This window comes from Prunus dulcis, chromosome 3, assembly GCF_902201215.1.
Source record: "Prunus dulcis chromosome 3, ALMONDv2, whole genome shotgun sequence".
In the NCBI taxonomy this organism is placed as follows: Eukaryota; Viridiplantae; Streptophyta; class Magnoliopsida; order Rosales; family Rosaceae; genus Prunus; species Prunus dulcis.
In genome coordinates, this window is record NC_047652.1 from 4,044,082 (window position 1) to 4,185,400 (window position 141,319).

Below are 141,319 nucleotides of genomic sequence, written 5' to 3' on the forward strand. Positions count from 1 at the left end.
AGTGTTATCTTATCCAATTGATATAACTATGTTGTTGACTGTGCTTCCTGCCTTTCATTGTATATCTAAGTTTGTATTTATTTCCTTGTTACATTGTATATCTAGTTTCTCTTCAGTAGGAAGACACATACTTTGTCTTCATGACTTGTTATTTTTAGGACCTTTCCTACTAATAAGAAGGATAATAATCATACTAAACTCACACACGATACACGAATATGCTAGGACTCGAACCCAGGACCTTGTCTGGGGAATAATTGCTCCAAATTACTACACTAATGAGTCCTTTCCAACTAAATACGGGATTCATTTAAACGAAGGGACAGCAGTTTAGAGTAGGCATAAAATAAATTAGAACTAAAGAGTAATATATGTTCAATTGATAGATATTGGCATACTAGATCATATGGTACTTATTATGCATTCAAATAAGAGTTCACTTAATCAAATGTTTAATATTTGACAAAAGAAAAACATAACAGATTTGCATGTTATTTAAGCATAAAGTTGAGGTGGCAGGGACGCTGTTTCCATAAAAATTCAACTTGAAATTCATTCCCATTTGGACTGGTATACGAAAAGTATATGGAATTCGGGGCACTTCCACCAAGAGTGTGCGTATATACATCCCTTTCTCGGTTGGTCAAATTATAATGAAGATGTCAAGCGGCCCCCTCCTTTTCTGTGTGGTTGAAAACCAAGATATGTGTAGTATTATTTTATTTAAAGGGTGCTTTGAGAGAAAAATGTCTATATAGAATTAGCATAGTCTTTGGGCAGATTTCCAATATTAAGAGATACAATTAAATCTTTGGCCCGTTTGATAACAATTTCAATTTTAGTTTTTAGTATATTATTATTTTTTGTGCTAGAGTATAGAGGAAAAAAGATGGAGAATGGAAGTGAGAATGAGAGGATGGAAGAGTAACATAAATGAAAACAAAAATTAAAAACTGAAAATCTATTTGAAATTGTTTTCACTTGTGTTACTCCTCTCCCTCCCATCTTCCTCTCTCAATCTCATCATCACTCTCATTTTGTTCTTTGATTAGTGTGTGTTATTGAGTCCAATAGAAAGGTTGATAGTGTCCAAAAGCTCTTCATTGAATTGAATATTGTTTTTTTTTTTTTGGGTGAGGTAATTATCATGTGATTGATGCAATAGATATACGAGAATTGATTTGTTTAACTAATTACCAAAGATTTACTCTCTTTTCTGCAAATAATTACGAGTAGTTTTGGCTTAGTTGGTGACGGTGATTGTAAAGCCAAAAAGGTTAGACTCAGTTCTGTGCAAGGTTTGTTGCTACATTAGGTAAACTTTAAGTTAAAAGGTAAGAACTTCCATGGGATTCGTTATTTATTGAATTCTTTTGATACAATAAAAAAGTAAATAACAAAATCACAGAACACATACATATGAGAAAGATAGGAATTCTTATTGTGATTGATTACATGAGATTCATGAATCATGCTATTACGCAGATACATGTTTTATTCTGACTCCAAAGATCAAAAACTTGAGGATTAGCATCAGCTGCTGCAACAAGGTCGTTATTGAATACTTGAACGATCAGCATCTGCATTTGTAAACCACAAAATTAATTAAACATGGTGAGGAATCAAATCAAATCAATAAATGGTAAAAAAATAATGTAAATCATGTGATGATGTGAGTACATGTGAAATAAATACCTGAAGAATGATGAGTTAATTGGGCCGAAAATGCAGAGACACAGATCAAGGAACGAGACTAAGTAAATAATCCTGGTTGCATTGAAGCATACACGCAGCGACACAACCTGCCTGATTCATACCCCGTTTTCTTGAGTAACGGTAACCGGGTACGGGGTGATTGGGGTCCACGGGATGAACTGGATCCACGGGACTCGCAGGTGTCACTGGTGTGACAGGAGTACCTGGTGAAGATGGAGCGGCGGGAGAACCAGGTGGAGATGGAGCGGAGGGAGAACCGGGTGGCGATGGAGCGGAGGGAGAACCGGGTGGCGATGGACTAGCCGGAGAACCAGGTGGAGATGGACCAGCAGGAGCACCGGGTGGAGATGGACCAGCAGGAGCACCGGGTGGAGATGGACCGGTGGGAGGAGAGGGTGGGGGATTCGGATTGGCTGGAGCAGCGGGACTAGGCGGTGAGGGTGGAGATGGACCGGTGGGAGGAGTGGATGGGGGATTCGGTTTGGCTGGAGCAACGGGACTAGGCGGTGAGGGTGGATTTGGTTTCGTTGGAGTAGGGATGGGGGGAGGGCGGATAACGGGTGAAGGGATAACGGGGACAGGAGTAACGGGAACGGGGACGGGAGTAACTGGACGGACAGGACGGACTGGACGGAAAAAGCCTCCGCCTCCGCCACCGCCGCCGCGTCCACGGAATAACCCATTGGTATTTTTTGCGGTGGGAGTGCTCCAGACGGCGGGGGCTTGGCATTCGTAAGCGCAGGAAACACCACAAATGCCGTTTTTAAGGGCGAGCTTTTCAGCCGACCAACCAGGTGGCGGTGGAGTGTTTAGGGGTGGGGGTGGTGGTATAACAACATCCGGTGGTAGAGGAGTATTGGGTGCTATAACAAAGGGAGGTGCTTTTCCTATGTTTTTATAAAGTTCTGGTGGGAGTGTGAAAGTTGATGGTTGAGGACTGTTGGCAGGAGCTTCAACAGAAGGTGATGGTTGAGGACTATATGGAGGGAGTGGAATGTTTGGATCCAAAGGATTAAAATAAGGAGGAGGGCTTGGAACTGGTGCACTAGGAGTAGTTGGAGGAGAGAGGCCAGGGATTAATGGGTTAGGAAAGGCTGGTGGAGTGAGACCGGGAAGGTTAGGGTTAGGAAAGGCTGGTGGAGTGAGACCGGGAAGATTAGGGTTAGGAAAGGCTGGTGGAGTGAGACCGGGAATATAAGGGTTAGGAAAGCCAGGTGGAGTAAGACCGGGAAGATAAGGGTCAGGAAGGCCTGGTGGAGTGATAGGAGGGAAAAGACCAGGAACGCTAGGGCTTGGAAAGCCTGGTGGGATGATAGGAGGAGGAAGGCCAGGCATAGGAGGAGGTGGAAGACCTACTTGAGCTTCAACTACAAACCCTAGGCTTGCTGCTGCTGTTAGCAAAAGGACCATAATATTCATCATGGTCACCATCACCGATCTCTCCCTCTCTCCAAGTGTAGATCGCAATGTACTTGGATATGATGATCAACGAACACAACCAGCCCACTATTTATAGCCTTGGCCTTGCAGTTTGCTACTAAAATTTTCCATTAATAGATTTCTGTGAGTGAATGCAAAATGAGAGCAAATTTTGGAGATCGTTGCTTGCATTTAGAATCAATTATAAGCTGCCAATGTTCCGATTGTTCTCTTGCATCCATGCATTGCCGCCCCTAGATGGGGAAATTGAATTTGGTTCCTGCCGTCATGCTGGCTGTCATCCAATGAAACATTGACACCTCTTAATGAATTCCTTTGGTTATATCAGTCGATTAGGTAATTGATGAAAACACCATTCGATCAGCCCCTCAACTGAAGGATTAATATCTGGCGATCGATCAGATAATTAGTGAGATTATATGGATGAGATAACTGATTGAACTCTAATGCATGCATTAATTCCCGTATTTTGTTTCTTTATTTTTCTTTCTAATGGCTATGATTGTGTCCCTGATCAACAGAATTTATAGTAAGATATATAGGAACTAAATTTTGGCATTTTATTTGTATATATAGTAACACTATAAAATGATCAATCAATCAGCAATTCAACAATATAATTAGGAATCAACTTTATATGGGCTTTATTTAGTCTAATTACACAACCATGAGCACATAATTTCATGCATAACAAGTACTACTGACAAGGGCTCGCAATTAGGGGCAAGTTCATATCCTTAAAAAGGGCAATGTGTTACGTGTACAAAATGAAACCACCGAGAAAAGAAACTATCATAAGGTCACTTATATTATTTGAGCGAAGTGACAAAGGATTATTAATCGGTTAGTAAGTTAATACAACATTAATCACTTTTTTGGGCCTATTATACAATGTCATCTCATGATCCGAATCATTCATTTTTTAGGTCATCATTCAAGGAATATCTCTCCCAAAAAAATAGCTAATCAGAAATAATCATTTAACCATTTGATTATTATCATAAATAATTTCAATTGTTCATAGGAAATATCGTGTTTATTTGTTTATCTGATCCTAGATAGATGACCAAATGTTGTCTTCTTTTTGTTGTTAACGGTAGACATATTTCATTCATCAATATAAATGTTTACATCTTCCACTCAAGCAACTTAAGCAATCAAATGGTAGGCATATTTCGTTTATAAGGATGACTAAATGTTGTCTAATTTGGACAATTATTTTTTGCAAGTTTATTTGATACTTGAATGTATTACCTAAAAAGGAAACGGTCTTTATCATGAGATGACATTGTGAGGTGTGCTCAAACAAAGCATCATACTAAATATATAACGGGTTATCACTGTGCTCCCCTGTATATATAAAGTCAAAAGAGTCTTTGATAGAATGTTGAATGTTTGCTGCAAATATATATGTGCATGAAATTGTTATGTCTGTCAGTGTTAGGCTGATAATTTTGGCTTCATGGAATTATAAGAAGTAAGAAATATTTGACAAGTTTGCTTCAATTTTCAAATATAAAATTGTTGTGTTTGAAAAAATTCACACAACTACTAATCTTGTTGTGTTTAAATTGATTTTAATTAATCATGTTCATGTTAGATCTATGTAGAATCCAACGCGTGAACACGAATTGCCATCCTAGAATTTTGAAATGGGTTGCAACATGTTCGTAAATCAAATCGTAATCGTGTTGATCCTGAACACGACCTGTGGACACGAATTGCCCGGTCTGCAAACTCAAATAAATACGTATACCGGTGGATACTTAACGATACTATTAAATAAATTCTTTTATTCTAATAAATCTGCAAATTCTTTCATCAACACATTGATCACGAAAGCGGAAATGACTTGTAATTAGCAACACCTAATTATTCTTCTGGCATTCTTTGTAGCAGGAATCAACATAGTTCTGCACATTATCCTCAGTTAATAGGGTTGACGCAGTAGCAGTAACAGAATTATAAGCACATCCAGCAGTGCATTGAGATAGGCTGCTCGGGGCTTGTAGGCCGCAGTCTAGCAAACAGTCCTTGTAACAATCCCCGATGGCTGCTCCGACTCTGCCACCGGGTCGTCGGGGTTTGCGAACACGGCCAGGTCTGCGAATGCGGGGGGGTTTGATAAAACCCGGAATGCGGGGGAAAAAAAACCGGTCGGTTGAAGCTGAACCCGTGGTGATAACGTGGCGGCGGCCGCACATAGCTGCACACTCAGAAGCACAACGACCTATATCACCAATGACTGAGTTTGGTGGCGGTGGACTTGCTGCTGTTTGATCTTCAACATGAGCATTGTCATCTGGAGTTACTGTGTTGGAAGGGATGTTGATTAGATAATCTTGATGATCATCGGCTTGAACATTAACCAACATGATCATCATAATCACCATCATGATTTTGATCATGGAAGAAGTGATGGTTCTATATCTAGTTGCTTCCATGGCTGCCTAATCCCCCTCTCGATCTCTCTTTCTTTAACTATCAGAACTGTTCTGCATGTTCGAATGTTGAGCACAGAAACAGACTATTTATAGCCTCTGTACCCTTTGTCCATCTTAATTAGCAGCTCGCTAATTAAGCTAAATTATATGAAGGAAAAGAAAATACTTCCTTAATTGGTTCGTAATGATGTCTTGACTTGGATTGATTTTCGTTAATTATTCCCCGATTTTTGTTGTATTAATTCCCTGACTTGTATTGATTTCTGTTGATTGTAGAGCTAACAGCCTACACTCTTGGATAGATTATGTCCTTAATCCTTGGATAGAAATTGAAACTGACACCTCTAATCCTTTGTGAAATGATTCAATTAAGTTTACAGATTACAAGCCTTGAAACCGTTTTGCGAATGGATTAGCGCTTAATCAGAACAATGAACCATTATTCAAATTCCTGTCAGGAAATTCGCGAATTAGATCGGTGCCTAAACAACCTTGTTTGATATAGTTTGTTCATCCAGTGTTGTAGAACATGCTTCATTTGTCCCTTTGATTAAGTAGCCAGATCAATTGTGACAAATTAATCTTAAATTGGTATAAATAATTGAACATAAAAGCCTACTGTTATGTTCTTTCTTGTTATCCCTTTGATTGAGCTGCAACCATGCATTAATCCCTTTTATGGGCTTTCCATAATCAATCAACATTATAAACTTGTGCTCATCGCAATGAACTAGACATCAATCTCATGCAATATGACAATTGGGTTTCCAATCCTATAAACAGGGGCAATGTGTACAAAACCAAACTCACCACACAAAATTTCCCATGAAGTGTGTTAAAGACATTTGAGAGAGAGAGAGAGAGTCTGTGAGATTAGAGCTATAGCTATGGACATGAAGGGAAGTAATGTAGGAGTTGTGGCTATGATGTTCATGATGGTTGGCGTTGTTATGGGCCAATCTGTTGACCCTAACTTTTTTGATGATTCATTTTCTGATGTCACACCTTTCAAAAACTCACCTCCTCCTGTCAAAAAAAAGCCACCTTCTCATCAAATCCCAAGTCCTCTTGCACCTCTCCGAAAATCACCACCTAAATCCCATTTTCCTCCAATAGACAACTCATGCCTGAGAAGCTGCCAGGTCAATTGCGTCAAATTTAATGGCAATAAGATGTTTTGGAGAAGAAGGGTTTGCCTGGATGCCTGCCCTTCTAAATGCAAGATTAATGAAGGCTCAAAATATCTCAAAAATTGTCTAATTGACTGCATAAAGAACATACCCACCCTTTCTAACCCTGCTTTTGGTATGTATATTCACTCAATTCCTCCAGTGTGAATGTGTCTTCTAGTCCTGTTCTAACTTCAGTGTGCTAACTTCTTTTTTCCATGTTTATGTGACAGTTGCTGAGAAAAGCATCAAGGGCCAATTGGATTTCTGCTACCACCGTTGCAGCCCGAGGATAAAAATAAAAAATTAGATATTTCTATTTCCCTTTCATCATCATGAATAAGAGAAAATGTTAGACAGAAATGCACTCAGAATAATAACATTGATGGGATTGCACGCATGAAGGCTATTTGTCAAATCATGAATTGAATAATAAAATCTTACTTTCTATGCTACGATGGAATTTCTATCTTTTTACTTTTTACTTCAAATTCAAAGTTCTGGTATCATGCTTGTGCTGCATCTGTATATTTGATAAATAAAAATGCCATGCAAAAATCTGAGTTTGAAATCACCATATGAAATGAATCTCTTTTGGGTTATCCCACTACTTGATCATCTCAAAGTCTTTAGTTGTGCATACTTTCCTTTGCTTGAACTTACAAAACCAACAAGCTACAATTAAAAAAACCAGAACATGAGTTTTTCTTGGATATGCTTCTCAGTATAAAGGCTATATTTGTCTTAAGTCTCCTTGTCTGATTGTTTTGAGACATCTGTTTCTTTTATTCCCAGTCAATCGGTTCCTTTAGATCCTTCATCATTACCTCTTCAGCTTTTCAACCAGAGAACTTACAAATATTTTACCAATCATTCCAAGTAATTCACACCAAATTCAAACCAGATCCAAGTCTGGAATCAGTGAAACGAAAGCCTTAACATCAGTTGTCACAGATTCTGCTTCTAAAGAAGTTCTGGCTATGATGAATAACATAAGATAAGCAGGGAACGTGAACTTTGGTATATGCGGATGGCACCATAATTCACACCAAATTCAAAAAAAAAACCTAAACCCTTCAAAAAAAAGGACCCCCGTAAAGCCGTCCGGCTACTCTTCTTTTTCAAAAAAAAAAAAAAAAATTACCGAGTATAGCCGGCGGCTATACTATTTATATATTTTTTTTAAAAGGACCAGCCTAGCGCTTAGTGTCGACGTGTTAAGAAGGGTATAGCCGATCGGGTATACTATTTTTATAATAAAAAACAGTAGTATAGCCGCTCGGTTATACGCTTTAAGTACGCCTAGCGTCCACGTGTTAAAAACGGTATAGCCGCTCGGCTATACTATTTTTATAATTAAAAACCGTAGTATAGCCGCGCGGCTATACTCTTTAAGTATATTATATTTAAAAGAAGTATAGCTGTGCGGACATACTATTTATTTATATATAAAAAAGGACCCACCTAGCGCCTATTGCACACGTGTCAAAAACAATATAGCCGCCCGGCTATACGATTTAGTAAAATAAAAATAAAAAGAAACGACCTCAGCGATACTCTTCTTTTTAAATAATAAAATCCCAAGTATAGCCGCGCATCTATACGATTTATGAAAAAACATAAGAGGACGCACCCAGCGATTTGTGCCCACGTGTCGAAATGAGTACTGTATATACAAAAAAATTTAAAAAAACAGGGTATGGCCGCCCGACTATACTATTTATTTATATTAAAAAAAGACTCACCTAGTGCTCAAAGAAACAAACTACTAGTTCAAAGTCCTGTATCCTAGTGTTCAAAAGAATTAGGGCTCTTGCTGTTACAGCAGGTGAACTTGCCTGGTTTTGACAGCTCTTGTTTGATCTTCATGTATATATTTTGTCTTGTTTTGTGACAATCTATAAGCTATAGCCCTCTCGTCCAATCCAATTTTTTATTTGGGGGCCAAAATGGAAAATGAATCAAACTACGGGGATCAAAAACGCAAGTTAAGCCTCAAATTTATATATTCAATATTGATTGTTACAAACTTTATTAATTATATCAGAGCCTGAGATATAGCACACATGTACTTATTGTTGGTAGCAACCTCTTAGAGAAAACATAAGCTACATAGTATCCTGCTCTGCAGCATCTTTCTCAGCCAGATCATTCGTTCTCCTTAGAAATCGAGACAAACATGAAACTGATTGACTTACTGTTCTCAGCTAACATATAAAGGCAAAACAAGATTATCCTGTTTCAGGAGCAGACATTCTAGGAAAGTTATATATGTCATATGTGTGATGTTTAAAACAAAGATACAAGTCAGGCCAAGGAGGAAAATTCCCATGAATGTATTCAAATAGTGAAAGAATTTGTATCAATGAAAAACAAAGGCTTTTTCTTCTAAAATGGAAATTATTCCTTAAAATTTACTAGGACTATTTACCTTTGTGAGTTCGTTTAGGAAAGAAAATGAGATAGGGTGGAAATAATAAATTCAACTTTATCTTATGAGGTTGTCATTCTCAACATAATAAATTAAGAAGTTAAGATGATAACATAATTCATGTCAACATGTCAACATGTCACGTGGTGTTACCGTCACACATAAAAAATAAAAGTGAGTTTAATAAAGAGCGAAAGAAAATATAAAAGGGAAAATTATTTTTTGTGTTTGTCATAATAAAATGTGGGTGTAAACTAAGCTCAATCATTTAATAAAGAGACAATAAAATTAATATTAAAAAAACGAGATTATGCTTTCAGCGGGTTGGATAATATTAAACAACGGCCATGATGTTTCCAGCTATTTATTACAAATTGGTAGCAGTCAGTCATTTATTACATTTCACAAAATAAAATCTTTTTATTTTATTTTTTTGTTGAGAGAATCTTTTCATTAGAGCGAAGGAAAGGCCGCGAAAGAAAATATGACCGTTAGAACGCTTACCACCTCCTCCGCTTTCTCTATGTAATAGAAAGAGGAAACCCAAACACCACACCAGGAAAAAGCAAACTCAGATTTCAAGAACCCTCACAAAAACTTTCACCGCGTCAAAATTAAGCAGAGAGAAAACCCTAAAACGTTCGTTTCGATCTCTCTTCTCCGTATCAACGATATCGTCGTCTTCGTTGATCACCCACTTTCTCTGTTTCGTCTCTTTTTCTCTTACCCATTTCAATTTGATCGTTCTCTCCAAAATCAGGAGCTTCAATCACCGCGTCAAAGTTTCGCAGATAGAAAACCCTAAAACGTTCGCTTCGATCACTCTTCTCTGTTTCAATGATATCATCTATTTAGTTGATCACCCACTTCTCTGCTTCGTCTCTTTTTCTCTTACCCATTTGATCATTTTCTCCGTTAATTTGTTTCTGTCAGACCCAGAATCAAAAGCTTCAATTTTCGTTTCTACAAAGTACAAAAAACAATGGGTTCTTTGAAGAGGAAAAGAGAAACCCAGAAGGAAGACGAACCAGGGCTTTTACAGAAGAGTTTTTTACTTACTGGGTGTGGCGCTTGGGTTCGAGGGCGGAAGCTCGGCCAAGGCGGATTTGGGTCGGTTTATTTGGCCTCTGTGAAAAAACCCAAATTAGGTAGCGAGGGTTTTCCGGCGATCATGGCGGTGAAATCGGCATTGATGGTTGAATCGCTTGAGCTGATGATCGAAAAGTCACTTCTTGAAACGCTTCGTAGCAGCCCTTTTGTTATCGACTGCTATGGAGATGATGTGACTGCTGGGTTTGGTCATAATTTGGTATACAATGTCTTCTTGGAGTATGCTGATGGAGGAACAGTGGGGGATTTGATAAAGCTATCTGGGGGCTCTGGGCTCTGTGAATTACAAGTGAGGAAGTATACAGAGTCGATTTTGAAAGGGGTTGAGTACATTCATGAAATGGGTTTTGTACACTGTGATTTGAAGCCTGAAAACATCTTACTTGTGACCTCTGGTTCTGGTTTTGTGCCCAAAATTGGGGACTTGGGACTGACAAAGAGGGCTATGAGCAAGCGTTCTTGTAGAGGCACTCCAATATACTCATCTCCTGAAACAGTGCTCGATAGAATTCAGGAGAAGCCTTCTGATATTTGGGCATTGGGCTGTGTTGTGCTGAAGATGCTCACTGGGAGGCATCCATGGGATACAAAAGCCGGCGTGAAACTTCATGACCCTCAGATTGCTTCTGGAGTTCCTAACATTCCTGGTGGGTTATCAGAAGAGGCGAAAGATTTCTTGAAGAATTGCTTTGTGAGGGACCCTTCACAGAGGCTCACAGCAGCTAAGCTATTGCACCATCCCTTCGTGACTAAAGTTGATGAGATTGGACAGGTTAAATTTGAACCAATAAAGGAAGTTTCTTCAGTGTTATCTTCTGAGCACTGTGTAATTGATTATGGTAGTTTCATACCACTTGGAAGTTGGAGCTCTGAAGAGGCAGAGGAGATGGAGCAACAGATTCTTCCTTTGGCCCTCATGTCTCCTAAAGATTCAACCCCGGTGATCCCAACCACTGGGTGCCAAAAGCCATCAGCTTTTCCTATATTGGGTGCAGCTTAGTTTATATTGTTTTGAAAGCCTTCCATGAATTGATGTAAGGCTTGATATGTATATTCATTTCTTGGCGGCTGTATAGTTTTTATGTTAATATAGAGAGCTAATAGTTCCACTTTGATCTCTTTTCCTAATGTGTGTTGGTGTTACTGTTTTACTGATGTAGATTATCTCACTAATCATTGCATTTGACCAGTAGCTTACAAGTTGGGATTAAATCAGTAAAAAGTAAAATGTGCATGCTTGCCCCAAAATATAGGTGAATCTAACTTCTCAAGCTCATTCAACAGTTAAAGGTCTGTCGACAGCAATATTAGATGTATATCTTTTTCCTTAATCAGCACAGGGACAACAAGATTACCTTTTTTGTTTCCAAAATTATCCAAAGTATAACTTGTTCATGGTAAAACAGAGCACTGTTGAAGAAACATAGTTTTTCTTTGGACTTTCATTTTTCCGATTTTTCATTTCTAGTCAGTAAAAAATCTAATCAACAATGTCAGCACAAAGGTTGTAGCAAAAACTAATGACCAGCATTTATTCAGCAATGGTATCTATTATTCAACAATTTGTATTGTAAAATTGTATGTCTTGGTTAACAATATTGTACCACCCCAAAAGGGGTCAGGCGCAAAGTCGTATGTACACAGAAACTATGAGTAGCTCGAAATACAACCACACACAAAATATACAGAGATTCATTGTACATGGAGGTTACATAAAACATAAGCTACGTAGTATCTTGCTCTGCAGCATCTTCCTCCGCTAGATCATTCGTTCTCCTCAGAAATCAAGACAAACATGCACTGATTGACCGACTGATCTCAGCTAACATATAAAGGCAAAACAAGCATAATCCTGTTTCAGGAGCAGACAGATTATAGGAAAGTTATATATATGTGATGTTTAAACAAAGACACAAGTCAGGCCAAAAAGGAAAATTTACATGAATGTATTCAAATAGTGAAAGACTTTGTATCAATAAATATAAAAAAAAAACAAAAACAAAAGCAAGTGGCAAATCAGACAGTGGCTACTGAATCTGACAAAACAACACATAAGTTGCCACCCTGCTTTTTATCTTAAAAGACCAAACTACGAAAACAATCTCAGCTACGAAAAGGTAACAGATTTAAGCTAAAAAAATGCCAGCATAGGCAACTGTAAGACCTGACACCAACCGTCCCAAAGCTGATAGCATGTAAAGACAAAACACCACCTGGAGAAAGATTTAAATGAGAAGTTATCGGGCTAGCTGTCTGCAAGAACTACTTATGATTAACAAATTTGCGTAGCTTTATTCTACGTGATAACATGTTATCACGATACTGATAAGCTACATCTACAACCATCGCAAAGGAAAGGAAAATAAAAATCAATTTGATAGACTAGCACAGAAGCAGACAGCTTTAATAACACATGATGGCCCGTCAGCCAAAGGACCGGACATGGGACCGCAAGATGCCTTTACTCAGGTCAAAAGTTTCATGATTAGAATTTAGAATTGATAGCTAGAAAAATATAGTGAGGGCTGTCTGTACTCAGTGCAAAAAGTTAATTTTCTACTATAGCAAAGCTACAAATCAGCTACAAAGATATTTTTTATTATCTTGTGGACTTGTTATTACAAGTACATTTTAACTTCCATTCTATTCTTCTAAAATACACTGCAGTAGAAGAGAATGTGCATTATGGAGTGCCCTCGAAGTGGCATCCAAGTCTTCCCAGTGAAAAAGACAAATGCAAGCATGAAAACACATGTGCACACATAACAACATGCATATGGAGCTCAATACCAAAAGAAATCCAAATTTCTACAATTACAAAGTTCAAAATATGTCCTGACTTGGGCCACTTTATAATTCTTAAGACATGTATTAGCACCTCTCCTTGATACTTGAAGCTCGCAGCAGCTTATGTCTACATGTTAGCCGTTGAAAGTTTTCATCCATAGCCAGCAAGTAATAGAGACTGTGCAAAAGCTTGATACCAAAACAAAAATCCATTGCAGTCATCAAGCATTATTACCTTGAAAAACAACCTCTTGTCATGCCCTGTGGCTGGAACCCTCAATACAGACTCAGTTGCTCCTATGGTATTGGCTAACCATGCAACAATGCTATTAGCAGTGTCCTGCGAAATCTGCCACTCGAGTGGATCGACGGGTACCCTAGTCAACAATAAAACTAGATACTTCAACACAAAGATCACCATTCACCACTACAATCGTATCAAATCTATAAATTCATGATATGACACAGAAACCGCTTATCAAACAATACCATTCACACAATTATAATTTGAAACAAAGAACCACAAATTCTCAGTTCATCTATCATGGTAACAACTCCAATTTTTCTTCAATCCCCCATAACCTATTTCAATTCCAATGCATCCATTCAAGACAACCCTACAGAATTAAAGAGCCTATCAAAATCTAAACAAAACCCAAATTTCTCAAAATCATTCTTAATCAAACTCAATTACAGCACAACAAATTTGCATTCAATTTTCAACCATTACCAGATAAAACCAAACTCCAAATTGACCCAATAACCCAAGAACAAGACTTTAGAAACCCAAATTCCTCAAAACCTAGAAAAATAAACCAAAAACAGAAAGAAAAGCAGTCGCTTTCCGGCATTTTCTGGGCAGACAAAACAAGGGCGCAAAGGAAAATGGGGAATTTGGACTTACGAGATGTTCATCTGGCGAAAGAGAAGGCCGAGAATGGCGAGCGAGCAGAGGAGGACGATGAGGACATCGGAGACAAGAGAGACGAGGCTGGAGTTGCGATGTTTCTATACGGATACTTCGAATTGCACCCAGTTCTTTTTCTCACCACACCCATATATCCTCACAAAAATTTCCTAACCTTCCCATTCTATCCTCATTGATTGTTAATTGTTCGATTTCTTTTTAGCTGAAATAAAGTGAAGAACATAATCATGGCGGTTCACACCATGGTTAGAAGGTCGTGTGTAAGTATGCCAATTACTATTTTTTGTCAAACCAAAAACTCCTTGGGTATTTTATATATATATATATATATATATCTTCTAAAATGGAAATTATACTTCAAAATGTACTAGGACTTTTTACGTTTAGGAAATAAAATGAGATAAGGATGTAAATAGCAAATTCAACTTTATCCTATCACGTTATCCTTCTCAATATAATAAATTAAGAAGTTAAGATGAAAACATAGTCTATGTCAACATGTCACGTGGTGTTACTGTCATACATAAAAAATAGAGGAAGATTAAGAAATGAGTAAAAAATAACTTTTCTCTGTCCAAAAATTAAAAATTAGATATAAAAACGAAAATCTTTTTTTTTTTTTTTTTTGGTGCGTTACAATAAAATGTGACACTAAACTCAGCCATTTAATAAAAGAGGAAGTAAAAAAAGCAAGGTCTTATAAACAAAAAGAAAAACGGTTTATGCCTTCAGCGGTCCAGATGGTACTAAACCAACGGCCCAGATTTCACAAAATAAAATAATAACAACAATAAAAAAAAATCTTTTATAAGATTGTTAATTAGGGCGCAAGGAAAGGCCGCGAAACGAAAATATGACCGTTAGAGGGCTCACCGCCTTCAACCCTTATCATAAAGGAAACCCAACTCCACCAGGAAAAGGGAAAATCAGATTTCATAAACCCTCACACAAAGTCACGAGCTTTCAATCAACGCGTCAAATTTAAGCAATATAAAACCCTAAATGCTTTTTGCTTGCTTCAATTTCTCTTATATCGTCTTCTTCGTGGATCACCCACTTCTCTGCTTCTTCAACATCAATCAGTTCATCTCTTTTGCTATTTACCCAGTTGATCGTTTTCTCTGTCTGTCCTTTTGTTTTTGTCAAAACCCAGAAGCCAAAAGATTTAATTTTGTTTTCACAAACTACAAGAACAATGGGTTCATTGAAGAGGAAAAGAGAAACCCAAAAGGAAGACGAACCAGAGCTTGTTAAGAAAGAGAGGAGTTTGTCACTTCCTGAGTGTGAGTGGATTCGAGGGCGGATGCTAGGAAAAGGCGGATTCGGGTCGGTTTATTTGGCCTATGCGAAAAAACCCAAGTTGGGTGGCGAGGGTTTGCCGGCGATTATGGCGGTGAAGTCGGGACGGGTCTTTGAATCGCCAGAGCTGCTCATGGAAAGGACACTTCTTAAAAATTTTGGTGACTGCCCTTTTGTTATCCACTGTTATGGATCAGATATGACTGCTGATGCTGAAAATAAATGTACATACAATGTGTTCATGGAGTATGCTGATGGAGGAACAATGAGGGATTTGATAACGAAATCCGGGGGTTGCGGGTTGCTTGAGCCCCAAGTAAGAAAGTATACAGGGTGTCTTCTGAAAGGGCTTCAGTACATTCATGTAAGGGGCTGTGTCCACTGTGATCTGAAGCCTGAAAATATATTGCTTGTGAGTAACAGTGATGGTGATTTTGTGCCAAAAATTGGGGACTTTGGACTGGCAAAGTTTGCTGTCTATAAAAAAAAGACTCGCAAGGAACCTGCTTGTCAAGGCACTGCAATATATTTTTCACCCGAAGCCGTGCTTTATGGAAATCAGGAGAAGCCTTCTGATATTTGGGCCTTGGGTTGTGTTGTGCTCGAGATGTTAACAGGGAGGTGGCCGTGGGATTTGGAAGCCGGCGCGACACTTGGAGACCTACAGCTTCTGATTGCTTCAAAAGTTCCCACTGTTCCTGGCTGGCTATCAGAAGATGCTAAAGATTTCTTGCGAAAGTGCTTTGTGAGGAACCCTTCTGAGAGGTTGGAAGCTGCTAAGCTATTGAACCACCCTTTTGTGACCAAACTTGATGGGCTTGGAGAGGTCAAAGTTGAGCCATTAAAGAAGCAAGTCTCTGCAGTGCCATCCTCTGAGAATTGTGAAAAGGCAGAAGGTTCAAAACCTGGGGATGCAGAGGAGATTCTTCCCTTGGCAGTCCTGTACCCTGGGAACTCAAAACCTGTGATTCTTCCAACCACTGTGTGCCCAAAGCCATCAAATGTTGCTATAACTGGTGCAGCTTAAAGCTTTTTCATGGATTAGTATGATACCTCATCATTCTGTACATTCTTCACTTGGTGGCTGTACTGATTTCATTATTAATAGAGAGCTAGTTCCACTTTGATTTCTTTCTCCTGGTTCATTTTTCAAGTGTCTTCTTGTTTTGTACTTTGCATTTGATCCAAAATACGTTTACAAGTTGGGATTAAATCAAGTAAAAAGGTTCATGATTGCCCCAAAATACAGGTCATTCTAACTTATAGGCAGCAATATTGAATTCATATATTTTCCCTTAATTAACATAGGGACAACAAGATGGACATCTCTTCTTTGTTGTTCCCAAAGTACATTTTTGTTTTCGCAAGTTCCCGTTGTTCATGGTAAATTAGAGCACTGTTGAAGAAACATTGTTTTTCCTTGGACTTTCATTTTTCCCACATCTTTGCGGCCTTTGTCATTTCCAGTCAGTAATAATTCTAATCAACAATGTCAGCTCAAAGGAAATTTGTAACAGATTCCTAGCTATGGCTTTTTACCATCATTTTCTTGATCACGAAAGCGGGCTGCTGGTGGGTGAGGTGGTTGTACTAGAGGATCAGTACTATGGTTGTAAGGGGAAGGAGAGGGGGAGAAGGACTACGTAAGGGACGAAGTAGTCTAGGGTTGTACTGGATTGGATTCGGTTGCATTACTTGAACTATAAGCACAAGAAAAATGTTCATCATGAGCAACATGATGTTCATGGCTGCTCCTCTCAATCTCTCTCAAGAAATGTTTATCTATATATGTTGGATGTTCAATTGAACACAAGTCCTTAATTTTGTGTTTAAAAAGGAAACGACAGAAATTAATTTTGTAGAACAAGCAGCTCCTTAATTTGCACCTGCTTTTAAATAAACCTCAATATTAACAGCAAGCCCATAAAATCTTAAATGACCTTGCAAGCCCGAGAATAGGTGGGTAAGTTTTAACTTTTAGCCCACGCGAAATTTTATAATGAGGGTGTTATATATGGACCCTTCCTTTGTATCCTTATAAGCCCACAAATTTGAAATGTTTTCCACTTAAATATATTATATGTAGCTGCACCTGCTTGCACTTTTGTGGATCCGGTTAACCCACCATGACACCATATAATGATTCAAATCAAACTGTTCACGCTTGTTAGGTTGGACTAAAATAAGAATTTGAGGGGTCGTTTGGCACGGCGGACTGTCATGGACTGGACTAAATCCTGGGATTGTCTCGGATTAGCTCGGATTGGCCTAAGTTGGATTAAGTACTGACCTATGTTTGGTGCTACGTCGGACTAAGAAACTGGATTGTAAAAATAGTGAAGACCTATGTTTGGTGCTGTGTCGGACTAAAAAATAATTATTTTAATATTTAAAATTAATAATTTTTAAATAATTAATGTAATTTTTTTTGTTATTATAATTACCAAATTGACATGTACATTTCTTTCCTCCAAACCAAAGGCTTTTTATTTGTTGTTAAAATTATAAATTCCACCGATTTTATGCATGATTTAATCTTTATTTGTATGCAAACATAAAGAATTTAATTAATTGAATCTTTACCATGTGATATTATGTTATTATACCAAAATATGTTGGCTGAGGATAAAATAGATAACTCAGAAAATTGTGACAAAAATATAGGCAAACATTCTTTATATCTTGCATTTAACCTGGTAAACTAGAATTAGGATTTAAACAAGAGTTGCATCCGAAACTCTATGACTAAGACATTTCTGAAAACTACATATTAGAGCATAGTATTACCAAATCAATCCTCAGCAAAATTTGGTGATAAAAAACAAACAGGGAGCTTCCCTTTCTCATTAAAAGGGCAAAAGTTTCCAAAGTCCTCTAGAGATAAATATAAAATGGGAAATCATATCTCTCTGAACTTGGAAAAGTAAAACTAAAAACACCAAATGAACATAGTAGAAAGATGACGCATCTTCCCCACTAATAGATATGTAAGTCTACAACTATCCAAGAAACCAATAATGATCAACAATTGAATTTTTCTCATACAAGCAATCTCACAACTAAACTAGTACCACAATTTCAAGCAAATTTTGTCATTGGTTCATTGCTGGGTATAGGTAGCATAATCACGTTTTCCAAATTTCACCTTTGCCTACAAGTATACTTACATATAACACTGGACAATTGAAATTGCTAAAACAAGAATAGTAAGCTACAGGTTTTCTGTTTCCTTGGCCACCTTCAAATGAAGCTCTAAATTCCCAGAACATGAACCTCATTCTTCTCACAAGGCATCACGATAGGCAATCCATCAAGTAATGGCATCAGCAACAGAAGATATCCCTAGTTCCACACTAGTTATCTTATAGTGCTGAAAATTACGAGAGCTGATGATCACTAACTAGACAAAATCAGAACAAAACTAATTGCCGTTAGAAAAGTGATCAAGAGTGTACCTTTTGTATTTGGGCTTGGTCTAATCTACCTCCCAACTCCTCCAAGTCAATCTCTTTTCCATTGATAGTTTCTCTACTGCTCTTTGTTGATAGTTTCTCTACTGCTTTTTGTTCAATCTAGTATTCAACAAAAATTATTAAAGTCAAAATGGCTAACATTTTCTGATATCCTGAAGCAATGCAATGCTTGATCTACTACAACTTTCAAAGTGATCTTACCTCATCAGAAGAAGAATTAAAATAAGTGGCAAGCACATAAGTTGAGCTTTCAGAGATGCCACATCTTTTCAACGATTCTGTGATCTAGTCACGTTCAAAGCTAAGAGTTACATATTTGCAGCACGAGAAAAATAAGCAACAGGCCACAAAACATATTAGTTAATAGGTGGAAAATTACATGCTTGGATCCTGAATAATTGTAAACAAGCTCATAATGAAGCAGCTCCCTGCAACATAATGACTTTAAAACATAAGACAGATATATCACACATAAGTTTTGTTCCACTTCAATTGAAGTAGATGGGTTCATTCTTACTTATGTTTAAAATTAAAACATCTTTAAACTACAAATTCAATAACTTTCTTTTTCTCTTTTGGAACTGAAAATTAGATTAACAAGCGATGGAAATCCAGTTTGCAGTTAGAGCTATGTTAAGTACAGAAGCAATCATCGGTTCTCAAAAATTAATACATTGGAAGAAGAAAAAAAAAAATTGTTCCTACCAGGGGTCTTGACAACCTGCCTATTCCTCTTCTTGACACCAGACTTGGAGACCTTGAGACTCCTGTGACCAACACTTACCCTGGCAAGAGCTGCTTTCTTCAAATCGGGTCTATAGAAATTGTCCGCCACCTGGAACAATTTACAATTAAAAAATAATTCAGCTAGTGCTGATGTGAAAATTGTAGGAAACTAAATGCAACTTTGTGCTCTACCATGAGAAAACAAGATGAATGACAAAAATCCATATGCTTGACACGAGAGGGCTTAAAAGAAACATACTATTCCAGATCATTCAGAACAATTTCAAACCATTAATTCTGTTATGATCGCATGATTTGTGAAGAGAGAGAGTTTATGATAACAATAACCAGAGCTTTGACAATAACCAGAGCTATACCCAGACTTTGACAGCAACCAGAGCTTTGACAATAACCAAAGCAAAACCACACAAACAGCTATACCCAAACTTTCACTACCTGGGTCAAGATTCATGCCAAAAGTCTACTCTACTTATGAATTTCTAGGTTTTCTGAAATACCCAATTGCAAATAATTGCCAATTAACATCATGTATATATATGTCACTACAGATTCTACGAAAATTAGAGAAGAGAAGAAGAAAATAACAAAGAAAAGGAAGGAGAGATTCTCAGAGCACAGTCAAAATTGTTGAGGAGATTTGCAAAAATCAAAGAGATGGAAGAAGGAATAAGAGAGGTATCCAAAGGGAAAGACCAGAAAAACTTACCTGCGTCAAGATTCAAAGAAGATGAGTTCGATGTTGAACGAAGGAGAGGTGGAGTGGCAAAGACGGAGTCGCAGAGAAGGAGTCGCGAACTGGAGAGAGGCGTGTTCAATATAGCGAAGGCTTATTTTGCGAACCCATTTTGAGCTTCTCTGTATAAGGAGAACGAGTGAGGCGTTTTTTTTACTGTTGGGCTCTACTATCCCATTTAAGTTAGTCCTCTTGCTAACCAAACATGGGCTTCAGGTCCAATATAGCACAGTCCCATTTAGTGAGCCATACCAAACATGCCCTGAGTGTTTAGCACTAATCATGTTTTGGGCTAAACAATTAAAACAGCACATAGATTGGGGAAAAAACAATTGGAGTTCATTGTCACATTTGATGGACAGCACATAGATTGGGGAAAAAATAATTTTATTATATCAATCGGAGGCTCATCAGAACACAGACTTTTATCGTTGGTAATTATTACATGGATCCAATTCAATACTGCGATTCTTAGATTCAAATCAACTTATAGATAGGATCTTATCTCTCAACGTAACTGTGTCGATCACAACAGTTCAGAATACGTCTTGCAGTTGTTGTAGCAGGAAGCAACATGTTTGCGCACTTCGTCAGCATCTGCAGCTAGCATTATAACACAAAAATTAAACTTAAATCATGACTAAATTATAAGTAGATAAATAAACAAACAAACAAAATCTCGTATGAATATTTTACAAATAAAATGGTGATATATAGCATACCTGGATCATGTGTTAATTCCGCTGATTTAGTAGTAATGAAGTTATAAGCACATCCAGCAGTGCATTGATAGAGGTTGGGGGGCATTTCATAGTTGCATCTGTTGTAACATTCAGACTTACAAAAGGTATAAGGGGAATGGCGCCCCGCGATATATTGGGTACGGGTAAAGCCTGGTTCAGGAAGGCGGCCGCGGAGGCATAAGCTATCGTTGAAGACAAAGCGGCGGCAGCATTCTAGTGAACAGGATTCATCACATAAAAGTTGATTAATATCGCGAATGCGGCCTTCCAACGAAGAGGGTGATTTTGAATTTGGGTTTGGTGTTGGTGGCGGCGGTGGCTGCGGTGGCGGTGATTCTAAATCAGTACTAGTATCGCCGCCATCTGAAGGAGGTGGAGGACGAGTAATGTAGGGACGAAATGCTCTTGGTTTGTAGTGGTGGATTGGAATTGAGTGCACTGCATGAACCAGGAGCACAAGCATGGTGTTGAGCATGAGCATCATGATAATATTCCACCTGGAAGTACTTGTTGCTTCCATCTTAATCTTCTCTCTCTCTGTGTTTGTGTGTTTAATTTTCAGAATTTTTGTGGTATATTTTTCGATGTTGATGAAAACAAGTTAGCCCATGTATATATATAATTTGATTATAGTAGGAAATAAAGATTGCTAAGGCACAATCTTTGTCCATCTTAACTTTGAGTCTTGTTTTTGTGTCATTTTGATATTGTCCTGCAAGGAATTATTTACAGTCATCTGTGATCTGTGAATGAAAGAAACAAGATTAGAGAAAACCAAAAAGACTGAGCCCGGACCATGCAAGAAGCAGCAAAGATTTTATTTGATAGCTATTGCTTTTATGATATCATATACAATGTTTGTTGATGTGACATTCTAGGAGACAGAATTATTACGTATCCATTTCGCCACTTGTATATATATTCTTTCATTCTAATAACAATCAGGGATCATATCTATCTCAACCCAACAGTCTTTGTGAATACTTCTTGCACTTCTTGTAGCTGAAAACGAACATGTTTTTCACTTCTTAGCATCACCAGCTGCCTTTAATTATAACAAAAAGACCTACAAAAACAAAACTTAATTACATCAATTGTTTGTGTGTATGACAAAAACTTATGTGCTCTTGTTCTTATTAAGTGGCGTGATATTATTGAGTGGCAGAACAATCCAGTTAAAAGATGACATGTGTTCAAATTTAATGATTAGTTTTTATTTCTAATGAATGTCAAAATAGTCCAGTTAAAAGATAACATGTTTTCAAATTTAATGATTAATTTTTAATTCTAATCACATACCATGTTTTAAGTATTGTGGCACCATGTACCTAATTTTCTAGTACTTTTTCTTGTTATCCACTTGGTTGAGCAGTTAGGAGATAGTAACCAATAATTACACCATACACTAATTTGCCTGCCAATCCAATCCTATGATTCAGAAGCAGAGGTGCTAATTGTGATCATTCCACTATGCTCCTTAATCAAATGAAATAAATATTAACAGCTATCTATAGCTTGAAGAAAAAGAAAAACTTCGAAGCTTTTGTGCCTCTTTCCCATAATCTTATAAACTTCAAAGCTTTTAACTACAAGGTGCGGTGCAGTTGGTAAATTGTTATTTTCAGCTGACGAGCTATCTGGTGCCTCAATGGTAAGGGTTCGAAACACGTTGGAAGCACTTTGTGGCCAAAGACAAGCCGAACCCCCGAGCGAGGATTAATCCCACTCTTCGGGTGTGAGGACACCTCGTGGTATTTACCCCCAAAAAAAAAAAGTTTCCAATTGTGGGGCCAACATTGCGTTGGACTACAACTGTTAGGATCTATGAGTTTCTAATTATACATGGGAATTGTCTTTTAATTAGTTTGGGAAAGTGATCACCAAAGGATTAACATGTCAGAAATCGCAAATAAGACACAAGAAAATTAACTGCATTTATCTCTACATGCCAGGTCTTATGTTCATCTTAAGATATTGTTTGTATAAATAAAAAATTAAAAATGAAACAAATAATAATTTAACATAGAAAACTCAACTCAAAAACATGGTCTAATATAATTTGTTTAATTCGTTGATTTATTGACAGATTACATATAGATTTTGTGATAGGAGGCTCATATATAGGGCATATACTTATTATTGGTAACAACTAATAAACGTTCGGAAAAGCAAATGTAGGACACTGAAATTGTTACATCCATTATTGATTTCACCACTGCTATTCTTTAATTCTTATTGAGATGATATCTTATGTCATACCACATGATGTGACAGCTGATATGTACATACCACATTATGTAAAATAATAGTTTATTTTTTTCTAATTTTATTTATTAAAATACACTTCATTTATTTAATTGATGTAGCATATGATATGGACATGCCACATCATGTGGTATAAAAATATGAGATAAAAATATGATAAGTGTAGCATTACTCATGATAACATTTGGGTACCAGTCCATAAAATCACTCTTTTAAGTTTTGATTTGGGCTTCTCTTTGGGCTACCTATTGCTAAAAAGTGAAAGAACTCTACTGCAAGAGATGGATCCAGGGCAATATGTTTCTCTATCTTCATTCTTTATTTATCTTCTATCACCACAGATTCACAATGGGATATCTTTCATGTTTATAATTAGTGATCTAAATAAATTCCTGTAAATATGCATCAACAATTTATAACCATTGCGCACGTGGATTCGGCCAGTTGATCAGGACAACGATTCCATCCCTTGCACTCAAGTTTAAATTCTCCTCATCAACATGTGTATTACGACTTCAGAAACCTAATTTCATACATGAATTACCCATGCAAAGTTTGAATTTGGGTAATGTGACTTACAAAAAACTTGGTACATGAGGTGGACTCTAGGAAAAATGCAGCTATGGCTGAAAACATTATTATCCTCTTCACCCTAAACTCAAAAGCAGAGACCTCCGACCACACTCTAAACTAAATTCCTATAGAATATGACCAGTCTCTTTGTTCGCCCCAAAGTTAGGCAGCTCTCAATTAACAGACAAAGACCCTTCAATCCTCCCCAAACCTCCATATTCTTTTGCACGTTCCAGACAGTTTTTCTAATGCCCCCACGTTGATTATGACACACCCTAAATATCCAAACGAATCTAGACCCTACAATTAAGCCGTATTGATGACAGTCACTATCTTACTCATCAACCAGTGTAACAAATACAGTTCTCTAACTTTCGACATCAACAATGCACGCTTGAGTCGTCTCCGTGTGCGTGGATGACTCCGGATCATTAATATATTTGTCCATTCACGAGTTGGCGATTCTTGTTAAGTTATGAGTAGTCATGTTGACCGTTAATGCATTGTGATCATAATATACTAATTTAAAAGTTGAATAAGTACATATACATTTTAGAAAGGGACCAAAAGATTAGTGTTGAGATGTAGGAGATCACATCAGAAGGTCTAATGAGGAGTGTGGATTTTTGGGTCTACTCTTTTGAACTAAAAAGGTGTACACATATTTCTACTTTCTCCCCACCCAAGGTCCCATAGCCGAAAGAATCCCTCCTAATACAATGAATAGTGTACAATTGGTGCCCTCGCTTAGATGGAATCAAAAAAGAAGAAGACAAAAGTGTGGCAAGCTTTATTGCCCATCATTCTTTCAATTTGTAGTCAGCAACTTAGCAAAACAAAATGGCATTTATGTGGGGCTTCAAAGCATACCCCCAACCTACATACTCATATTCAAGTTCATCAATACCAGCTCCACTGCCACCTACATGGTGCCCTAGTCTTCTTTTTTACTTTTTCCCTTTTAATTTTTCTGTTTTGGCCAGATTTCTATGTCCTACTTAGGAATAGGTTAGCATAATATTGACAACATGGATTAAAATAGATGTTTATTCTTTTCTTTTTCCTATCTTGCTTGCAGTCAAACAACATAAAAGACTTTCAAGGAAAGAGAGAAACAAAATCACCCATGTCCGAGTTGTCTCCGAATCTCGTGGGAATTAGGTAGGTGACTACCTTACAAGAGTCATTATTTTGTTTCTTAAGCAAAAGTCATTGCTACTTCATAAGAATACAAGGCTATCTCCATAATTAGAGAAAAACTTAGTTGCAATAGAGATAACATTATTTACCATACCCAACCAATAATGGCATGTCACTTGAAAGTGTTATCGCATGTGTCATAACATTATTAGACAATAACAAAATAATGTTATTTCCGTTTCACAAAAATCTTTCCCCCGTAATTAACATGTTCTTTTTCTCACTTTAATTTCCGCAAGAACAGTAGCCGAATCAATCAAAACAGGATTTCTTTTTGGGGGTCTAACCGATTTAAGTGCTTAATAGCGATGTGGAAAATGACATCCATCCAAGCATTTGACACCATACAAATCCAAAGCAACAGAGCTAAGTGGGTTTCTTGATACTTGCATTCTGTTCAATTATCCCCTTTCAAGTACAGAACAAAAAGCAAGCATAATGGATGGCTTAATGTACCATCAGAACACGAGCTACTTTTCTTTTTCTTTTTCCTTCTTTTTTTTTTCTACAAGAGCCATGAGGATTAAATGGCATTTTCAGCAAAAACAAAAGGCATCACTTGAGTTGTAGCTAATAATTTCCTCCTTTTTCTCTTCCCCTTTCTGGACAGAGAAATTACAAAAGCAAAACTTTTGATTGAGTCTCACAGATTAAGTCTACTACAAAATACAAACTTCAGTGGGGGATTCTTGAGATTAAAATTCCTCTTTCTTCACTTCAATGCAGAGTTTGGTGGCATCTTACCTCGTTTGCTGTTACGAACTGAAAACAAAACATCATTAGTTTAATTATAATCAGTACAGGGAAGGAAGCAGTAGGTAGTAATAATTTAATCAATCAAGACAAAGTTGCATTTTTATATAATGATTAAATATCAAACTTACGACAAAGTGCAGAAAGTTCAGAGCTCTTCAGCACACGCAGCCTCTTCACAGTAGACACAAACATGCTGCAGATCAAAGATCAAGAACCAAATTATACAAAACTGTTTTATGCTCATGGCAGGGCACAATACTACAAAATTTTCAGGTGAAAAACGACATTCTACGATGTGGGAATCGGTACGTACACAAATAACAAACAAAAACAATACTAAGCATGATTTTTATGCATAAAGAAAGAGAAGCATATTGGTTTGAGATTAGGAATCTAATGCTGCATTATTTCATAAAATGGGGTGATTAATTTGTTATAGGCTCAAATCAAGTGTTGGAATATAATATACGAGAGCAAGAAGAATAATAATCTAAGTCTTGCATCAAATCCACAATGATAAGATCGATGCTTACTTCCATGGGACATCCCCAACAAGCATCCTGTCTCCTTCATTATCTTCATATACTAGAGTATATTCCCCACTTCCATCCAATAAACCTGTAATTTCTTTCTCTTCCTCTTGCTTGTTCTGGGTTCCACCAGCACAGGAATCTCTTTGAGCTAAACATAAGAGAAAACGACGAAAAAAGTATTATATAAGTACAAAGGGTGCATTTTCATGATAAACATTAGGCACAAAAATCCAGGAAAATTATCAAAACAAATTTGAAGAAAAACCAAAATGCTTGCCTCCCCAAAATCCCTGCTCTAACAAGTAGATGCAGTTTAGGCAACTTTATGCATTATAAAATTTATTTGGTGAAATTGGGTTTTGACCAAATGGAATGACTAGCTACAGATCAAATTCATAGTTGATACATGTGGCATGAAAAATATAGATGTTACACATAAATTAGAAAAAGACAGACCTGAGACCACAAACTAAATTAAGAATGACAATTATTACCTGCCAGAAGGCCACGGAAGAGTTCATCAACAGCAGAGGAGAGGTTTTCATAGCTGTCACAGGCACTGAGGTCTACTTTTCTTCCAATAGGAACTCCATCCATGTTAATTTTCACAAATAGACCTTTTCTGCTGGTTTCAACTTGTTTACCATTAGGACCCTTGTTTGGGACTACATTTTGGGACTCAGATGTTGGCTTTGAAGAGCTGTTGCTTGCAAGGTTCTTCCTAAATGAACGAATTGGAGGCCAACCCACAACTGGAGCAGGAGCAGTTCTGTATTTTTTATTTTTTTTTTTGGGGGGAACATCAAAAAAAGAAAAAATTAGGCCAAATACAATCTAAGATATGTAGGAAAGGTGGTTTTCAAAGTTAAAATATTAATTTATTCAAAATATCAAGAAAAAATGTTATAAATAAAGCATGACAAAAATATGAAAAAAAAAATTTAAGTTGCATATCATAAACTTTCAAGAGAAACTATTTTTCCATCAGTAGAAATAAAAGACATCAAGAACTTATGAATAATGAAAAGTGAAACAGATAATATCGAGGCAATATTTTAAGCAGACTTGATAAGAAATGACAACAGAAAACAAAAAATTGCATGAAAATGGAAGAACAGGTGGTATGCTTAGGCAGATTCATTATGATGAAGCAGCAAAAAGTAATAAAACTCTGTATGTCACAGTAAAAATTATAAAACAGGGAAATAATTTGACACTTTCACAAAAATGAATAAATAAGTGAAATAAATAGAAATATAATCAGATCCACTAGATTGATACAATAGAAATCATAAAGACGTGAAGCAGTTATGCATGGACCACACTTTGTCTATAGCTCTATAGCAATGAGAACCTGTGAGTGAATATCCTCTGTCTAAAAAGATAAAAATACACAAGAAAGGAGAAAAAAGGCTGGGATACCTTTTCTGAGAGCTGTTGGGCACAGCTGTATTTGCAGAAGCTGGTGAAAATACTTTCTTTTCTGCATTCTGCAAATCTACCACTTTAGTGCAACAGGGCTGTGATGCTTTGTTGGGGGTAACAGGCAGGACCTGAGAACTTGATGTGAAGTGAAGAAAAGATGGAACTTTTGTCTGATGTTGATGAATATTTCCCAGCTGGTAAGACCATGGAGATGAGGACAAAACAGAGTTGTCTGAGGGAGTGATAAATTTCTGGGTTTGGTGGTGGTTTACGTTGTTGTTGTTGTTGTTGTTGTTGTTGTTGTTGGAAGACATAGGGGAAAAGTACCCAAGAGAGAGGAGAGACTCATCTCTTTCTTTGTTGCTTCTGGAGTTACCATTCAAAGACCAGTCTTCACCTGGAGGCCCAAGCCTGAGCTCCAACTTTTTCTCCTCTGAAGAGCCATGGCTTCTCTCATCTCTTTTCACAATCCAATCTCTTTCTCTTGGGATCAAATCTAGCAGTTGTGGACATGCCTCCTCATTTCGGGTACATCCCTCCATCTCAGTGACCATAAACAACAAGACAGTTTTGAAAATAACCCAAATGTAGAAATCAAATCTTTTTCTCTCCCTTCTACTTTTCACACACCAGAAATCAGTGGCTAGGCAAATTGGAGAACCTCACTGAGAAATTAAAGGCACATAAAAGTTAGAGGGTTGAGGGAAAAACAACAAGTACAAAAATCAACAAACTTGGACTACAAAAGAAAACATCTACATGAACACAGAGAAAAAATGGAACAGAAAGGTAGAAAGGTCATGTACCTTTTATACAAGTGTTTAGCCAAAGCTCAAAACTATGAAGGCCAACATCTTCATGTGCACAAAAACAAGTTGTTCTCTCTATCACACACACCTTGATAGCAGAAAGAGATGGGTTTGAGTCAAAAAGAAAACAGACAGAAGGGATCTTGATGAAGAAACAAGGACCAACTTTCAAACGCCACAACCAGTGAAAATCCTTAAGAAAACTCCGAGACTGAAACACAATATAACAAACAACATACAAGAAGAGCTAGCTAAAGCTCAAACGTACATAAAAAGCCCACAAGAGGAAGGAAGAAAGAAAAACAAATAGAATACCAACCAACCCAAAAGCACAAGAGGATAGGGAGCTATGATAGGGTGGGATTGATGTCTAGCTTTTTCTCTTTTAAATTTGCTCTACGCTTAAGTAGGTTCTCTCTTCTATCTCCTCCTTTTTTTTCCCCCTTTTCTCTCTCTACTTTTGTGACTTGTGGGTTTTGAACAGTTGTCTGAGAGTGATTCTTACAAATAAGAGAGAGAGAGAGAGAGAGAGAGAGAGAGAGAGAGAGAGAGAGAGAAGATGAGATGGGCAGAGAGATTCCCTTCACCCAAAGAACCCCAAAACAGGAAACAAAATTAGAGCAAAACGCACGCAACCAGAGCCCTCTAAAAAAAAAACGTTAGGTTGTTCAACTCAAGAAGCAAAGCGTGCTGTGCTGACCTCCCCCTAAAGATACTCTCTTCACTACAAAATATTTAGCCTCATTAGCGCACGGCCCCAAACATCCCCCTCTTGTTTGCAAATCACATTCTTGCTCCCAAAGTCACTGCCTTTACGTTTGAATTGATATGTTTAGCACAAACCCCAAGACATGTTTGCATTAGTGTCAAAGTCTCTTATTAAGTAAGTGTTAATTTAGGGTGTGTTTGGATAAGCAAGACACTTGTTGCTTTGTTAGGCTTAGCTTTTGAGATAAGTAAATTATTGGTTTGCTTTTTAGCAGGCCAAGAAAATTGATGGATGGGAGATGATGTCTATTGGTCAATTTTATTTTGTTTTTTTCATTTTAAAACTCTGTGCTCCCAAAAGGAAAAGAGAGAAAAAAGTTGAGAAAGGATTTGCATGATCCATATTTGCAGGGCTTGTGCAATAAAAACATGCAGATCCCATGATCTTGTCTGCGCTCTCATCTCTCTCTCTCTCTCTCTTGTTGCCGTCCACACATCCCAAAACCAAATGGGACTAGAGCGAGAGAGTCTCATGCGGGTGAGCTCACCATAAGGACTGTGTAGACCGTGCACCATAGCCGTTGGATTTGTGATCTCTGTTTCGGGATGTTAATAGATGAACAAAACGCAGGTTAAAGGAGCGGGACACAAAGCTCAAGGGAACTTGTTGTACTGCTCTACTATTCTCAGGTTAAAGGAGAGCTGCTTTTTAATAGTGTATGCGATGGGCTTTTTATGCGTACTCTTTGATCCCTACGCTAAAAGAATCTCAAAAACTCGGCAAATAATCGCCTGTATCGGTTTAAATCGGTCAGGTTTATTTTTCTCCCCATAATGGGTGGTTCACCAACTCCCAACATTGCACTTCATGACCATGATGCCCTTTGGTCGCTTCTTCAATTGAAACACTAAACTGGTACTAAAATACAAAAGCTCTTATGCATTATTTGCGTCTAACATCTAGTTTTCCATCAATTAATGCTGAAAGGATTATGCAGTTTCATCACATTATCTACATCTGGTTTTCCATTTGAGCATTAGATTACATTTTCTTATCACATTATTAGTGATTGCGCTGCTTATCACATCATTCGCAAAATATGTTGTCGCTATTCTTTTGAAAGAAACATTCTTATAAATAAAAGTTCTTATACGACATCTTGAAGACATAAAGAAAAAGAGACCTCAATAAATTTTTGTAAGACAAAAAATGCAGACAGGTGTGCAAGTAATTGTCATTTCACTAATAAGGGTTTACTAATCATCGACACGTGTAATTTTCTATTTAATGATATGGATCTAACAACCGTTGACACTAATTTTTATTTATTTTTTGTTGGAGCAAATGCTTCTATTATAGAAGCACCATAATTGAATGAGTATAATAATCAAAACTCTTCCTTATTATGTAGATTAATACAAATGTGTAAGCAAAGACTTATATTATGGCTAAAATGAACTATTACTAGTCCACTTAGTTGGGCAAATTGTTATTGTGTTATCTTACTAAAATCCTTTTTTTTCTTCTTCATTTTGAAATGACAAGTAATATAAACATACCCTACCTCTCCTCACGTCATTCCCTCTCATTTTCCCTCTCAATCTCATCTTCACCCTCATTCTCACTTCCGTTCTTCCTCTTTTTCCTCTATATTCTAGCACAAAAAATAAAAACTTAAAATTTAAAATGAAATGATTATCAAACGGAGCCCAAAAAAAAAAAACAATGTGAAAATCACATCTTTTTTTAGCATAATATGTGAAGATGCATAATGTTTGCAAATTATAATATATTATTTCCCGTAAAAATAAGTCATTTTGGTCAATACGGCAATACCACACCAAAAAAGAAATTACATAAATTGAAGTGATTTTGATGGATACATCAAAACCGTGGACAAAACTACATTCAAATGTACTGTTTTCAGGGTACAAGTTTTCAATATTTTCCTCTCTTTTTTCTTTGGGTTTTCATTTGATTCAGATAAGTAAGCTACAATTTTGAAAGATTTGCAGAATTGAAGGAAGTGGTTTGGTGAAAATGTACCCCCCAAAAAATTGACAGGCTTGAAACCAAAGCAGTTTTCCAATATTAACCTTGAACTTGGACTATATGGTCTTTTTAACGGACAATATTATTGTACACAAAAGGAAAAAAATAAAAAAATCGGCGATTTAGTAATTACACTGTGACCGAAGTGTATGGAGCCACGGTCGGCTGGTCTGGTTGGATACTGCGAAACGCATACTTTGTATGAGCCCAAAAGTACACAGCCTAACTGTGGGCTGTGTGAATCTAGGACTGAATGCCATGTGTCGGTAGCTTAAAGCCCTTTGCTTTTTGTGTTTGTGGGGGCATACGACGTCGCTTTCTACCCTCGCGTGGGGGTGCACGTGACCTCTTGGCCTCCGACCAACCCAACATGTTCGACGTTTAACGCCCTCTCTGACTGCGAGTCATCGGAGTAGGTAATTATTACGTACGGGAGGTCTTACAATAATTTCGTGATCTGCATCGAATCAGCCATTTTTCGAATTTTGTTTTTTATGTTTTGCAAAAATACTAAAAGAAAGTGTTCTTGTAAATTATGATAATTTGTAAAAAAAACGTGAGCCGTTGATCTTGTAATGGAAGGTGAGGAACAGCTCGTGATGTAGACGTCAAATCAGGAGGTCGTACTGGTCATGATGCCTTTGTCCTCAAAACATAACAAGAATTTATTGGATGGAAATCAGACATGGCGCACTAAAGGCTGCCAGTCAAATCATGGGAGTCACTTCGATGCTTTAATCCCGACCGTCTGATTCATCATTTTTATTTTCTTTTCATTTTTTATTTTAGGTTATACAACTGTAGCACCCCAAAAATGAGAAGGAAAAAAAAAATGTTGAATGGTATGAAGTTCTTTGGTTAAATTTGTCATTTTGAAGTTCTCGATTAATTATGAACATGCTCTCATCGTATTTTGACAATTTTGACGAATATTTATTTTTTCGTTGCAAATCACTCATGTTATAATATATGATTTAATTTATGCTTTAGGTCATGATATATAAGTGATTTTTTATTATGATTCTCACATATTCACGTGGTGTTACCAATTCACTTATATTATAATGTATTATACTTTAGATCTTTGAAATATCAATTATCTTGTCCACTCGTATTAGAACGTATGAATTAATAACATCACGTGACGATATGACCATCATACATTCAGAAATTTCTCATGACATATAACAATCATGATATCTATTAATATTATAACACATGAACAATTAATATCGCATTACAATATAACCGCCACACACCAAATTTCTGAATTTTGACACTAACTTTTAGTGGAAAAAAGAAATACAAATCATTAATTTGGGATCTTATCCAAAGATTATGTACTAATCTAATGCTTTTTCGACTGATAATAAAACAAAAACGAGACAAGCAAATCTCAACCTAAATAACCATAAACTTCTTTTCATGACCCTAGTCTCTATTTCTTTATGCCTACGGCTTCTTTTTTATTATTATTTAATTTATAAAAAAAACTTGTTAGCTTGAGTGCGCGGGCCACTGTGTGGGCTCTACAAATTACAAATGGGCTGCTTTGCCTCTCATTTCCAACCAAGTTTTCTCCGCGTTTTTTAACACCAAAACCATATCCACAACACCACCAAACCATATAAACAATCAACCATCGCCATATATACATATACATATATATGGAACTAAAATTGAGGAATTCTTCAAATAAATTTATTTGAATGACATTTTTATAGGACCTATCATACATTATATTTTATTAATTCAAATCGTTTATTTTATAGATATTCATTTGAAGACCATCTGCAAAAAATTAAATTATTTTATAGATACTCAATTAAATTATTCAAATTTTAGTATTTTTTTGAAGTATCGTGTTCATTGATTTTGTATGACACAATTAGATGCCTAAATGGTTTCTGATTTCTCTAATTTTTTACAAGAATTATCTATGAATGAAGATTTATTACCCCATTGATATATATCCCAAACTTTATTTGTGCTTTGATGGCAGACCCCACTAGTACTGATACTTCAAATCTCCTACTATGTGATCAAAACTCAACTTTGTCACACAATCCCACTTTTCACAAATATGGCCCCCCATCTATTCCTTGGCCTATTTTTTTTTCTTCAATTCATTGATTGCTTCCATTCGATCAGTGTCTTAATTCCCTATTTTTTTTGTTGCTACATTCCATCAATATCCTTTGGATAGTTTTGTTGTGTTCTTCTTGTTTGCCTTCACTTTAAAATTTGCCCTACTGGCTGTGCTATATACTGCGACTAGTGTGATTTGTGGTGTAGGAGTAGGACCACTCTTGGCCTGTGCGTGGATATATTTTCTTTGGGTTTGTAGGGGTATTGATTTGCGATTATAGAATGGAACCCAATTCCTCACTTCCATAAATGAATGGCAGGTTTGCATTTGAGTAGGTTGCCAAACGATAACGTAGCCTTTTTCTTCTGTGACCTAGTGTATAAATCTACCGTCACATTCACAACGTGTCGTAATTTGGATGGATTGGTAACACCGCATGATAATGGTGCTATTATGGTGTCATACAAAAGTTTCAAATAAATAATTATGTAATTAGTTGTAAACTACACGTATCAAGTAAATTCAAATAACTTGCTCATGCGAATAAAGCACAATTAGATTTTGCTTTTGCAATGCAAATAAAGCACAAAGAGCTAGGGAAATGCCCCAACTTGATATTTTTGAAGGAGGGGACGTTCCATGTTTGTGATAATTCCAAGCATGAGGTTGCTGGCTAAAAAGTAATGTTCATAACAACCATCACGAAGCCTCTTGTGTTAATTATTGCCATGGGCTAAAGGGAGCTTTCAAAAGCTTTTGAGAGAAAAAGGCAGGTTTCCATAAAAAAGGTGCTTAGTTTATTCCATAATTAATTGTTGATTTTAATTATGGTTTGAAGAGTCATGCATACTTTAAATATAAAGATGCATGCACTTCATCTTGGGTCTTAATTCAAGATTAAGTCAGGATTACAATAAGAAAACAAAACCCTAAACGAAATTTTATTTTACCTATACCAACTATCCTTTGGTTTAGCAGTATTTGTCTCCATTTAATTGGATGATGTCTCAAGTTCGACTCACATGAATTGTAAATATCTAAAAAACCAAAATTATGGATTAATTTTCTGATATATATGATAACGATATTTATGGGAAACAAAGCATCAATCTTGATTTAGTGTTTAGACTTTTCGGTGGAAAAAGCCCACATGCCCGTAAAAGACCAGTGAGAACGCATTATGCGCCGTTATATTATTCGTTTTCAGAGAAGCCACACACGAAGTGGAGTGGAGTTGGACGACAAAGCAGATGAGACAGCAAGATATTATTCCAATTACAAGAAGAACAAATTTAAATAATTATGACAATATTGAAATTGAAACATGAGTTGCTGAAATTGATTGAAGGGAAAAGAAAAAATGACTCCAAAATCACACTTTCTGCATATCTTCCTCATCAATCCTCTCTCTCTCTCTCTCTCTCTCTCTCTCTCTCTCTCTCTCTCTCTCTTCGCCTCCCTTAACCGCAAATATTAAAAGCATTTATGACATTGTTTGACAGAAAAACTTACGTGCTTTGTATAGAATCACTGAAATTAAAATATATACATTATAAAATAAGCACTTGTAATAAAATTTTCACTGTACTTCTAATAAAAACGCTTATAAGCATAAGTTTTCTACCTGGAAGAAAAAAAAAAAAAGATCAAGGACAAGGAAATTTAAGAGGAAAGCAAGATGGACCAATGAAGGACCCCATTTCTTCCCCTAATAAACGTGGGTAATTTAATCTGGACATCCAGGAATCGTGGCTTTGACACTATTTCAGGGCCCAAGAAAATGATTGCCAATAAGAAAGAAAATGAAAGCAAGAGAATGAGTATTTTGTTTAATTTTTTATTGCAGCCTGAAGCTTATCATAATAATGTGGCAAACTAGCCATAAGTGTTCCATGCACTCCCAACAATGTGACACGTAATATTCCTCTATGATCTTTTTTATTTATAATAAAAAAATCAGTATTTGAGGACCCTCCAGCAAATATGGTTCTTTTCATGAGAAGGGTTTTGATGATTGGATCATAATTTATCTCGTTAATAACACGGGGAAAAAAGTGAAAATACATTTTGGTAAATCGAATATTCTTAATTATTATTATTATTATTATTTCTTTTAAGAGACGCGACATACGTTTGACAAAATGCCTCAAATAATTATTCCATAAATTAATCATTGATGTATATAAGATATGTGTCACAATGAGTTCTACATAACGTCAACAACGGATAGTGGTTTAGGCGTGCTTGACGATTGTCCAAAGCTATCGTCAAAGGAAAGGAAATTTATGTTGGTGGTTTTGTGAACACTTTTGATTTTCTAGTTTTCAAGGTCTGCTTGAAAGCTTATGTGAAGGTTAATCTTAACTTGTACTATTGTTTGGTCACTATGACAAGAGTCTTGAAAGTAATCAAGAGTGCCGTAACTTTTCCACTTTCTTTAATTAGGTGATGATTAACGGTTGCCACGGGCCATTGACTTGGGTTAATTAGCCACACTAATCATAATATAATGGTTAATTTGCAGGGGATCGACAAAGATATGTTTTAAAATGGATTGACATATTTTTCTGCGAGTTTGACAAGTATGCATTTTTATGTTGACAAAGAAAGTTTATCAAAAGTTTGCAGTGGCATGTTTGCACAAGCAAAAACGCCTTTTAGAGCATTGACAATGAATTTCTTAAACTACATTTTAAGACAAATTTTAGAGAATGATTGGAAAAATATAACTCTAATCATGCTCACTATCCAGCTCCAGCATTCACAATCATGCTCCCTAATTTTTAGTTAAATTTTAGCTAAAAACATATAATTGGTCCCTAAATGCTATAACCATGCTTTCTAGTTTAATGCTCTAACTCTTTTCTAATTGATCCATCTCTATTTAAAAAATAATATAAAAATAGTTAGCATTAATTACAGGTTTAAAATACTTATAAAATAAAGCAGCATTAAATTATAGAGAGCCACTATGAGTCATTTCTCTCTTCTCATATTTAGGAGCCCCTAGAGGCCTCCATATTTTAGGAGGTGTATAGGGAGCACGGTTAGAATTGTATTTTTCCAATTTCTCCTTAAAATTTATCTAAGGAAGTGGTTTAGGAAGCCTATTGTGGATGCTCTAAATATGATGAGAGAGGAATGACTCATAGTGACTCCCAATAATTTAATGCTGATTTGTTTTATGCGTAGTTTAAACTTTTAATTAATGCTAACTATTTTTTTATATTATTTCTTATAGAGATGGACCAATCATATTGAATTAAAAAATAACTATAGTATTTATAACTCCCTAAATTAGGGAGTATAATTGGAGTTCAAATTTTATAGAGAGCTCCAAAAATAACTTTTGTGTGTTTTTAACTAAATTTTAACTAAAAAACAGGAGCATGATTGTAAATGCTCTTTAATTAGCAAACCAGCCTGAAATGTTGAACCTATGAAATCCTTAGGGGGGGTGTATTCAATTGTGATTTTAATAGATTGTTTTGAAGCTTAAAAGTACGGTGGTAGTTAATTAGGATTTTTAAGTAATCAATAAAAATCTGGTGGTATCCAATTAAGATTTTTAAATAATCAATACAAGTCCGGTGGTATTCAATTAGGACTTTTAAAAGATAAGCAAAAGTACCATGGTATTCAAAAACTTACTGATTTTGAGGTATTTCATTAAATGATGCATTGTGTGAGACTTTTGAGTGTGTGATATAAATACCAAATCACATACCAAATCTCATCTTCCCATGCATGATTCTCATATATGCTCTCATACTTTTTTTTCCCACTATTCGACTATACATTAAAAAAAACTTTCGTAAGAGAAATGATAAAGAAATATTAACAAGAAAGACTATATCGCCTCTTTTGGAGCTAATAGGCATTTTTCAATAGCTTTTCTTTCCTTGTAGACAAGCTTATTTGGAGCAAAATTATATTTTTGATACTTTTTTTTAATTATATATATATAAAAGAATTTCTTGCTCATTGTAGACATTTCCTCGCAAGGAGTTGCAGCCCTCCACAACTCTGTCGATGTGCCCACAAGCTGCTTGATCTAATGCCTCAAAGAGGCTTTTTTTTTTTTTTTTTTTTTTTTATGCGTAGCTGCTGCGCATACATCACACATGGTGGCTAAATATTTTTTCTAATTCCCTGTCCCAAAATGTTTGGGACTAGGAACAAAACAAAAAAAGAAAGAAGAAGCCTTACCCACGATCTAGAAGAGACGTGGATAAGGTGCAAGGTATTTTTTTACTCTATAGCTTTGGTCCAAGCTTTGACAAAAATTAGGAGTAGTCATGGGGTTGGGTAGGATTTTCCACTATGTTTCTTTATTTTGTATTTCTTGTGCTATATGTTTTGCATTAGGTGTTGGTGGTTTTGGATGTAGCTTCTAGCCTCTACTTATGCTTTTGTATTTCTATTGTTGGATTCTCAGTTGTGTTGCGTTTCTTTAACGTATTCATTCTGGCCATGTGTGGCTATCTTGGGAGTTGCATTGTTCATGTCGGTGTACTCTCCCTGGACTAACCTTTGATGGTTACTATGCCTCCATCTTTGTATTAACCCTAAAAATTGGGTATATTCCATCAGGTTATGTATTTAGGTGAATGATGATGGGTGATAGAGTTCAAGCTTGTATAGAAATATAAGTAAATTCATGTAATTGCAATCTATTAAAATCATAAGTAAAATCCTAAGTGAATTAAAATCCTAAGTAAAATCATGTAATTGCAATCTATTAAAATCATGAGTAGAATCATATAATTACAAATCCGACTGAAATTCATTACATTAAAATTATATAATTACAATCTATTAAAGTCGCAATTGAATACACCCTCCTTAATCTTTAAAGCCCCAAAAGTCCACAAAGAAAATTAATTGAAGATGCATTTTGCAGCATGTGGGTAGGCTTTTGTTGATATTTTGGGCTACTTGTAAGATCTTATTAAGCTGCAGCAGCTTAAGTTACATATTTGGCCCAACACAAAGAAAGCTTTGTTTGGAGAAATATAAGGGGTGTTTGGGCATAAGATCAGATGATAAATTGTTCATTGTGAACTTATTAATGACAACTCAATAATAAGCCATCAATTTCTACCAATTAAGTCACGGTACTTTCGCAAACGATCATTAATGTAGTAGTTTGGAGTACGTGCTCCTTTAGGCAAGATCAGGAGCGGAGCCACATATAGGCTTGCCATGACCAGGGCCCCCCAAACTCCATGAAAACCCAATTCTTTCTTATGCATCAACTACAATATTAGTTAAAATATAACTCTATATAATCTTGCATTTATGGTACTGGCCTCCCCACAGATTAGCTTCTAGCTCCGCCACTGGGCAAGGTCCCGAGTTCGAGTCCTAGCATCCATTTTTTGTGTGTGAGTTTAGTATATTATCACCCCTTATCAATAGGAAAGGTCCTCCAAAAAAAATTTCATGGTACTTTCATTGGAACTCTAAACAAGTAATATTAACATTCAGTTTATTGATAAACAAACACCTACGACAAGTATAACGGATTCGAACTCTGGTGCAAAAGATGAACACTTTGTTCTACCCAATTGGCTTAACTCACTTATGCAACCCAACTGATGTAAGTAGATTATCACCCGTCTCAACAACAAAGAAAACGCACTATGTGAGCAATATGCCTTAGAATTTTATAAAATTATTAAAAATTCTCAATCAATCATGGTAATTACAATCAAATTGGCTAAACTTAAGTAACATACATAGACAAGTATGAAGAAAAAAACCTTCTTTTTTTTTTTTTTTTTTTTGGGGTTACTTCTTTTATAACTGTAGTTGAGATTGATGGGAATTTTTGAAGAAAAACCGTGCAAGCACGTATAAAAGGTCGTCCGGGAAATTAGTCTTTGGGCTTTTATTTAGGTAATAAATAGCTTGCTAGAGCAGAGCCCATATGCTCTGCTTAAAGGTGAAATGGAAATGGTTGGCCCATGAACATCCATTATTTTTCTTAAAGTGGATATAGGGTAATGTGATATGCTTGTTTCTTTTTCTTCCCGCAGAAAAGGAGATGTCATGTTAAACTTAAAGTTATTGAAATCAAATGATTAATTTCACCTAAATTGTAGATATTTGGCAACTTTTTGCAGCCATAAAGCTTCAAGCAAAGATAATTGAAGAACCAAACCACAACATAGTTGACTCACTAGTACTACGATGTTCGTGAATATGAACCCGTTTGGGACTTTGCTTCCGTATGAAGCATTTATGTTCATAAGTGCTTTTATAACAACAACATTGACATTTTCTTTAAAGCATTTAGTCGTTCTAAAAGAAGCATCAAACTTCGACATGGGTAAAGTTGAGGTGATTAAGAATGGGATTGGTGATTAAGAAGAAGGGCTAAATTTCTTGGAACTGTAAAGCCAAAGATAGACAAGATCCAAGGGTAGTGGGGCCTTGGGCAGAGATTCATTGATACATCAAAATAAATAAAGAGGGTAAAGCAATCAGCAATGAAGCTTTGGCATATTTTGTACGACAAAGCCAGTCTGGATTTACTACAAAAATAATCATTCATTTTCATTCAGACCATAAAATAGTTGGTGGCGTACAACTAAAGGTTCATACAGAATCCATACATTTTGTCACATAATTTAGGTATTTAGATAGATATACTAATCAAATCCACATGCATCCAGCATGGCAGCGGGTCCCATCATCATTCTTTGATTTTTTATTTTTTATTTTTTCCTGTTTAAGCTATATGCTGATTCGATTAGGATAGGTTTCGGTTTCTCTTTTCAATGTTGAAAGGTGTTCAAATATAAGAGAAGAAATTAGTCTGAGGCTAAATCATCTTTAAATTAACCCTACAAATATGAACTTCAAATTAACATCGTCTCTCAAGTGGTTTTGGATTCATACTTCTATAATACATGTGTGTGTTTGAGTTTCGCTCTTTTTCCTTCCTAATTTTAGCAACAACAAAAAACGTCGCCTTAATTGCAACATGAACGAAAAATTTACAAGCAAGGAACCCTATCCATACTACAATCAACACATTTTTTACAAATGTTTTTGACTTTTGAGTGTGGTAAACAAATCTGCTAATGGTATTTAGCTTTTTACAAATTTGGATTTTGACCAAGCATGATTCACTCCAAACATGATCGTATTCGTATTGTATGACAAATAAGTTTATGGTATTTTTGTAATGTAAAAGAGAAAAGTGGAAGATTGAAAGGACATAAAAAATAACGCAGGCAGGTACGAGTTTTGGTTATAGTAGGTAATAATTATTGTCTCTCTTTTGGGGGGTTTGGCTTTGCATATTTTGGCGTTTGCTCCAGGTTAAACCTCTCTCTATGTGCCTCTGTCCCATGCACTCAGCAGCTCTTGGATTATATGAGGATTATATTTACAATTGTCTCCTACCCACGTGCGGCCCTACCCAGTCAAAACCCCACGTCTCCGATTTTATTTTAAAGCGCCACCGCTCGCTCAACTAATCGCCGAGCATTGGGCTCCCATCTATAATCTACTGCTACCTCCGATTTTAAGTGACCAGCTATCGAAAAATTTCTAGCCAATCGATCTGTTAAATATCAAGGTTTACAGAAATATATATGGAGAATATGAAGATCAAATACCAATATTGAGATAAATTATATGAAAATAATATATTAGAAAAATTGGATATTATTTTCATAGCCAACCAATCACAACCCAAAAGCTTTTGAATTAGAAAAACTAGAATTGGGCACTATGTTATGCATGTGAAAGAGAGAAAATTTGTCGTAAATGATTGTTTAGTTACCATACTACTTTTATATTTTAAATTTGATGCAACGTATTTATACTAAAAAGATAATATTGACATTTCACACCTATCAATTGACACGAATAATTATCTTAATATATTACAACGTAGACATAAATATAGATTAATGGAATAATGCTTTCTCTTTACTCTCTAAATTCTTTTTAAGAATCACTTAAGGGCATTTGTATTTTACAGTACATTTTAAATTATTTTTGGTCGGTTGAATAACATTCCATTCACTTGCATGCAAAATGAATAATTAATTTACAAGATTAATTGACTTTATTTATGAAATATCTCCCCTCGTTCTATCGTTAAATTGAATTTCACTTTTTTTTCTTGGAGCCACATATCTATAAATTTTTTAAAAAAACTTTCGACTGGGCTGCCGTCTAGCGAAAAAGGGGCTATATCCGCACTTGCTCGTAGTCATGAGTCATGACTCATAACCATGGGAAAGTATTACTATTTATAGATCTAAAAATTTAAGACTTGAATTATTGGAGAATATAAAAAAGAATAGAGATGCCCAACAAAGAACAAACGGCTCTAAATTCACTTTGTTTAATTACAAGTACATTGATGTATACAAACACCTTCTTAAAAAAGTGTCACTGTCGGTTACTCCGGAGTCAAGAGGTCAGAGGAGTCAACGAGTTTTGATGTGGGAATCGCCGGTGACAAGACAATTTACCGGCGAGCTTTTGAGATATTGGCGCCATATTCGTGGGACCCACCCAACAACACTGTCGTTTTCTTTGCCAGCTCTTCGCAACTTGTGCCCATCCTTTTCCCAAAACCAGCCTTCATTACCATTCCCGTGAAATCTCTTTCCCATTTTGCCCTTTTATTCCCTTTCAGAATTAGTTTATTTTTTGGGTATAATAACCAAAAGTATAAATATCTTCAATAAATTTCATTTTCAATCTACATGCACGTTTTCTTCCTTTTGGAAAATACAACAGTCTACATCTAAATATAAATAAATAAAATCTTCGACCAAAAAAATCTATCTTAACTCCTTCTGGACCACAAAAATACCCTTTTATTAAAATATGTGAAGATACTTTATATCCAATATTAGAAAGAAAAAAAACTTTGCACACAATAATTAGTGCTAGTGCAAGAACTATTTTAAACACTCATATGATGTGCAATATACCTCAACCCCCAAATGATACTAAAACTTAAATTCGACACTTATACTAGTTTTTTTATAGTACTAAAATTCGAAATTCGATTCTAACATAAGTTTATAAACAAATTTAGTATGCTCAATTAGTAAGTTGAGCTCTTTGTTCCAGCTCAACCAAATTAACTTAAGCAACTAGACCTAAGCTATTTGTACTAATTAGGTTTGTGTTGAATTTATTTGAACTTGATCAGATTAAATACAGGCTTTAAATCAAAATTAAGTATATAGAGTTTTAACTTCAGTTAGACCTCTGAACTTGCCAAACTTGCGCATCATACATCATAGTGTTTGAAGTTTTTTATTCATTTCATCAAATTTTCATGAAATCAAAGTGTTAAAGTAGAATACTTTTTTCCTAATTTTAAAAATCATTTAATTTTTAACATTTCAACATTTAATTGATAAAAAAAAACTTTAAATTTAAAGAAGGATTAGAGAGGCCACAGTAGGGGTAATTTAGTCATAAAACATGATCCCCAATATCTCCAGGTGGGTGGCTCCCTGCAAAGCCCTGTATCTCTTTGGATGTTCACTTTCCTTTTTTCACTGTATTGTATTGTATTGTGTTGCAAGCAAATTTAGCCAAAAGCTAGTGGGTCAGTGAGTTTACCACACAACACAACACAACACACACACAAATGCTCTGTTTACAATCCCTTCATTCCTGTCATCTCCTGTCCTTCAAACCCCCTTAGGTCACTATTCCTCCATTTCCAAACTCACTCTGCTTCTGCTAATTTTTTTCCAGAAGACCCCACTTACCCTCACTTCCTCCAAACCTGCCAATTCTTGCTCTCTCTCACTCCTCCAACCTACCACTTGTACAAAACAATAACATTAAGAACCATTTAGATTGTAATTTGCAGCTAAAATTTGTACCACCAACTTCCATTACTCTGAGCAATAGTTACACCAGTTTGTCTGTTCTTGATCTCAGTCCAACCATCTACTATTTCTTGTCAAAACCCATCAAAGCAGTTGAGCTGAACTTGCTCTCCATCAACCACTTCCAATCATTTTGCAAAACTCAACCCAATTTGTCAAAATCTTGATCTCACTCCACCAAGTGACCAAGCCACCATTTTTAATAATCCAAACCCATGAGACCTGCCTAAGTTGAGTTAACTCGAATAACCAACTTCAAAATTCTTGCACTTTCTTTGTTTTCTCTACCAATTTCTTGACCATGAAGCTTGAATGGACCCCTATGCCAATCCTGCTTTACCTTATTCTCCTCCCAATTAGCTTTTCCACGGCTTATTCCCCGGCACCCATGATCTGTACGGACACTACTCGCTTGTGCACATCTTTTTTAGCATTTAAGCCCGAAGCCAATGAGACCCTTTCGGTGATTCAGAGCATGTTCGATGTGTTACCTGAAGACGTGACGGTGGAAGGCGGTGATGGGCGGGGCTATGTGTTTATAAAAAAGAACTGTTCTTGTGCTGATGGGATCAAGAAGTACTTGACCAACACAACGTTTACTGTGAAATCAGGAGATGGGTATGTTTATGACATGGTTATGGAGGCCTATGGTGGGCTGACTTTTTTGCCCAACACGACTAGGCGGGCCAGATACGGCGCCGTTGTGTCGTTGAGGCTGCTCTGTGGGTGTTCAAGTGGGTTGTGGAACTATTTGATGAGTTATGTGATGAGGGATGGAGATAGCATTGAATCTTTGGCTAGCCGGTTCGGGGTTAGTATGGATAGCATTGAGAAAGTGAATGGGATTGATGACCCTGATAATGTGACTGTCGGTGCTGTATATTACATACCTTTGAATTCAGGTAAGTTGTTTTTCTTTTTGGTTCATATGGTTTGCTTGTGATTTATTCTGTTTGTGTGATTTGGTTGAGTTGTTGAATTTTGGGTTAGAAACTTACAATGTGGTGAGGTTTTCATTGGGTGTGATTGTTGGGAAACATGTAATGGAATGCTATTTCTTTGTAATCATGTCATTGATTAGATTTGCCAAAGTTGGCAAATTCAATTCATTTAAACTTTGAATTGTGAGCTGTGGTTACATCTCTTGGTAATGAATGGATGAGTGAATTGTTCGTCACATCATGTCGAGGCATAGTGCGTGTCTATCGATTATTGATGCCGTGTTATCTTCATTGGAGCAGCCATTAGTTCATTTTGATTGTGCCTGAAGAAGTAGTGGACCTGTTACCACATTTGCTGCCAATGTTCATTGTCATCGTTTCTACCCTTTTGTAAACTCCTTTGTATGTTCTGTTATGAAAAGTAAAATATCCAATGTTTTGTTGGGCAAATGGACAGTGCTCACTAGGGAAATTTGCTGAGTAGAAATCATTATGTTATCATGTCTTATGCATACCTATCTCTTTTGAGGATATTCTAGTTCTTGGATGATTTCCAATCAATTTCCAATAAGCATTATGATTAGAGTTTAACACCCTTATTGTAAATGTGTATTTTACTTATTAACTTTATTTTATTTTTATCATGCTTCTAGTTCCTGGTGAGCCTTATCCTTTGGAGAGTATTCCTCTTGCTCCTGTTCCTTCTCCACCCATTGACAGTTCTTCAGGTATAGTTGATATATTACAAGGAATTATAACATTATATTTCTCTGGGAATTGGTGAACTGCTAGTTTTGTTGATATAATGTACAAAATTAAAAGTTGAAAACTAGTTGCTTTGGTGAGTAATCCGCTTGTTAACATGTTTTCTTGAGCTTAATGTAGAAGAAGAGCTGAAAACTTTAAAGAAGTGGAACCATTGAGTATGCATGATAAAGTGATTTCTGTAAGAGACCTAAGTTCAAGTTTATGCTGCCTTTCTTTGAATCAACTGAAAGTTGCTCAAATTTCAAGATAATTAGAAGGAAAAAAAAAGATTCTCCATGCAATATCTCATTGGTTGCCTTGTGAAAAAATGTTGGCTAAATTATATTATGTTTGCAATTACCTTTGATGTTTCAATTATTGCTGAGAAAGCCATGTCAGTAAGCTCACAGAATGTGTTTTCTGTTTCGATTGTCATACATCGCTAATCATTTCAACACACATTAGGAGCACTGGTGACAAATTTTTATTTTATTTTGTTGCAAATTTTCATTTGGGGCAAAATTTTAGTTTGTTGAGAATATGAATCAAAGTAGATAGTTCTTCGGAACTTACTGGTTTTTCCAGCACCCTTCATATTTCTGATTCTTCTTTCATGGTTCCCCCCAGCCTTCCTAACTTTCCCAGGATTCCTCCACTCAAGCACAACATACTGCACACAAGTACATCTTCTCAAGAATTCTAACAAATTGTTTGCTATTTGTTTGCAGCAAATCAAGTGGATCATAAGGCGCATGTGCCATATTTATGGATTGTAGGGAGTTTAGGTATCATTCTTGTTGTGATAGTATTAGGCATACTTTTATATGTTTGCCTAAGGTCATCAAAGTGCTTAACTGAAGAACGAAGAGGTCACTCAAAAGATCCTGATGGCCAGATTAGGTTTCATATTCTTGGGAAGCCAAGTTTCTGTTGTGGTTCAGGAAGGTACATGTGCTGCACGTCTGCAGATTGGAAGCAAACCAATGGGGATTCTAATAACCAGCAGATAACTATTCCCAAAGGTTTACTGTCTGAACTATTTTATCTCATCATATTTTATTCCTCAGATTTCAATATGAAGCTCTGCTTTTCTAAATGTCAGATGATTATTATCTGTAGAAGGAGAAAAAAGAGAACATAGAAAGGCAGGGGATAAATTAGAACATATAAATTGGAGCTTCTGTAACAACTTTTCTTGAAAGGATCTTCATGTAATAGATTATTGTATGTCATGCCTCCTTATTCTTGCCCTCTGATTCAGTTTGTCAGGGTTAGTGTGTTTGTGTGATCTGCTTCCTTATCCAATCTTTATGTACCGAAATGTGGTCTTCCTCAATCTGAGAATGCCTGACTGATCCTCTCCTTTTACTTGTTGCAGCTCTCGGCAGTCATGTACTTGACATGGAGAAGCCTGTGGTTTTCACATATGAAGAAATTTCTTCCTCAACAGACGGATTCTCTGATTCACGTCTTCTGGGGCATGGAACATATGGTTCTGTGTATTATGGCCTCCTCCGTGAGCAGGTTTGCAGCTTTGTACTTTGTTTCCCATATTCTATATTTTCTTTTACCATCTAGAGTAAGTTTCCCTGTCACATCTTTGTTGATATGGATTTGAATTTCGTTTTAGGAAGTTGCAATTAAAAGAATGACTGCTACAAAAACTAAAGAGTTTCTGGCAGAAATAAAAGTTTTGTGCAAGGTTCATCATACAAATCTGGTAATTCTCATTGTAGCTTTGGAGCTTATTGCTTTCAGTGTTTCAGAACTCTGACTCCTATTTACGTTTAATTGTGTCAAGGTAGAATTGATTGGTTATGCTGCAAGTGATGATGAGCTCTTCCTTATATATGAATATGCCCAAAAAGGTTCACTTAAAAGTCATTTGCATGATCCTCAGAACAAGGGTAAGTTACAACTTACATGCTAATGCTATGTTGAGAGAATGCCGTTAGCTATATTTTTCTTGTTTCTTTCTTTGGCCCAATATCTGCTCCAGGTTAGGTTCTATACTTCTATTAAAATTTGGCCCGCTATCCACTTTATTTTCCAGTTTGTATGTGACCGTTGTCTTGTTGAGCCGTGCATATGTCTTTAATCTCTGTGAATGATTAACTGGCTCATAGGTCATACATCACTTTCCTGGATCATGAGGGTCCAGATTGCTCTAGATGCTGCTAGAGGTCTCGAGTACATCCATGAGCACACTAAAACTCATTATGTCCACCGCGACATCAAGACAAGCAACATCTTGCTTGATGGTACCTTCAGGGCAAAGGTTCAATATATTATAGTGATTTCAGGTGTGTTGTGTATGTACGCATTTTGTCCATGTCAGTTATTAAACTTGTTCTCTTTGTATTTTAGATTTCAGATTTTGGGTTGGCAAAAATTTTTGGTAAAACAAGTGAGGGAGAAGCTACGGTAACCAAAGTTGTTGGTACATATGGTTATCTGGCTCCAGAGTAAGTAACCGAACTTTCAACTGACTACTTTTTCCTTGAAAAATTCAACAAGTCTTAATTATTGCCCTCATGCTTCCTTGTAGATACTTGAGTGATGGCCGTGCTACTACCAAAAGTGATATTTATGCTTTTGGAGTTGTTCTTTTTGAGCTTATATCAGGAAAGGAGGCTGTTATACGAACTGAAGGCACAGCTACAAAAAATTCTGAAAGACGTTCACTGGTATCTATTGTAAGTTCTTCTTAGGAGACATACTTTTGTATTCTGTATGGATATAAGAAATCTAATGATCTTTGGCACAGAACATTTCTTTAGAGTAGTTATCAATTCAAATTAGTATAATTTAACCAGCTCTACTTATATGATACATCCCTAATTTTTGTCTGAACTGCAGATGCACACAGCTCTTAGGAGTGCACCGGACTCCATGAGTATGTCAAGCTTGAAAGATTACATTGATCCAAATATGATGGACTTGTATCCCCATGATTGTCTATTCAAGGTAACTATAATCACCTTTTGAACTCAAACAGATTGGCGGATACTTTTGCCTGCTTTCACTGACTGTACCTCTCTGATACAAGAAAGTGCTCGAAAGATAAACCATATAATTTTCTGATGACAATTAACATAAAAATTACTTGTAAATCTGAGTGAAAAAGTGACACTTATTCCTTAACTGGACTGTGGGAACAGGGGTCATGTGAGAATTAATTTGAAACCAATTATAGTTATTAGTTTGAATATGAAAATTTGACATTGGTTTTATGTAATCCCAAGCTTTGTTTATCAAGCTATCATGCTACAGAAAGTGGCTGTTAATACTTTACTTGGTCTCTCTCTCATTCAAAGCTAACATTTTGCCAACTTTCTGGGAGAGGAAACCTTATTTTACTCAATCCGGAGATGTCCATTACTGAGCACCTACCCAGACCAGGGCCAGAAAGGGCTAAATGTAGACCTTAGAATTATTCCCGCACAAGTAATTATATAATCAGAGTAAACAAGAAAAATAAAAACACTTTATTACCTTTGACACTGTTTTTCAATGTTTATCAGTAGCCTGTTAATTTCTTCTTCTTGGTGCATAGGTGGCCATGATAGCGAAGCAATGTGTAGATGATGACCCCATCCTACGGCCTGACATGAAAGGAATCGTGATTTCCCTGTCACAGATCCTCCTATCTTCAGTGGAGTGGGAAGCCACTCTTGCAGGGAACAGCCAGGTATTCAGTGGCCTTGTTCAGGGAAGATAGTGGAACAGCACCTTCCTTTTCAACCTGATGCCCTCAAAGATTTCATTATTTTGCCTTTCTTTTATCTGTATGCTGTGTATAGTGGCACATATATAGTGGTAACGTGGTAGTATTTATACATCATCTTTTCTTTCTTCCATCTTGGTTTGTTTCTCCTTTTTCCCCCATTTTAGATGTTTTATTCTTTGTAGTGTCATTTGTGGGAAATTTTTGATTTAATGTGAAATATTGTGATGGTGGAGCTGAGGAAGTGTTGTTTCCTTGCAATACGAGTGAGCCTTCAGTAGCTTAATTTTATATATAATTTTTTTTTCAGTTCAATTCTGATCCTATTTTACGTGGAACATCTTTTATAAACCTATACAGTATACTCAGAAATACACTGAGACAATAGTCAATGCACATGGATGCAGTATTATCTACTTGATAAGACCGAGCAAATATTTTCATCTTGAATCTCTAGGAGCCTTGAGCTTCTTGATCCAAAATGGTCTCCCTTATTTTTCTTTTCTCTTCCCTTTACAAGTGTATGTTAGATATACTTCGAATTCACGGAAACATTGATGGAGATGTCAGGGAAAAAGGGAAAAAAAATTACAAAAGCAATGGAAATTTATTTAGAAACATGAAGAGTATGTATGAAACTACTATATCATTATATGATTATACTCTTTAAGATAGGATTGTACAAACAAGCTCCGTCTGCATAAACCCTAACCTGACATGGACAAATAAGTAGAACACATGCTTTTGCACCCTCTCTCCAAAAGGGAGGAGTGAACAACACATAAGAACACATGCATGATGCAGCTAAACTACTTGCAAAGTGAAGCTAGGACTCTGCGAGGTGGACTGAACGATTTCCGGGAGTGAAGGACAGCCAAGTTATCCAGCAGTAAAACATCGCCTTTGCGCCAAGGGATGGCAACACTTTCCTCTTCAAGAACTTTCAGGCAGTCGTAGATGGTTTCCGCGGGCAATGGGCTGCCATCTCCAAAGGTGACAGCCTTCACAGGGTCATTTCTTGCATCTTCCCACCCTGTATATGCGGCTACCATGCTATTGAACCAAATCTTCCGCTGCCTTGTGCTTTCATATTTAATGGCTGGGATTGGCCCCATGATAGATTTCACTCCATCCTCCAACCATTCCAACTTCATGCCCAGCTTAGCAGCCCTGCCAAAAGTTTTAGCAGAACCACATTGTTAGTTGTTCATAATTCAATTTTACAAACCCATAAACTCAACTAACTGAACAATCAGTGCAACAACTTCAAACCTTAAACAAAACATTGAGGGCTCATTTGAGCCATCATATTGGATGACAACTGTATGTTACCTTAATATCACGTGGCACAAGGACACGGTCTTACAAGTTCACTCAAATTATAACACATGTTCTTAGAATTCACTCAAATCATAACAAGTGCAATTAAAATAGAATTGATCATTTACTGTTTAGCTTTTAGATGCTAATAACTGCACCCTTTTTATAATTTAGTTGAACTAGTAACATTATATCGACATGCCATGTGGTGTTACAATTGGAAAATTTACTCATGCTATTATAATTTGCACACATAGGACTAGACCATCTTATGTATAGATAAACAGAACTATATTAATTGCATTAGACTGGATTGTTGTATAATTTTGAACAGATATACCTTTCCTCAGCTATGCTCTTGTCTTTGGTCAAGAAGGTGGACTTCCAGCCACGGCCAATTGGAGAAGAAGGATCGTCGTCTTCGCCTAAAACCCGGTTATATATCAAACCATGCTCCTCCAATTTGTCAACAAATTCTGGGTACCTCTCTTTCATCCTCTCGTACACAATGTGGCTCAGAACAATGGGAGTTTCTCCCCCACTTCCAGGCTCCACTTCACAGAAGAAGAACAACTTCGCTGGGTACTCAGGCACCTGAAACGACACGTCGCAAGAACACCACACTAGAAAGAAAAGACACATAAAAACGACATGACGTGCAATTAAAAAGGAAACAGAAGATGCGAATATACCTGAGCCATTTCGTGGTGAAATGGAATCTTCTGGTCTGGCGGGGACTCGTTGGCGGTAAAAACCCGACCCACGACGTTGGTCCGGGGAGCGGCTCCGCCGACGTAAGGAAACTCCTCGAAGCCGGAAGCCTCGACGACGTCGTTGAAGTCCGAGGCTGAATTGACGGGAAAGCCCCTGAAGAGCACGGCCCCTGATTTTCGGAGCTGGGCCTCCAGATAGGGTTTCTGGGCTTCGATGGTTTTGGTGAAAGCAGAGAGAGTGAAGGAAGCTGCGGGGCTCGGAGTTATGACTACCGGGAATTGAATTCCGCTGTAGAGCTTTTGCTGCGGGATTTGGATTTCCACAAAACTACCCGCCATGGTGTTGCTGTGTGTGCCGTGGTGGCGCGTGGGGTTGACGCGCTGGCTTGCAGTGTTGTGGTGAGTTTGTCACTGGATTAGGGGGTTTTGGGGAGTGATGATATGGATACCTGGTCCGGAATTGTGTCTAGGTTCAGTTTAGGTAGAGCTCACGAAACTATGTACGGCACAATAATTTCTTTTATGGCCATGCATTACACAATTGTCATAACATGATACTAATGTGGAAAAATTGAGGATTTTAAAATTTTAGGGATATTCGATTAGAATTTTAATGGAATCTATAAAAAAATAAAAGAGAGAAGAGGGACAGATGTTACTCGTCGGAATGAAAATTGGAATACCAAGAGAGGAAAAGTTTCCGGCCGGGCATGTTTACTTTCCAAAAATGTAGAGAAATCATGAATTGAGGAAGTTAGGAATATGAAATAAAGAAATGAGCCCGATACGCGTTAGATTAGAGACTTTAATATGCAATCCACATATGTTAATAAATGCACGGGGAGTCGGTAATTAGAATGATTACAATAATCTATGTGTTAACCACTCATGAGAAGTAAATGTTATAAGATGGGCTTGGCCTGTGGACCAAAAAAAAAGTGTCTATGTGGTGGGCCGGATTATGATGGGCTTGGTATGCGGACCAATAATGCGATGGGCCCAAGAACTCTAGAGTTAAACGAAAATGAGCGGTCATTTGTGAAATTCAAAAGCAGAGAGAGTAACAGAGACAGAGAGCGGGAGAGAGAGAGAGATGCCGATGAACGAAGAGAAAGCGAGGTCAGTGAGGAAGGCGCTGAGGGACGTAGCGAACAACTATGGCGGTGGAAGGTTCTCGAAATCTTCTGCCACCGCGAAGAAGAACGGAAGGTTCTCGAAATCTTCTGCCACCTCGAAGAAGAAAGACAAGGAACAACACAAGCTTAGGGTCGAAGAAGATGAGGGAAAGGATCAAAACGAAGATACTCTGGATCGGCTCTTGCTCCTTCAGTCCGATCTCTCTGCCCTCGTTCATCAGGTACCAACATTTCTCTCTCGAGATTTCTATTTACAACTGGAAACCACTGCAGAATTGTTAAAGTTTTCATCTATATTGAAAATTGAAAATTCTGTCTTCTTTAGGGTTGTGTGAATCTGTTAGAATGTGATTTGTATTGAAATTGAATGGCAGATTGATGAATTAGTTGTGCAAGCATTTAAATGCAAAGGAACAGAAACCAAAGAAGTTGAATCCTTCACAAACTTCTTGTCTGAGATACTTTCCTCTATGAAGGTCAGTAGAATTCTTACCCAATTCATTTCTCAGTATCCCACTTGCATAATTATACATCCTATTTTTCCCAATTGATGTTGAATTTCATTTTCACCTGCACTTTATGCAACTGCTTGCAGCCATGGGTTCCCAGGCTTCAGAAGTCACTCTCCACTCCTGTGGAGTCTACTGTAAATGAAGTTGAAAGTGTAGAGGTTGAGAGTCCACTAGGCTCCCTTATCTCACCTTCTCCCCTTGTGTCTTGGCGTGCCGACTGCACTATCGAAAGAGGGAGACATCTGTTTAAACTTACCCCTCTTCCCATATCAAAGTCTCTGTCTTCCAAACCTCCAATCCCTTCTAAATCATCAGTCTTTGAGAGAATTTCTTCTGGTACTTCTGATAGGATACACTTTTTTCATGCTACTTTTGGAGATGCAAATGATGATTTGCTTGAATTTGTGGCAACAAAGCAAACTCCAAGTAAGCCTTCTGGACCAGTTGGTATTGAGCCAGGAAGCAATATTGAGTTTGGTTTTGTTTCTCCGCCTATGTTTTCGAAACGAGGGGGTTCCATGGTCGTGAATGTGGTGACTCCATGCCTAAAAACGTCTCCTCCTAAATCTTGTGTTTTGCTTGAACCCATTTCAGAGTCCTCTCCTAAGGGCCATCGCAGGGTTCATAAGTCTACCCCGTTTCCTGTCGGATTCACAAATTGCAGTGAATCCTCTGGTAGTGAAGTTTCTGAGGATCTGGCTTTCAGGTATCCAGAGCTGTTGGCGCTACAACAGGCTTATAAATCGGGACCTAGAAAGAAACATGTAGAAGCGTCACCAGAATGGTGTATGTCACCTCCCAGAACTTGTGTTCTACTAAATCCACCTGATGTAGAGTCTTCAGACAATGCTGATTTCCAATTGCCACAAACCAGTCATCTTCTAGATAAGCAAATGAATTTGTATGTATCAAAAGGAAATGATGGACAAGGAGGCATTCATCAAGTCAAAACATCTTGTCTTCAAGGTATTGGCCGTTCATTGTTTGCTCCTTTTACTAGTTTTATGTGTGAGAGCACACAGAGCATACTGGACATGTTTTGATTCAAATTTTTTCTTTTGTCACAGAAACCGTAGGGGGCAGGCTTGCACTGATAGGAAGCACCCCGATCTGGAAAGAAGCTGAAAGCGTTGTTCGAACGGGCAAGCGTCCTGGTGAGAATACCTTAAAGAGGGAGTTGTGGACAAAGTTTGAAGCAGCTTCTTCAAATGAGCTTCTGTTTAATGACTGTGTAACTCATAAAGGATTTCTTGATCGATTGGATGAGGTTTCTTGAGATGGAGATTACCAAATGGCTTTTGAATAAATAGTTTCATGATCTTAAATTCTGATTTGTCCAAGGTGGGTTCATTTGTATCTTTTAGAAGTGTAAGGAGCTTTGCACATGTAATTTTGTATCCCTACAACTAGAACCACCAGCAACACATGTAATTTTTCAGACTTCTTGGCTTATAAATTATAATTTCTTTCACGTTTGTTGTAAGCCTTTCTTTCATGTACATAGAGATGATGACTTTTACTTTTTTAACACCACCATACCATAATGTGATTTGAAATTGAATCTAGCACAAATTAACAGGTCAAGACAAAGTATCATCCGACAAGAACAACTAACAATGCTTGTTAAATATCGCTAAAATTATTTTTCTTGATTTTACTAGCATCTAAATCATGTGTATTTTTATTTTATGGGGAGTGATGATGACAGGACCCGCCCCGGAATTCTCGAAAACCGGAGCGAATCCCGTCTAGTTACCGACATCTCCCCGATGTCGGGCCCACTTACTAAGAATCGAGACTTTCTACCAAAAATTTTGGCAGAGTCTCTCCTGTAAATTGAGCATTCCCCAAAAATTCAACCTGCTCAAAAACACAGTTTAAAGTACTCAACCAGCAGCATGCTTTAAAGCAATTAAACAGTTTACAACAAAGGCCTCCGGCCTCAAAGATCAACCCTAGAAAGGGCGATAATAGAGCATATCTAAGGAATTTAAATACAACAAAAACGAAGTTCAAGGGAAACAGAAAGAAGAAATCCTACGAAGGCTCAAGGCTCGTGAGCACACGATCCGGCCCAGCTGCGGAGCTCAGTCGACTACTGGCTGGGGGCGCAAAACAGAAAAATGTGAGTGGACAAAAATAAAGTTTAGTTCAGTGCAAACCAACATAATATAACCCCACTGTTTAAATAAACCAAGCAAGAAATCTGAATGTATCTCAAATCATCAAAATCAAATAAATATTTATATGGGTCAAAACCAAACCAATACCGGAATGCCAAGTCCGAAATCCAAATAGAACACTAAACAACCCACCAATTAAATATTATAAGTCTCAAACCAAACTCTCGAAAGCGTACCCAAAGGCACGACCGGCAAGGAAGTATCCTCACCGAAAAAAAAAATAAGAATAAATGAATAGTTATATACATATGTAAATTTATACATAATAAGAGATATATATACAATATAATAATAATATAAATATGACCAACACCTAGTTGTACCGGGGAAACAATCCAACCGGGGGATTGTTTGACTAGTCACCATGGCAGAGTCCCCATGAAGAGTCCTCAATTCACCATGTAACTAGGGAACGAGCCGTCCAACCGGGGGACTAACTCTCAGCCAGCACGTACAGTCGATACCCTCAAAACTTGTATGTCTGTGACCAGTCCTACGCGCGCAGACTACCCAATCAAGGGTCTACAGCAACATCCCGTCAAGGATGCCCCGAGTATCTCAAGTATCCGTATCCAAGTTCCAAATCAGGGGAGGTACATAGGGTAGTGCTTATAGCACTCCAAACTGACATTCTATACTCAACACTTTCCAAAATCTCATCTCAACAACCCAAGTACCCCACACATAGCCAAACATATATATAAATTCTCAAAATCCATACACATACTCAAGATACTCAAATATGTCAAAACCCAAATATATTTCTAAAGCCTCATAAAAATATCACTTTCAACAATTGAATAAATAATATATCCAAAATACCATTTAAAACATCATGCATAAAATTTCCCAAAATCCTTATAAAATATACTTTCAAAATCCAACTATGCTAAAGCGCTAAACAAACATCAAATTCAATCCACGAATATAATATATTCAATAAATCATTAAAAACGTTAAGCATAAATCTTTCATCCATAAAACCATGCATAAGATTTGAAAACAAAGTCCACTCACAAGTAGTCCCACACTGCCTGACCCTGAGAGGGTCCCGCCTGCTGCGAATGCGTGGTCGGAGTACCTTACTCGTCCAATTTGGTGGAGAAATGAGAGAGAACGAAGGGCCGAAAGTTTGACAAAAATCTGTCCAAACCGCTACCTTTCGTGGCTGATTCCGGCGTGTACGGAGGCGGATCGAGGTGGTGGTGGGGTGGAATGGAAAGTAGGGAGTGTGGTGGTTCCAACGGAACCGGTGCCGCCCCAAGTGGCGGCGTGTGGTGGCGGTGGTGGAGGCGTGAAGGTGGGGTCGTGGCAAGCCAAAACTGAAAAAAAAGGAGAAGAAGGGTCTGGTTTCGCAGGAGAGAGAGGGAGAGAGAGAGAAAGAGAAATCTGGTTTTTAAAAACAACAACTTCGAAATATTTACGGTTTTGCCATTGTCGATGTTTTGATCGTAACTTCTTCGTTACAACTCCGAATCGAGCCCACTACGTGTCTACGGACTCAACTCAATACGATCTACCCAAAAATACCAGCCACTGCCCCAAAATCTGTTCGGGTAATAAAATGACCAAAATACCCCTACCCCAAGGGTAAATTCGAAAATTAACTTGAGAAATTTAATTTAGAGTCGGGGTGTTACAGATGAGTAAGAAGGTTTAGCCTAAAAATAAAAGAACGAATTTTTAGTTCATATTTCATAGGATCTATGAATAAAGTCGAACAAATTTTAAAAAATCAGTGTAAAAGAATCTCATACGACTAATTAAACAAGTCATAATACAACAATATACCACAAGACATGAAGCACTTTCAAACCTAAGAAATTGTTGAAAAATTATAGACCAAATTTTTTTTTTTTGGGGGGGAAAACTAGGGTTTTTAAATTTATTTTTAATACAATCAATTTACGGAAAATGAAACCAAACTTTGATATAAAGCTCACTATCTCGATTAGGGGTGGGCACGGTCTGGATTGGATCAGTTCACCTCAAAACCATAACCGAACCAATTACAATATGACGGTTTGGTTTTTGATTTGGTTCGGTTTGAATAAAAGTTATAAAGGATACCGAACCAAAACAAACCAATTTAAGACGGTTTGATTCGGTTTGGTTCGGCCGATTGGGGCCTAAGCCCGATTATCTTTCTTTTTGCATTTTTTTCAACATTGTTAGCCCAATTTTAACCAACAAATTCATAACTTGCTTCATACATAAATCATTTTTTAGAGTATGAAACTATCTAAAGCTCAAAATGTCATAAAACTTCATATTTCACTCAATTCAAATATTCATATATAGTAATTAACTAATTAGAGTATTACGCATGTAAAATAAAATATAAATAAATAAATATACACATAAATGGTCCAGTTTGGTTTAAGTCAGTTTACAAAAGCTCAAAATTAAACTAAACCAAACCATATATGGTTCAGTTTGATTTTTAAACCGTTTGACTTTTTCTTGATCAAAACCAAACAAAACCAAACCGATAATTATGATTTAATTCGGCCGATTTCATCAGTTCGGCCGAATTGATGCCCACCCCCAGTCCTGATCAACCAGCCTAACATCATCTATTGAAATACGAGGTGTCAAAAGTACAACTTACAACAACAAACCATTTATTTACAGAAAAAAAAAGTGAAAGAAAAAAAGAAAGAAAAGAAAACCCTTTTGAGCTCAATTGACTCCGGCTCTCCGACTCAAAGACTTTGTTTCAAACTTCCCACTTACAAAACCCTCCCCTTTCTTCAATATTTCCTAAAACCCCGAAACCTCTCTATTATCCAGCAATGGCCGAAACCACCGAATTGATTCAGCACATTGAGTTGTACGTCGACACGTCTCGCTCTCCTACCGAGCAGGTTCACGCTCCATTCAATTTCTACTCGATTTTTTAAATATTTTTTTAGTGAAAAGTCTCTACTAGTTTGAGTTCCTTAATCCTGTGTTTTGCTGCTTGGAAAATTAAGGAAAACAAATAAACAATCAAAATTCAAACTAATTTATGAATCTTTAATCAAATTCTGCAGCGTATATCAATTTAAATGACTGTAGCACTTTGTAATCTATGCATGAGTTTCTTTCATGTTTCTGCTTTGGGTTAGGATAGTTTGAAGCTAAAAATGTGTGTGCTTTACAGGCTGCGAGCTTTAATTCAATCATTTCTCTCGTGAAGAGTGACTTTTTAACTATTGAAGTGCTGGTACGATTCACTTTTCTTTATCCATCATCTTTCGGTTAGATTCAATTGGTCTGTTTTCTCTAATTTCAGTGTTTCTAAATAGGTGAAAGAAATGAGGATGTATTTGACCACTACGGATAATGTGATCCGTGCTCGGGGTAACTCTTATGTCATTTATTTATTTTTCTTAAATGGAATGATAGATTGTTATCCTGTGAGGACCTAAGTCTAAGTATCAGGTAGTAGCTTAAAGATTTTTATGCATATTTTTGTGCGCAAGTGACTCTCTGTGCAGCTGGCTTTCGGTTTGATGATAAGAATGCATTGTGTAGATGATAGTTCTGATTTTGGATATATGTGGTGATTTGGGATGATTCCCTTGGCTATGAGATTCATGATCTCAGATCCATTACTGTTCCTCTAGATCGCTTTTGTACTTTAACTTTCTTAATTATCTGTATTGATTCTTCTATTCTGCTCTAAGTTTAGGAGATGTAGGATAGAGTGTAAATTCTTGCCTACATATGCTATATGAAGGGCTATAAGGTTTAGGAAATTGTGTTTTGGACTAGGGGGTCTAGGTATCACAAATTGCGGTTTGAAAGGCTAAAGAGATGATAGGGCAGGTTTTCAAGATATTGATGCAGGAATTTTCTGGCTGAATATGCAAATTCCTGGTTTTAGGGAAGGGTTCTAAAAGGATTTGGTAGGGATAAAAGATGTGAATTTTACTTGGGGTTCTGCCATTTTGATGCGGGAAAAATGGGGTTTCAATTTGAGATGAAAAATAGACAAGAGAAGGAAGAAACTTGGGATTGCTATAAACAGTACCCACACGAACAATGCACAGAGAAGAGAGAGAGAGAGAGAGAGAGAGAGAGAGAGAAACTGGGCATGCAGCTCAATAACTGGAATACTCAATTCATGAAAAGCTGTATGAATCCAATAGGTTGTATTGGTAGTTATAAATTCTCTCACCTTTTTCTTAAGGGAAACTATAAAACAAACTCCTAATTCCGCAAGTAAACTAAGCTTAAGGTCACATGTCATGCCTCTTGTTTAATTATGTTATCTTATTAATAAAATAAAACTCATAATCCACGACCCACAACCCATATTCAGCAATGAAAGTGTCAGAAAAATACCCGACTTTAGAAACTTTAAGAAAACCCAGAACAATTCACTAATGGCATAATTAACTACCACTGACTCTTATTCTTAGACAATAAAGTCTTCTTTTGAGCAAGAGATTTATTCGTGGCCATGCTCTGCCAGTTCCACCATAAGTTCTCTTTTATACTGCCCATATACTTATATTACATCGTCTATTCTTTCTCTGACGAATTTTGTGTTTTTCAAATAGTGTTACCCTAGATTGTACTTTTACCTTAATGGTTAAATTCCATGACAAAAATCTGAAAGCTTCATGGGACACTGTATCCTTCTTCAGGTATACTTCTTCTGGCAGAAGTTCTTACAGGTCTTGCATCAAAGCCACTAGATAATGCAACTATTCATAGTTTGATAGGATTCTTCACAGACAGACTGGTGCGTTGGCTATTTTTGTTCTGGAACCTCTGTTTTGCAATTTCATACTTTGCTTTCTCATAAGGCAATTAGTGATATTATTCTTTTATCAGGCAGATTGGAGAGCTTTACGTGGTGCACTTGTTGGTTGCTTGGCACTGCTGAGGAGGAAAGTTAATGCTGGAATGGTCTCGGCCAGTGACGCAAAACTGGTTGCTCAGTCTTACATAGAGTCCCTACAGGTGCAATCTTTAGGGCAGCATGACAGAAAGGTAGGATAATGGATGCCATCCTTAATGCCCAGGAAATTGAATGAAAGCAAAATTACTAATATCTGTTATATGTATAGCCAATGCCTTTTCAAGAACAAAACTGCTTGACTTCCATGTCCAAATTCTATTGCAGCTTTGCTTTGAGCTTTTGGAATGCCTTTTAGAGCGCCATCCGAATGAGATTGCTTCACTGGTATTTTTTCTGTTTAGCTTTCTTCAGCTTGTTTGTGTTCTGTCCGTGTGTTTCTATAATCCTTTTCCAGCCGTATATGATGAAAGTTATGCAAATCAGGAACGATACCCTATACTATCACTTAACCCTGGCTGATGACAATACGTACTGTTTCCAATTTCATTGCAACTTTATGAATGACCTGAAGAATTCGTGGCAGATTAACTTCAACTATATAAACACTCTGAGTTCAATGAACTTCTATTCAATTAATGAGAATTTCTGGCTTGATTTATACATGCCCAATTAGAACCTGGAATTCAATATCATGGTTATGTTACAAAACGTGCATGTAATGAGAATGTCTATCTATCTATCATGGTCACGTTACAAACCTGGAACATGCCCAATTAATGAGAATGTCTATCTACCGAAATTCCACACACATATGCACATAGACAGTGAAACACATGCATGTGTGCGCACCATATACCATGGAGGTTTCAATTTCTGTCAACTCCTCCCAAAAGTAATCTCTTTCGTTTTTCAGTGATTCTGGTTACATGTTAATCAGTTTGTTCTCCATTGTATAGGGTGAAACCTTTTTTTATGGGATCTGTCAAGCTATGGATGGAGAAAAGGATCCTCATTGCTTAATGTTAACATTTCCTATTGTTGAGACTCTGGTGCGAATATATCCAGACCCATCTGGCTCACTTGCAAGTTTTTGTGGAGATCTATTTGAATTATTGGGATCTTACTTTCCCATTCATTTTACTCATGTAAGCGTATTTTTCACCCGTTGGTTTCATTTCAGTGTAAACTAATTGAAGTATAGTTATAATTTTGAAATTGTTTCTGTGTAAACTATTTCTTAGCATGCACGAAAATTCTAAAATTAGTTTCTTAAATTGCATTATGTATAGATGTGACGGAACTTTTTGATATCTTGATCTTCACTGAAGCCACCTTTTGGAAATGACTAATGATGCATGTAAGCCTTTTTTTAACCAGTGGGATGTTTCCTTTTAAATTAGGATGTCTCCTTAAAGTGACCCAGACAATTGGGTTGTCATAATGCTATGAAAATGACTAATGATAACTGAAATGAAAATAATCTTTTTTATTTATAGATGTTGATTTCTATCAAAAGCTCAATTTCTAATTAAACGTTGACGGTCCAAATTTATGAATTCTAGCTTGTCACATTCTTATCAAATGGTATGCCTTTAAAGATAATCATAGTTGAGGTTTCTGTTTGGTTGCTTTTTTCCCCCCCTTTGACTTAGGATATAGACCATTATCTTTTTGTTGGCTTAATATTCCATGTGTTTCTATCAGTTCTTTACAATCTCACACTCTTTGATTTCATTGATATGTGATGTGTGGTTTTTTCCCCTTCTATACAATGTCCAGCTCAAAGATGAGGACGCTGAGGTGAAAAGGGATGACCTTTCAAAGGCACTAATGGTATGCTTTCACTGTTACTGATTCTATTTCTTCCCATCTTTTGCTTGAATTTTTTTTTTCCTGACACTGCTTGCTGGAATATGAAATTGGTTTAAATTGATATTGGCTGATGGATATTTGTCCATGATGATACACATTGTTCTTCAAGGCAGAGATCGGATCATTCATCGTAACTGATTATGACTTAGCTTGGACTAGCACTCTAGGTGCATGTGAGAATGCTTTGTCTATCACATTAATTTTTTTCCAATAATTTATAGGAAATTGCTACTGGATAGAATCGTAAAGCAGTTCTGGGTAGCTTTTCTTTCTTTTTGTACCTGCATTCATAAAAAAACTCTACATTCTACAGTAGTTTCCACCAAGAACTTTTGAGTCTGAAAACACATATTTAATAAAGCAGTGAGACAGACTACTGAGTCAATAGGGAAAAGTGAGTCAGTAAAATCCAGCATTTGCCTTTATTTTAAGAGTGTAAATGAGCTCAAGTAAACATAAAGCCTGCAACTGGTTTATATATTAGGCTAAAAATCCTCATGAGTACCAGGTTTTACAGGTTAATCTGGCTTAGGAAAATTTAGTTGGTTGGAGAATTGTACATTGCAGTTTAGTTCCCTAAATGAGAAATTAATCATTCACAACTTCGCTCTCTTATTAATATTTTTTCATCTCAGTTTGCATAGTTACCCCCGAGGTTTTATATATTATGCAGAATTTTATATGAATAGCCAGCTTCACAACCTACATACAAGTTTGTCATAAACATAGAGGGATGTGAAGTGAAGGAAAACTATACTTTGTGTTTGTTTGGGGAAATTATCTTTTATTGCTTAATGTTTGCCTTTTCCAATGAGGCAATTAAGGTGGGAACAGAACTATGTGAGCTATTTATTACTTATGTATACGACTATCTATGTGATTTTCACGTGCACAATATTTAAACTAAATTTTTTCTTCCTGCAGTCAGCATTCTCGTCCACGCCTTTATTCGAACCATTTGTCATTCCATTGCTTCTTGAGAAACTTTCTTCGTCTCTGCCATTAGCAAAGGTTTGGGCAATTTGAATGCATCTTTATGCTTTGCATTGCAAATGCAGCAATTTTCACTGTAATTTTGAGAAAATGCATTTATTAAAAAACTATATTTTTGTTGTTTGCCTCTGTATGCATGCAGGTTGATTCTTTGAAGTATCTTAACCACTGCACAGCTAAATATGGAGCTGACAGAATGGCAAAACATGCTGGAGCTATTTGGATTTCACTGAAAGAAGCAATAAGTAATTCATTGGAAAAGCCTGCTATGTCCTTTACTTCAGAACCACTATATGGTCTTGGCTTTCAAGAGAATGAAATTGCAACAGAAGCTCTAATGCTTCTACAGAAGGTTACCCTGCAAAATGAGGCTTTGTTTTTAACTTTGATTATTCAGGATGAAGGTATAAACATAGTTTTCAACTCCATAGCCAGTCATGAACATTATAATAATATTCCCTTGCAAGGCAAGCAGTGGTTACATGCCGTTGGTCGCATCCTTTATATAATATCCAAGACTTCCATGGCTTCCTGTAACAGTGTGTTTGAAAGTTTCTTCCCCCGCCTAATGAATACTCTCGAGATTTCTGTGACAAATTCGGCTGGGGATTGCACTCTTAATGAGAATACTTTTCCCTCAAAAAAGTTTAATTTTGGAGCTCTTTATCTCTGCGTGGAATTAATTGCGGCATGCAGAGATTTAATTATGAGATCGAAAGACCTTGCTCTGAAGCCTGATACTTCACAGGAGACATGTCGCTACATGCTTCAGAGCTTCGCGGATTCACTAGTCAATGCCTTCTCTTCTTCCTTGGCCACGAATGCTAATGAAGTTGCTCATGGTGCAGATATTTATTTCAAAGGTTAGTGCTTTGGGTTTCTTGTGCTCTGGAAAGTTTTTCTGTTTGAACATGTCATTGTTATATAGTTTCATCTGGTTAATTTTTCCATAATGCAAGATGCTTATGATGAGTTAATCCTGACAATCTGAGTTATGCGAACCTGGGCATGCCTTAAGTAGGAAGTTATCACTTAGGGGAGCCCAGCGGCTTTTTGAGAATTGTACATCTCTTTTGTTTGTACCAACTTGGTTAGATCTGTACGCTGTAGTGAGATTTTTTTTTTACATGAGGCATTTGTCAAATTCTCAAATCCTCTGCTGTTGAGTCTTGCATTAGAATGATGAGTTTTGTTGAATATCTATTGTGTGCATTTGTTTGAAATATTAGTCTTCTAATCAGTATCTCTCTTGCCAGAGTTCCTATTTGACACTTAAAACAAGAGTTCTGTCTTTTGAGTCAGTTCCATGCTGTATCTCTTCTAGGCCTGTCTGTGCTAGGCCTTAAATGGGTACTAAGTCGTATATTAGGGTTCAATGATTAATCAGCTTCCTGCAAACCTGCTTTACATCTTTTGTAAACAAATAATAAAGTACAGCAAAATTTAGAAATTTTTTCGAAGTTCCAAATCAGTAATTATAATATATGTATGGTAATATATTTCTTCTCTCTCTCTCTCTCTCTCTCTCTTCCCTTTTTTTTTATATCCCCTTCCTATCCTTTATATTGATTTTCTCTCCCAATTGAGTGACTGATATGCATTTATATGTTTAAATATGAAATTTTAGTCCCCGTCCAACTATATTGATTGTGGTTTTCATTTTAAATTGATATGCAGTGAAGGGTTTACAGATTCTGGCTACATTCCCTGGAGATTTCTTGCCAATATCTAAATTTTTGTTTGGGAATATTCTGACGATACTCATGTCAATCATCTTAGTGGATTTCAACAAGATATTGCTATGGAAACTAGTGTTGAAAGCTTTAGTCCACATTGGGTCATTCGTTGATGTGTATCATGAGTCTGAGAAGGCACTAGGCTATATGGGTGCTGTTGTTGACAAGACTGTTTCATTGGTGTCTCGTGATGATGTTAAAATGCCTTTTTCACTAAAACTGGAGGCGGCCTCTGAGATTGGTGCAAGTGGGCGAAATCATATGCTAAAAATTGTACAAGGGATGGAAGAGGCAATAGTGGCCAAGTTATCTGATTATGTATGTTCAGCCTATAAATTATGTGTTTTTCATACTAAAACTATTCTTTTATAAATTCATGGAACACCCGCAGTCAAGAAATTCTTCTCTCTTTATCTAATGACTCTTGTCTTTGCATTTTGTTTGCTTAGGTCCATGGAAATTTGAAGTCAGCTGAAAAAACAATTCAACTGTTGGAATGCTACTGTAATAAGATTCTTTCATGGTATGCTTTTGTACCCGAATGTTTCAATCTGTGAAGTTATGTCCAATTTGATAATTGTGATTTTGTTACTCTTTGGTTTTGACAACCATTATGCCCTTGGAGTACAAGTTCAACAACCATTAGTTCAAAACCTAGCGAGTTTACAAATTTGCTATTCGTGTTTCTTTGGGCCATGATGCAGACGTTAATTTTTCAAGGGAATTCTAGATATTTGGAGAGTAATTCATATAATTCATTCTAGATATATGAAGAGTGATCTGCTCTTTTTCTTTTGGTAAACAAAAGAGCATTCATAAGTATTTTTGGGAACTAGCATAATTAATGACTGCTTAGGAATGTGAAGATAATTAATGAAAGAAACTGGTATAAAAAGTGAAATCCCCTCTCTGATGATCAAACCATTTTCCATAATCAAATATAATAACTTGTCAAGAAAGTTGCTAACAGTTGGTGATATCAAAAGTAATTTTCTAATAAGTTTCTTTTACCTGCTTAGTCATGAAAAACCTGACAATATTGAGCCATCACACTAAATCTGTTAGTTATTTAAGGTGAATATTTAGAGCTACGCGTTATATATATATATATATATATATTTATATATATAATAAGCAAACTACCCCTCACTTCTCTACCTCATATATGTGTTCCTCTTCTATTAACACATAAAGTAATAAATAAGTTGAAGTTTCATACATAGTAGGGCATTGTGTTGCGTTCGTGAGATTTTATTGCTAGTTTGTGATCCCAGTGTAATGCGTTTTTCTTTCTTTTTCATTCCTTTTCTGTTGTTGATATGAATTTTTTGTTGAAATGGGCTCAGGATCAATGAAACGGGAGGTCTCGAGGAAGTTCTGTTGCGGTTTGTCATTAATATATGGAATTGCATTGAAAGTTGCAAAGATTTTAGCATTCAAGTCCAGGAAGAAGTGCGTAGAGTTTTTATTTTATTTTATTATTTTTAAGAGAATATAATATATTATGATATCAATTCCCATTATGATGTTTAGTCAATATATTAGAAATATCTTTCAGCTCTTTCCCACATTGCTAACCCATAGTCAGTAATTGCTGAAAAGATAGGTTATAATGCTACAACATGAAACCCAATAATATTTATAATGCTACTTCAGGAACTTCTTGATGCAACCATGATGGCAATGAAGCTTGCCATTGGGAGTTGTTCAGAAGAAAGCCAGAACATTATAATCCACAAGGCTTACAGTGTTATTTCATCAAGCATATCCATTCCATTTAAGGAATCCCTGGATGCCACCTCTTCCATTCAGCTTGAAGAATTGAGCGTTTCTGAACAGATAGACAAATCTTCTCACAGGGATGACCAGATAGACAAATTTTCTCTTAGAGATGAATGGATTCTTTCACATTTTGCATCAGTAATCATAGCGGTGCGTCCAAAAGCGCAGATTGTGAATGTAAAAGGAATATTGCATTTGTTTATGACAACCGTTCTTAAAGGTTGTGTTCCAGCAGCTCAGGCTTTGGGTTCTGTGATCAACAAATTGGGTACAAAATCCAATGAAACAGCAAATTCAATTGACTGTACCTTAGAAGAAGCAGTGGATATGATTTTTAGAACAAAATTATGGAATCTCAATGAAAATGGAGTTTTACGGACATGTGGATCAGGTAATGGCAGTAAAGTTGGTCTTACTGATTTATGCCTTGGTTTTTCGAGCAATAAACTGCTTCGAGTCCATGCCATTGTTGGACTAGCATGGATAGGGAAAGGTTTGCTTCTACTTGGTCATGAAAAAGTAAAAGATGTAACCAAAATTTTGTTGGAGTGCTTACTGTCAGAAGGCAGAATATGTGCCATGGAGTTGAAGCAAGGTTTGTTAGAAAACAGTTACGAGCAGCACTCTGTGATGAGAAGCGCAGCAGATGCATTTCACATTCTTATGAGTGATTCTGAAGTTTGTTTGAACCGAAAATTTCATGCCATAGCACGACCACTCTACAAGCAGCGGTTTTTCTCTACAGTGATGCCTATTCTGCAGTCTTGTATAATAAAATCTGATTCATCAGTATGCAGGTACATACTCATTATATTACTCATTGCACATGGCTGGAAGAAATATTGTTGATTTTTTTAAAGCTTTACTCCCCAAATTACTTCCTTATTTCAGATCTATGCTGTTTCGGGCATCTGCGCACCTTATATCTAATGCTCCATTAATTGTTATCTTGAGTGAAGCCAAGAAGGTAATTAAAAATAACAAATTACATTTTATGGCGCCATTTGAATATCTTGGAAACATTGTTGTGACATTACCATAAAATTTTTGCAGCTTATGCCAGTACTGTTGGATGGATTGTCCCTGCTTAGTGAAGATATTCTGGATAAAGATAAGCTATATAGTCTTCTGCTAGTGCTTTCTGGAATATTGACAGATAAAAATGGTAATGCCAACTGTGTCATTGCAGGCCTGCATTTGTTTGTTTGTGTGTGCGTGTACATGTACCATTTAGTGTATATAATATATATATCTCTCTGCATGGACTAGCCAAATTAAATATGTAAATATGAATCTCTCCTGATATGTGACTGCTTCATTGCCTATGTTTCCTCAACTCTGAACCTAGTTCTAGTGTTCATTTCCTTCTTGTTCATGCAGGACAAGTGGCTGTCATAGAGAATGCACACATTTTAGTTAATTGCCTCACCAGACTTATTGACTACCCGCATATGATGGTACCTAATCTTCGTTATACCAACTTTGTTCTGTTGCTTACTTGAGCTCTTGAAAGTGCGGCCACACCTTTTCTGTTTCAGTATTTCTTTCAGGCATCAATATTAACTGTCATAAAATGTCAATTTCAGTTTGCCACCCCATTTCCTACTTTATCCACAGTAGCCTTGGTAATGTGAATAAAGCCAGAATTGAAAAACCAAATGGCTAAAATTGAAATTTATATGTTTTGGCTGATATATCTTTCTTTTACATGTTAAGCTTGTTAGAGAGACTGCACTTCAATGTCTTCTTGCAACATCTGAGCTGCCATATGCAAGAATCTTTCCCATGAGAACACAGGTTAGTTGGTGTTTTATCATTAGTTCTCTTGGTCAGTGGATGATACAAAAGTTCTCCCAACTTTGGGTCTGTCTGACATTGATGAAAATTGCCTTTCTAGTTATAATTTGTGTGTGCGCATGTGTGTGCATGCTTGCATCTTATGCGTAATCTTTATTCAGGTACTACAAGCAATATGTAAGGCTCTTGATGATCCAAAGAGGGCTGTTCGTCAGGAAGCTGTTAGGTGTAGGCGAGCATGGTTAGTGCTTTAAATCAGTACTTTTGTAGCCTTAAATATATTTTTTACTCCTTTTGTAGTTTTATCCATTCACTAGCATTGACTCCATTTACAATGAGCAGGGCATCAATTGCGTAAAAGAAATCTTGATTCCTAAAGAAGGGTGCAGAGTTAGAGTTTTCGCCAAGGCTAGCTTCACAAAGGGGCTGAAAATCAACTACTACAATTCCTGTTTCAAAAATAGATATTTTGTATCTAACTATATAAAGGAAGGCACAGATCCATGCAATACTTACAGATTTCACCATGTGGGATCGCTCTTATCAAGTGTTGCCGTTTTGAGTATTTGTAAATATTGGGAATGCATGATGTAATTCGATTGGTAGCTAGGTGATTATCTGAACAAGGCAACATAGTTTTCTGTAGAATGCTTTACATTGTTTAATATAGTAAGGGCACTAAAGATGTGCTGTCATTTGGGAGGGAGACAAATTCCTTAGTCTTCTTTCCATTTTTTTTAATTTTTTTTTTAGGACTTTTCCTATTAAAAGGGGTGATACAAGTGTACTAAATTCACACACACTATATGGATGCTAGGACTCGAACGTAGGACCTTTCTTATGGGTAGCAATTTCTCTAAACCATTACAGTTATGGGTCCTTCGCAGTTTTCTTTCCATTATTATTTTAGCATTGACGAGCATTTACTTACATAGCAGCTAAAAGGTCTAATGTTTTGTGGATTCCTTACTTTGTCTCACTTTTTTTCTTTAATCTATTTACTTCTCATCCTTCCTCAGATGCTACATTGATTCTCTCATTTGCTGAAATCATGACCATTTCTATCAACAAATGGGTGTTCCACCTTACTTTGGACCAAGAAATACCCTTTAATTTTCTTCCTTTTTCATGTCAAAAGTGTTGAAAAATAACCCAATTCGTTTTTTTGTTTTTGTTTTTGGTAAACAAGGGGGTGAAAGGCCCAACACAAGAAGCTACAATATCAAAACCATCACTAACACAACTTGTTTATTATTTGTGTTAATAAGCTCTCATTTTCGGGTTCAAAATTAATAAATCCAAATCAAGATTTTCTCATTTTTGGGTTCATCACTCAACCGTGTCCTCCTGTTGTGTCAAGAATTGTCACTTCTGCTGTTATTTTATACCATGCAATGCAAGATGGACTGATTATGCTCATGGACATTTTCAGAATGTACAATGATTCTGACAATTCACAAATTGATAGGGCAGTAGAAAACTAACCGTAAAGAATGGAATATATTCATAATAAAATCAATATTCACAAATTGACGTTGCAAGTAGAAAACTATTGCTGTTATTTTAGACATTCTAACATGTCTAACTTCTTTACAGGGTTTCTATTTCATCTTACCCTTACATGGTATCTAAGGAAAAATGTTTTCTGGCTAAAGATACAGGTTGATATTTGAGGTTCGAATGGACATCCGAACAAGCGGCCAAATTAGTTCACACTCGCCTTTACATCAAAGCAGCATCCGATCGCAGTTTGGGAATAATCCCAAATTAGTTGACACGAGTCTACAAGCCTTCATGACAGTCGGCAACATTTACATCAAAATATAAATTAATCAGATAAATCATCTTCAGCGCCACTATATTCATCAATATCTTGATGTCGTGCAATCTTCCGTGGTCTTTCAAGGGTATCCTCAACATCAAAGCGTCTTGTTTTCAAATTTGACACAGATCCCCTTGAATAATCCTGAAAGCAGCAAGCCAATTAGGCGTATATACAATTATTCAAATCATTTGATGACTAAAACTGGATACCAAAGGAATTTAAATTTCAACAAATAGCTTATCGCCATACCCCTGAATCCTTTAGTTCAATTGCAGCAACAGTTGATCTCTGCCTGACAGTCACTCTTGAAGGTGCGGGAAAATGTTCAACCTCATCGCTGGTTTTTCCCTCTTTGGACCTCTTTTTCCTTAAGACAAGCTTTGTGGGAAGGGGCTGCGTTGTGAATGGAAAAATTTATAAAGAAGGATAATCTTGATGAATTGTTCCTCAAAACAAAACCAAAAAAAGAAGAAGCAAAGAGCAAATAATAAATGCACACGTAATAAAGATGAAAATATTAATTCATGGGGATACCGCATAGCGTGCTTCTTCTTCATCAAATGAAACAAGGTATGTTGTGGGATCATGCACATCATCACCTCTTACCTGTTGAGACATCAAAAGGAATATCTTAAAATATGCAATCAAAAGCTAACTTAATAACTTCTCAAAATCATGGGGATGGTACATACATCGTAATGATACTCGCGAACCCAAGAATAAGAAACATCTTCAGATTCATCATACGGATCTTTTGATAGCTGCCACCATTGAAATAAATAATATATGAGCCATGAGATCAGCCTATGAACTGTTAATGCTAATCTTCTTCAGATTTAGAAGTCAAAACAAGCATGTCTACCTCATTTGGAGAAGGGACCATGTAAGCCAAAAATTTCTCTGGATTAGCTGGATCTGCGCCTGTTACCTTATAACTTTTCATAATGGCCTGTAGTAGATGATGATGGATGAGACAATACTGCACCAGTTGCCACTTAATAGGATAATGACAAAATATGAAAATATTCAAGTACAACAATGTCCAAGACGCAGACTAAGTTTGATGTAAATGACAGTCTAAAAATCCATGACATATTAAAACTTCTGTGTCAGGCCAACGCATCTTTTGCACAAAATATTTACTGTAACTCAATATTTTTCTTCCAAAGCCAGGTTGTCTGACTGAAAAAATAAAGAAAAAGAAAACACGATATTTGGATATGAACAGATAGTAGAAAGAAAGGAGTAGCATTATTGGCAGTTCTCTTTTGCCAATTCACATGAAAGGTGGATTCGGATAAACTATAAGTAAAGAGCAAAAGAGCCGCTCAATCTACAGATACATTCAATTTGAGAGTAGAACGGCCAGGAAAAATTAACATAAAGAACATAGATAAGAAAGGTTCAACTTCATGTAAACAAAGGGATATTATGTTGTGGGATGACATGATTACCTAATACAAAGACAATTCTTTAAATTATTTTCCCAACCCAAATGAAAACTTGATTAGTAAATTGCAACAATTCAACACACACTTCAGGTAAAATTCAAGTAATCAAGGGATAAAGGCAACTCTTAAATTATTTCCCTCTAAATGAATAAGCACCATCTAACACACACTAACAGATAACGAAGGAATACTGCTTCAATTGTGGATACAGATTATTTTAGCTCTTTTGTTTGTTTTCCAAACCTTTCACCTAAATCAATTCATGCAATTTTGATGGTCGTCTATTAGTCTTTTGGATTCAATTCCGGTTCACTGTTTTGGGGCTTTGCAGGCTGCAGAATCCAGAAATGAAGATTTTCTTTAAATTGAAGGTTTAAGAATCTGATTTTATTTGACCAAATAAAAAAAGAGAATCTAAATTTATGACCAAAACTGGTTGCATGCACCCCAACTCACTCTTGATTCATAAGCGTCATGACCGGACTGGTCCAATTTGCTGTAGATTTCTGAATCAGCGGTAGGAGCACCATCAAATGCTGCAAGGACAAATTGGTCTTCATACCTGTTACAAAAGTATCATCAATAACAGCCCCAACTTAATGTGTGAATATTCTAGAATGCAATATGATTGCCATAAATAAATGTTTTAGGTTTTCAATTATCCAGCCAACAGCACAATTGGTCATCATTGAAAAATATCTATAATCTGAATGTATGCATGCTCATGCATGAATATAGATGATTTTGATTTCAAAACGTCTGGACTCTGAAATAACAAGCTTTTCATGAGAGCTCAAGCTTGACTTCAACCATAAGCCATTGCCACTACGTATAATAAATTTACTAATTAAGATCAGCACATAACGGGCTTGTGTACGAAAGACTAAAGTAATAAATGTTTGTCTTATTTAAACAGAAAATCAGATACTCCATACCGCTCAAAATCAGGCAACAGAGGTAGAACCTCAACAGGGTATAAATCCTTATTGGTTGCATGAACAGGGCGTGACTTGCAGGCCTCAAATGATGCCTCAATTTCCTTGATTTGTCTTTCCCTGGAAAATGATTCAGGGTAATTAATTGACATAAGTAATGGACATTGGTTATATGACCAAGGTAGGTAGGCAAAGAGCAAACCTGTCATTAAGGTTGTCCAAAATGTTGCGACCTCCCTTCATTTCCCGGAGTTCCTTTGCTTGTTTTTCAGTTAAAGACTGCAGATGCCAATGCACATACTTATAACATAGCTCACCAGTATATTTCAAGAAAGACTGCTCATCTAAAATGGAGCATTAATCGACTACCTGTCTCGCAGAGTCCATGCTAAGAGGAGATATATATTGTGTTTTAACCAGCCATGCAACCCCTTTATCGGTAGGCCTCTCTTTTCTTTTGATGCCATTCTTTTTCACAGGGGTTGCTGCTACGTCATCCCGCAATAATTCCTCATCTTCCAAAGCAAGGGGTGGTCTAACACTTGGAGGACTGATTGAACCAGGAAAAAAACAGATATTCAGTATTGTCATGCAATAAAAACTACTGATGTCTCAAAAAGGTTAGGGCTGTCGAGTAATGATACTTGTATACACTGAGGTCAAGCAGGTCAAGAGGTATCCCAAGATCTGGCTCAACAAAAAGCTTGGGCTTGTATGTTTTCTCCAGCGATGTTATTGTGTATTTTGTATATCTGGGAGAGGGAGGGAAGATTGCAAAAGTTACCACAAAATAATAATTGATCTGATTTTGGAATTTGATAATAAGATAACAAGGGAAAATAATTCTACTCCTGATCATGTATCATAATGCCATTATTTCAACAATCAGATTTGATTTCCATAGTGCAAGCTTCAACAAAAACCAAACATGTATGCTGAGTTCCAGACTCATTTAAATTTAAGCCATAGTAATGAGTGCTAAAACATGAAAAAACTCATCCCAGACTATCCTCTCCGCCCCCTCCACAAAAAAAAAACATAATAACACCTGACCTATGAAAGTCAATGTCCGACCACCAGACCAACATTTTCTGGATATTATCTTCTAAATCAAGAACGACATGTGAACCTGTTCTGCTTGTTCATATTTTCTTGATCGGCCAACTTGATGCATGCAGTTTAACTTTAACATCAAGTTTCAGGCTGTATCCAGTCCATAAATACTGATAGGTTTGCTGCTTCACCAGACTAGCAAAGTTCATTTCTAGTCTTCCATACACCCCCGTAAGATAAATGCTATGTGGCTCATCAGTAAATCGTTCTTCCCTTGTCTTTTCCATTCTTTTCATTCATCCTAAGCTTCTCCGCCTTTTGCCACATTTCATTCATCCTAAGCTTCTCCGCCTTTTGCCACAGTTACTGAAATACCCCCCTATTTGTAGAAAATAGCATAAAAAAATTATCTCCATTAACCGCATCTTCCGTACAAGTGCAGTAGAAATTCATCTTCTTTCCTAAACAATTTCTAATTCCTCCATCTGAAAACCAGCAATCATATGATGCCAATTACTCATTCTTACAACCCCAACAAGATTACAAAGGTCCATGCACAAGAAACATGCATTGCATACACATACAAGCCTAAATGTACAAATGTTCAAAGGGTTGAGCAACAAAGAGATGACTTACTGATCTTTGTCTTTCTTCAAAGACATAAGCTTTGGCTGTGCACTTGGATCTGGAAGTTCATTCCGAAATCTTCAAAGAGCATACAAGTTAGATTGAAGTCATTAACGGAGTAAACAATGAAAGTACTTGACAAGCAGAGAGATGAACAAACACTATTTTTAACTAAAAGTACATTGTTCTGTTTTGGCCTGAACTAAAACAGCATTGCTTAGCCACATAGAATATATAAGATTCATCTCAAATGGTGTTTCACAATACGATAAACAAATAAAAGGCTGAATAAGAAAAGTTTGGAGTCTTATCCACCTATTATTAGGTTCAGCATACTACCAGTAGCTTTAGACGAGTTCAAAATATGGTGTATTGCTAAAATTGGATCGTTGTGTTCTAATAAACATGACGAACTCTAAAAAGTACAAGTTAAACTTAAGCTGTAAGGGAATTAATAAAAAACATATAATAAAACTGTTATTGATATATCACGTAGTCAGTTTCCATCAAAACAGGAAAAGATTAATTTCAATTAAAACAAAGCAAAATGTGTTCTTCAAACAAAGGTAAGTCATTGTTAACATACTCACTTCAACTTGCATACAAATGTTGTTGGCTTCTTCAGCCTATTTTCAGTCCTCTCGCCGCTCAAGAATGGAGTAGCCCTCCTTTCCCCCATTCGTGACCCCGCAATAGACCCATGTCCTTTCCCAGAAGACAACATCTGTGTCTTTTGCAAAACTGAATTTTGGGAATCCTTCAGCTGCTGCCTATGCTTCTCTTCTTGCCGTTGCTTCTCAAACTCCCTCTTCTTCCTCAATCTCCTCTCTTCCTCTGTCTCCACTCTCCCTGGAGGCCCATTCGCTTTCTTCGCTGGCATTGAAGGAACAGGGGGCTTATGCTGTTTTTGAGGAACCCCATGATTCAAATGCCCATGTTCACGCCTCCCCGACACTGACACCTCCCTGGCAGCCCCTTTTTCATGGGATCCTCTATCTACCCCACCATCCTTACTTTGTGGAGGGGGTGGTGGCGGTGAACCCGGGGGTGGGGGGGGTGGTGGGACAGAGGAACTCGGGGAAAAAGGTGGTGGGGGTGGAGGTGGCGGCTGCTGTAAAGGCTGGATTGGCTGGTGACTATATTGTGAATACTGAGAATTCTGGTAGTACATGGGGGCTTGTGGAGGCTGTAAAGGCATTTTATTTTGTGCCACTGGAGGAGCTTGAGGGGGCGGAGGTGGTGGGTATGAAGACTCGGGCGGCGGAGGCGGTGGTGGATAATTGTATTGTGGGGGTGGGTGAGGGTGTTGAGTTCTTGGAGGGCCGTAATTACCATGATTGTAATTGTAGTTTTGAGGATAGGAGGAAGAAGCTGCAGGCACAGCCCCATCACCACCACCACCACCAGCACTACTAGCATTATATCCCCAATTCTGATTATATTGATTGCCTCTCTGTGAAGGAGGTGGCGGTGGTGTTGGTGTAAGAGGGTTTTGATTCGGCGGCGGCCCGAATGACGATTGGGGCGGGAAAGGCCTGTATGAAGCCATAGCTATGATGATTCTCAAGCACACCAAACAATCAACCACAACCAGAAAAAGTCCCTTTCAAATTGCCTCTACGAACTGATAAAAACCCTAAAGCAGCAATTTTTTCTTTTTGGCCTCAAATCTCTAAACAGCCAAATACTCCCAATTATAAGCTATATATGCAATTACATATTTTGAATAGCTGCGGAATCATAACAAAATAAATACCAGAACCTGGAAGATATAAAATTTGAATTGAATGAAGCAGTCGGCATATCTGAAACCAGATTTGAATGTGAACCCTAGAAGAGAGATAGAAGCCCAGCTTTAGCTCAAAACCCTAAATTTTCAGCTGGAGAGACGCTGCGAAAACCCTAAGCAAGTGACCGGAGAGAGAGATCGGAGGGAAGGAGACGCTTGTTCCTGGCACACGGAGTGTTTGGTGAGCTCGAGTTCGAATCCTCTGGCCCCGATTTCTCTGTCCCCTAGCTAATCTGTTGACACCTGGACAATAACTTAACTCTAATTTAACACTGTTCCCCTCCTCACCAAAACTCCCAATTATAAGCTAATATAAGCAATAGCTGCAGAATCATAACAAGACATAAGATTGCGAAGCCCTATCATTCCAAGTCACGAAAACATGCGCAAAAAGTTTAAAATCAAAGATGATTAGGTGAAATCAAGCATGAATCTTCCGTGTTTGGTATTAATTAAACAAGAAATAAGCAAAAATCATGATATTTTTACCTTCATCCTGTCTTAAGTCTATCAAAAGAACATTGAATTGTCATATTTAACTCCGGAATCATGATGAGAAAAAATAAAAATAAAAATAAATCATAATTAAAATCAATTTGATTACTAAATGGCATAAATATTTTTATTCAACTACTTATTATTGAAATATTTTAAGTTCCAACAATTATTTTTGCAATGAAAAACCTACTACAATATTTTGCAAATTTTTTCATATTTCTAATTTCTCGTTTACACTATATTCTAAATGAAAACAATTTTTACACAATATATTTATTTTCCTTCTCTAGCAAAAGAAAAGGAAAAAAGAAAAAAAAAAGATCTTTAGAAATTAAATAATTAAATTTTTTGTTGTAGGAGATATTTAACAAACGAGAGAGTGTTGCACTAGCCACTAGATAAAAGGCATTTATGTATTTATGAGAAAACAACGTAAGGGTAGTTTTGGTATGAAAATGTTAATTCCGAGTTACCCTTTCTCTATCTCACCTAAGCCATATGACTATAGGTCGTAACCTCATAATTACAAGAGACAATTATCATGTTTCCCAAAACTTGAATCAATTTTTCCGTCAACAATTTCAGCATACATCCCATCTTTTGGTATGACAATTCTTTACCAAAATCATCAGGGGTATACAATCCTTTCCCATTTTCAAATACGGGTATCAAAAATGTTTTTAAATCTTTTTAGCCCGTAAAAAATTATTCTCAATTTAAACTACCAAACACGTTCTCAAATCTTGAAAATTGTAAAACGTTACGGGACGAATCTTATAAATATCTATTCTTTATGCTTTTGCCTCCCTCTCTTTCTCTCTCAACCAAATACTAGAAAGAAACTAGTGGGCATTGATTTGGGCCTCAAGACCAAAGGTGTGTTGATCCAACCCTAGAAATTTTGAAGCATTCTCTTTGTATATAATAAAGCCCATTTCATATTCTGGCAAGAAACACGATAATCATGAAGAAAAAAACTTAATTGCATAGCATTTTCATTGAACACATAATATAGCTTACATGGATATTAGAATCCAAAACTACCTAATTAAGTCTCCTAATACACCTTCATTAATCTGACGGAGGTTGGTACACATACATAGTACAAAATCCACCAACCACTCATATTAATTGTAGCCTCTGCCTCTCTCTGGCTGTTAATAATTTTCTCTTCACTTGGGGCGACATGCTGCCTCAATAGGCCCAGCTTGCCTTGCCATCTGAAAGAAAAAAAAAATCAAAACACTTTTTAATATATATATATATATATATACACACTAGCCTCTTTACACGCGCTTCCGTGCCTGCGAAAGGTTTTTTTTTAAAAAAAATTTAAATTTATTTTAGAATTAAAAAGATAATGGATAGTTGTGTTCCATGAAAATATGATCTATTATCTGATTTTTCTTTTAATTTTAATTTTTTTTAAAACATGAAAAAGTGTGAATTTACTATATTATTCTCATTTAATTAATAATTTAAATTCTTAATGTTTGTATTAACCAAGGACATTTTCTGGTATTTTAAATATTTTACCATTATCTATCTTTTGCTTATATATATATATATGCCGGTGTAATTTGGAGAGTTTACCTGAAAATAAGCCTCAAGCCTCTTCTTTAGTGTTGCATGCTCTTTCTTCAATGCTTGGAAAGTCCTCATGCATCTGGGTTTACCATCAAAACTTTTAAGTGACCTACCAATTTTATCTACCCATTTTTCCCCCTTTTTTAAAATTTATTCTCCATATTATTAATTTATTATATATTTTATACGAATATAAAGAGAGAGAATTAGAACTCAAGTTAAGAGAATATAATTATAATAAGAGTTTTTAAGTAATTGATGCTAAGATTGCGTACGTACCCTTCTCCATTTCCTGCATCACAATATTCCCTAAACTGTTGGCACTCAGCTTTTACTTTTTTGGCTCCGATGCTGCACCAATTAAGAGAAATGCTTAGTTGGGATTAAATCTTGTCATCTCAAAAGCCAACACAGAATATACTTACAGATTCCTTTCTAATATCTCTTGAAATAATAACAAAATGAGGATGTTTTATTTTTATTTTTTTACCTTGAGCTACTTCCCTTGAACTGATGCATGTAGCTGTCCAACTTACTAAAATCACGAGGGGTCTTCTCTCTGCATAAATATATATATATATATATGAAATAATCAACCAAAATATATGTATTGTAATTGAAATTTTTTTTAAAAGTAAACATTATAATTTGACTCACAGTGCCAGCTCTATGGCTTGGAGTGATCTATATGAATCTCGGTAGTACGACGTAGCAATTTCCTCCACAAAATTTGGATTAGAGTCATCTTGCAACTCCTCCAACTGAATAAACTGTTCGTCCAGAAATCCCTGAAATTCCCAAGAATAATTTGAAAATGGATGATATAAATTTGCATGCACGTATCCATTTTATTGTTCTGGGATTATTGTGCTATTTTTGGGGAACTCAATGGTGTCATTTGCATTACATGTATGATATGAACAATGTCTCCCTGCATTGGTACCTTGTAAAATATAAATTACGAGTTTGAAGATTAATAAAGTGAGGAATTTAAATTTGAAAAGAAAAAGGGAAAATGAAAAATAAAAAGAAAAACCTGATCAAAGAGGGACTGCCTCATGAGACGAACCTGCCTACGCGACTGGTTTTTGTCCATTTTATGAGAAGGGTAGAAAAGCAAAGGATAATAAAGAAGATATATTTTGGAGAGAGAGAGAGAGAGAGAGAGAGTTGGAAGAACAATGTGTGATGAGATAAATTGTTAAGGAGCAAGGAAGGGTTTATATAATAGTTGGTAGGGTGTGTGTAGGAGGGGAACTGAGGCTGAGGGTAGAACGTGGACAACTTTCCATGAAAAGGGAAGAGCATGGAGTGTTTGAGGGTAGTATTGGCAAATTTGATTCTGGTACTAAGTGATAAATAAATAAATTATTTATTTATTGTTATTAATTATTTATGAATATTATGTTAAATCTGGAATGACCTGCTTCTGCATGTAGACAGATTCTAAATAGTAAATACCCCCTCATTTTAGATATTATCATTTTTTTTAATTGAAATGAGTTGAATTAAAATGCCCATATTCTCCAATGGAGACACCAAAAGGGAGATTAGATAGCAACATATATATATATATATATAATGATTCAAAAATATATAAAAATATATATCAATGACATTCCATTTTTTTTTAAAGAACATTTCATATTGAGGGAAGCGACAATATATTAAACTCACACTCACTATACGTATGTTAGCCCAAGATCTTGTCTGAATGAGTAAATACTCTAAACCACTATACTGGTGGATTATTTGCATAATGACATTACAGTTTTTATGTGTAAAAGTTTTATAACAAAATTAATTTGCATTTATATATATACTCTTCTGAGTTTTTATAGTCATCAATTGGTTAAATTCTTCGAATAATCTGGCTGAAAAAGAGGTACGATAATATATTCCCCTTTATAATTAATTAAGTCTTCTGCTTTCACTAACGTGGGAAGGGTGCTCATTAATCAAAAGGTACATATTTCCAATAGAAGGAGTGAGAGTTGGGTTAAAAAAAGCAAATCCATGGTTTGATGCGGCTCTTTCGCATATTTTAGTGGCCACCTCAAGCATGCATGAATATGAGACAAACACTTCATCCTGAAACTGAAAGAACCCAAAAGCTAGCATGAACTAAAGCCAAAAGAATGCATTATATATATATATATATAACACAATGGATGGGAAGGCTGATGGTTACGGGCATGTTTGGAAGTGATTCTGTCAGGGACGATTCTATTTATAGGGTAGAGTGAGCTGCTGCCCAGCCCAAAATTTTCAAAAAAGACAAATAGCTAAATAAGTTTATCTTAGCCTGAAAAAAAATGTTGAAATCCTATCTCTATTTATACAGCCAAAATGAATAAATAAATTCTATCTCTATCTTCATTGTATTATAGAGTACGCTTCCTATCATGTTTTTTTTGTAGACTGAAATTCTCTTTTAAATAATGAACATTTTCTCTTTTTTCTCTTTCTCCCCATCACTTTTCTCTCATTCCTTTTTTTTCAGTCATCTTCTTCCTGATTCTCTCTTTTTTCTTTAATGTGTCTCTCTTGTAGAATTTGGGTTTGTTCTAATAAATTGAATTTATGGCTTGTTGAATTAGGATTTCTAAATTGAATTGGGACTTGCGAAATAAAAGCTTTGAATTGTGAATTAGGTTCCTTAATGTAGGAGAAATTATATGATATGTTCTTTTAAGCCCAAAAGAAATGATTTTTTTTGTTTTTCTTTTGTCGAAATGGTTTACTTGGGTTCAAATGAATGTATGATATTTTTTTAGGCTTAAACGTTAAAATGGTCCCCCTCTCTCTATTAAAAAAAAAAAAAGGCCCTTACCCGACTAGCTCCCAGCAAGATCTTCCCCAACCCAACCATTGCATAGCCATTTGCCCCATCCTCCGTCGTGGCCCCCAAATCTTCCACCCCATCTCTCCCCCTTCTGTCGTACGCCTTCGTTCATCACCATCCTCAACCCCACAATAGTCACCCCCTTTCTTACTACTCACTCGCTAAGCAGCCTTCTCCTTTTCGAACTACGCCCATCCTTTATTTTTTTCAAGTTTTTACTTTTCTTTTTAATCTAATGTTATGTTAGTTTAATGGCTTATTATCACAAAACGTCCCTAAAGTTTACGAAACTATCAGATTGCATCCTTAATGTTTTTTTTTGTCATTCGTGGTCCTCAAAGTTAGCATGTATGATCACAAATGGTCCCTGCCGTTAGGTTCCGTCAAAAACTCCGTTAGTTTGCTGACGTGGCATATATGTATATCACAAAACATCCTTAAGGTTTACACACCTATCACAAATGGTCCTTACGAAATTTTTTTAATTTAAAATTCATAAAATTTTTGTTTTCTTTTTAAAATTTATGAATTATAATTATTTTAAAATATATATTAAATTTTAAATACATGTGACACTATATTATTGTAGATGTGGGCTCCATATATATGCCACATCAACAAACTAATGAAATTTTTTAAAAATAATTTAAAATTCATAAAATTTAAAAATGAAAAAAAAACTAAAGGTTTAGGGTTCATAAATGGTCCTCAAGATTAAAATCCTTCTATAAATTGTTTTTTCATTTATAAATAATTTTAAAAAGAAAACCAAAATTTTATGAATTTTAAATTTTTTTAAAAAAAATTCGTAAGGACCATTTGTGATAAGTGTGTAAACCTCAGGGATGTTTTGTGATATATATGTATGCCACGATAGCAAACTAACAAAGTTTTTGACAGACCCTAACGTCAGGGACCATTTGTGATTCCACATACTAACTTTGAGGACCATAAGTGACACAAAAAAACATTAAGGATGCAATCTGATAGTTTCGTAAACCTCAGGGATGTTTTGTGATAATAAGCCTAGTTTAATTGAAGTTTTAATATATTTTTAAATAAATCTAACTTTAAAAAATAAAAATAAAACATCTTTATATGTTTTCAAAAAAAGAAAAGAAAAAAGATTATCATGTTCATATTTAACGGCAATTTTAATTGAATGGATCAAATTGACTAACGGTCTTAAACACATGGATCAAATAGGCCAAATTAAAAATACAGAGACTAAATTGGCCAACATGGTAAAAAAAAAAGGCTTATTATCACAAAACATCCCTGAGGTTTACAAAACTATCAGATTGCATCCTTAATGTTTTTTTGTGTCACTTATGGTCCTCAAAGTTAGTATGTGGAATCACAAATGGTCCCTGACGTTAGGGTCTGTCAAAAACTTTGTTAGTTTGCTATCGTGGCATACATATATATCACAAAACATCCATGAGGTTTACACACTTATCACAAATGGTCCTTACGAATTTTTTTTAAAAAAATTTAAAATTCATAAAATTTTGGTTTTCTTTTTAAAATTATTTATAAATGAAAAAACAATTTATAGAAGGATTTTAATCTTGAGGACCATTTATGAACCCTAAACCTTTAGTTTTTTTTTTCATTTTTAAATTTTATGAATTTTAAATTATTTTTTAAAAACTTCATTAGTTTGTTGATGTGGCATATATATGGAGCCCACATCTACAATAATATAGTGTCACATGTATTTAAAATTTAATATATATTTTAAAATAATTATAATTCATAAATTTTAAAAAGAAAACAAAAATTTTATGAATTTTAAATTAAAAAAATTTCGTAAGGACCATTTGTGATAGGTGTGTGAACCTTAAGGATGTTTTGTGATATACATATATGCCACGTCAGCAAACTAACGGAGTTTTTGACGGAACCTAACGGCAGGGACCATTTGTGATCATACATGCTAACTTTGAGGACCACGAATGACAAAAAAAAACATTAAGGATGCAATCTGATAGTTTCGTAAACTTTAGGGACGTTTTGTGATAATAAGCCAAAAAAAAAAGTGAATCATTTTGACATTTAATCATATTTTTCAATCCCCAAAGTGGTCTTACTTTTCTTTAAAGAAAATTACATACTTAGTGTTAACTGTATTACAGCGGGGGTTACAATTTAGAATTTGCCTTGGGCCTTAGAAAACTATGACTGACTCTATTAACTTGTGTCGTTGAATTTAATATGTAAATTTTACCTAATCGAGAAATTCTGGATTCGTCATTGTCTAGAATAATCCTTGTTACAGTGGTAAATATAAGATTCGGCGGGTAGAGAATATTGGTGAGCAAATTAGGTAGATGTCACTTGATAGAAATATATCCCACAAAATTATGATTGACAGAGCAACTTCACCTTGCAGTGGTCCTTGTCATGTCTGCCTCTAGATCTCACTCTCACTCTGCCTGCAATTTCTTTCGGCAAGATGTTGAAAGGAGAAAGACGTGTTTATTAAGAAGGGATTCGGCCTTTATTCCTCTGCCAGACCCAAATGAGAGCAGAAAGCAAGAGCTGTATTTATACAGTTCCTCTCTCTCTCTCTCTCTCTCTCTCCAACTTTTTTGTTCTCCTGAAAAAGGTCTGGTCACATCTGCTCCTTTGTGTCTGCTTTGTTAAAAGAGTGGAGTGGGATCAGAATATTATTATAATGTGTTATTTTTTTGCTGGCATAGATTGAGATTCTTTTTCCAGTCACTTTCTTCTATGTTGATAAGAATCTCAACTTGGAACATGATCAATGCCTGCTCAGTGCTCATGCATGCATGATATTTTATTTATTTTTATTATTATTTTTAATCAAATACCATAAAGAACCTTACATCAGCAAAAGGACGTAATAATTTAGTCCCTCTTACTTCTAAGCGGCTTCTTTTACGAGATTAAGGGCTCGTTTGTTATACAGGACTGTCTTGACATGGACTATATTTAAAGACTGGCTTAGCTTGACTTGGCTTAGTCTAAATTAGATAACACTTATCCTGCATTTGGTGTATACTTGGATTAGGACTAGAATTTTTTTATTTTTTCAAAAGTAAATAAATAAATATATATATATATATAACATACAGTCCCGATCTCTTGGACCACAGGAGTCCAAGAGATTGTGGTCACCCACCGTTGGATATTAATCCAATGGTTCAAAATTATATATATAAATGCAATATGACATAAATGATTATTACCCGATTCAAGTCAATCGTTGAATTTACATCCAACGGTGAGTGACCATAAATCTCTTGGACTACAGGGGTCCAAGAGATCAGGACTGATATAACATATATGTGTATATATATGTATAAAACATATATGTGTATATACATATATATAAGTATAATATAATAATATTATATATTTTAAATAATATAAACGTACATATATATATTATAATAATATACATATATACACGTATATACATGTATATATATATGTGTATATAGGTGTATATATGTATATTCTAATATACATAGGTATAATACATATCAGTCCCGATCTCTTGGACCACAGGAGTCCAAGAGATTGTGGTCACCCACCGTTGGATATTAATCTAATGGTTCAAAATGATATATATAAATGCAATATGACATAAATGATTATTACCCGATTCAAGTCATAAATGATATTTATATATATGTATGTATATTATAATATATAATATATATGGGTATGTTATAATAATAATAATAATATACATGTATATATGTATGTATATATACATATATGTTGTATAATACATATATATATATATGTATATTGTAAGAACCCAAAACAAAAATATCTAAAAAGAAAGAAAATATCTAAAAAGTAAGGAAAATATCTTTTAGCAAAAATGACCAAATTGCCCTCGCATATTTTAATGGGGGAAAATTTGGCTTTTTAATCGAGAAAGAATTTGGGAATTCTGCTTACGCCATTGCGTAGAGCGCGGCGAAATGAGTTCGTAGACACGGAGTAGACCCGAATCGGAGCCGTAACGAAGAAGTTATGGTCTAAAAACCGCGAAGGGCAAAATGGTAATTTGGTCAAAAAGTCAGATTTTTATACCCCTCTCTCTCTCCCCCGTCACTTTCTCTCTCTTCCTCTCTCTCCTTCCGCGCGAACTGGGCAGTGCGCCCGTTCGACTTCCAGGCGGCGGCCCGGCCACCCAGGCCGAGCCGATCTCCGCCGTGGGTACCTACGGGTCCGCCTCCGTGTCGCCGTCACAACCTGACCAACCTCCACCCCGGGGCCGCCCTGAGCTGGCCGGAAAATCGTGTTTTCCGAAGGAGGTTCGTTCGAAGCTACCCGAACTTCCAGCTCGAAATTCTCCTTCGTTTCTCCACCAAATCGATCGAGTAAGGTATGGTTTCTCAGATATTTTTCGTGTTCTAGCTGATGGGTATATGGGCTTCGATCGATTTTAGCTCTAAGGGGTTCGATTTTCGACTTGAAATCTGGCCGGAACTTCGGCCGTTCGAAACTACTATTTCTGGTCACTTTTTGGGGGTTGTCCAAGAACAAAAGTGACTCCAAATGGGTTTTTTTACCTAGGGTAGGAGTTTGGAGTCTTGGTTCAGAGATTTTTCGGCCACCCGAAATCGCTTTGGACACCCAAAGCTGCCCGCGCGTGCTGGAGCGCGTGGGCGAGGGTAATGATGTAATTCTGTAAAGTTTTGTGACCCTCGTGTCGTCACGAGCGTGTGGGTTTTCGCGGATCTCGATTCGGAGTCCGTTTGAGCCCTGAACGGATTTTCCATATAGCGCGATCTCTGGGTGCAGTGTCGTTAAAACGTCGGATCGCGCTGAATTTTGGATATGTCGGTCTACACGATGTCAGGATCGTGTAGGATTCGACGGATTGCGAATCGGAGTCCCGGATACTCCGGAATCGCGAACCCTGGGGCTAGGGTTTGGGTTTTAAGCGATAACGCGATTTTGGCCAATCCGACCGTCCGTTTTGGACCAAACTCGTAAAATATGGTTCCCTTTCTGTAAGGAACCTTCAGGGAAGCCCATATTGGCCATCGGAGGTCGTGGACCCACGGGTCCCGGGTCGGCTGATCGGGCAGTGTATCGCTTAGCTGAGCGTCGGACCTTTTGAAACTGGTCCAAGTGTCTGAAAAGGCTAGTGTGGGCTCAAGAGTAACTTGGATTTGAACGCACGTATTTCTAGGAGCCGGGGGCAGGGTGTTTAATTTAATTCTTTTTTTCAGCGGTTTATTGATTTATTGTTCATGGATAATCAGGCATCAGAGGTCCAGCCGATCAGCAGGAGGAACCTTCAAAGGGCCAAATTAGCTCGGACCATCTGTGAGTGGACTTTCTTTCATGGATTATCTTATATAAATGAGTTATATAGAGGTTTCCATAAATAAGATTTTATAAGTGACTTTATACAAGGATTTTATCTCGATTTTATATAAATAAGTTTTTATAAATAAGTTATTATAAGCGAATCTTATTATTTGATCTTGAATAAGTATTTTGCAAATCTTTGAGCATGTTTTATACTGTTAAATATTTCGAGTTACATATATGATGAAAGTTATGTTTAGTAGCATACCTCGAGTTTTATATAACAGAATAGCAACAGCATCGAGACTACAGTCAATTTATCAGATTTCAGAAAGTTACCAGATTTTTAATTAGACCACCATGTACCCGTTTCTTTATGGTGATTACCCAGAGTCGGACCGATGTCTACGGACATCCAGTCTGATTATAGTTCAGTCAGTGCACTTGACTTTGCCTCACGAGTTTCGGGGACGCTCGGACCGTGAGTGCCAGGATTTGCGGCTCGGCAGACTTGGTGTCCCGAGACCTGCCAGGATTGCGGCTCGGCTGACTCTGTGTCCCCGAGACCTGCCAGGATTGCGGATCAGGCTGACTACGGTCCCCTGCATCCTGCCAGAGCGACTCGAGCTGACTTGGTGTCATCGAGGAATCTGCCGGCGGGACAGGCTGATCATAGTCCCCTGATTTCGCCAGTTTGCGGCTCGGGTGGACTGTGTGGCGCCCGAGACCTGCCAGGGAATTGACGGATATGACAGGGGTACAAATAGGTGGTATTTTCAAAGGATTTTGAGTTTTCTTTTATTCAAGGATGACTTTCAGCGATTTTATATCGGCTTTTTAGTATTCGCACAGTTATATCTCTATATCTTTATTCTGTTATACCAGTTCTTGATTCCTCCAGGCAGTGATATCTTTGTATATTTGATCGATTATGTAAGTTTATTCATCAGCATATTGATTCATGCTTATAGAATCTTTTATATTGAGATATAGTTAAATTTTCGATATATAAATATATATCCCTAGTTATTTCAAAACGGGGGTATTATATTCTGGATTGTTTTTAAGAATTTCACTTTTTGTCCACTCACAGTTTAAAACTTGTTTTTCGCCCCCAGGTCGTAGAAGTGCACAGGATCCACCACCGGGCCACTCTTAGCCTCCGCGCTTCAAAGTCAGGTAGGGTTTGTAGAAAAATCCTTGAAAGCCCGTGAACTTTGGAAAATTGCTCTGATATCGAGCTTTAGTGGAAAAACTGAAACTGGCAAATATTGGTTTATCCTATTCTGGCTGTTGGTGTGGATTTGTTGAATATTTAACAGGTGAAAATTTTGGGATTGGTCAAAATACAGGGGAGACTCTGCCGAATTTTCGGCAGAAGTCTAAGGGAATTTTAAAGATAAATTGAAGTAAGAAGGGTAAAAAGGTCATTTTTGCCCGACATTTGCCAGGTGTCGGACACGCACAGGACTTGGCTCGAATTCCAAAGTGAAAATTGGGTCGGGTCCTGTCATATATTATAATAGATAATATATATGGGCATGTTATAATAATAATATACATGTATATATGTATATTATAATATATATACATATAGTATAAATATATAATGTATTATAATATATAATATAATATATATATTACATATATACATGTATGCTATTATTATAATATTAATATGTATGTGTATATGGTTATATTATAATAATAATATACGTGTATATATCTATATGTATTTATATATTATACATGTATATATGTGTTTATATATATACATATATATACGTGTATATATATACATGTATATATGTACATTAATATATAATATAATATATTTACATATATACATGTTTACATGTATGCTATTATTATAATATTAATATGTATGTGTATATGAATATATTATAATAATAATATACGTGTATATATCTATATATATTTATATGTATATATATATATACATGTGTATATATACATGTATATGTGTATATACATGTATATATGTACATTATAGTATATGTGTATGTAAATAATAATAATAATAGTAATATATGTCCATTATAATAATATAATATATGCATCTTATACATTAGTGAACATAGGACTAGCTAATCCTCCATTTCTACAAGGGCTTAGTAGTCCCCTCCTAAAGAGGTGTTTTTGGTGGGCTCGGTATTAGCAATCCCATCTAAGACGATTTGATAGTTGAGGAGAAATTTTTTAAGTTCAAATCTATTTTTCAAAGAAAGTAGAAGTTCTATGAAGTATAGATTTGTTCTTGGATTTTGTGTTTATTGTATCACAATATTCCATTTACTGCAAGAAAAGACAAGCCATTTGATGTTAGTGTTGGATGGCTCCTTTTCTAAAAGATGGAACCAAAAATCTAAAAGCCCTCCAAGTACTTTGGACAATGCTGTGTTAGACAGATTTGATCAGTAATTGCATGTTTGGTTAGTGAGAAAATCCTGCTCTGCCAACCAAGTAGGATTTTCCATGTTTGGTTAGTGAGAAAATTTACAGTTTTTCTCTTCAAACAAAACTAAGCTTATAATGGGAGTGCAGCTACAATGACACTGCCCTAAATGCAATGGATTTGGGATGAAAGAATTGGCTGCTACAAGACAGGACCATGTGGGGGAAATATACCTTTTTTTCAATAGTCCTGAACAAGAATGTGCTTCTGGGAATAATCCAAATTTTGTGCACATTGATGCAATCATACACAAGTTAAGCTTTAAGGTTGCTTTCTTGATGACCTTTCTCCAGATATTCTTGCAGCATCAATTCTGCACATCTTCATTATAAGAATCCATTATTTGGTATAACACATTATTAAATGCAGAAAGAAACCCCACTATAAGGCTGCCGCTGCTGATCATGATTTTTGTTTCTTTTGCCAAATTTTTGTCCAAATAAAACTGAATGAGACATGATCCTTGTTGCAAATCGAAAAAGAAAGAACTTAATTGGTAATAATGGAGCCACCAAATTTATTGATGTCAAAAGATTGGGAAAAAAAAAAATAATGAAGGGAAAAAGGAAAAGCCAATAATCCTTTCAACCTTTCGCTCAAGGATGGAAAAAATCTCCGATGGGTTGGGTTCCCGGCTCTAACGGGGAGAGATTTCAAGGAAAATCGGAGGTGGGTAAGGGGATTCCCAAACTGTAAAATACCTGTCTGTAACGAGCCAGTAATGATATTGTTATCCCCTTCCCCAAACCCGACCTGATAAGTCATATTTATTTCGAATTAATAAATATATAATATAATATAACAAGTGAAAAAGAACTCTATAGTCGCTCATTCATAGAACCCAGGTTTGTTTAAAATTCTATTTAAACTTTTGCCGACTCTAAAGAGCAAACATATATGCATGCCTTTCATTAACGCCAATTGAGTTCTACTTTTCTTTTTATGAAATAATTTTTTTATAAAAAAATTTATGCTTTATTTTATCAACGGCAACGTATCGCACCAATTAGGTCCTCTGCTTGATAGATATACTATTTAGACTTACCTACTCTTGTTACTCACCTGAAGTTCTTTACTTTTTATTAACCTTGCATATTGATTATTTTGTTATAAGTAGAATATATATTTTTTAATTTTTAAATATAAAATTCGGGGATGGACAAGACAGCAGAGACTGAGGTTCCTCGAAAATTTTAACCAGGGATGGAAAGCGGAGACAAGGATGATATTGTCATACCCGACCCCGAACCGTCCCGTTGCCATCCCTACTCGGGCTCCACCCCTGTAGAAGTGTATTACAAATTAGGAAAGAAAAAAAAAGGGCTTACATGTGAAAACCCCAACTAAAAGAGAAATTTATAATAAAATTCATTTTTTTTGCATTGAATTTATATATAAACCCTAAAACTTATTGAAGAAAAAAAATCTAAAAATAGCCTAGTTGTAATTTTTTTTTAAATTTGAATGATGTGTGAAATACCATTATTATCATTGCATTATGATTTTTAGAAAGAAAAAAACATTGATGACATTGTTGTAATTTTTAGGTTTTTCAATGGTTTTATGGTATATTCAGTTCATTTGAAAAGTCAAATGAATTTTTCCTAAGATTTCGTAGGGTTTTTTTAGATTTTGGGCTCTATTTATGGGTTTGCATGTGAAAAGCCCAAACTAAAGAGAACAATTATGTGAATTCATAGTTATTCATACTCATTATTAATCTCTAAATCATTAGACACTTTTATATTTGTTGGAATATATGCTTTATTAGAACACCATAAGATTATACAACGGAGAGGATGAAAACATCCAAAACCAAACATGACAGCTAGGAACAAGAGTGGGAACTTATAAAGATTCGCACTTGAAACAATCACGATGAAAGAAGATTTAAAAAAAAAAGAAAAAAAAGAGAGGAACACTACTGCCCAAAAACAAAAACAAAAATGGATTTGTGATGGAGTAATTGTGGCCTCGTTAAAACCTTGTCTTAAAAACCCCCAAATTGAGAAAAAATCGGGTCAAGAAAAAAGTGTACAATCATTAGACACTTCATACTTCAATATTGCACACCTTCAAGACAATTAAGTTTACATGGCTTCGTAACTAATACAAAAACCAACAAAATGAGTGTTCGTAAAATCACCAAAATTTGTAGTACTAATTAGTCTACAAATTCTTTAGCACCTTACATCATATATTTCCTTATCACATCATCATCAAAACAACCCCAAGACGAACATGCGTTTTGTTTGATCAATGATCTTTAATATATATGATGAAGCAACTCAGGTTCCTTTGTATTTTTAGCCACTTCCCCAGCCTTGGTTTCTGCTACATCCATTTTTTGGCTTCAATTTCCATGTTGTTGTAGAGGCCTAAGGTTGCTTGCAACTTTCACATGAGGTCAATTCAAAAGCAAGTCCGATGTTTCAAAGGTCTGGACAATACCAAACATGCTTTTGAAAAGAATCTTATTTGAAGATTAATGGTTTATATATGTGTGGCTAATTTTCTGGTAAATCACTGATTCGATTGATTTTGTTGGCTCAATTAGTCTTCTTGCTAACATCTCGGAGGTAGTGTTCTAGTAAAAATGGGTTTGAATAGAGACATATACCATGATGAACATAAACCAGAGAACAAGTGCGGTTACAAAGCAACATAAATTGCAATGCATAAAGATTTGGGGAAGAGCCTGGATGTGAATGTGAGACCTAAATGACACTTTATTTATATAATGTTACCCATGATCTTTCCAAAACATATGGCTCCAGAAAATTGGCAATGATGCATGAATAGGGTTCAACTTATGTGTCATATTTAGACAACTGTCACATTTTGATTCGGACTAACATGTAAAATTACTAATTTTCATTGATTTCTTTATTGGATTGGATCTAACACGTCAACCTAGAACAAATTACAAGTCCAAATTATGTGTATTTACTCTATATATGTTCATTGTTAAAGTTTCAGTTAGGACCGACTTGGTAATCATTAAATTTTCAATTTTCAATTTTCTTTTAAATTTAAATTTCCGAAACTTTTTCTAGAAGGGTGTTTTTTTCCCTTAGTTGTTATTTTTCCTTTAATACTCCCAAATACAGGGACTCGAGACACAACCTAGGACTCGACATGACCCTTGACCTATCCGAAATTGAAAATTAGTAATGACACGCCATTGTTTTTAAAAAGGTTAAATTGTAGCAATGGTCCCTAAACTATACCTTGTTTTGCATTTCGAAATAATAGTTACTGTCATCCTCAAATTAGGTTGTGCGTTGCACTTGCACCACTCATCATTTCCGTCAAATATGTCTAACTAACTGTCAAAATTGATCACGTGCATGGCACATGATCTTGTTTTAAGGGCAAATAAGACTTTTGAAGTCAACTGTTCTCCGTCGTGCTTTGCACTCTCATAGTCATCGTCAAACGACCACCACCAAACAAAGTGTCATGGCCTCTGCCAAACGACCACCATCGTTCTCTCTCTCTCTCTCTCTCTCTCTCTCTCTCTCTCTCACATCTAGGTCACAATATCCACAATCCTGCCTCCTCCCAACCTTAAAAGCCTTCCCATGGACACCGCCAACCCACCATCACCACCACCACCACCACCAAGATTGAGATGAGATTTTTATTTATTTTTTAGTAATTACTATAATAACATGTTTACTAATTCGTAATTGGATTATAAGGAACTGAATTGAGGAGAATCAGATTCCAGATTCCTATTAAAGTTGTTTACTAAACCATATGGAATTGGGGTAGGAGTGGTACTAATTAGTAAAATGTCCTTGTTGTTGGGTTTAGGGTTTAGATGACAATTTTAAAATTTTAAAAATTGTGTTTGGATATAATGGGTAAAAAGATGAATTCATAATGGGTTAGTTCTCCAGGAATTAGAATACTACATTCCACCCAAGAATTAAATTCCTCCAAAATCAATAATTCAATTCCAAATTTTATGTGGGCCCCACTTACTTTTTAATTCCTTAATGTGAAGTAAACACAGGAATCCTCCACAATTGGAATTCAATTCCTTATTCGAATTCTAATTCCTGATTAGTAAACACATCATAATTACTGATGTTGATTATTGATAGTTTGGAGTGGTGGGTGGAAGGGTTGGGCCTTTTCTTTTATTTTAATATATATATATAATTATTTTTCTTATCTCATTTTTATTAGGCTTTTACCCATGAATTTAACAAAAAATTTAATAAAGTTAACGGAAAGAACTACCAGTGCTACCCGAATTGGAGGATGACATTAATTATTAAAATTCAGGGATGAAAATGTAAAATATGGTATAATTTAGGATCCATTGCTACAATTTAGCCTTTAAAAAATATTTTTCCCATTGGATTAGAAATTAGATTAGGTAATCTCTTAAGAAAAAACCTCTTTGAGAAAAGCTTAAGAAAAGAAACCATAGCCGCTGTCCCTTTTGGGGGTTGGTGGCCATCCTCCCTTCTCCTCCCTCATCTCCTCCTATCCTCTCTCATTCCCTCCCTTTTCTCCTTTATATTGCTTTGTTATTTTGTTTTGTGGTGTCGAATGTCGTGAAACCCTGCTGTCATCGTGATAGTCACTGTCGTTTAGCGCACTTGCAAGAGGATTTAGCTCTAGTTGTCAGCCTTCAACATGGGTTTGGAGCTGCAATGACGAGAAGATGTCAGGTTGAGTTGGGTTGAAATTTAGCCTATACGACACTAGGTTTAACCGGTATGACGCTATGGTGGTCCTGCTTCTTAGTTTCACAGAACTTTAGGATGTTGAGCAGTGGTCCCGCTTCTTAGTTTGTTTGTCTAATATTTTTCAAGAACTCTTAAGGAGCTTCTTGTCGTTTGTTAGTTTTATTTCTTTTTAGTTTTCGACTTTCAATACTGATTTGTCACTTCTGCCAGTGCATGACATATTTGTATTGTAGGTTTAAGTAGGCGTGCTTTTGGTTGGTTGTTTTTTTTTTTTTTTTTTTTAAACATATCAAAGTCGGAAGCAAAATGCATTCTCTCACAATTTCCCGCTTGGTAAAAAAATTTCTGACAGCCTTGACCAAAAATAAATATTAAATTAAAATAAGAAAAGAAATTGCCATGTCGACATGTGTTGTTATATCAGGTTGTAGAGGTGGTTGCGGTTCGGTAACCGCGAATTTTTGCTCAAACAGCAAATCGACTGACTATTTGCGGTATGATGATTTTTGAAACCGCAAACCGACCACTTTTTGCTGTTTACCGCATTGTGGTAAACCACAAAATGAGGTCGGTTACCGTGAATTAGCGGTTTAAAACCGCAAGTTCTTTTTGTGTCATAAAAATCCAATCTTCCACATTTTAGGCCTACAAAACCAAATGCTCCAAGCTCAAAACTGAAATCTCCAAACAGTTAATTCACTGCAGCAACAATCCCTGCAAAAATCAAATTTGACATTAGAAATTCCCAATTAAAACCTAAATTTCGAAACCCTATCTGTGAAACAATCAATTTCAAAAATTAGGAACACCATAATTTACCTTCAAATCAACCAAGACAGACTTGAGAGATGTTGAGAGCTATTGAGTTTGAGTAGAGACAAACTTGAGAGAGGTTGGGAGCGGCTGTTGACAGTGGGGGCCGACGAGTTTGAGTTGAGCTTGAGAGAGAGAGAGAGAGAGACATCATGAGTTGAGTGAGCGTGGCGGAGGTTGAGTTGAGAGAGAAGAGACAGAACTGAGATCGAGAAAGATATGAGGAGATGAGTTCGATTCGGGACTGTGAGAGAGAAGCCGACTTTGAGAGTTGAGAGAGAGAGAGAGACGAATGAGAATCAGAGATTTGAGAGAGTCAGATCGCATAAGGAGAGAAGAGAGGCTTAGGTCTGATCGCATCTAACGGCTACAGACACAAGGCTACAGACAATAAAATGCAATAGTATACTTAAGCATTTATAGAGTATAAGCGTGCGGCTATTCTCTAATTGCGGTTTGCAATAACCGCAAATTTTGAAAATCTAATACCATAACCGCAACGACAAATGATGTTCGGTTCTTCATACCGCAAATGCTGTTCGATTTCCCGCAATTGCGATTCTATTGCGGCAAATTGTCGGTTGATTTTTTCAGTTTTTTGGTCTAAAATGCCACCCCTATCAGGTTGTGTGGTAAGAATCGTTAGACAAGAAATTCAGGGTTCAACAAAAGCCAGCAGCACTATGTTACCAAATTCATTCAATAATGTTAAAATTCTAGCTGTTTACAATTAGAAAGAATAACTTTTTCCAACGAAACTTATCTAACCTATGTTATTTATAAGAACTTCGGACCTTTGAAGAAATAGAATAGGATGCCTAATAGAACATTATAATTGTACAAAACGGCCCAAAAAGGAGAGGGAGACACTGCTCCATTTCCCCAATTCAGACTGCTTGGATCGCACTGCTCTTGCCCTTGCTCAAGTCCGGCTCACCAGCTGGAGCATTTGGGTGAAATGCCGACTGCCTCGAGGGCTCTCCTAGTAGTTTTAAGGAGAGAGGTGAAGGCTCCTTGTGGCCTCTCTGTGTGTCTCCTAGACTGAGCTGAGACATGCCCACCAGTGCATCAACATTGACAGGCTCCTTGCGAAGGATTGGAATCGGCCTTAAAACCTGCTGATGAGAGGCCTCCCCACCCTTTAATTCTCTCATGGGCCCTGCACTTGGTGGCCATACTGGAAAAGGGTATGGCAAATAAGCTGGGAAGAAACCAGGAATCATTGGTGGGAAACCGTTCGATCCCATTACAGGCTCATGATCAGGTTCTTTTACTTTTTCTTCATGTGTGGTTTCCATCGGTTTGCATTCTGAGCTGAGGGAAAGATTTAATGAAGGTAGTGAACTTGCAGCTTCAGATTCTTCTTCCGGACAAGAAGGCAGAAAAACTTGTTCTTCTGGCACGGGAGGTGGATCCATGGCCTGGCAAATAAATAGCAAACTAAATTTTAATATAATTATCTTAAATTTTATTACAAAACCTGACACTATTTTCTTTGACCAATTACATAGCGATAAGCAGAAAAGCACTGAAGAAGTGACAAACAATAGCTAAATCCCATCCTTGTAGTGAAAGAGAAGGGTGGGTGTCATAACCATAAGGTCCTAACATAAAAACAAAATTGTGTTTGACACTCTGCTCACATTTGTGTTCAGAATATTTGAAAACGCATAAGAATATAGAGTAAGACAAACCATATCAGGAACCATGTCGAATAGGCTGGAGCGCCTCTTTCTTCGGGTAGCATTACTCTGTCGAATAAAATACTTCTGGGCATGGCTTGCCACCTGGGTAGGAGTCCTAGTTGTTACATAATTTCGTGCTATTCCACGCCAGTCTCCCTTCCCCAATTTCTGGAGACCAATTAAGAACATTCGATGCTCCTCCTCTGTCCATGGGGTCCCTGAGAACCAAGAAACCCCAACAATTGATCAATCACAAAAACTGAATTGGGTCACAAAATTTTGTTGGTTTTAGGAAGATTAGACTGCAGTGTAATTGTTCTTATTATACATCACATCTCACAAGCAATTTCTAGTACATTTAACAATGATTTTACGCAAGCAACCATCTGTCAACTCAAGCTCTGACAAGATAACCGAAATAGTTGACAAAAGTATGATGACAGACTTAATGAATTGGGCACCTCTGTAGCAGGCAACCAATTGGAATGCAGACACATCTGCAATCCTTAGTTGGAATGCAAAAATTGGGTGGAATCGAAGTTAGTACTTCAAATCAATTGCAGCCCAGCTAACCTAACGCATAAATTTATCTATATACAATTGCACGGCAACCAAAGAAATTTTCAACAGAAGTCACCTCAAATTGCAGAGGGTAGGGCAAAAAGTTGCCTCCAATTTGGTTGAATAATCCTGATGGAGAGCATGTCTGCCAATGGATCCAGCATACATTTTCATGAAATTTTTAATGCATGCTCAAAGATGTGAAAAACTGACAGTACTCTTAAGTGATAAGCAAGTTTCCAAGCATCGTTCAGGAAATGATAAAAAAGATACCATATTCCTGGGTAAATCATAACAGAGTTGAAATGCTAACTGCATAAGCTTGACCCACCGGATAATGTCACCCTTCAAGATCTTTAGCACCCCCTCTACTGTCTAGGTTAATTTCTAATGAGGCAGCTCCGAGAGCTCTACATAGACTTATGCCAATCATGTTTATGAGGAAAGTGATCCAAGACCTATCATGTTCAGATATAATCACAAGTCACAAACATGACATGACTTTTAGTCTCATGAGTACCCATTTTGAAAGATAAAAGGTTAGTTTCAAAAGAGTTTGGAAGTTACGAACTCAGGATTAGTAAAGCACTATTTTGACAGCAGGCAAAATCAAGGTGGGTTTTAGGGGACTTAGCAAATTGAAGAGCTGAAACAAGTAACATATCTCCTCAAAATCAAGGAAAAGAAAGAAGTGCCAATCTAATAAAATCCTGTATCGTGGCAGCAGTTTATTCAGTAAGTATGCTATTCACAGAAGTAGTAGAATGAAATCAATAAATTAACCCCGTCATACTATCTCTCAAACACCCCTTAAAGGGCACTCTACTTGCAACTCAACAATGCTGACATTTTATTACCAGCTGTTTAGTATCTCTCAAACACCCCTATATATTTTCTCTTCTAAATTCCGTTCAGGGAAAACTGCTTCAACTACTATATGAACAAGACAGCAACATCCACATACTGTCAGAGTTTCAAAGAGGATGTTCAGTTAAGTCTTTCACAGGATGCGTTGAGGTACTAGAAGCCAAAGTTCTGCTCTTGAATGCAGCCTTCGGCCCAACATATGAATCATATAAACCTTAGGATTGAAACTATCTCTTAGCTTATGGGGTATTGAAAAATGCAAACATGAAGAATTGTTGTAGAAAGACCATTGAACTATAAGCTTCAACGCAATACAAAACACAAACTGCTTTACAAACAAATACAAGAAAAGCCAACTATCTAGTACCCATTTTCAAGTGGCGAAATTTAGCAAAGGGTACCAAATATACACACACAGACAAGAAGAAGAAGAAAAATGAAACCCCATCTACCTATGAGGGCCATCAAGTTTATGACTTGAAAACAATCAATTTTTTGACACGTGGAACAGAAGTAAAACACACGATTCAAAGAGGACTTTTTTTACGCGTCAATTAAGGTTATCTTGTTTATAGTCTAACTCAAAGCCAATGACAATACATGCAAAACCCAAATGAAAACGAAAGGAGAGAAAAAGAACCCAGAAAAAACAAATAAATTTTAAATTAAAAATAAAAATAAAAAGGAAGAAACGAAGAACAAGTCAACATGAAACAACGAAACGAACAGCTCATCTTCCTCGACAAAAGCACAGATACATTTCTATTAAATTTTACGCAAAGCAATAATAAATGCAAAAATACATGCGCATAAAATAATGTTATTCTGTCAGATAAATTTCAAATTTCCAATCAAAATATCGACTTGATTCTGAAAACACAACATGACTAGTTTATGCATGTATGCACAACCCAATAACTAAATTAACAACATGAACAAAACCATTCTCATTAAAATGAAATAAGTTTGGAAAAATGAAAAATACCTTTTTTACGATCTCCGCGGCGATTGGCGGAGGAGGAGGCATGGGCCGGGTCGTCGGATAAGTAACCTTCAGGGACGTGAACCGGGTCGTGGAGCGGGTCCGAGCTTGGGGAGTCCGGGTTGGGCGATGAGGAGTGGTAGTGCGCCGCACTGGATAAATTCCCCATACTAGCGCTCTTCTTGATGATCGAGCCATCGGTGAGCCTCACACCGAACAGCTTCAGGCCTCCGCAGCCGCCACCACCGGCGGAGGATGAGGAGGAGGACCCGACACGTGTCGGGCACGTGCGCGAGTTGTGCCCGTTGTTGCTGCAGTGCGAGCACCGCCGAGTCATTGTCCCTGACTCGGACGGGTCAGCGATCACTAGTCGGGTCGGACAGAGTCAAAGATCGGCGAGCGAGCGACAGAAGAGGAAGAGATTGTGTCCGTGTTAATGTGGGGAAGAGAGAGACGACGAGAGAGGGGTTTTATTTGGGAAGGGTTAGGGGTAATTTAGGAAATATAAAGAATGGGGGTTAAGTAGAGGGTTAGAAGAACGCGGTGGTTCTACTGTTGGCGGGGTCTTCGCGGTTAAATTACGATTTTATCCCTGTTTAGGATAATGTTCTACTTTTTTGGGTCTCTTTTCTGGATCTTGGTTGGTGTTGGCTTTTGCAATTTTGGGTCTTTTTTGGTTTTTTGTCTTTCTTTTTTCTTGGTGAGAAATGAGGATGTTGATATGTTCGTAGGATATTCTTTGAGTAGATAAAGGTAATCATGGACATTTTTGGATAGAAAATAAAATTTGATTTACTATATCACGAGAAATTATTGTGTATCCGATATTCTAAATTATTATATTACGTCACATATTAATGTGTTGTATTGATTTCAATTACGCAGTTTCGATCTCTTGGACCACAGGAGTCCAAGAGATTGTGGTCACCCACCCTTGAATATTAATCTAATGGTTTAAAAAAGTTTCTTAAAAGAAGTGTAAGAGTGAGTGAACGGTTGAATTTACATCCAACGGTGAGTGACCACAAATATCTTAGATCCCTGTAGTCTAAGAGATCATGACTGTTCAATTACGTTATAACATGCGTTTTATTTTCAAATAAGTAAGAATTTCAAACGTATTAGATACGTTGAATGATTTTTAGTATATCCAAATCCAGGGTCAACTTGGATAACGATAAGTTTCGTGCGTGATTATCAACAAAAACATAAGACTTGAATATAAACAACTAAACGAAGGTTATCCAAAATTAAAAAAAATTAAAAAACATTTTGGTGACACTTAACTTAATATACAAAACACGTTTTCGTTTTCTGACCAAATTGCCAAAATGATGCATTTGGAATTATGGAATGAAAAATGTGCCGTTCTGATATATTATCTGTTGTATTGCCGTCAAAAAATAAAAGGTTTTAGAAATCAATTTGGACATGGAAAGCCCACGATAAGATCCCTTGGCCATGCAAAAGATGCCACGTGGAATTGGTGGTGACCCACATTGCTGTAGGTTGGATCCTAACGTATAATTTACACCAAAATCAAACTGTGTGTTTTCCCTTCTTTTTTTTTTTCTTTTTTTTTTTTCTTTCCATATTTATCCGATGCACAAAGAGAAGAATATATTCTAATCATGCTTTGTCTCCTAAAGATGCACAAATATATGATTGATTGTCACAAGAAGTTAACATAAAAAAGCTTTAATCTTGTCCAATAATGGTCAGGGAATAAAATGGTGAAGCTCCTTTGGAAATCAGATATAAACTCTCTCCCTATAAACAAACATAGTTTTTCTTTTTCTAAAATTTTTCAGGAAATACAACAAAGTGCTTAAGTTTACAAAGAGTCGCATGTAGAAAGGTCTAACCTTTGATCAGGGGTACTTAATAATTATTTCCTTTTAGTTGGAAGAGATAAGTGCGATACTTATTGTGATTAGTCATATTGTAGTGGCGTATCTTTTTTGTTGGGGCTACGTTATCGACTTGTAAATATAATCTAGTTAGAAATATCTTATCTTTTAATCTGGATTTAAGAATTTTTTTCCTATAAAATGAGTGTTTGAATTGAACTTTGAACTTCTTTCAAGATTGGGAAATACGTATATTAAGTAAACCATGGGTCAAATCAAGATCGGTAATAATAATTATAAGAGATGAAGTCAATTAATGAAGTCAATTAGGGCATAGAGGAAAGGGGAAAGAAGCTGACTTTGGAGTTGGGAAAGAATTTGGAAGAAATTTCTAACCTTCTAAAAGGGATGATTATATTTTGTTATTAGCTATCAAACTGATAACCTAAAAATTCATCTCATCCTTTTTCTTTTCTTTTTTTAATTAAAAAAAATTATAAACAGATGATAGAATTTTATTAGATCAATAAGAATAATAGTACAAAGGATAGGTAGTCATCCCAATAACAATATGGCAAACGTGAGTAAAACTTTCTTAGTAACCTGAGTTAGCCGAAAAACTTAAACGATGAGAATGACTCTAAAAAATAACTTTTCAATAACCCCTTTCACTGCCGCAATTTTCTGAATGTAGTCCAATGGCATTAAAGACAAAAACTAGCTGCTAATCAGCATGAGTCTCCTAGAGAGACTAAGAACACCTAATAAACTCAACTAAGTTTCTAGAATTATAAGAGAAAAAATAAAATCGGAAAACTCATAGAATTTCTAGACTTTATTGAAACAACTAAACCAAAATGAAAAGCTAAAACAATGTTGGCAAAAGGAAAATCAACTGCCTCTAGTCTTCATTTAGGACATGATATAGAAAGCGCCACCTAGTTATTCCTTAGCCTCAAAGCATGAATCAGAAGTGGATCTACCATGACCAAGCCACAACACCTCAAATAGCAGCCTCGCAAGATAAGGCACAACCAAAACCAATCCATATATGAGACAATGCCAATCCATATATGAGACAATATATTTGTCAAATGAAGAGTATATCGACATAAGTCCACCAAAAGTCGAAGAACACTGAAGATTCAATAGAATCTAGGAGAAAACCACCCGAATCTAAAGATTTCTCTCTTAGCGGCTAAATTTCATCTCATCTTTTAATTATACCAGCCAATCTTCGTCTGTCATTTTCTACCCCTTAAATTATGGAGGTCAAAAATAGAAATTTTCTTTTTTCTAGATTAGCCAATCATGCATGCTTATAACAGAGTGCAAGTTGGTTTCCACATTTCGATTGTTACAGTTTTCAAAGAAAATTGGATTGGAAGAAATATAATATTTAAAAGATCATGTGTTATTTATTTTTATTTTATTCTAATCCAAAATAAATTATAAAAAAAAGAATTCGTATTTAAGTGCAAAATGGAAAGTACATTCGTTCATTTAGCTAAGCTCATATCTACAATCACATGTTATAATAATACAAGTGAATTGATAAAATCACATGACGGTATTACCATCACAACGTAAAAATTACTTGATCAAGATAAGATTGCCCCACATTCATACAAAGTTATGATAAATCTGGCTAGAACAATGTTTTGTAGCAAGAAAACAGCACCTACAGAGAGCTCCATTATATTCCCGAGGATCATCACAAGGCAGGCAGGCAGGCATAGATTTCAACCGGACCGCATACATTGGTTGAGCTCCAAATCATAAAATTAACAACATTATCATATGAAAAAGTCTAAAGTCGACTTGTACGGACGCGTGAAGCTAAGATATAGGAGATGAAGGCAAAGTCAAGCTTTGCAGATACAAGATAGAAAGCCCAGATACACAATCAAACTTTTTATCTTTTCCATGAAGACTTTGAATTTGAAGGGACAACAGAAATAAAGTAAGTTATCTTGGTGTTGGAGATGAACTTCCAGGAATCCTGAGCCTAACTTTCCAATCATGAATAGTTAATAAAGTTTTGGGATAGTGTGAACGTGGATTTTGATACTTTGTTTGCTGCTCATGACAGTCTGCATGTGGTGTTTGCCAACCAAAAAAACAAAAAACAAAAAACACCCGTAAAGTGATATGTTAAGTCTATAAATAAAATGTTATATTGGAATTTATTTATTTTAGATGATACTTTATATCTGGTCATTTTAAATTCTTGAGTTTGATCTCACATTCTAAATTGAATAATGTTGAAAGGAAATAATAATTCTAAATACGGAAGAAAAGTTGAGTTTAATCATCACACCATCACGTGGTATTACTACGTGTTGGCAGTTGCCGGAATGCCATTTTTCGTCCATGAGCTCTGCTCGCCTTAATTATCTCTGGAAGTCACACCCCTACAACCCAAAGTTAGGGTTTTTTTGGTTAATAATATTTATTAATGTTTATTGGTTCATGATTTCATCACAGAAAGACAATCCAAAAATCTAAATTGTAATATTGGAGTCCAATGCTGTGAAGTTGGGCAAGGCCTGTTACTAAAAAAATTGTTTTTTCTGTTAACAAATAAAACAAACAGAAAAACTTTAACAGTAAAGTAAAATTAAATAAACGAAAAATAGGCATCCTTATTGATTTAGAGTCGTTCAAACATGGCTTGGATCCAAATAGTAATCCATTTCTTGGATCTTGAGCTTGACCTGACCAAATTTCAACTGGGCTCAAACACTAACAATCTAACACTACCGTTAATAAGTTTGTGATGATGGAACTAATATATAGTGTTTTGTCCTAATGAATTTCTTCTTATGTTTTATTAAATATTTTTTATTTGCATTAATTAATGGCATTTTCGGATATTTTCAATGTTTTACCATTCTCTTTCTTTTGCTTTATATATAGGCAGTCCTGATCTCTTGGACCCCTGTAGTCCAAGAGATTTATGGTCACTCACCGTTGGATGTAAATTCAACGGTTGACTTGAATTGGGTAATAATCATTTATGTCATATTGCATTTATATATATCATTTTGAACCATTGGATTAATATCCAACGGTGGGTGACCACAATCTCTTGGACTCCTGTGGTCCAAGAGATCGGGACTGTATATATAGATTCAAAATGTTTCAATTTCGGAAGTGGTTTATCTCCTAATTTTATGGGCTATAATGCTTTTTTTTTTTCTTTTCATTTTTTATTTAATTAAATTTAAACATATTATAAATATCTATATATATAAAGCAACAATTCCGATCTCTCGGACTACAGGAGTTCAAGATGTTGTGGTCACTCATCGTTGGATATTAATCCAATGGTTCAAAAACGTTTCTTAAAATGAGTATAAGAGTGGTGAACCGTTGAATTTGCATCCAACGGTAAGTGACCACAAATCTCTTAGACCCCTGTAGTCCAAGAGATCGGAACTGAGCAAAGCAAAAGGCAGAGGATGGTAAAACATTCAAAATAACAGAAAATGTCATCGGTTAATGCAAATATTAAGAATTGAAATTATTAATTAAATGAGGATAATATGATAAATTCACACTTTTTCATATTTAAAAAAAAGTTTTTTAAAAAAATCAGATAATGGTTTTTACGTTTTCTGTAACCAACCGATTTGCTTTACGTTTTCAATGACAAGAAAGTGCTGTGGATATTTAGCAATTGTGACGTTATCATGAGCTGAATCCCTTGACTCATTTGCTACTTATGTTGAACATGCAATGAAAATTGCTCATGCAATTAGTCATGAAGTTGGTGGGATTGGTTCTGCCATTAAAGGTATGTTTCATAAGAAACCTTCTCTGGTTAAAACTGCATCTCATGATCAACCTCAGGGTTCTTCGATTGCTCGAGCGGCTATTATCCCTCAAACGCCTGAAAAACCAGTTTGTAAAAAGTGGTGGAAGCATGGAATTGGAGCTCCGGACGTTCCAAAAACAGAAAATATTCCTGAAACAACTCTTACTTCAATCTACACTTCAGAGGGGCTCCTGGAGTTCCGGGTGGGGCATTTGGATATTGTAAGACTCTCTCTCTCTCTCTCTCTCTCTCTCTCTCTCTCTCTCTCTCCCCCCTTCCATTTAAGGAAATCTTTCTTTTGACAGGAAGGCATCAGCTACAACAACCACGTAGAAGAGCATCAGCTGCTTTTACTTATCTTTAATGAAGTTAAAGGTTTTCTTTGGCATAACTTTCTGGAAAAACATGAATACATGTGTAAAGGCAATTCTTGGACCTATGAATACATGTGGTACTGCTAATACAAATGGTCTAATATGGTTGAGCACTGAGTTTATATTTTAGGGTATAATATTATTGAATAAAACACGTGTTATAATATGCACAGACGGTCACACCAAAAAAATTCTCACAAATAATCTACAAATAGATATGCTATTACTTTCTTGGTTGAATTAGGAGGAACCACGATATATAAGCATACTTGATTTATACAACATAGCAAAATTTGGGTTAAATATTTTAGTCTCGGCATTGAGAATTGGTAATCATCATCAATATGGAAAAATATTCTGAGTTTGAATCATGTATGGAGGTAACTTGAAAGGTTTATTTCATTTAAAATTTGACGGTTCACATCATTTTCCAAGTACATTTTTTGAGCCCTAACCCAACTACCTGCACCCATCCTACTTTTCATCCAACAAATTGGTTACATAATAGAACAAATGCGAAAGGAAAAACCAAAAATAAATAAACCATAGAAAGATAAGAAGAAGAAAAAATTGATTCGTTTAACCGTAGTTAACCCAGGAACAACAAACCCCACTGAAACTTCAAAAAATTCACCGGAAACTTCTATAGGAAGGGCTGTACATACAGCTTTCAGCATACTTCTCCAGATCCTTCGGTTCAGGGAGGCGAGTAGCCAAACCTACAAAAGCCAATTGAAGAATGTTAACTTTTAGGCCTATTCAGTCACAAGAAATCTTACAAGAGCAGAGCCACTGGAGAAAGCCTAACCAAGTTCATATGATTTAGCAGCTACTTTAGCAGCAATATGTGCCGAAATCTTTCTAATGTTTGTAAATGGAGGGTATATGAGTCCCTTGTCATAGTCTTCCTGGGATACCTGTGAAGCCAAAGCTTCCGCTGTTCCAAGGAACAAACATGGCATAAGATGTAATGGCTGATTATGGACCAAGGACCTGTCCGTTAGTTAATTCTTACTATAAACTAAGAACTTCTGCATACTGTTTATATAATTTGAAAAATGGTTAACTATGCTAGTGCCCCATCGTTTTGCGTCACACTTTGTCCCTCCTTGTCAAGTTCGTTAATTACTCTGTCAAAACCGATGACGTGGCTCCTACATGGCCCCAATAATTTTCTGCCACATAGGAGGCACATTAGCGGTTTTAACATAATTTTTAAGGGACTTTATAGTAGGTGGCACAACGAGACGCCAAACACCCAAGGGATCAAGGTACATCATTGTGATATTTATGGGCAATGTAGTATCTCATCATACTTTCAGGGGCACTAGTAATTCATCCTTTCAAAAAAATCCTTTAATTTCATGTCTTTTGTGCACTTACAGGCTGCCAGAAGCATGTCGTCGTGAACACGGATAGTACCAGNACATGATTAAACCCAGACCAAATCCAGGGAAGATGTATGCATTGTTTGCCTGAATGAAGAAGGAAAATAAATGTCAAAATAAATGTCAAAGTCTTATATATGTTAACTTGGGACATCGTCAGATTCTCTAGCATTAATACCTGGCCAGGAGTGTAAACCTTCCCCTCATATTCAACAGGCGGGAATGGGCTTCCACTACAATAAATAGCACGACCCTGAAAATAATGATAGTGGAATCAGAACCAAAAAAAAAAAAAAAAAAAAAAAATCATTCTCTAACCATCTAGTACACAGTGAATGAAACAATTTAAAGCAAAAGATGCAAGGTTGTATTACCTGAGTCCATGTGTATGCTTCTTCCGCAGTACATTCAGATTGTGATGTTGGGTTGGAAAGAGCAAGGATAATAGGTCTCTATTAGCAGGTCATACACAAAAATGGTCAGCCCTTACCTTCAAGAGGGTGTAAATGCAATTTTTCAACAAGGCCATTGAATAACGTGAAGTTTCTCAATAAGGCCATTTAAAAAAATGCAATTTCTCAAATACATAACAGAGGAAAATTCTGAAATGATAGGCCCTGTATGGATGTTTGACATGCTTAAGATGTAAAATCTCAAGTCTTGCCAACACAACAGCAAAAAGTGTTATGGGTGCATGGGCATTTTACACCCAATAGGGACGCTGCGCCCAAATGATAGAACAACCTAATAACAAATATAGAGAATAGAGTACCTCATTGAGGGAGGCCATAGACTTAACCACTTCTTTGGTGAATGTTCTTCCTGCTCCTGACGTTCCAATTAACACTGTAGGTTTGATTGCCTGATTAAAAAGGACAACAAAGTACAGTGACTAAGAAACTTCTGCTCTATATGCATTATAATGTTGACTCTATGGTGTCAAACATGTGAGCATCTCTGTGTGTGTGTGGGAGAGAGAGAGAGAGAGAGAGAGAGATTCCACACATTAACAGCATCTACAAGTTCCTTGACTGGTTCATGTTCATGAGCCCACGGTTTTTTAAAATGTTGGAGTGATTCCTTCCTAGAACTGACAATCAATCCCTGCAAATAAATTTCTTACCAAATGAAAAAACTGATGGAAAGATAACAAAATTCTACTTCAGATAGAAAGAAATTACAGCTGCTCTCCCTACCTTTGAGTCCACAAGCCAAATGTTCTTCCGGGTCTCTTCCACTGGGATATTTGTCTGCAACAATTCGGGTGCAATTTTTGTATGTATCAAGATTTATTCTAATACCACTCTTTATAATAAATAATTACTGAGGATCTTTTTTGTTTTCTCTTGGGTAAGATACCAAGGATCTTTTATTGTACAAGTTAAATCAAACAAATAGTAAGCTAAAAACCTGTTTGGAAACTTCAAGGGCTATCAGTTCTGCTATGCCAGTGCCGGCCTGAAACCATTAAACAAATGAGAATGTGAGACACAACACAACAACAAAGTGCTAGCACGGGGGACATCAGTTAGGGTTAGAGGACAGGGAAGAGAATTCCTATGGAAAATATATATATAAAGAAGAGATGCATTTTGGATGAGGGAACCACTAAGTCCCAAGAATTTACGATTTTCAACTTCACCAATCACAAAGAATATACACAGAATTACCCCTTCTTTATTACTCTTTGAAAGTAATTAAAGGTATCCTCAACTAAGGGAACGTACTCACCTCTCCAGCACCAAGGAATAAAAATCTGTGGTCAGCTAATGATCCCCCAACTAACTTCAAAGCTGCAACAAGTCCTGCAAGAACCACAGATGCTGTCCCCTGGAATAAATTAATTACACAAACATTAGAGATGCGCTTTTTCTGAATTACTACAAATATCAACAATCCCCAGCAACTTACCTGAATGTCATCATTAAAAACAAGATGAGTTGTACCATACTTTGACAGCAGATCAAAAGCATTGTGGTTCGCAAAGTCTTCAAACTACAGAGAATGACATATGTAATTAGGAACGCTAAATTTAAAACGAAATAAATGACTAAGTTCGGCAGTGCAGCCAAATAATTGAAGACTAAATTTGTCCACCACCAAATACCTGAACGAGAATTTTCTCCCCATAATTCTGCTTGACTGCAGTCATGAATTCCTGTAGAAGTTCTGCATATTCCTAAGGAAAAGAAGAGCAAACCCACTTTGGTAAGACAGAAAACAACATAATCATCTGAAATCATTTGAACACCAAACAAGTAAAGCAAACATATCATAAACCTGTCCAGTAGCCCTCTTTTGCCTGAGTCCAATGTAGAACTCATCGTCCAATAGCTTCTGATTGTTTGTACCAACATCAATGGTTACAGGCAAGCACTGAAAAAAAATGACAAAATAAAACAACATATTCAATTAAGAATAGATAACAACGATAAATGATGAAATCATTATGACTTCTAAACATAAGTCATGTCAGAAAATAATAGAATTTGTCATGTGGATACTTACAGCAGAAGGACGAACTCCTCCAAGTGCCGTATATAGAGCAAGTTTACCCACAGGTATACCCATCCCCTGAGAAAATATCATATATCGATATCAATTAACCATTTAGAAGGGTGTACAACAAGTACATGAAATATTCTCTTTTCAGGCAAGGTATCTCATATTGGTTTTTATCGATACAACTAGAAACAGATTTTAATAGTGTTTACATGACAGCCAAGATCCCCCAGCCCAAGGATCCTCTCTCCATCAGTGACAACAATGACTTGAATATTCTTCTCAGGCCAGTTCCTCAACACTTCAAGAATCTTGCCCCTTGGGGATGCCAAGAAGAAAAAAATATATCAGTCAGCTTCAACACAATTTGGAAGTGGCCATTAAAGTAGAGATCTAAAAGAAATTTTCATTAAACTTACTTGTCTTTCAAACTTATGAAAAGACCGTGTGGATGCGAAAATATGCTTCCATATTTCTGGCAAGCTTCACCGACAGTAGGAGTATATACAACTGGGAGTAATTCCTCGACATGGTCAATAAGAAGCTTGTAGAATAGCTTTTCATTTCTCCCCTGAAATCATAATAGTGCATAATTGAAACTTTAAACCTTGCCATTTCAATATCAACAAATTAGGGCCTCAAACCAAAATTTCAGTGAAATGATGATGGCTACCTGAAGATCCATCATGGCTATATACTTCTGCAGAGGAACTAGATACTGGCGGATACAATTTATCATTTTCTTCACCTGTCAAGTAGATTTGCGCAAAGTGTAGTTGATTTATATATATATTTAAAAATATGCAGAACAAATGATGCAACTTTGTGAGCATATAAAAGATCATTGACAAACCTGAAGTTCTTGAGAAATAACAACAGGGGGGAGAAGACCACGCAAGTAATGAGCATCTCTCTCTTTCTCTGTGAAGGCAAGACCTTTGTTGTGGTGTGGATCCCGTATCAACGTATATCCACTGCAAAGCAAGACAAAAGAATAATGTATAACAAAGGTGCCAAGAACATAAAATAGTAAAGAGGACTTCTGTCCATTTATTTCAAATAAAAGAAAACTCATAACACTGCAGACATATCAGAACGCTGAGCTGAACCAGAAAAGAAGTATCAGTCTGTGAAGGTAAGAACAGTATATGAGAATATTACAGTAACTTAACAAAGTAAATATTCAAGGTAGTTGGTGTTCCTATTAGCCACGTGCAATCGAACAAATTCAAGGGTATCTCAGAGTTTTACACCGACCATAATGCAACTCAGCCAAAATGTTGAGTAGGAAGCAAAAATAAGACAGAATTACATATTGAGGTTGGGAATGAAATTGCATAAATTAAAATGTTTTCTTTCACTTATTTGAAAGAAACCCAAAGGGGAAATTCATGCTACTTAAACTCACGAACAAAAACACGTCCTTTTCACCATAAAATTATTCAGCATTTCATACTGATGTGGAGCTTCTATTATCATGCCACATGTAGCACATGGGCCCGCCCCTTTAATATGGCAAGTGTAGCCACCACCACGTTATGAGGCATTAGACTCTTATTTTGGTGGTTTCTTAAAAATTCTTCTGAACACTTTTGTTGCCATTTGTAGTATTGCTTTGTTATACATGTGCCTAGTCTGAAACCCAGAGTGCATTTACCTAGCAAAAGAACTGAATCAAAAGAATTTATTTGTACATAAAAAATTATACCAAGAACCCACAAAATTAATTGATCCATTACTTTCCTTACAGAACGCCCAATATTGATTCTCTATCCCAGAATACTTGACCATAAAAGGAACCAATTAGCATATTTGCCATATACATATACATATAAAGTTCCCACAAAAGGGGTTTAAAGAGTATTTGAAATTTCTTAGAAAATTATTTGCAACTTCATTAGTAGTTATATAAGCACAACTATGTAGCGATTCTCATCAAGGTGGATACTTATAAAACTTCATTCATATTGAATATATGAAAAATATATAACGAAAGGAAATTTCACTAATTAAGCAACTGCTCAAACAAATCAGTAAGCAGCCCACAATAGGTACAAGTTTCACTTAAAATAACATCAATTAGGTGACTTGCTCAAAAATGAAAGGAAAATGAAAAGGCAAAATAACATAGATTTCATCGAAATTAAAATCATCTGCAAAAGAATCATAGCACCTGTAACATTAGTAAATAATGAATTTATCAAAAAACAATCGTAAGCATATTGATCTTTGCTCCCACCTAGCAACAGAGACACTCCAGGGTGTGACAAATTGGTCCTCGGTGGCAGTATCCTCACCATACACGTCTTGGACCCCACCATGGACGGTGGATTTCAGCTCAACAACCGAGGATTCGTCCTTCACTTCCTGCAATGTGCTCTCCATCACTACGCTGCCGTTTCGTTCACCAGTCCGGGCTTTTGGGACCAAAGCCACCACTTTCAGCGAAGCTGAGCGCCTCTTCTGGCTATGAGAGAACGGGCTAGAAGACCCAGCGATGGCCGGGTTGCCCTGTACAAAAATACAATAATAAAAAAGCTATCCTAATAATCAGCCAAAAAAAATTAAAACTAAAGATTGAAAATTTTGTGATAATGGAGAAGACCCAGAAATTGAAATCTCATTCACCGACTTTGAATTGTTTTATAACACGTAATTGTCAATCAGAAAGCCGGAAAGATTTGAAATTTCAGTGGGTTTCAATGTGGGAAAAAACATGGAAGACCCATAAATTGAAAAAGCTTTCTTTTTTTTCTTCTTCTTGAATTTCTAAGAAGGTTGTGTGATTGAATTTTGTGAAGTGGGTGCGCTTGAAATTGTGATCTGAGAAATGGGTTTAATTTATATTACCAGAAAACAGCTTCTATTCAACGACATCATGGCGACTGATATGTGAAAGAGAGAGTCTTTCGCTTTTGGTACTCACTGCAGAGGCAGAGAGACAGAGAAATAGGGAGAGTGCAAGTGAGAGAGAGGACAGAGAGTCTTGAGCTTTGAGAAGCTCTCCTTGCTTTTCTCCTTCTCTCTGTCTCTCTCTCTACCTGAAATTTGTGAAACCACAGAGACAGATCAAGAAATGGGAAATGAAGCAGCTCAAAAATGTGGCTCCTTATTCTCTCTTGGGGTAATTGTATGCAACTAAATTGTCTCCAATTTACCAAAGTACCCTTGCACTTTTATTTCTTTACATTAATTTTACTTGGGGTACATTGGCACACACAGTTATGTGGGACCAAAGGAGGGTGGGGCCTGCTCTAAATTGTCGTTGTTGTGATCCTCACCATAGAATTTATAATCGGATATTGACGAGGCAGTGTGACAGCATCCAAGGGGCTGGATTGCATATGAAAAGACGGTGGGCGCAATGAAGGGTAAGATAGTGAAAGGAGGAAAGGAATGATATGAAGAGGCTCACACAGTAAGATGCATGGGGTCTTGTACATGGGACATTGACATTACCGTAGGTTTAGTTTTATTTTTTCTTTGAGATTTGCCTTGGAATTTGTCTTCATTGTAAACTTCACATAGAACTCTCAATCGGGTGATTTCATGGCTGAAATGCAGAGGCAATGCCCTGGCCTTCCCTTTCAAAAGTGGTGTATAATAAAGAAATTTCCCCAAGATTGTTGGGATAATCCAACTCTTTGATTCCCCTTGTCTTTGTGTGGATTTTTTTATATATATGTATTCCACTTTTATAATATTTTATATGTATTACATCAAAATTTGTGGATACTTTAGGTTTAATTTGGAATGTGAGATTCAAAAATTGTTTTAAAAATGTTTAGTTGTTTTTAATACAAGCGATAGTCTAAACTATAAGAAGGAGGGAAGTTTATCACACACAGACTACCAAAGTATTATAGAAGTTCGAACATTATATCAATGATATGCAAGTTAGGCCATTTTTCATTTGTCTAGTTAAACTTCATTAGAACATTAATGATACAAAAAAGTTCGTATTTATATGAAAAACAAGAAGAGACTCAAATAGCCTTGCTTTCCTTGAATATGGCAGGGTATGGCATGCCATGGTAAACCAAGCCACGGTATGTCATGGCAGCACAAGCCTCCAATATTCGTACTTTCTCAAAATGCCTTGAATGAGGCACAATGCAATGCCAAGGCCAAGGGAAAGTCTTGCCAGTGTCTTGGGCATGTCTAGGCCACATCTTGGGCACATCATGGGCATGTCTTAGGCACGTTTTGACCTCAACAGCAAGGCAAGACAAGCCACGCCATCCCAAAATAAAGCACTTCAAATGATTCATTACGTATAATAATTTTAAGTTTTTAGTATTACATTGTTGTATCTAGTCATCTGAAATTAAATTCAAATAAATTGGCTCTACCGAAAGTGTACTATCAACATTCAAATCATCTCTCTTTAAATGCGATAACCATCTAAAATGGTGTTACATCTAGATCAAAGAGCAAAATGCTAAAATTTATATGCATGCCAATTAACAAACTAATATAAGCAAAAAAATGTCAAGTTAGAAAATGTAATTAAGAAAGAAAGGTCGGGTTATACATATGGGTAGGTAAGCATGCCGGGTTAATGGGTGGGTAGGTGGGCGTTCCGTGACCAATGTGGGGATAATAACTGGTGGGGTACAAAGTCTTCCAAGGCAGAGAATGGCAGCATTGTCTCTCAGCCAAATAAATAAACAAACAAAGAGCAAGATAACTATGAAAGTGAGAGGACACTAGAGGCTCCAACGGAAGCGATCAATTAGGAAATGCATCTAGGGTTTTTAGCAATATTTGCGAACCTTTTGTTATTGACACGCGTGTACATTAATTCGTGTAGCTAATATGTGATGCGAAAGATATGCAAAAGAGATCAACGAAAAAATAGAAGACAGATTTGACCACAACTAATCTTACAGGCTTGGACTAAATTTAGTATCATATTTGTTTTATTTAATTCTAGTTTTAGATAGGATTGCTAATACCGGGCCCACCAAAAACACCTCATTAGGAGGGGACTACTAAGCCCATGTAGAAAGGGAGGATTAGCTAATCCTATATTCACCAATGTATAAGATACATATATTATATTGTAATACTGATAACATATATTATTATTATTATTATTATTATTATTATTATTGTAATATTATAATGTACATATATAGATGTATGTACACATATACATGTATATATATAGATATATACACATATATTATTATTATAATATACTCATATACACATACATATTAATATTATAATAATAGCATACATGTATACATGTATATATGTAATATATATTATATTATATATTAATGTACATATATACACGTATATACATATATATAAACACATATATACATATATAATATATAAATACATATAGATATATACACGTATATTATTATTATAATATACCCATATACACATACATATTAATATTATAAAAATAGCATACATGTATATATATATATATAAGTATATATACATATATGTGTATATATATTATACCCATGTATGTATTATAATATACATATACACACGTATATACACATATACATTATATATTTATACTATATTTATATATTATAATATACATATATACACGTATATACATGTATATTATTATTATAACATACCCATATATATATTATATATTATAATATACATACATATATATAAATATATGTATATGTATTATACCCATGTATATTATAATATACATATATACACCTATATACACTTATATATATGTATGTACGTTTATATTATTTAAAATATATAATATTATTATAATATACTTATATACATGTATATATATATTATATGTATGTATATATACATATATTATATATATATATATTATAAAATACATATATACATATATATAGATATTTTTGAAAAAATAAAAAAAATTCTAGTCCTAATCCAAGCATACACCAAACATAGGATAAGTGTTATCCAACTTAGACCAAGCCAAGCCAAGCCAAGCCAGTCCCTAAGCATAGTCCATGCCAAGACAGTCATGTGTACCAAACAAGCCATAAAGGTACAATATTAACTCGAACACATTGAAATTTTGATGGGACATGCTCTAATTGATTTAAGGGTATTTTTATGCCCTAATTAATCACATGATGCAATATGAACTAATTTGCCAACACGTTATTTGTTCATTAAAAAAAGAAAAAAAGGGGTCGTCATTTGATTAAGCATGTGAAACATGTTGGAGTACCGATTTGGTACCACCAAAACCAAACCCCACTTGGCTGTAAAGCTATAAATTACACATAAAAAAAAGTCCACATTGTGATAATGTGATGCTGCATTATCATTTATTTCCAAATAGTTAAATTACTATATAAATAGATACAACCATGGTATTTATTTTACTTTCTTTTTATTGGACAATTTAAGCGGACCTATTAGAAGAATTTAGGTAGGTATACGACCAGAACGGGAGGCGTTTATGATGAAAAAGTTAATGACCAAATTAGGCCAATGACAGGAAAAGTTAGGGAGAGAGAGAGAGGGGGAGAGAGAGGGAGAGAGAGAGAGAGTTCAACTGCTTAATTCGGCCTTTAAAAGGAGATGATTTGATGTGAAGTGCTGATCAATGTTTGGATTATTGTCATTTTCAAACAGCCGAGTTGTGAACTTGTGTGACGATAATGTTCCATGTATCAACATCTTCCTCCAAAGTAGAATGTTTATCAATTGTAAAGTCTTCTAAGAAAAACTAGTGTTCTCCATAATCCTCCCAAAAAAAGGAATGGAGTGTAAATAAACTATGTGCTTTCCTCTCTTTCTTTTTTTTTGGGGTAAGTTTTCTTTATATTAGTCTATATATGGACATGTTATCAATGATTATTTCTGGTATGAGTTCTTTTAATAGGGGAACAGATTTGCAGACGAGGTTAGCAGTTAGCCACAATTTCATCATTTTGGCCAGATCAGTGAAAAAAAAAAGCCGCAAAAGACATGAGTTACTTGCTGCGTTTCAATGACGAATTTCGTTGAGCAGGTGGTGAGTACTCTTGCCCAACCACCTAAACTTCCGAGGGCCAACAATCTCGTCTCTTATGGTGTTTTCCGGCCTTTCGGAAGTCTAGTGTCTTTTTTTAATATAAAAAAATCCAAACATCCTTTGTAATGCAATTCAATTATCATAATCGTCTATATTTTAGGTTGTCCTTCAAGGGCCATCCATGCACAAAATCATTTAGATTAAAAACTACTTGATCCTTTAAAATGTCACCCCCAAAAAAAAAAAACACATGTCATTAGATAAAAATAAAATAAAATGGTAATACTCAGATTTTCCTATTTAACCATTTCATTACATGGATGATCCTTTTAAAAGAACCTAAAAACTAAACAGATTTAATCACTGGATTACAATCCAAAAATAGGATGTGTATATATATACAGAGAGCTTCAATTGAGGGATCCTTTAAATAATCTTATTTGAGAGAGACACCCTTGTATTATATTTCACTAATCCAAACCATCTATTATGTATATATTCATTTAAAGATCATCTCTACAAAAAATCACTTAAATCTAATATTATTTGACCACTCAATTGAATTTGAAATTTTAGTACTTTCTTGAAACACCGTATTCATTCATTAATTTCTTAATAGAAGGGAATATATATAAGATGTTAAGCTTTTTATTGATTGAGATGAAGATGCACACAACCATATATCTCAGCAATCGCTATCGTGTTATTCAAGGCTTACCAAGCCAAACCAGACATTGACAGCATCTAGCTTGTTGATGTATTTATGCAAAGTTAATAAAACACATCCTGTTTTTTGCTGGAAATAAAACACAGTTGTTGGTATACAATTGCAACTTGTCCGCCCCTTAACTTTTGGCGGTCAAACCAAAGGAATTTAAACCCTATTGTGATAGATGGATGAAGGGTTGGCTGAGTTGGGTATGACACACTATATAATATATATTAAATTATCCCTTTCTTTTTTGGAAATATTTTTGTCGATCATTTTAATTTAAGGCGTATTTTTACGATCTTATCGTTATATCAATGAACACATATCAAATGTTGACAAAAATGGTGCGTAAAGATTCGAATTCGAACATTAGTGTGTGAGAAAATTCCTCTTAACTTTGGAAAAAACCATAAAAAATTATATAAAGCTCAGCTCACTGTGCATCGCATTTAAGTTTGGTTCATTTGGTGGAGGCTGCATCTGGTTGCTTGGTTGGCCTTGGAGAAAGTCCAATCGGACTTGTATTCTTCAGTCTTCTTCAAACCACGGTCCAACCACTTTGACGAATTTTCTTCTTTCCTGGGAAGCCGCTTTTAACTTTAATACTGTGTAAAGTCTAAACAAGCCCTTTCAAAGTTTCAAATTCCATCAAATTCCATCCACGCACTTTCCAAGAGCACACGTCGTTCCCGCCTGTGCCAGGAATTTTTTAGGCTCCCACCAGAGCTTGTGGTGGTGGGCTTAATTCCATGGTGGCCCGCCATTTTCTTATAAAGTGATGTCAAAGAGATCAGCAAGGCCATATCCAATAATGTTGTTGGTTATATCTCTCATGGTGCAAAAGCTGCGTCCTGAGAACCCGTGTGGACCATCTTAATTACAACATGAAGAAATAGAGCTACCCATCATTTGCATGTGTGTGTTTATGTTAAGATATACATAATAAGACTTAAGCGTGTGTCTAAGAGAAACTCCTTCTTTTCTAGTTTAGATTATCATTTGTATTAAGAAAAAACTAAAAAAAAACTTAAGCGTTAATAGGTTAGTAAGTTAATAAAGCTCGTTTTGATCCACTCCACAACTTCTCTAATGATCCAAGTTGTTACCCAATATGTATAATATGCATAAACATACACGTATTTTTTCACCATCACGCATGTGAGGTAATAGAAGTTACCATCAACTTTAGTTACCTTTTCGATATTTCTATTTGTTAATTATTTCATGATAACGCAGTTACAAAAGTTATTAATTCATTATTTTCTGGAAATGAGGGTAAAGAATGAGCTAAATGAGGGTAAAGAATGAGCAGGCATTGGATGAGAGCTCACATATATTATACATAATACATATCTTCGGAGTATATCTACATCCAACCAAATCTAAACTTTTGGGGTCCAAATGTGTATATATATGATATGACTCACATTTTCTTTGAGTCTTCCTCTTTTCCACATGAGAATAGGCCTCACGGTTCACGTTATAACCCCTCATTATAGCCTCACTCAATTGACTTCGGGTGTTTGATGCGTTTGCATAAACCCCAGAATTTGGCTTTGAGTTTAGGATCAATGGGTTTTGAGTTGAAGGTTCAAACTCACATCTGGGTTTGGATTGTGACGAAAAATTAGAAATGGATCAATGTGTTCAGGTATATTGGGGAGCAAAAGCCTTATTATTATTATTATTTTTTTGTTTTTTGTTTTTTGTTTTTTTGAATCATAAACTGACACAGCCTACAGGTAAAAATGTGTAGACAAAGGCCACATAGAGCACCGGAGGTAAAAAAAAAAAAGTGTAAAAATTACTTGTAACGAGCTTGAAGTACATTGGGTTGAAGATGAATGAAACAGATTGATAGGAATGTGTAGTTCAAACAGGCTAGATGGCCATGAGCATATACAGATGAAGAGAAACACATTAAACAAGGCCATGGAGAAATTTATGCATAATAAAGTCCAAAAAAGAAGGGTAGAGCTAGAAGAGGGCAAAAAGAAGAGCAAATAATTATCTGACTGAACAGAACACAACAAAATAGACGGGGCTCAATCTGAAAGAAGCCAAATTGCAAAGGAAAGGAGACCTTGAGTTGCTGGATTGGATAGCTCCAACCCCAACATGGAAGTTAACCAACATCATCAGCAATCTGAAACAAATTAATAAAGCACAAACAAAACAGAGCATGGCCAACTGCATGCACCAGCAAACATAAAACCCAAAATAGTATCTTCTGCAAACAAAAGCATGAATATTGCAGATCCAGCTGATGTAGACTTGCTCAAGCCTCAACTCAAGGTACAAATTCAAAATTTCTACTTTAGTTAATAGTCGGTGCATATAATAACCGAAATTCAGAGTGATCAGGTCACGTATCACTATAATAACATGGAAGAACAGTTGACCAGAAATACATAATAAAAATAAATAAGTCACCTGCAGAAAATTTTCATAAGTGCACTGCTAGCTGCAAATACATTAAATATAAATGATAATACAGCTTCAATAAATAAAAGTTTACTACTTTAATTCTTCCTACATTTTAGCTAGCTGCTAGTTTCTCCACCATGGGCTAGCTGGTGGGCATGTTGTGGTAGGCTAGGAACTGGTGTTGGCCACCATGGGAGTACGAATGGGAAGAAATAAAAATTATTGAGTTTCCTCTTCTCAACTATCTTTGACCACTTTCTTGTACGAATGTTGCACATTATAACATCTGCATCCACATATAGATAAAAAATATCCTCATTATTTGGGTCAAAAGATAGCCTCTCAACGACTCGTGCATCATCCGGATACATATCTTGGTCGAAGGAATAAACATTGTGTTTACTCAAACACAATTCGCCAGCTCCCTTGACCATATAATCATGATCTTGTCGTTTCAAATCCCAAACAAACAGAGTTTTTGTATCTGAGTCAAAGTCACACATCCGCAACAACCCTCCACACACACCTAGGCACTCAACTACAAAATGGTCGGCTACAGGCATAGCAAATACCACGAAACGACATTTATGATCAATAATATCACCTCCATTGCTACAACCACTACTAGTGCTAGTACTGCTATTGTCATTGAACGGATCCAACCCAAGAACCAGAAAATAGCCATAATCATGACCCGACCAATACAACACTCCATTGTAAGAAAAGGCCATAGCATCGAGATAATCATAAGAAATTCCTCGTGGGGATGATACAACTAACTCGCTCCATTTGCCAGTCTCAAAAGAGAAGATCTCCACATTAAAATTGAAGCAGTACTCATCATGATCAAATACAAATTGACGATCAGGAGGAAGAATTCTCACAACCTTGCACCTAAACTTGGCATTAAGCTGGATGACATGTCCATTTGGATCGTCTTCCTCATAGTAAGGACTATCACAGATCAATCCCACTCGTACAATGTCATAGCATCGAGTAGGGGTGGGAGGAAGAGCAACCCATTGCATGGTGTATGGATTGCATATGTAGTAATTGTGTTGATCAAACAAGCTATCACAGCATAAAATCAAGTCATTGTAAGCCCCTACCACAACTGGCTCTGTTTCCAAATGGTCGAAAGTCTCGAGTCTTTTCAACATAGGAGTTAACATTTCGGACAAAGAAACTCTGTTAAATAATTCCTCTGCATTGCGGCTTATCAAAGTGCGTACAGTAGGTGTTTTCCTATGACTTTGGAGACGCAAAAAGCGGTCAATAAAATAAGGAGCAGAGATGAGAGTGAGCCAACGCTTGCACACACACTTGCATTGAAAAATGAATTTACCGCAAGGAACTCGACAAAGTATTTCAACCAACACAAGCTCAGGGAGATCATGAATATCCATCAATTTCGATGATTGCCTTTGCCTTACGGATGATGATCTATATTTTTAGGTGGATATGCTCCAAGGGGACAGCTGGTCTCTACTGCTTCCTCCAATGGCAGCACAACTTAATTAGGATCTACTTCAAGGTGATGTTTCAAATTTCAAAAGATACAAGATTATATATAAATAAATAAACTAAGAAAACGAATGCAGCTAAAATAGAAGCAGCAAAATGAAACTAAATACAAGAAACTGCTTGCTTAGTTACTTGGTACAATAGAACTCTATGCATTTGTGAACCCTAAATCTAGAAATTGGGATTTAGGGTTAGAAATTTTACTGTCAATAAATAGGAAATTGGAAATGAAGGATTTTACCTGGTCAAGACTGAAGAGGATGATTTTCTTAAGCACCCAAACAGAAATAGCAGGAACAACAAAGAACCAGAGGAATCAAATGGTCTTTGATTCTTAGACACGAGGAGGAGAGGAGGAGAGGAGTGCAAGTGTAACGATAACCCCAACTGAACTAGTAAGCTTCTAGAAACAACCGCAGTTCGTGTTGGGCTGGTAGCTGAAGAGGCCCAAGACCGTGGGCGAATGGGCTTTTACGCTGGTTTTTTTTAAATATAAAACTTTTACCACTAGCCTTACTTAGAAGTGGATATAACTTATAAGTATAAACGAAAATTCTCCAATACAAGAAACTCCTTGTTTTTAAAGTTTTTGAGTTTCCTACTTGAATAAAATACTTAGAACTCCTTATTTTTAAGAAAAATAAAAGTTTTTGAATTCCCTACTTGAATAGAATACCCAACGCTACCTTATTTTGCACTGCGTTTTATTTATTTAAAAACTCAATAAATTTCTGAATTCTTAATCGATAAATTGGGGTTTTGAATTCAGAAAAATTTACTGACTATAAATAGTGTTGAAATTGAGGATGTTACCTGGTAAAGACTCAAGATCGGATGGATGATTTTGATAAGCACCCAAATAGAAATAGCATAAAAGTAGAGGCAAATTGTCTTCTATGATATGATTTGTTGGTGTGGTTTTGCACACCATTCGTTGGCGAGAGTAGGGCTCGTCAATGGGTCGGGTCGGGTTTTTTTAGAAAATTCAAAGTCCAAGCCCGACTCATGAGCCGAGCTTGAGAAAGCTCATCGGGCTGGGCAGGGCTAAGCCCAACGGGCCGGGCCTAAACGGACCCTACTTCATTTAAAAAAAATCATCATAAAGGCATTTTAGTCCAAATTTGAGATTAAACTCACTTAATTCCAATATTTTTACTTCAAACCAAATTCATAAAACACCCAATAAAGTCACACAACTTATAAGATTTTCCACAAAAATAATAAAAAACAAAGTATTATTTTTTAGGTTATTACATAATTAGATTGTAATACGTTTTAAGAAATAATTTTAAAAAATAATAAGTATCAAAAAATTATTTTTTTAAAGGATGGTATGAATAAATATACAAATATTTGGTGATGTGTTCAAGAAAAGCATGATTATATTTGGTGCTACGATTATGTTTCGTGATATGATTATATTTGGTGATATGATATGTTGTTCATATTATATATATGATTAGTGTGCTAATCATCCAATTATAATTGTTGGATTAACAATTGACACAAATTAATGTGCTAATCATCCAATTATAAAGTAGTAATGAGTAAAGAAAAGTAAATGAAATGAAACAAATTATATATGTGATTTAAGTGATATAATCATAAACCTAAACTCTTATTTATACATAATTATATATGTAAGTGGGCCTAATGGGCCGGGTTTTTGTGGGCGGGACGGGCCGGGCTTTCTTGGGCTTAATCAGGCTGGGCTTATGGACCGGACCGGGCTTCAGACACCCAAGCCCAAGCCTAGCCCGATCCAAGGCGGACCGGGCCATCTCAAAGCCCATAATGAATCGGGCCAAACTGAGCCTGCAGGCCCCCATCGGCCCATGAGCCTGCAGGCCAAATGATGAGGCCTAGAGACCAATCTAGAGAAAACCTTCATATACTAATTTCAACTTCACAATTTTGTTTTCTGCCCTAGGCCCACAATTTTATGTCCATCCACAAATAATGTTGTGCATTTTTGACCACTTTATGGTACGATAATGTTGTGCATGACAATACCTCCATCCACAAAAATAGATAGCAAACATCCTGATTGTTTGGATCGAAACGTAGCAGCCAAACAAACAATGCATCATCCGGATACATATTTTGGTCCATCGAATAAACATTTTGGAAAGATCAGAATGACGCAAATATGTTTTTCCAGAATATTACTGCCAAACGAGATCTAAAATATAATTTTAGGGTTGAGGAGGAATAATATATATTACAATTATTTATAGGGAAGATAACCAACCAGGAACGTTACATTGCAGGGTTGTAGGCTAAGAATCTTATGGGGGTACGTTATGACAATGAAGGAAAATCAATTGGATTATTCTGCTGGGCATGCATGTTGTGGGAGTCTAGGAACTGGTGTTGGCCACCATGGCTGCACATGCACAAAGCTGTAGGAAATTTGGTGTGGAATCTCTTCAACGATCGTTGACCACTTTCTGGTACGAAAATTGTACTTGTACTTGACACATTCTCCATACACGTATATATAGCAAACATCCTCATTGTTTGGATCGAAGGGTCGCAGGCTAACATTCGATTCATTATCCAGGTACATATTTTGGTCCAACGAATAAACCATGCGTTTACTCAAACACAATTTGCCATCTTCTTCTGTTTTCAAATAAAATACAATCAGACTTCTGGTAGCCATGTCTAAGCCACACATCCGTATGCAACCTCCGCAAACACCAAAGTGCCGAAGGTCGTTTAAAGGCTCATCAAGTGCAATGAAAAAACACTTAGGTTTATCACAAAACGGATCCAACCCAAAAATAATAGAGCAACCATTTTCCTCCCGACCCAACCAGTACAATATTCCTTGGTGAGGAAAGCCAAGACCATTCAAAGTAATGGCTCGTGGGGACGATACAACTGCCTTCCTCCATTCACCAGTCTCGGAAGAGAAAATGTCCACTTTCCATTCGAAGGAAAAATCATAATAACCCTTCTCTGGAGGACGAATTCTCACAACCTTGCACCTATACGCAGCATTATGCTGCATGACATCTCCTTTCTGATCTTCGTGTTCGTCTTCCTTGTAGTTATAGCAGGGGGTATCGCAGATGAATCCCACTCGTACCTCAAAGTGGCGGTGTACGGTGTAAGTGGGAATGCGAGGAAGAGCAACCCATTGCATTGTGCATGGATTGCATATGCAGTAACGGTTCAAGTTTCCATAACACAACATTAAGTCATTATATGTCGCTACAACAGTTGGGTTTGTCCAAGGGTGGAATCTCAGTCTTACCACGTATTCCCTTGCATATATCAGGGTACGTATTATGTGTCTTTTCTTATCACTTTGGTGACGTAGATAGTGGTCAACAAAATAAGGATCGGAGATGAGGGTGAGCCAACGCTTGCACACGCACTTGCATCGAAAAATTAGTTTACTGCAAGATAGTCGACAAACTACTTCAATCAATACAGCATCCGGGAGATCAGCAATATTTATCAATTTCCATGGTTGTCTTCGTGACAAGGACGACAGAGAGCTATTGCTTCCTCTCATGGCAGAACAAACATATGCGATTGGATATCTATTGTTTCCTGTCTATAACAACTTACAAAATATGAAATAATAAGCAAACAGACCGAAAAGAGAAAGAGATTTATACAAGCTTGTTCTAAAGTTTTTGAATTCCCTACTTGAATAGGATACTTAGAACTCCTTGTTTTGAAGAAAAAGAAAGGTTTTTCAATTCCCTATTTGAATAGGACACCCAAAGCCACCTTATTTTGCAGTACGTCTTGTTTATTTATTTTAAAACTGAATTAATTTCTGAATTCTTAATCTAAATATTGGGGTTTCTAAGTTAGAAAAATTTACAGGCAATGTTGAAATTGAGTATTTTACCTGTAAAGATTCAAGATCGGATGGATGATTTTGATAAGCACCCAAATAGAAATAGCATAAAAGTAAAGACTAGGAATCACACCAGATATGCAAATTGTCTTCTATAATATGATTCGTTGTAGTTCAAGCAGATGAAACGTTGTGAGGAAACGTGTGGGATACCAATACAACTAAAACAGAATCAGAAAGCAAATTTACCTATTCCAAATTTCAGTGGCGGAGCAATTGTATAGATAGATAGAGCTTTGAAACCATTTATATGTTGTATGGGTATGGGTACTAGTACGCCTATATGATTCACCGATATGGCAAAACTCCAAATATTAGAATACTGATACGGCACCGATACGGCGATTAAAATAATAGATATTTATAAAAAAAATAGCAAAAAAAAAAATATTGCATCCATCATGTTATAATCATCCATCATAAGTTTAAAACATAAAATTTAACACAAAATACAAGTCTTCATGAATGCACAACTTAATTAGGATCTACTTCAAGATGGTGTTTCAAATTTCAATACATACAAGATTATATATAAATAAATAAACTAAGAAAACGAATGCAGCTAAAATAGAATCAGCAAAATGAAACTAATACAAGAAACTGCTTGCTTAGTTACTTGGTACAATAGAACTCTATGCTTTTGTGAACCCTAAATCTAGAAATTGGGATTTAGGGTTAGAAATTTTACTGTCAATAAATAGGAAATTGGAAATGAAGGATTTTACCTGGTCAAGACTGAAGAGGATGATTTTCTTAAGCACCCAAACAGATATAGCAGGAATAACAAAGAACCAGAGGAATCAAATGGTCTTTGATTCTTAGACAGGAGGAGGAAAGGAGTGCAAGTGCAACGATAACCCCAACTGAACTAGTAAATCTTCTAGAAACAACTAGCTGAAGAGGCCCAAGCAGGTACAGACTCAGGATTTCAAATTTTACTGGGCTAAATTTAACTTACATATAAATATACTAAGTAGATAGAAAATTAGATCGTATGATGTAATTTCATTAATAACAACAAATAATAATACCACTGATCAAAAGGGAACATAAACAATTTCTTCTACTTTTTTTTTTTCCACTCACTGTGCATTCTTTTTTTTTTTTCCCCTATGTGTAGAGATGTGCATATTTCCTTTTCTCCTTTTTATTCTCCAGTGCACTGCAAGGAATTACTTAGGATGGTAGCTTATTCAATTGGTTTAGGATGGTAGCTTATTCAATTGGTTGGACTCACTGACAGACCCATGATTTTTTTAGCGAAAGTGCAATTTTGACCAGGATTTATTTATTTATTTTGAAAAAAACAAGCGTGCTCCAGTGACGGCTTTTATTTCTTCAATACGTAAGAGTTAGGTTATTCTTGAAAAACTCTTTGTGGCGGCTTTTAACTAGATTGACGTTAGATCCCTTCATGCATTCATATTATACATGAAAAATTATTTTATGTAAAAATATTGGCTAAGTATGAAAATAGTTTTTCGGAATAATCATTTTTTCAAGATAATTTTTGGCGGCTTTTATTCCTTACACATCAAATAAGAAAACTTGATTTTATGGAATTTTAGTATGAAGTATATATTGACTTAATGAGCCATCATTTTTAGCCTAAATCTTATTTTGCACTAAAACTGATTTTTAATATTTTGATTTGGTGAGAATTTGATTTTCTAGTTTTTTTATTTGAATCCAAGTGGGGGTATTTCCTTATTTACATTGTAAACTTTAGTAAATGGAGTAATATAAAAATAAATAAAAGTAAAAGAATAAAAACATTTACTTAAATGCTGAAAATGGAAATAAGATAGCACATAAGTAAATCCGCTAGTGACTGGGCTATAATTTTTTTATGAGCTGGGAACAAAAAAGCCACCTGGGCTATAGCCTAGGTTAGCAATGCCTATGGTCCGTCCCTGGGCCCAAGACAATGGGCAAATGGGAGTTTACGTTGTTTTTTTTAATATAAAACTTTTACCACTAGCCTTACTTAAAAGTAAATATGAGTTTAAAAGAAAATTCTCCAATACAAGAAACTCCTTGTTTCTAAAGTTTTTGAGTTTCCTATTTGAATAGGATACTTAGAACTCTTTATTTTTAAGAAAAATAAAATTTTTAGAATTCCCTAATTGAATAGGATACCCAATGCTACCATATTTTGTACTACATTTTATTTATTTAATAAACTCAATGAATTTCTGAATTCTTAATCGATAAATTAGGGTTTTGAAGTCAGAAAAATTTACGGACTATAAATAGTGTTGAAATTGAGGATGTTACCTGGTAAAGACTCAAGATCGGATGGATGATTTTGATAAGCACCCAAATAGAAATAGCATAAAAGTAGAGGCAAATTGTCTTCTATGATATGATTTGTTGGTGTGGTTTCTGACCAGTAGTGAATAAAATTTTATTCACACTCAAATGCTGTCCTAGTGCACCTAGTTTCTGACCATGCTGAAAATTAAAAATAAAAATAAAAATAAAAATTAGTCGGTTTCGTGTGATTTGGTTTGTTTTTGCGCACTACTCAAGATAACGATAGAGGATAACGAAAAAATCACAATTGCTATCGACTTCCATATGCAATAAGACTAGATGCACCAACTTTTTTCATTGAATCCATTCACTGAATGATGTGTATGTACACGTGTCAGAGTTTTTCTGGTTTAAAATAAATGATATTCACAATAAACTAATATGTAGCTTTTAATAAATAAGTTGATTCTAACATGGCATTTTATAAATAAATAAAAAAAATCTTTAAAGTTCAATTCTTTAGAAAACTTCATGTTGTACTTTTAAGTGAAAAATTTATAAAATATTGTGAACCAATTAGAAAATGATAAGTGACTAATTGAGATTACTTTTTCTCTAAATAGATTATCTTAAGGGTTTTTGTATAAAATGTCATGTCACAATTGGTCTATTTATGAAAAGCCCATAAATTAAGGACAGATTGACCCATCATTTGGCGAACAAAACTTGATGAATTTTATTTACAGCGTGTAGTAATTTGGTCAACCAAGCTTGGTGAAAATGTTGGGTTGTGTATAACACTTACTTTGCAAATTAGATAAGATGCAAATGGCCTAATGGGCGTTTACTTCATTTGTGGGCTTGAACATGATTTTATTGGCAATTGTAATAATGACTCCAAAAAAGAAGAAGTAATTTTTAGTTTATTTGTAACCTCAGCAAGTAAGGGAAAAAAAAAAAAACTAATTACTGTTAAAAAGGCAGCAAGTATTGTAACTTCAGAAAAGGTTCCTATTTTGACGGTAATTATCATCAATAAGTAGCATTAGCATCTTTAAAAAGTTGCATGTCACTGAATTTCCTAAGAGAACTCCCAGCGGGTCAGTTTTGCCAGGGCGAAAGGGAGAGCAGATGCTAGGTTTAAGCTCCCCAGCAATGAAAGGCAGCCCGAGCAAAAATGGGCCCTATTTACCCAGGCAAGCCCCAAGGCAAGAATTGCTTGAGCTGTTGCCTGGATTTGCTAATCTCATGCTGACATCAGAGTGACGTCAACAACTAATTTAACTACTCAAAACAAAAATATTCAGAATTTTTTTTCTATAAATACCTAGCCATGTATTCACTTTTCACACTAAAACTCTATACAAATTTCTTTCCTCATATCTCATGTGAATAGTGCTTGCCTTTACTTGTCATGACAATAAGTGGAAAAGCAAAATAAAAAAGAGTGGTAAATAGTGACTGTCGTTACTTGCCCTTACCCTTTGCCATGACACCATGGGTGGAAGTGTTCTAAGGGATAACAATTCAAGGCTTATAAAACTGTCTCCTTACGTTCTTACTACCTGCACTTACATGTCGAACTTGTTGTAGTATGTATAACTTGTGGTGTATACCAAGGAACTTCCTCTATCTAATTTGGAAGTTGAGGGCCCTTATGGAGAAAGCAAACATGAAGGCAAAGAAAACCGTGAAGCCAACAAGAACCGCTGCCACAGATCCCATGAAATTTGGATCATATCCAAAATGGTTTTCTACATACCATTTCACAGAGGGGTCAGGTGAAATCCCAGGTGCTTTAATGGTGTCCTCCATATCACCATACTGCGACACAATCAACCCATACACAGTCCATGAAACCGGGCATATCCAGTAGTACCAAATCCACCATTTGGGTATTTTCTGAAAATTCAAAGGGTAAAGAACTAGAGTTGTTAGCTTGCTTCTGCAAATTATTTAAACTCCAAAACATAGCTGCTTGTGAGAAGAAGAATATTGACTTACGGGTCTCGGTATGAAGAAACCCGAGAAGAGGTTGAAGAATGAGTAAAAAGTTGATGCCACCATGGCTGCTACTTGGTGGTTTGGTGTGATGGAGACGGTCATCATTCCGTAGTATGTGAAGTAAAGGAATGTGAAGAAGCTGACAAAGAAGAACCAGAAGAATTTTGCTGCTGTCCATTGAAAGCCCACCATAGCATAGACTATCAGCACATAATATGCGGTTTGAACAAACACATACGGTATTTCAACAATGACCTGCATGTCATATAGTTCATTTGAGTCACTTATATTGAATAGAGAATTTGATCGGGTGAAACTCAGCTATATAGTAATGTTTTACACTTTCGGATATATTGGAATCCTAAATAACTAGCCTCTTGACACCTACGGTAGATAACATTTATGTATACATCAAAATGTGTTAATATAAGCATAGAACCCTCAACTTACCTGTGCCAGTGCGTAAGGTAATACAGAGTACATCCCAGCGGCTCTTTCTCGATAGAACACCGTTCTTTCAATTGCGACCATTGGCTGCACTGTTGAGCAGTTATTAACTCCAATAAAAAGCACAGCAGAAGTCATTGCCCCGATAATCATGGTGAGATCAGCTATGCTTTCCCTGCATATGGAGATAAATAACCGAGTAATTGCTCTAAACAAACTCTTGAAGTGCTTATTTTCGCACTTGACGTTTGAACTTGTTAAGTGGAGATGAGCACAAAGTCGCAAACCTTTTAGTGCCAATCTTCCAGAACATAGATCCAAGCAGGAGGGCAGCGACCAAGGTAAAAAAGAACCTAACAAGGTTGTAATCAGGACTTCTCCAATAAGTCCACCACTGCTTCCACAGGCAAGATTTGAATTGCTCCCATGTTGACTGAGAATATTGAGTACGAAAATAGAGGTCTTTTGCTCCTGGTGGTGGTGTGCTTAACTCCTTTATTAAAGCTTTGTTTCTCCTGGTTATAGTCATAGATAGGAAATCATGTTAGCTCAAAGCCAGCCAACACTTTACATTACAAATTTTTAGTACTCCGGTGACTTTCTCCTTTCGCTTACTGATGCAAGGAAGATGATTTGAAGTGTTGTGCAAAGTCAATTCCAAGTCGGAATTCAGTCACTACTGAGCTCACCTCTAGCATCCATGTGGCTGGATTATACCTCTCTTTAATTTTTGGCACCCCAGGAACTGCCTGCAGCAGGTCATTGAGCATGGACTTGGATAATAATGCATCGTTCACTTTTGTAAAGTATCAAGATAATGAAAAGTTTTAGACAGTTAAGTACCTCAAAATATTTGATGATCTTGTGAGAATTGCGGCCCAATGGTCCTGAGTAGATCACTTGTCCTCCTCTCTTCATGAGTAGCAGCTCATCAAAGGCCTCGAAGATATCTATGCTAGGCTGATGAATTGTGCAGACAACTGTTCTCCCGGTGTCCACAGTATTTCTAACAGCCCTCATAACAATGGCAGCTGCTCTTGCATCAAGACCTGATGTTGGTTCATCCATGAAAATGATTGAGGGATTGGCAACAAGCTCAACTGCAATTGTTAACCTCTTTCTTTGTTCAGTTGACAACCCTGTAATTCCTGGAATCCCCACTAAAGCATCCTTTAGATTGTCTAGCTCGACCAATTCCATCACTTCTTCTAAAAAAGTCTGAAAACATAATAGAACGTAGGTTAAAACTAAGATAATTGAGCTATGCATTGTTCACAAAAGTATTACAAGTTTTACCATCTTTTCCTCTTTGCTGACTTCTTTAGGTAGCCTAAGGAAAGCTGAGTAAATCAAAGATTCTTTGACAGTGACTTGCGGTGAATGGATATCATTTTGTTCACAGTAACCAGAAATTCTTGCAAAAGTTTCTTGTTTCTTAGGAAAGCCAGAAATTCTAATATCGCCTTCAATGTAGCCACCTGTCTTTCTTCCTGCTAAGACATCCATCAAAGTTGTCTTCCCAGCCCCGCTGACTCCCATTAGAGCTGTCAAGACCCCGGGCCTAAATGCACCAGTTACTTCACAAAGTAGCTGAAGCCTGTCCTCTTTCACTCCTTCTTCCTTCATTTCCTGTCATAGTAAATGAAGTTAGCTGGGGAAGTAATGAAGGTAGATGATATAAAGTTAGCTAAAGATGTAGGACTAAAATCAATCATTTATTTATAAGCTATGTGCCATGGAAATTAATTGCACCAATAAAGTTTATGATCACAAGTTACAACTAAACACTTTGAAGTGAATATGCTTTAAAAAAAAAAAAAAAAAAAAAAAAAAAAACCAAAAACCAAAAAAAAAATAAAAAACAAAAAACAAAAAAATACTTGAAGTGAAATAGGGAACAGTAAATATTACCGGGGGCATGTCCACAAAATAATTTACACTATCAAAGGACATTGCAAGGGGAGTGAAAGGAAGAACCATTCCTCTCTTGGGGGCAACACCATTGGGTACTTCAAGAGTTGAATCAGCATTTCTACTTAGTCCATTGGCATTAGATCGACTGCTCATCCGCTGTATTTCCATTTCTCCTACAACATTTTTGGGTCCAATATAAAATATGCATAACATTGTTCACATTACAGAAGTAAAATTGCCAACATTGTTTTGTTTCTTACTTAAATTGTTTCCATCAGAAGAAGTTAATGATTGAGAAAATGAATCTTTCTTTGATTTGGGTCTTCTAAGTCTTGGTTCTTCCTTTGATTGGTCTGCTTCTATTTCCTCTGCTACTTCTTCATATATTATGGCTTGTGGCTTTCCAAGAGCTAATTTATTAAAACAAGAACATGAGAAATTGTCACTTGAAAACAACAAATATAAGAATAAATTCCTTGTTAGACATAAAAAAAATTCATTCTTACGATTTAGGTACGTAAGTGTGAGTGTGTAAAGGATGTTGAACAGAACTGCAAACCCCAGAACAGCTGCAGAGCCAATCCAAAACCAGTTTTTGTCTGGGAAAACATCAAATATCTCAAGCACTGCTACACCCAATGTGGTAACATTATCTGAAGCCTGCAGCACAATGAAGCTCATTTCAGAAGTTATTTTTTGTTAGCTTGCCATGATGTATGAAAAGGCGAACTGAAGTATATCATACCATTTTGTTCATCCACCTCGGAGCAAACATTTCTTTTACCGTAATAGCATTGAAACAATATGTCATAGGTGAAACCCAGTAGCCCCACCGCCACCACTTCGGAATTTCACCTGTCACAAATTAAGCAACTTTTTGATAGTTCACTTATGTACTAAATCACTCAATTTTGGTTGGCTTTTTTTTCTTTCTTTTTATTACATTGCAAACTATATTTAATATTCAGTTCCATACCAACCTCGAGGAATTATGAAACCCCCAAGCATGAAAACAAAGAGCAGAATGAGAGACCCGCCGGTGTTGGCGATGATCATGGTCCTGCAGACTCCAGCAATAAGCCAAAACATCCCTGTAGCCATTTGTTGCAGCAGAAATACCAGCAATAGTTGCTGGAAAAACCTACAAATATTTTGATAGCTGCAATTAGTATCCTAACAAGTAACAACCATTGTAACAGTGTTTTAAGTGTGAAACATTCAACCCATGTATGCTAGTAAGCCAAAAAGGGTATGTATAGAAACATGAAGTTACAAATGAAATTAAGAAGACAAATGTAATAATACCTGCTGGCTTCAGGTGCAAATCCGATGGTGTAATATGTAATGCCCACCCAAACAGTGGATTCAAAAAGGGTTATAGGAATCCGGAGTAGGACAGATGGGAGAGTGAAAGCCCAAGCAGGGTGGAAAAGAAGGTCTCTATGCTTGTAAAATACAGGGAGTCTTTCAATGACCAATGTGAGCTCAGCATAACCACTGAACATGTTATGGATTATGGAAAACAAAAGTGCACCAATATATAGTGCACCATCATCTTCATTTCTAGTGTGCATTTGCGTCCTCAAGAATAGGGTCGAGACTACAAATGCTGCTATAATACTTTGGACCTGCTTGAAAATGTAAACAAAAGAGTTCCTCTTTATAAGTAGCCATTCCTTGTCAAAACAGGCCTTCAGAAGTTCCATTCTTGGTAATGAATATCTTTTGACCACAAGGGCTGCTCCATGGCCTTGGGCCTTATTGAAAGGGATTGAGAGCTCAGTCTCGAGACACATGCCGACACGGAATCTCTTGAATCGGTTTGCGAATTCAGTGACGGATATGTATTGGTATGGCTTGCTTCTGTCCCCCCAATATTGCTCTTGGTCTTTCCTTGAGGTAACCTGAAAAAATTGAACAAAATTATGGTTTGTAAAATTGGCTTAGGCAAAGGGGGAAATGGCTAAAGCACATTAATAGCTTGCTAGGATGTAACTGGACTAGCAAAGGACCACAACATTTTAATGGGCTAGAAGATGTATCACAACCAACGTACCATAGTAAAGTGAGACTGATCATAGTTTTACCTCTTGCAGGAAATCAGCAGTTCCTTTTCTCTCGGGGCATCGAAATCCACAGCTCTCAAAGAACTCCAATACGTGCTCACGTGGCCCCTGGTAGATGATCTTGCCCTCTGATAAGAGGATGATATCATCAAAGAGATCAAACGTCTCAGGAGCAGGTTGGAGTAGGGACATCAAGATTGTGGCCTCGGTAATGTGTACGATTTGCTGCAAGCACTTAACTATTTGATGTGTCGTGGAGCTATCAAGACCCGTTGATATCTCATCCATGAACAATGTTTTTGTAGGCCCGACAATCATCTCACCTATATTAGAGCATATTTATTGGACTTTGTCAACACATTATAAACATTGTTGTGCATTTGAAGTAATTTTGAAATATGAATTCATTCTAAAAAGTACTCCTAATTTGAGGATTAAGATTGTTATTCAAAGTGTAACAAGCACAAGTACCTGTGGTAACTCGTTTTCTTTGCCCACCAGATATCCCTCTTTTCATCTGATCTCCTACAAGGGTATCCTTGCACACATCAAGCCCCAACATCTGTATCATTTAATAAAAAATATAATGACATTACATATAATGATTATACCAATTAGATAAAGTCACACTTCTCCACCATTTCAGTGGTTTCTGAGAATAAAAAAGACTTTCAAAGACCTTGTTTAAGTATATTTCTGTTTGAAAAATGGTTATCACGGGCCAAAGTGCAAGGAAATAAAAGAGGCTAACCAGCAGTGAGTAAAGTTGGTGACAAATTAGAAAGAAGAGTGATTTCATTTTGAGTTGGGATTTACTTACTCTGAGAGTATAGTCAGTAATGAGACTGCTCTCAACTCCTCCCATTGAAGTAGCCTGAAAAAAAAAAAAAAAAAAAAAAAAAAAAAAAATCACCAGAAATTCAGATATATAAGCTTAAAAAATCAATGCATTGAAGGCGGGGTTTAATGAAATCACATAAATATATACCTTCATGAAAAGGTCTACTTCTGGCTCTGGAAATATTCCAGCCTCCTTTTCTCTTCTAGCAAGCTCAGAAAGAAGTTCTATGGCCCATGCATAATTTTTGTTAAAATGCTACCAAATTCATTTCCAAAGTTACAAATAAATGAAGAGAGTTTACTTCGATAATGGATTAAGATATGATTTGGTTTGGTTTGGCTGCAGTTACTTACCATATCGCGTCCCAACCCCTTGGCACCTTGCCGAAAAGTCTAGGGTTTCTTTGACTGTCAATTCTCCCATATGAACATCATTTTGGCTAATATATGCAGATGTCTTCTGTGGCACAAATTCATTCAGCCTATATCCATTGTAAGTGATTTCTCCACTAACCTGTTCCACAGATCTCATGGCTAATTAAAGACTCAGATTGAAAAATTGTTTGAAAATGGTTTTATATTATAGTATAACAGGTCCAGCTAATGATAAATAAATTAGTTCAAAGCACACGGTGGAGCTGAGGACTGACCTTCAAGCTTGGGTCCAACTTCCCAGCTAATGCCAGCAAAAGGGTTGTTTTCCCTGAAGACGGGGGGCCTAATAGAAGGGTCATCCTACAACAAAACATGAATAAAGATTACCCAAAATAACAAATTAAAATTTGAAAATTATGACAACAAATGTTATGGTAACTTGAAGTTACCATATTATGGCAACTCTCGGACGGTACTCGGTTACCAACCGAACTGAAACCACCCCTAGTAACTTCAATTATGCACTGATTAGGAACATGTGATGAATAATTTGTACGCACACAATTTTTTTTCCAATAGTTTATAGGAATAATGGAAGCAAGTAACTATTTAGTGAAATTGAATTTTAAACCCAACCCCTAGCAGCCTAAAAGCTGCTATCATATGATGTACCTTACCTTGATGGTTTGATAATGCCAGAGGCATCCTTGAGAATTGTTAGATTTGTTCTCTTAGCCACTTTGATCCCTATTAAACCAAGAGTTGATTCTGCGATGTTCCGAGTCACATTTGGGAGGGTGGGAATAGCTCTGGTGCCAATATGGCAATTGGCTTCCACCGTCAAATGCTCAAACCTAACTTCCACTGTGGGAAGTTTGATCCCAACCCTGAAATCAATTACAATATGAGCAAATAAATAAATTATTAATTCCATGTACAATGTTCCATGCACTTTTTACGCAAAAGTTTATTAGGGTAAAGGGAAAACACATGTCGATTTTTTTTTTTTACCAAATTAAGTCGTTGTTCTAGTAAGCTAGAGGCCTAAAGTCGCGAAAATTTGAAACTACACGTACCAAAGTAGAACTTCGGCCAAACCACATAGACCAAAAACTATCATTTGGCCGAAATGAACAATATTTCCACTCCATGTCTATTAGATAGTACACCAGCCACGTGGTGTACCCGAATATACAAAAATTACTATGACACCAATCTTTTAGCCGCCTAAAAAGATTGTAACAAAACCTAAAATATTCAGTTTAGAACAAGAACAAGAACTTAAGAGATACAGAACAAGAACTTACTTATCAATTCTACTTCTGATCATTTTCAAGAACCTCTCATTATCTTCTTCTGCAACCTTGAAAGTAGTGTCAATAAATGTTTGACGGTCGGTTATGTTGAGCTTCAGAACGTCCACTTCCTTATGTATGACTTTGTTGGTCTTATTTCCTTGAGCATCATCATCATCGGTTTCGACGAAGGACTTGATGATGCTTGTTCTTAACCGATTATATGTTGGCAATTTCTCAATGGCTGCCCATATCAGAGCTTCTTCGTCTTCATCTATTCGAATGTTTCGTCGAGAGGGCGTGGTGCTTAGAAACACATCCTCCATGCTCACCCCCCTGCTTCTGCTTCTGCTTCTTCTTCTGCTCAAGCTATGGTAGATTTCTGTTGAAGACCCTTTGGCTTTCTCTATTCCTTCCATTTTTTTTCTTCTTTTAATTTCCTTGCCTGAAACCAAATGAATATAGAGAAAATGGAACTTTCCCAGATCATAAATTAAGAAACTTGATGGCTAGACTGCTCCAATATTGTTGTAAAAAATAATTGAAATATATGTTCAAGAAACCGAGGTTGATGTAAGTGGTGATTGAAATTGGCTATAGAAATACAGCATTTCAATTGAAATGAGAGCACTTACTGGTTTTATGTACTTTCTCTGCTCAAATTCTTGGAAATTAAAATCTTTCAGTTTTGCAGGTGATGCAGAGGACTGGTGCAATTCAATGCAATGCAAGACCCTCTGCTCTGTTCTGCTTGGAAAAGTTTGTGCCTATTTAAACATGCACAAGAGACCAACAATTTTCAATAAGATTATTTTCTTTTAATTAAAGAGACTGTTGGTATTCAAATTACATAAGAAGTTGTGCACTGCAATTCCACTTGGTGGCTTCCATTGGCTTGTCCATATGTATATATATTAAAGGCTTTTATGTTGCATTGCATGGTTGCAATGTGTCAAAATTACCTATTCCATGTCACATTACAAATCCATCCTTCCAAGTTTCATACATGATTCAATGCATTTTGCATCACCAGATTTGCTACCAATTAATTTTTTTTAAAAATATGAAACAAATTTACAAAGAAAATCCTCGGCAGATCTTATAACCGTAGATATCAAAACCAGTTCTATGTATAACAGAAAAAGGAAAAATACAAAATCAAATTAGAAGGATTTGAATAAACATATTCCATCTTTGCTAAATTAGTAGCTACCATATTAGCTACAAAATCAAGTGACGAAATCTTCTTCTTTATTTGTTAAGTTCTTGTAATTTCTTTCCTTTTGTTTTGAATTCATTTCTTTCTTCATATTGTGAATATGTTGTAGAATTTTTTTCCTTTTTCAACTTTGAGATCTTTTTATCTTTGGAATTGTTTTTTTATTTTACATTAAAACCCATTTGACATTGGTACATGAATACTTGATTCTTAGCTCACATATTAGTTGTAGGTAATCTGCATGACAATATTGCAGAAAGTTTTGGTGACTTTGAAATCTACGCAAACATTGTTTAGTTTGATTGCAACACTTCGTCACCTCTTCATCAACTTTGCATATATGTGTTTGCAATGTGTAGTTTTGGCTGGTAAACAAGAAAGTCATCTACACAGAGTCATCAGGCTTCACCAAATCTTTATTATTCAGTGGACCCCAAGGGTCTCAATTTATATTTGATGAATTCCATGTCACTTGCAATTGTGTTGTGTTGTGTGTGGGAATATTTTTGGTAATTTGAGAATTTATTTTATTTTATTTACATGTATTATGACTAGATCTGCATGACCCAAAATGCTGCTCAACAAATGTCATCGTCATCATAAATGGCATCTTTAATTCCCAAAGGGAACAATTCAATTTAGAGGCCTAGATAGTTTCCTCATTTATTTAGGTTGCCATTAATCTTCTTTTATTTCAATTATTGTCCGTAATCTTTGATTTGATTTGATCACCACATCAATAGTTAGAGCATCTCCAATAGTAGTAACAAATTAAACTTTTTAAATTAAAATTTATTGACTTATGTGGCAATTTGAAAAGATTTATTTGCTACTTGAATATTTTTTGCTTCAATAGACTCTTTAATTTAATTTTATTTTATTTTATTTTTGCCAAACGCTAGGGAGATTGCATTTATAAATGAGATTTTTATAGAAATGCCACCTAAATTTGTACATCAGTTTCAATTTGTCATCTTAAAGAAAAATTTAAGCAAAATATCACCTTAAGTTTTCAAAATCCATGATTTGTCATCTGACCTTAACGTCATCCAATTTTTCATCTATTTTCAAGAATATTTTAATCTTTTCAATATGTAAACATTTGTAAAGCCTTTTCAAAACAAAAAATAAATTAATTAAAGGGACAAAAGTCAAGAACAGTACTTTTACGCCTAAACAACAGTTAGACTTTAGGGTTTCGAATTTTTTTTTAAGGCATATCTAGGAGTTGTCAGTGACATTGGGATTGATCGTGACTCTATGCTACAGAGTCACTGGGGACCCTCCAAACTACGGTAAAGCTTTGCTTTCTACTTGGGAATCTCTGAAGTTTTTGCTTTTTATATGACAATGAGAGATTTGATTCATGTGATCATTTTTTCTTTCTTTATGTTCTTTTGCTTTGTTTTTGTGCTTTGCATTAACATGTATTGTCCTTTTGCAAGTCACTTACTTTGTTGTGTGGGGATGTGTCGGCTGCAACTATTATATTTTAGATAAATGTTAATTTGTGTGTTTGTGTAGGTGATTGTGATTTATTTACCATGGAAATTCACCATGGGGGTCACTTTATAGAGCAATGTGATGGGAACTTGAAGTATGTTGCTAGGCATGTGGCTTGGTATGACAATTTAAATCAAGATTTGATGTCAAAATGCGATATTGAGGATTGTGCTGAGAGTTTAGGGTACAACAAGACTTCAAAATATTATTATAGATAGCCAAATGGAAGGGCATGTAGGAAATTGAAGAATGACTCTGATTTTTGGGCTTTAGTTAATATATTGCCCCCAAAATAGAGTGGCAATTGTGTACGTAGTTGATGACAACTTTGTCCCAAATATTGAGTCAAGTTGCAATCAATGATTGTGTGGAGTCAAACCTCAATCAAGAAGAACCAAAACTTGGTGAAGGTGTGAATGCTAAGAATGTAGTTAATATGGACCTAGAGAACTTAAATGATATAGGTGTAGAAGATGAGGATTTTGAATATGAAGATTCTGACTATGAGCAAGTGATGCTGAGGATGATAATCTTTTTTATGACATTATAGAGGCTAATGAAGGAAGCAATGTCAATGTCTCAAGTAGTGTTGTAGCCTTCCCAAATTTGGAGTTTGGGGATGTTGAAATAGAGGTCTGAAAATTCAGAAGAATTTAACAATGGTGGTGAAGAAGATTTTGAGGGTGAAGAAAATGGTGGTAAACGAAGGAGGAAGTTACTTAACTTCACTCAATTTAGGAGTGATATGATATGAAGAATCCACAGTTTAGGTTAGGCATGATGTTTGCAATTGGGAATGAGTTTAAACAGGTTATAAGATATTATGCTTGTGTTAATGGAAAAGATATTAGATTCACACTAAGAGAGAGTTTCAAAGTTCAAGCTAAGAAGCCATGTCTGTGAGATCCCACATCGACCAAACGGAGAGGGGGTGATGTGCCTTATATGGCACACCTCGCATCCAAATAGTGGGAGGCCTTTTGGGAGCTCACTGGCTTCGGGTTCGTAGGAACTCCGAAGTTAAGCGAGTTGGAGGCTGGAGCAATCCCGGGATGGGTGACCACCCTGGGAAGTTGCTTCGTGAGCTCCCAGAAACAAAACCGTGCGGGCTGGTGAGAATGTAGCCAGGCCCAAAGCGGACAATATCCTGCTACGGCGGAGCCGATCCGGGGTGTGACAGTTTGGTATCAGAGCTCTAGGTTCAATTTCCTATGGACCTTGCACCTTATGTGCATCCTTAAATTGTGGGGATCAAAATAGGTTCCATCTCGGAATGGCACCTTTGCGACGTTGAGTCCGCATGGGCGGGAGGATAGAGTGTTGATCAACCCGCTTCTAGGGATCCTCCATTGCCTGAGCATGTTGCTAATTTTCGACTGTGTGCCTTAAGCAACGAGTCGAAGATGCTGAGAGCACGGCCTCTTGGGGGCGGGCAACTCTTCGACATTGGATCAAGGGATCCAAGGTTTGCGAGGTGGCGTTAGTATAATCGAAATCACAAGTGTGGAAGAGATCATGACAGCCTTGATTCTCTTTCAGAAAGAGGCTCGTGTGTGGTGGGATAAAGTGGTCAAATTCAAGGATGAGACCCAAATGAATTGAGTAATCCTACCTATGGAGATGGAGAGTACTTGGGGGTCTCCTCTTTTGTGAGCACGTCTGGGTAGTGATCTTTCATCAGAATCAGAAATGGATCGTAGCCGAGAGAGATCGATGATAATTACAATTCGGTAAAAATGATCCTTTCTGATTTTCCTTTCAAAGCATCGTGTTGGCAATGCTGCCTATCGATTCTGAAGAAAGAAGGAAAATATCAACAAGTCAAAGAACGCGGATCCTCTTTTAGTGAGAGAGCTAAAAGAGAATCAAATCACAAATGGAAGCGTTTAGCTTTTAGAGAAAAACAGGGGAACCCGAGTAGTAGATGCGGGCCCAATGCTCATAACCCTTCGAGTGACCGGTAGGAAATTTCGGGGACGAAATTTTTATAAGGGGGGTAGTCTGTAACACCCCGACCCCAAATTTTCCCGAATTTAACCCGTAATTAATTATTTAATTATTTTAGGGTATTTTAGTCACATTTTTAACCGGAGAGAGTTTGGGACCGTGACTTGTATTTTTGGATAGGTCGTGCTGAGACGAGTTCATAGACACGTAGTGGGCTCGAATCGGAGTTGTAACGAGAGAGATATGGTCAAAAGAATCCCAGTGGCACAATCGTAAATATTTCGAAATGGGATTTTTATAAAAATCTGGTTTTTTTTCTCTCTCTCTCTCTCTCTCTCTCTCTCTCTCCCGCGACCTCTCTCTCTCCCCCGTTCAGCTCCAGCTCGCCGCCACCACGGAGCACGGCGACCGTCGCCACCGGTCCCGTTGGACTCGCCACGTCGCCGCCTTCCTCCCGTGACCAGTCGCCGGCCTTGGACCGCCGCCTATCGGCCGGAAACTGGCGATTTCTCGCCGGAATTCATCCAAACTTCAAGCCATTCGATCTCCTCCGTTTCTCAACCAAATCAGTCGAGTGAGGTATGGATTTTCATCTATTTCTCGTGCTCTATCTGCTGGTGGGTTGGGTTTAGATCAATTTTTAGCGTAACCAATTCGATTTTCGAATTGAAAATCGGCCGAACTTCGGCCGCCGTGATCGGCCATTTCCGGCCACTTTTTGGGGGTCGTCCAAGAACAAAAGTGACTCCAAATGGGGTGTTTTACCTAGGGTAGGAGTTTGGAGTCTCGGTTCCAAGATTTTTCGACGGACCGTAATCGCTTTGGACACCCGGTCTGCCCGCGCGTGTGGCGGCGCGTGGGCGAGGGTGGCGGCATGTCTCTGGTCAGTTTTGAGGTCCTCGTGCCGTCACGAGCGCGTAGGATTTCGCGGATCTCAATTCGGACGTCGTTTGACTATCGAACGGATATCGCCTATTGGGCGTTATCCGGGTTCGATAGGTTGGGACCGTTGGATGGTCCCGAAATTAATATATGTTAAACTAGGTATTTCTAGGATCGTGGAGGAATTCACGGATCGTGAATCGGAGCCCCGGATGTTCCGATTTAATATTTTAAAGTCTATATTTTATATTAACCGTTAGATCGTGCGATCGTGAGCGATCCGACCGTCCGATCTGAACCAAACTGGTAGGACAAGTGTCCTATAATTTATAAAACCCGTAGGAACTTTCGGATCGGAGTTTGGAGGTCGTGGTCCCCGTGGGCCCGTTTGACCAGGGTTAGGGTAGTTTGACCCTTGGTTGACCGTGAGTCTCCCGGAGTAATCTCACCTTCCCAGGGGGATTATCTGGTGCTAGACTATTATTAGGGTTTACGCAATATTAGTATTAAAATATAATGATATATATATGTTTGTACAAGGGTACAAAAGAGTCTAGAATGTTAGTTGGAGTGCTATACGCACTACCTTAGGTATCTCCCTGGATCTTGGTTTCACTACAAGCACCACCAAGTGAAAGTCAGGTCTCACGTGGCGTAGGTTATCCGGCGTTGAGACAGGCCCCATACGTGGCGTTGGTTGTACCGGCGTATGGGGAGTTATTGTAATATTGTGTTGAGGTCGCACGTGGCGTAGGTTATCCGGCGTGTCGACAGGCCCCATACGTGGCGTTGGTTGTACCGGCGTATGGGGAGATTTGTGATATGATGTTGAGGTCCCGCGTGGCGTAGGTTATCCGGCGTTGGGACAGGCCCCATACGTGGCGTTGGTTGTACCGGCGTATGGGGAGTTATGTGATATGACGTGTAGGTCTCACGTGGCGTAGGTTATCCGGCGTTGAGACAGACCCCATACGTGGCGTTGGTTGTACCGGCGTATGGGGAGATATTAGGATAGTATGGTATGGTCGCACGTGGCGTAGGTTATCCGGCGTGTTGACAGACCCCATACGTGGCGTTGGTTGTACCGGCGTATGGGGAGATTATGTGAAATACAGAGAAATGAAATGAGGTATCGCCTAAGTGTGGAATTGGGTTTTATGGAAGAACTACGTGTGGCTTGATCCCTCGGTGAGGGTACGTAGGCAGCCTAAGGTTGTTAGGTGCAGCCGCAGACTATTATTAGTCATAAAGGGGTATTTGATTTGTTGGGTAGTTGTTTAAGATTTATTGGAAGGCCGAAGGCCATTTGTGTGTATTGCATGAAATTATATTGTGCATGCTGCCCTTAGGGTAGGGGTATTTTGGTTTTTTTTTTATCCCGAAGGAGTTTGGGACCACTACTGATATTTTTGAGTAGGTCGTGAGACGAATTCAAAGATACGCGGTAGGTTTGATTCGGAGTTGTAACGAAGAAGTTACGATCAAAACATGGCCAGTGGAAAAACCGTCAAAATAAGTTTT

The 141,319-nt window shown here is 36.4% G+C and overlaps 15 protein-coding genes and 1 long non-coding RNA gene across 23 annotated transcripts; 5 read left to right on the top strand and 11 right to left on the bottom strand.

Moving 5' to 3' along the window:
- Window positions 1-1,469: 1,469 nt before the first annotated feature.
- Window positions 1,470-3,147, bottom strand: LOC117621013 (basic proline-rich protein-like). Its single transcript, XM_034351271.1, has 2 exons — window positions 1,807-3,147; window positions 1,470-1,580 (listed from the first exon to the last, which is right to left on the bottom strand). Exons 1-2 carry the CDS (start codon window positions 3,145-3,147, stop codon window positions 1,470-1,472), a joined length of 1,452 nt encoding a protein of 483 aa, XP_034207162.1.
- A 7,035-nt stretch (window positions 3,148-10,182) lies between these two features.
- On the top strand, window positions 10,183-11,353 carry LOC117622378 (mitogen-activated protein kinase kinase kinase 17-like). The gene has a single exon (XM_034353030.1). It carries the CDS (start codon window positions 10,183-10,185, stop codon window positions 11,308-11,310), a length of 1,128 nt encoding a protein of 375 aa, XP_034208921.1. The 3' UTR covers window positions 11,311-11,353.
- A 487-nt stretch (window positions 11,354-11,840) lies between these two features.
- LOC117622379 (reticulon-like protein B22) lies at window positions 11,841-14,295 on the bottom strand. The gene is made up of 4 exons (XM_034353031.1): window positions 14,002-14,295; window positions 13,333-13,474; window positions 12,454-12,523; window positions 11,841-12,162 (listed from the first exon to the last, which is right to left on the bottom strand). Exons 1-4 carry the CDS (start codon window positions 14,010-14,012, stop codon window positions 12,095-12,097), a joined length of 291 nt encoding a protein of 96 aa, XP_034208922.1. The 5' UTR covers window positions 14,013-14,295; the 3' UTR covers window positions 11,841-12,094.
- Window positions 14,296-15,220: 925 nt separating this feature from the next.
- On the top strand, window positions 15,221-16,365 carry LOC117621025 (mitogen-activated protein kinase kinase kinase 17-like). The gene has a single exon (XM_034351284.1). The coding sequence runs from the start codon at window positions 15,221-15,223 to the stop codon at window positions 16,349-16,351; it is 1,131 nt and encodes a 376-aa protein (XP_034207175.1). The 3' UTR covers window positions 16,352-16,365.
- Window positions 16,366-25,409: 9,044 nt separating this feature from the next.
- On the bottom strand, window positions 25,410-29,151 carry LOC117622434 (auxin-responsive protein IAA26-like). The gene is made up of 6 exons (XM_034353103.1): window positions 28,579-29,151; window positions 27,770-28,437; window positions 26,842-27,116; window positions 26,348-26,495; window positions 25,943-26,007; window positions 25,410-25,820 (listed from the first exon to the last, which is right to left on the bottom strand). The coding sequence occupies exons 2-6, from the start codon at window positions 28,324-28,326 to the stop codon at window positions 25,771-25,773; spliced, it is 1,095 nt and encodes a 364-aa protein (XP_034208994.1). The 5' UTR covers window positions 28,327-28,437; window positions 28,579-29,151; the 3' UTR covers window positions 25,410-25,770.
- A 13,796-nt stretch (window positions 29,152-42,947) lies between these two features.
- LOC117622741 (lysM domain receptor-like kinase 3) lies at window positions 42,948-49,021 on the top strand. Its single transcript, XM_034353508.1, has 11 exons — window positions 42,948-44,217; window positions 44,910-44,984; window positions 45,732-46,025; window positions 46,382-46,527; window positions 46,634-46,723; window positions 46,805-46,910; window positions 47,130-47,281; window positions 47,371-47,468; window positions 47,552-47,699; window positions 47,863-47,970; window positions 48,560-49,021. Exons 1-11 carry the CDS (start codon window positions 43,617-43,619, stop codon window positions 48,722-48,724), a joined length of 1,983 nt encoding a protein of 660 aa, XP_034209399.1. The 5' UTR covers window positions 42,948-43,616; the 3' UTR covers window positions 48,725-49,021.
- Window positions 49,022-49,359: 338 nt separating this feature from the next.
- On the bottom strand, window positions 49,360-51,483 carry LOC117622540 (clavaminate synthase-like protein At3g21360). Its single transcript, XM_034353260.1, has 3 exons — window positions 50,743-51,483; window positions 50,391-50,644; window positions 49,360-49,900 (listed from the first exon to the last, which is right to left on the bottom strand). The coding sequence occupies exons 1-3, from the start codon at window positions 51,100-51,102 to the stop codon at window positions 49,540-49,542; spliced, it is 975 nt and encodes a 324-aa protein (XP_034209151.1). The 5' UTR covers window positions 51,103-51,483; the 3' UTR covers window positions 49,360-49,539.
- Window positions 51,484-51,569: 86 nt separating this feature from the next.
- On the top strand, window positions 51,570-53,736 carry LOC117622539. The gene is made up of 4 exons (XM_034353259.1): window positions 51,570-52,120; window positions 52,274-52,375; window positions 52,495-53,377; window positions 53,479-53,736. The coding sequence occupies exons 1-4, from the start codon at window positions 51,857-51,859 to the stop codon at window positions 53,685-53,687; spliced, it is 1,458 nt and encodes a 485-aa protein (XP_034209150.1). The 5' UTR covers window positions 51,570-51,856; the 3' UTR covers window positions 53,688-53,736.
- A 3,503-nt stretch (window positions 53,737-57,239) lies between these two features.
- LOC117623115 (MMS19 nucleotide excision repair protein homolog) lies at window positions 57,240-68,315 on the top strand. Of its 5 annotated transcripts, XM_034353973.1 has the most exons (20): window positions 57,240-57,461; window positions 57,740-57,802; window positions 57,885-57,939; window positions 59,232-59,329; window positions 59,422-59,580; window positions 59,714-59,773; window positions 60,346-60,534; window positions 61,169-61,222; window positions 62,186-62,272; window positions 62,397-63,117; window positions 63,932-64,308; window positions 64,440-64,513; window positions 65,337-65,442; window positions 65,647-66,569; window positions 66,664-66,739; window positions 66,826-66,937; window positions 67,153-67,229; window positions 67,489-67,569; window positions 67,731-67,810; window positions 67,912-68,315. In XM_034353973.1, the coding sequence occupies exons 1-20, from the start codon at window positions 57,390-57,392 to the stop codon at window positions 67,925-67,927; spliced, it is 3,480 nt and encodes a 1,159-aa protein (XP_034209864.1). In that variant the 5' UTR covers window positions 57,240-57,389; the 3' UTR covers window positions 67,928-68,315. The 5 variants fall into 5 exon arrangements, 4 of the variants coding, with proteins under 4 accessions (XP_034209864.1, XP_034209865.1, XP_034209866.1 ...); XR_004585085.1 differs by lacking the exons at window positions 67,153-67,229; window positions 67,912-68,315 and having other exon boundaries at window positions 67,731-67,773; XM_034353974.1 differs by lacking the exons at window positions 57,740-57,802; window positions 57,885-57,939 and having other exon boundaries at window positions 57,381-57,461.
- A 731-nt stretch (window positions 68,316-69,046) lies between these two features.
- On the bottom strand, window positions 69,047-75,550 carry LOC117622202 (protein PAF1 homolog). Of its 2 annotated transcripts, XM_034352790.1 has the most exons (12): window positions 74,051-75,548; window positions 73,470-73,538; window positions 72,425-72,532; window positions 72,150-72,330; window positions 71,983-72,059; window positions 71,781-71,900; window positions 71,302-71,407; window positions 70,257-70,343; window positions 70,087-70,155; window positions 69,929-70,000; window positions 69,644-69,787; window positions 69,047-69,535 (listed from the first exon to the last, which is right to left on the bottom strand). In XM_034352790.1, exons 1-12 carry the CDS (start codon window positions 75,007-75,009, stop codon window positions 69,398-69,400), a joined length of 2,130 nt encoding a protein of 709 aa, XP_034208681.1. In that variant the 5' UTR covers window positions 75,010-75,548; the 3' UTR covers window positions 69,047-69,397. The 2 variants fall into 2 exon arrangements, with proteins under 2 accessions (XP_034208681.1, XP_034208682.1); XM_034352791.1 differs by lacking the exon at window positions 72,425-72,532 and having other exon boundaries at window positions 74,051-75,550.
- A 1,276-nt stretch (window positions 75,551-76,826) lies between these two features.
- Window positions 76,827-78,498, bottom strand: LOC117623151 (histidine-containing phosphotransfer protein 4-like). Its single transcript, XM_034354020.1, has 6 exons — window positions 78,371-78,498; window positions 77,992-78,122; window positions 77,825-77,893; window positions 77,614-77,685; window positions 77,341-77,413; window positions 76,827-76,967 (listed from the first exon to the last, which is right to left on the bottom strand). The coding sequence occupies exons 1-6, from the start codon at window positions 78,428-78,430 to the stop codon at window positions 76,920-76,922; spliced, it is 453 nt and encodes a 150-aa protein (XP_034209911.1). The 5' UTR covers window positions 78,431-78,498; the 3' UTR covers window positions 76,827-76,919.
- A 14,739-nt stretch (window positions 78,499-93,237) lies between these two features.
- On the bottom strand, window positions 93,238-93,592 carry LOC117622153. Its single transcript, XR_004584955.1, has 2 exons — window positions 93,485-93,592; window positions 93,238-93,379 (listed from the first exon to the last, which is right to left on the bottom strand). It is a non-coding gene; the product is annotated as an uncharacterized LOC117622153 (long non-coding RNA).
- A 540-nt stretch (window positions 93,593-94,132) lies between these two features.
- LOC117622155 (transcription factor MYBS3) lies at window positions 94,133-98,050 on the bottom strand. The gene is made up of 3 exons (XM_034352729.1): window positions 97,577-98,050; window positions 95,173-95,381; window positions 94,133-94,899 (listed from the first exon to the last, which is right to left on the bottom strand). Exons 1-3 carry the CDS (start codon window positions 97,908-97,910, stop codon window positions 94,366-94,368), a joined length of 1,077 nt encoding a protein of 358 aa, XP_034208620.1. The 5' UTR covers window positions 97,911-98,050; the 3' UTR covers window positions 94,133-94,365.
- Window positions 98,051-103,992: 5,942 nt separating this feature from the next.
- LOC117622154 (NADP-dependent malic enzyme) lies at window positions 103,993-110,615 on the bottom strand. The gene is given in 21 exon segments (XM_034352728.1): window positions 103,993-104,336; window positions 104,426-104,554; window positions 105,001-105,043; window positions 105,045-105,092; window positions 105,184-105,258; window positions 105,380-105,457; window positions 105,778-105,867; window positions 106,011-106,109; window positions 106,202-106,255; window positions 106,416-106,463; window positions 106,737-106,835; window positions 106,917-107,000; window positions 107,113-107,184; window positions 107,286-107,381; window positions 107,514-107,579; window positions 107,720-107,825; window positions 107,927-108,078; window positions 108,181-108,255; window positions 108,361-108,481; window positions 109,747-110,018; window positions 110,358-110,615. Coding segments are annotated over 21 exon segments (1,926 nt in total). The 5' UTR covers window positions 110,388-110,615; the 3' UTR covers window positions 103,993-104,247.
- Window positions 110,616-117,500: 6,885 nt separating this feature from the next.
- LOC117620533 lies at window positions 117,501-119,534 on the bottom strand. 3 transcript variants are annotated; one of them, XM_034350617.1, is made up of 2 exons: window positions 119,412-119,534; window positions 117,501-119,170 (listed from the first exon to the last, which is right to left on the bottom strand). In XM_034350617.1, the coding sequence occupies exon 2, from the start codon at window positions 119,050-119,052 to the stop codon at window positions 117,763-117,765; it is 1,290 nt and encodes a 429-aa protein (XP_034206508.1). In that variant the 5' UTR covers window positions 119,053-119,170; window positions 119,412-119,534; the 3' UTR covers window positions 117,501-117,762. The 3 variants fall into 3 exon arrangements, with proteins under 3 accessions (XP_034206508.1, XP_034206507.1, XP_034206509.1); XM_034350616.1 differs by having other exon boundaries at window positions 117,501-119,134; window positions 119,412-119,528; XM_034350618.1 differs by having other exon boundaries at window positions 117,501-119,173; window positions 119,412-119,528.
- A 7,130-nt stretch (window positions 119,535-126,664) lies between these two features.
- LOC117621217 (ABC transporter G family member 29-like) lies at window positions 126,665-135,024 on the bottom strand. Its single transcript, XM_034351562.1, has 22 exons — window positions 134,883-135,024; window positions 134,260-134,692; window positions 133,630-133,839; window positions 133,228-133,312; window positions 132,932-133,091; window positions 132,726-132,802; window positions 132,558-132,611; window positions 132,209-132,299; window positions 131,759-132,060; window positions 130,977-131,575; window positions 130,652-130,812; window positions 130,417-130,526; window positions 130,178-130,331; window positions 129,932-130,081; window positions 129,669-129,844; window positions 129,054-129,386; window positions 128,601-128,975; window positions 128,373-128,506; window positions 128,045-128,272; window positions 127,761-127,932; window positions 127,311-127,565; window positions 126,665-127,208 (listed from the first exon to the last, which is right to left on the bottom strand). The coding sequence occupies exons 2-22, from the start codon at window positions 134,664-134,666 to the stop codon at window positions 126,936-126,938; spliced, it is 4,506 nt and encodes a 1,501-aa protein (XP_034207453.1). The 5' UTR covers window positions 134,667-134,692; window positions 134,883-135,024; the 3' UTR covers window positions 126,665-126,935.
- Between the last annotated feature and the right edge of the window lie 6,295 nt (window positions 135,025-141,319).

Excerpts from the sequence above, each read along its gene's own strand:
- LOC117621013 (XM_034351271.1), bottom strand. The coding sequence starts at position 3,147 with ATGGTGACCATGATGAATATTATGGTCCTTTTGCTAACAGCAGCAGCA. Across the intron at positions 1,581-1,806 it reads GAAAACGGGGTATGAATCAG|ATGCTGATCGTTCAAGTATT; the intron begins GCAGGTTGTGTC and ends TTACAAATGCAG.
- LOC117620533 (XM_034350617.1), bottom strand. The coding sequence starts at position 119,052 with ATGGATATTCATGATCTCCCTGAGCTTGTGTTGGTTGAAATACTTTGT.
- LOC117622155 (XM_034352729.1), bottom strand. The coding sequence starts at position 97,910 with ATGACTCGGCGGTGCTCGCACTGCAGCAACAACGGGCACAACTCGCGC. Across the intron at positions 95,382-97,576 it reads CCGCGGAGATCGTAAAAAAG|GGACCCCATGGACAGAGGAG; the intron begins GTATTTTTCATT and ends CTTGGTTCTCAG. Across the intron at positions 94,900-95,172 it reads TCGACATGGTTCCTGATATG|GCCATGGATCCACCTCCCGT; the intron begins GTTTGTCTTACT and ends TTTATTTGCCAG.
- LOC117622379 (XM_034353031.1), bottom strand. Across the intron at positions 12,524-13,332 it reads ACAAGAGGTTGTTTTTCAAG|GTGGTGTTTTGTCTTTACAT; the intron begins GTAATAATGCTT and ends ATCTTTCTCCAG. Across the intron at positions 12,163-12,453 it reads TCTTACAGTTGCCTATGCTG|GATTATGCTTGTTTTGCCTT; the intron begins GCATTTTTTTAG and ends CTCCTGAAACAG.
- LOC117622741 (XM_034353508.1), top strand. The coding sequence starts at position 43,617 with ATGAAGCTTGAATGGACCCCTATGCCAATCCTGCTTTACCTTATTCTC. Across the intron at positions 46,911-47,129 it reads GCATGATCCTCAGAACAAGG|GTCATACATCACTTTCCTGG; the intron begins GTAAGTTACAAC and ends ACTGGCTCATAG. Across the intron at positions 47,700-47,862 it reads GACGTTCACTGGTATCTATT|ATGCACACAGCTCTTAGGAG; the intron begins GTAAGTTCTTCT and ends TCTGAACTGCAG.
- LOC117622378 (XM_034353030.1), top strand. The coding sequence starts at position 10,183 with ATGGGTTCTTTGAAGAGGAAAAGAGAAACCCAGAAGGAAGACGAACCA.
- LOC117621025 (XM_034351284.1), top strand. The coding sequence starts at position 15,221 with ATGGGTTCATTGAAGAGGAAAAGAGAAACCCAAAAGGAAGACGAACCA.
- LOC117622202 (XM_034352790.1), bottom strand. The coding sequence starts at position 75,009 with ATGGCTTCATACAGGCCTTTCCCGCCCCAATCGTCATTCGGGCCGCCG. Across the intron at positions 70,344-71,301 it reads ATGACGCTTATGAATCAAGA|GCCATTATGAAAAGTTATAA; the intron begins GTGAGTTGGGGT and ends CATCTACTACAG. Across the intron at positions 70,156-70,256 it reads TGGTCCCTTCTCCAAATGAG|CTATCAAAAGATCCGTATGA; the intron begins GTAGACATGCTT and ends CAATGGTGGCAG.
- LOC117623115 (XM_034353973.1), top strand. The coding sequence starts at position 57,390 with ATGGCCGAAACCACCGAATTGATTCAGCACATTGAGTTGTACGTCGAC. Across the intron at positions 57,803-57,884 it reads TTTTAACTATTGAAGTGCTG|GTGAAAGAAATGAGGATGTA; the intron begins GTACGATTCACT and ends GTTTCTAAATAG. Across the intron at positions 60,535-61,168 it reads TTCCCATTCATTTTACTCAT|CTCAAAGATGAGGACGCTGA; the intron begins GTAAGCGTATTT and ends TACAATGTCCAG.
- LOC117622434 (XM_034353103.1), bottom strand. The coding sequence starts at position 28,326 with ATGGTCACTGAGATGGAGGGATGTACCCGAAATGAGGAGGCATGTCCA. Across the intron at positions 27,117-27,769 it reads CCCAACAGCTCTCAGAAAAG|AACTGCTCCTGCTCCAGTTG; the intron begins GTATCCCAGCCT and ends TAAAAAATACAG. Across the intron at positions 26,496-26,841 it reads CTTCCGTGGCCTTCTGGCAG|CTCAAAGAGATTCCTGTGCT; the intron begins GTAATAATTGTC and ends TCTTATGTTTAG.
- LOC117622539 (XM_034353259.1), top strand. The coding sequence starts at position 51,857 with ATGCCGATGAACGAAGAGAAAGCGAGGTCAGTGAGGAAGGCGCTGAGG. Across the intron at positions 52,121-52,273 it reads TCTCTGCCCTCGTTCATCAG|ATTGATGAATTAGTTGTGCA; the intron begins GTACCAACATTT and ends ATTGAATGGCAG. Across the intron at positions 52,376-52,494 it reads AGATACTTTCCTCTATGAAG|CCATGGGTTCCCAGGCTTCA; the intron begins GTCAGTAGAATT and ends AACTGCTTGCAG.
- LOC117623151 (XM_034354020.1), bottom strand. The coding sequence starts at position 78,430 with ATGGACAAAAACCAGTCGCGTAGGCAGGTTCGTCTCATGAGGCAGTCC. Across the intron at positions 77,686-77,824 it reads TTCAAGGGAAGTAGCTCAAG|CATCGGAGCCAAAAAAGTAA; the intron begins GTAAAAAAATAA and ends TAATTGGTGCAG. Across the intron at positions 77,414-77,613 it reads GATGCAGGAAATGGAGAAGG|ATGCATGAGGACTTTCCAAG; the intron begins GTACGTACGCAA and ends TGGTAAACCCAG.
- LOC117621217 (XM_034351562.1), bottom strand. The coding sequence starts at position 134,666 with ATGGAAGGAATAGAGAAAGCCAAAGGGTCTTCAACAGAAATCTACCAT. Across the intron at positions 133,092-133,227 it reads AGTTGGACCCAAGCTTGAAG|GTTAGTGGAGAAATCACTTA; the intron begins GTCAGTCCTCAG and ends TCTGTGGAACAG. Across the intron at positions 132,061-132,208 it reads AAGAAAACGAGTTACCACAG|GTGAGATGATTGTCGGGCCT; the intron begins GTACTTGTGCTT and ends GCTCTAATATAG.
- LOC117622540 (XM_034353260.1), bottom strand. The coding sequence starts at position 51,102 with ATGGCGGGTAGTTTTGTGGAAATCCAAATCCCGCAGCAAAAGCTCTAC. Across the intron at positions 50,645-50,742 it reads TTCACCACGAAATGGCTCAG|GTGCCTGAGTACCCAGCGAA; the intron begins GTATATTCGCAT and ends GTGTCGTTTCAG. Across the intron at positions 49,901-50,390 it reads AAGAGCATAGCTGAGGAAAG|GGCTGCTAAGCTGGGCATGA; the intron begins GTATATCTGTTC and ends AACTTTTGGCAG.